At 41.9% G+C, this 144,179-nt stretch overlaps 8 protein-coding genes across 10 annotated transcripts in view; 3 read left to right on the top strand and 5 right to left on the bottom strand.

Moving 5' to 3' along the window:
• Positions 1 to 3,514: 3,514 nt before the first annotated feature.
• Positions 3,515 to 26,004, bottom strand: ano1b (anoctamin 1, calcium activated chloride channel b; the record flags this gene model as incomplete). The annotated part of the gene is made up of 24 exons (XM_079743011.1): positions 3,515 to 3,775; positions 4,288 to 4,393; positions 4,493 to 4,677; positions 4,960 to 5,012; positions 5,634 to 5,786; positions 6,871 to 7,013; positions 7,458 to 7,558; positions 7,886 to 7,943; positions 8,535 to 8,646; positions 8,869 to 9,070; positions 9,514 to 9,588; positions 9,709 to 9,783; positions 12,674 to 12,756; positions 15,817 to 15,977; positions 16,900 to 17,034; positions 17,164 to 17,228; positions 17,579 to 17,620; positions 17,845 to 17,900; positions 18,220 to 18,271; positions 18,739 to 18,793; positions 19,619 to 19,770; positions 20,633 to 20,731; positions 22,326 to 22,775; positions 25,906 to 26,004. 24 exons carry the CDS (start codon positions 26,002 to 26,004, stop codon positions 3,515 to 3,517), a joined length of 2,973 nt encoding a protein of 990 aa, XP_079599137.1.
• A 13,630-nt stretch (positions 26,005 to 39,634) lies between these two features.
• Positions 39,635 to 71,570, bottom strand: LOC307080392 (SH3 and multiple ankyrin repeat domains protein 2-like; the record flags this gene model as incomplete). The annotated part of the gene is made up of 27 exons (XM_079743077.1): positions 39,635 to 40,166; positions 40,500 to 41,645; positions 43,567 to 44,281; positions 44,634 to 44,797; positions 45,361 to 45,475; positions 46,144 to 46,461; positions 46,847 to 46,961; positions 47,141 to 47,265; positions 47,730 to 47,753; positions 48,197 to 48,283; positions 48,573 to 48,708; positions 49,565 to 49,689; positions 50,316 to 50,398; positions 51,474 to 51,555; positions 51,934 to 52,047; positions 52,758 to 52,942; positions 57,045 to 57,438; positions 58,342 to 58,386; positions 58,567 to 58,633; positions 59,567 to 59,644; positions 65,323 to 65,439; positions 66,700 to 66,867; positions 67,545 to 67,699; positions 68,538 to 68,646; positions 68,947 to 69,018; positions 69,261 to 69,464; positions 71,370 to 71,570. The coding sequence occupies 27 exons, from the start codon at positions 71,568 to 71,570 to the stop codon at positions 39,635 to 39,637; spliced, it is 5,676 nt and encodes a 1,891-aa protein (XP_079599203.1).
• An 8,369-nt stretch (positions 71,571 to 79,939) lies between these two features.
• LOC307080912 (transmembrane protein 263-A) lies at positions 79,940 to 83,391 on the top strand. Its single transcript, XM_079743877.1, has 3 exons — positions 79,940 to 80,123; positions 80,637 to 80,736; positions 81,403 to 83,391. The coding sequence occupies exons 1-3, from the start codon at positions 80,118 to 80,120 to the stop codon at positions 81,681 to 81,683; spliced, it is 387 nt and encodes a 128-aa protein (XP_079600003.1). The 5' UTR covers positions 79,940 to 80,117; the 3' UTR covers positions 81,684 to 83,391.
• Positions 83,392 to 84,289: 898 nt separating this feature from the next.
• On the top strand, positions 84,290 to 94,686 carry cry2 (cryptochrome circadian regulator 2). The gene is made up of 13 exons (XM_079742726.1): positions 84,290 to 84,559; positions 85,259 to 85,367; positions 86,014 to 86,156; positions 86,707 to 86,891; positions 87,013 to 87,101; positions 88,107 to 88,244; positions 88,388 to 88,513; positions 88,727 to 88,912; positions 89,389 to 89,540; positions 90,104 to 90,306; positions 90,610 to 90,690; positions 91,593 to 92,236; positions 93,247 to 94,686. The coding sequence occupies exons 1-12, from the start codon at positions 84,402 to 84,404 to the stop codon at positions 92,228 to 92,230; spliced, it is 2,208 nt and encodes a 735-aa protein (XP_079598852.1). The 5' UTR covers positions 84,290 to 84,401; the 3' UTR covers positions 92,231 to 92,236; positions 93,247 to 94,686.
• A 16,057-nt stretch (positions 94,687 to 110,743) lies between these two features.
• On the bottom strand, positions 110,744 to 114,814 carry cstpp1 (centriolar satellite-associated tubulin polyglutamylase complex regulator 1). Its single transcript, XM_079744099.1, has 9 exons — positions 114,732 to 114,814; positions 114,356 to 114,458; positions 113,219 to 113,349; positions 112,800 to 112,884; positions 112,553 to 112,638; positions 111,928 to 112,132; positions 111,726 to 111,835; positions 111,485 to 111,548; positions 110,744 to 111,316 (listed from the first exon to the last, which is right to left on the bottom strand). Exons 1-9 carry the CDS (start codon positions 114,772 to 114,774, stop codon positions 111,148 to 111,150), a joined length of 996 nt encoding a protein of 331 aa, XP_079600225.1. The 5' UTR covers positions 114,775 to 114,814; the 3' UTR covers positions 110,744 to 111,147.
• A 3,567-nt stretch (positions 114,815 to 118,381) lies between these two features.
• On the top strand, positions 118,382 to 130,310 carry pard6a (par-6 family cell polarity regulator alpha). Its single transcript, XM_079743303.1, has 6 exons — positions 118,382 to 118,816; positions 120,505 to 120,727; positions 125,918 to 126,207; positions 126,533 to 126,658; positions 127,871 to 128,064; positions 128,492 to 130,310. Exons 1-6 carry the CDS (start codon positions 118,715 to 118,717, stop codon positions 128,811 to 128,813), a joined length of 1,257 nt encoding a protein of 418 aa, XP_079599429.1. The 5' UTR covers positions 118,382 to 118,714; the 3' UTR covers positions 128,814 to 130,310.
• A 4,223-nt stretch (positions 130,311 to 134,533) lies between these two features.
• Positions 134,534 to 137,193, bottom strand: snx20 (sorting nexin 20). 3 transcript variants are annotated; one of them, XM_079743103.1, is made up of 4 exons: positions 137,094 to 137,193; positions 136,798 to 136,985; positions 136,530 to 136,666; positions 134,534 to 135,782 (listed from the first exon to the last, which is right to left on the bottom strand). In XM_079743103.1, the coding sequence occupies exons 2-4, from the start codon at positions 136,907 to 136,909 to the stop codon at positions 135,111 to 135,113; spliced, it is 921 nt and encodes a 306-aa protein (XP_079599229.1). In that variant the 5' UTR covers positions 136,910 to 136,985; positions 137,094 to 137,193; the 3' UTR covers positions 134,534 to 135,110. The 3 variants fall into 3 exon arrangements, with proteins under 3 accessions (XP_079599229.1, XP_079599230.1, XP_079599231.1); XM_079743104.1 differs by having other exon boundaries at positions 136,798 to 137,160; XM_079743105.1 differs by lacking the exon at positions 137,094 to 137,193 and having other exon boundaries at positions 136,530 to 136,637; positions 136,798 to 136,924.
• Positions 137,194 to 143,089: 5,896 nt separating this feature from the next.
• Positions 143,090 to 144,179, bottom strand: part of sall1b (spalt-like transcription factor 1b) — a gene marked incomplete at both ends in the record, with an annotated part of 3,008 nt that continues 1,918 nt past the window's right edge. The window contains 2 exons of the mRNA XM_079742827.1: positions 143,090 to 143,296; positions 143,444 to 144,008. Coding sequence (XP_079598953.1) covers positions 143,090 to 143,296; positions 143,444 to 144,008 — 772 coding nt within the window. The remainder of the gene's footprint in view (positions 143,297 to 143,443; positions 144,009 to 144,179) is intronic.

Raw genomic sequence — 144,179 nt, 5'->3', positions numbered from 1 at the left:
TTCCAGGTGTCGAGCTGTGCAAGACACAGGTAGAGTTCAAAATTAAGATTATTCATCCAAATAGTTTGTGCTGACATTGAACCAAGACAATAGACTAGCCTATTGTTAATGTCAGGGAAGTATTACGGCCCCCATAACCTGCTGGAGAGGAGCTGCACTGGCTGGACCAGAGCACCACTGATGCTGGAGTGGCTCACAGCCAGGAAGATGAGACAATAATTAATACAGAGTAGGCTAAGTCTCTGACTGAAATGGCAAGTGAAATGATAACTGGCATGGCAAACGTGTGTGTGTGTGTGCGTGTGTGTGTGTATGTGTGTGTGTGTGTGTGTGTGAGAGAGAGAGAGAGAGAGAGAGAGAGAGCTTTTCCAATATTGATAACCATCACTGCATTGGAGATTGTGAATAAGGCATTAATCCGGAGACAGATGTGAAGTAAACAAGTTAAGGGTCTGTTTGTGTCTGTGTGTCTATGTGTGTCTATGTCTGTGTGTGTGCGTGTGTGGGTGCGTGCGTGTGAGCATGTGTGCAAGAGTTTGTTTGTGCATGTGTAGCCTTGATGATCTCCCACAGTTTGTTCTGTGAATTATATTATGTATGAGACTACATTTTGGAACCTTGATGTAATCAACTGTCTATCATCTGTAATCTATATTTGCGACTTCACCGTTACAATAACCTCCCAATATTAACAAATGTGAGGGTAGCGCCACCATGTGGACCAACTACAGATGTTCATCAAGATGTCTGCTGACTGCCTTTTGATTAAGCTACCATTATCATGGAAAACCTCGTCATTTACACCAAATGATGACGTACTATATTAAACTATTTATACTATATATAAATACACATACTTATTTTGTGTTACTTGGTTACACTCAAACTGAAACACATAATGAACGTGGTTATGCCTTTATATCAATTACCTATACTATTTAGATGTTATTTTCCAGCAAATTAATGTTGTGAATATCATTGCAACTCGTGCATCCATCGTTCTTACATTACAGTACAGGCCTGCTCCTACACTCAGCAGGCCTCTTATGTAGGAGGCTGCAAAGTGGTAGGGAGATCCACCTCCAGATGAAAGGCCACTTTCATATGGAGTTCGACCTCAATGTCTGTAGCCTACTGTGTGGGAATCCTTGTACACGATGCAACATCTCCCTGTTCATTAAGGACGTGATACAAACTGCTAATTAACAAAATAGTAGCTGACAGATCAGCACCACGGCCAGCTCTCCTACCTGGGAGTTTCTTTGAATGTGTTGTGTAGAATACTTTTGGTTTCAATTAGGAAAGTCCAGGGTCCAACCCGATAGAGTCTTCCATGTCTAATGTCGGTCGCTGTAGCGACAGTAAGACGTAATGGGGAATTTCCCGATAGATGAACAGAAATCGCATCCATTCACAAGTGTACTCATCTTGATGTAAATAATTTGAGTCTATGCTATTTCTGATGACATGTTTCAAGCTAACCACAGTTATGAATGGTTTCTTCACCACATAATGGACAACACCAAAAAAGGTTTTAATGTTCTTATAGATAAGTTAAAGACTACAAACATGGCCACTTTGCCATTTTGCCAAGACAGACCAAAGGTTTAACTGGGTAAATTAGAACATGTAGGCGTGGCCTATTTACCGTTCCGCCCACTCCCAATGTAACTGCTTGTTTACCTGTGTTCGGCAGATGCTTCATGAAGCACCTCCAGAACGCAAGCCCTTTACCTTGTGTCTCTGTTAGAATAAACCACGTTGTTGAACATTTACCACTCTCCGAGTCATACCTAGCACGAGACCACCACACCACAAAGGATCGAATTAGTTTATTCCACATCAATCCACAAGTACTTTAAAAGGATGCGTTAGTTGATTCCACGCTGGTAATGTCGGGGGTATCATTCCGCCATCTCATGGACGTTTTTTGTGTTTTATCTTCCATTTGTTTGGGAAACAAATATCAGTATTGCAGTAGTAGGATTTTTTGACGAATACAACTTTTAAAAATACAAGTAAGAGACCATTATAATTTTGCTACTGGCGTTTGAAGGATGTATGATGCAGGAAAAAAGTACTGCCAGATAATGTAATGCTACAGTGTGTTGTACAAAAAGGTCATTAAACTCCGAAAAAGAAGCCAACTTGCTGACTTATTAAAAAATAACATCTGTGCGTTTCTTCAAACGCAAGATTTAGATTGAGGATACTCACATCAATCCTTAATCAGCAGGGTATCCATGGTGATTACCGGTTCACCATAGCCAATAAGCGGTGAGACATGCACTATCACGTATTCACCTAGAGGGGGAGTCCTCTAATCTAAAACACTCTACTATGGGGGTTGGGGTTTTGTTCTCTGTTAAAAGAAGAACTTCTAGATTTCCAATACAACCAAGTATTTGAGGCAAATGGAAAGTGCACTATAAATAGCATATACAGGTAGTGAATTTGAGATCACAATAGTGTGTGACATTTATTTGTGTAGTTTTCCATGGCACAAACTCATTTTACAGAAAAAGACAAAGAATTGAGCCAAGGAACATTACTTTGCTTAGCAGTATGTTTAGACGGTGTTTGACAGTTGTTTTAAACATCAAAGCATATCGTTTTATTATTCAATGTGATGACTTTTTTAGGCAAAAGTGCCTACACCATTTACTTGAAGGCCATCACAACAGTAACTAGTTCAGAAAAAAAAAGCAAACGCGCCAAATGACCATGATTTCTCTATTCAAACTGTATGCATTTGTTTGGTGCTTTATATTCTGTATAATCATTTTCCACTTTCAAATAAATATGTGAGTTGCTTACAAGCAGAACTAGTTTTAATCTAGAAACTGTTAAAATAAAGTATTGGTTGAATCTATAAAAAAAAAAAAACGAATACTGATGTGTACAAATAAATACAGAGTGGATACCAACTTAACATATTATATGAAAATGAATGAATATAGGTGGGGGCAGCCGCAGGATAGCGTAGGAAGTCTCCCAGCTGAAAGGTTGTGGGTTCCTTCTTTGAGCATGAGGCTGGACCTTGCTCTTTCAAGACCTGCATTCACTTTAAATAGTTGTGTGTGCTTATATATGCCTTATATAACATACATGGCTGAATACCAAGTTCCATTTTTAAAGAAACCTACGAAAATATCATCTTTGGAAAACTGCAGAGTGGAATAGTCTAACCAGGATTACAGCTGTGACCTAAGATGAGGTAACAAACTAATTACCCAAGCCATTATTAAGAAGCAGTGCGATGGGAGAGAACGCTAAATGTAAAGGTTTATAGTGTCGATAAATAGTGTTCTGAAACAAACCCCTTACTTTTGTCTAGCTATCTGTGGAAACTTCTTTGAAATGTGTTGATAGTTAACAACTACTTAAAGAAAATCCTCCTATCCATGTTGGAATGTTGTGGACAAGGAATACGTCATAGATCCTGTGATGGAGCCTCACACGCCGAGACTGTCGTCGCCCTCCGTGAGGCCAGTGTGATTCTCTCCCCCGCACGTCAGACGTTATTGGCCTTGTTGCAGTTGGCCGGGGGCATGCTGCGCTGCCGAGCCACTGGGACGGGGGGGTAACTGTTGCTGCTGCCCTTCTCCTTGTCCCCCGTGGACGCCGTGCTCCCCATCCTCTTCATCTTCCCGTGCTCCTCCCTCATAAACAACTCCACCATCAGGATCTTCTCCTTGTGGATCTGCATGCTGATGTCTTTGGGGATGTCTGGAATCAGCCAGTCCACCAGGTCACTCATCAGCATCACCACGTTCTGAGGGGAAGAGGGCCGGGGGGGGGGGTTGTGGAGGAGGAGGAGGTGGTGGTGGTGAGACGAAGGGAATGCACACATAAACCTGAACAACTCTGCACTTCAACTGAATTTTGGGGTTCAGTCACATAAAGCCTGTTACAGCAGGTTAACTTCTGCCCAGGAGAAATGTTGTCGAAACACAATACTTGGGTTCAATCTTCATTTTATTCTAAGGCCCTCACCTGGTTTGCGAGACATGGGCAGTTCGGGATATATCAATGGTCGAATTGATGCAATCAATTATTTGTTAATTTTTGTACTTTGTCTGCGATAGGGTGATAGGATGCTATCTCTCTGACTCTCTCGTCTCTCACCCTCTTCTGCTCACATCTACTACCTATTTTCTATGGTCCTCTTCTTGTCTCCTTTTCACTCATTTCCTCTCCTTTCCTGGACTCCTCTGCTTTTCTCCTCTATATTTGTGGATAACAACGGAGTCTGATCTACATATGGGGCTGTGTATAGACTTTTACCTGAAAGACGATAACAAAAGCCAGTCTTGCAGCCAGGACAGCCCAGAACTCCTTGGAGATCTCGTAAGGAGAGGTGGACCATGGTGGTTCCCTGTAGTCTTTGTACCTGCAGAACAACAATGTGTGGCCTAGTTAACCTCCAATGAGGCCAACGTTAAGTGATGATTAGCATGATGTGACTCTCTGGTGACAAACTTCCCCTTACCTGCAAATCTCAACCGCATAGCCCAAATACAGAGGATCCATGGGCTCCTTGCCACCCTGGAAGTGGCTGACGTTAAAATAGGACAGGGTGTGGTTCACAAAGCCAAACATGGAGCCGTCGGGACTGTATGTGTACTGGTACACCAGCCGGGGGATGAAGTCCGACGTAAAGGAAATGACAAAGGCCTGGTGGATCAAGATGAAGACACACAGATATAATATATGAAGCCCACACAAATGAACTTCAGGGAGTAGTGGATACTTAATACTGTCTATAAACGTATATCCAGATGGTTAATTAGCAAATTGCCGTTAATTGTTGATTATTTTTCTTCTATTATATAAAACATTATTATTTTATGTTCCAACGATTCAATAAATTGGTTATTCAACCTAGAAAGTAGTAAACACAATTAGTTGGTATACAAAATGTGGGCAGTCACATATGTCGATATAATTATTACTTACATTTATGATGACAGCAACCTTTGCCACTCCTTTAAGTAAGTTGTACCATATACCTACAAAAACAAAATAAATGCCAGGAAGAATGAAACGCAGACGCAGAAAACATAATTGCTTCTAATCTTTTAAAGGTGACATACCAATCTGCAATAATAACAACAAAAAGTATTGAATCTGATACCGTTAAAGACATTTTATGGAAATGATGGCTTAAAATACATTTAAAATTCACCCCAAAAAGCATTCACAACACCATTGTCTTCCATTCCTTGAAAACCTGTGCTATAATGACATTGTACAACGATAACACGATAACCACTTGTGCAGTTCAGTTACAGTAGCTTGGTAAGTAAGGGCCCAAATTAATGCCACCTACAATCTGCGATTGGACACACAAGAATCCTTCGATAGAAGTGGATCAACCCATCTCACCAAGTCTGATGGGCAGCGACAGTTATCCAAACATCCATGGTTTATATGCAAATAACGTGCATACAACAATGCAGAAGATATAGGTTTTAACATATATTTGTATAGTTATTAAACAGACATTGGTATCCAAAATGACAGTGACTAATTTGAAAGGAAGCCGAACTGATACTTGTGCTGCGTTTCTATCTTAACAAATACCACTTTCTTTAGGCTCCTTGTGTGGTTCCTGGACGTGCTTTACCCACCAATGTCTTTGGCTCTGGCTGCCACTGGGCGCTGGAGCTCACCCACAAACTTCTTGGCATCAAGACGGATCTCGATAATATTGTTGAGCAGAGCGAAGAGTGGCGCGAGAGGAAACGACGCCACAAACAACGTCACGAAACCAAACTGAATGACTGCAGGGAGGCGAGAACACAGAGAGAACGGAGGACATTCAAATGTGTTCATATCAAAAACCAAACAGTAATCTTCAATAAATAAAATTAAAATACTATAATAATATTATTAATATAATGATCATAACTGATATGATGAGCATTTATATTTGGACCAATTCAATATAATCAACCATAAGTGCATGTGAACGAGTCCTCCAATTGAGGCGTTAAAACGGGTTAAATGTCCAATCGGACTCCACCCTCTAATACTGAGAAATGTGAGCTTCTGACCCAACGCCAACCGAACCAGCCAGCTGTCTCTGAGACTGTCCTGGCATAACCTTACTGCCACTCCACTCCGTCGTCTTCAAATAACTAGTGGCAGTATGGAAGTATTGTTGCCTTATTTTAATTAATTTAAGGACAAGAATTCACATAAATCTTCCAAAGAAACACTTGTAATTAGTTTCACGCCATAACAACGGATTGAAATCCCTTTTATGTTTTTGCCACCCACAACATTTTATAGTCAGTGCCGGCACCCTAGTTTCCCAGACTGTTTTTATTGTTAGTGGTAGTGTTACACTGCTGTCTGTGTAATCCTGAAGAGCATTCTTCTATAATCCAATATTATCTCAAATGCTGGCAACTAGAAGCAGGTCCTGGCCCAAGCTCATCTGAAGAGACTGGGAGAACCGTCTGGGAGTGAGGGTTCCTTCAGTCCCCCAAAATATTCAAGTGCCATGACTCTCGCCGGGTCGAATTATGTCACATGGCTTCAATCAGCCAGTGTTCAAGAACCTCAGGTTCACACACACTCTCCTGAGAGTTGGTCTCTGAGGAACAGCTGAGCAAGTCCATCATCCAACACACTCCGGTGCTGATATGCAACAAGGCCAGGATGAGTGCGTGTCTGCTCATACAGTCAGCACCTCGGCTGCATGGATACGACATCCTCCTAAACACTTCCTTTCAGCACCAGTATATATATAGTGCCTGGAATCTTGGTACAACCTTCATCCTCATCAAAACTTGTATAATGCCATCCATATTGCATATATAATATCATGTGATTCTGTGTGTATGTGTGCCAAATACTGACTCATTTCCATATACTCAGGTGTTAGGCCAGCGAATGGTTCCAGGAAGTGGTCTATCTCGTATCGTTGCAACCTCTTCTGCCTTTCCTCTTCCTGGAAGGCCTGGCGCTTTGTTCGAATGTAGCGTATCAGCTTCTTTATCTTCCTGTGTAACACAGAAGCACATACAATCAGGCTGTTGGAGATGGCACGGAAATTATTTGTATGTACTTCTGATTATAATCGACAAGGTAGGCTTTGTTTATCAAGAAGACATGATCACCGAAATATGTCCTTACAAGTATGCAACATTCGTCATAGCAATCACATTTTTTTCACTCAATTTCATTATCTTCCTTTGATGGATTTATGGAAATGCTTGTTCCTTGGTTGCCAACAAGCAATTTGTACAATATTATTTTATGTGTTATGCATGCTAATAAAACTGATTGGCAGTTTATAATGTATAATTATTAAATAACAACAGCCAGCAGGAGCAAGCCACTGAGAAATGAGGAAAAGAAAATGGAATGAGCTGGAATAAAGTGCTTTGCAATATTTCCAGTCACCCACACACGGTTTAGATGCCCAGTCGACAGTGACTACTCACGGGACTCCGATCTCAAACAGATTGTTCTGTATCAGTTGTTTCCCCAGCATGGTGATGCTAAGCTGAATACACAGCTCCATCAGGCAGCCCCCATGGGCACACTGGAAGAGGAATGGGCAACAGTCGAGCAGTTACTACAGATTAATATCATATTAACGTCAGCAACACATTTGATTTGTTCAGCAATCTGTTGAGTGGCAGAGTTACCCAGTTGTGTGTGTGTGTGTGTGTGTGTGTGTGTTTCTGTAAGTCTGTATTGTTACTCCCTGACAATGTCTGCAGTTCCACTTTGCAAACCAAAATGTGTCTTTTTGTTCTGCCTGTTTGGCAGGGATTCTGGGATTGTATGATTATAATGACTTGTATTTTTGTTCACTGCATGAATATATATTTATAAAATGGTTGTTATGAGCAAGTCAAATTCTTACCTCTTCCATTCTGTATGACTCAAACACATACAAGTAGCTACCCGGTCTGCCAACTAGCCTAGGGTAAAAATAACAAAACAGATGGTTATAGAGTAGCAGTGTTGGTCATTATAATTTTATCTAGAGATCTTGAAAAGCATGTAAAGTAAAATTAAGATATTGTAGCGCATGCATTTACATACGATTCATATTTGCAATGTATTCATTGCCAATGTAATGTAATTAAATAACATTGGCAAAGTGAGACATTGGCAAAGTGAGACACTCACTTTGCCAATGTTTGACCAGTCCACACATGATCAAAATAATAATACAAAATGTTTTAGATTACAATAGATTACCTATTTCTATTGCTTATATAATATGAAACTATGGTAATGTGTGGAAATGTCTCTGTGAGAATATACATATATTTTTTACATATTTGTTTACTTAGAAAGATGTCTTAAACAGTCCAATAACTAACCGCTTACACATTTTCAAATAGTAAAGTGTATGTCATTATAATATATAATAATAATTATAATTTTAATATAACAGGCAATTAAATGTGCCATCACACAAGGAATCATAATTATCTTAAAAGTCAAGAAAACAACAATGAGAGTTTACAGAGAGAACAGAGTATAGCTGTTGCTAAGGAACACACCTTCCCCTGAAGAAAGCAATGTAGATGATAGGAGTGAATGCATTGACGAACTTGAGGATAAACGTTTTGAAGATAAGCCGCTGCTCAAAACTCTTGTCTGTCTTTGGAACCTCTGAAAAAAATACAATCAAGCTTCATTTATTGTTGGAGAGAAATGATTAATGATTGACAGTGTGTAGTCCTGCTGTTCATGCTCATTCACCTTGCATCAGCCATCTAGCAACACCAACACACACACAGACAGGTGCACAGAACTCGATTTGTCATGATGAATCCATGCCCTTCCTGGCGTGGTGAAAGCCCCTCCCCCCAGTCCCCCCGTGGTCCTACCCACCCAACACGGTGAGCCAGCGGGCCACGGCACCGTACACCTCGTCCAGGATGAGGATGACCACCAGGTTGAGGATTGCCGCGGTGGTCTTGACGGTCAGGCGGACGTGACTGCGTGTGATGGGGTTGGAGCTCATGTGCAGAGCTGCCTTGGTGGAGATACGGTAGAGGATCACACCAAAGACTATGGCGAACGTCACGCCAATCTGATGAGAACAGACAGCGGCAGTACAGTGATGTGTTATTTGGCGATAATAGGCAAACGTCATGATTAACAGCTGATTGTTATTGTATTCCCACAGCAGCAGATCTGTGACTCACAGCAGACCCCTTTGTCATTTTGTATTTTAATGAATGTATAAGGAACAATGCAGGGGTACTTAGGATGCCTAGTAATAATATGTAACAAATGGAAATAATCTTAAATCGCTTAGTTTGATGGTTTTCAGGATAGACTGTAAATGCAATAGTGTATAGATGCAACACATTTTTTTTGACGTACGTAGTTGCTACGATACTGATTTTATGCTTTTATTCCTCAACCTTACTTCTAAGTTGGACAAATCCTTGGCTAAACAAATCCAATCCAAACCATAGAATACACAAATCTCAAACTAGCACAGATAACATTATTTTGTGTGTTTCTCACCATTAGAAGCATCATCACCAGGTTGGTCATGTAGGCAGGCAGCCGGTCTCGACACGTCAGCTTCTCCTCCTCGGCCTGAAAACAAGACAGAATACAGTGTTACGATTACCAAGATTCATTGCTTCGTTTGTAAAGCGCTAGAAGTATCGTACACACTTGCATCGTCGTAGTACTATACAAGGACTTTGGAATTACCTTTTTCTGTGATCCTTGCTCTTTCTTCTGGGACTTCTGCATGACCTGTAGTTCATACTCTGCCCTCGGGTGGTCCTGATGTAGGCATGCAACAAAGTAAAGACAGAGAGTCGAGTCATTAGCCCTGTGCTAGAGTAGCTTGGGGCTATTCATACATAATAACTGTTGCAAAAGACAATATAAATGGTATAAAGGTGAATTGCTGTAACCCAGTAATGATCAACTCCAATGGACTGCATTTCCAAATGAAAAAAGGCAATAATTATTGATGCCAATGAACACTGAACTAAGATATTACTGGGCTTCAGTCAAATGACATTTGTGCATCAGTTTATCCACAGGCACTGGTGGTCATGGAAACAAAACTGATTGTCAACTGCTGTCAAAGATTTTTTTTATATGGTCATGTCTAGCTACATAATAAAATCATTCCTGTTTTTTCTCATTTCTGTTGATTAGGATTGATCAAACATTATGCAAGATTCAATTGATAGTTTTGTTTTCATAGACACATGAAGATAAATAAATTTCATGCATCTTCAGAGTAGCTTAAGTGGATAGAAAACAAGCTTTCTGAGCATGATGGTTGAGGACATGGGATGATCACAAAGCTTGTTAATCAGAACTTACTTGCAGTAGGAAAAGTATACAGAGAGATTGCAAAAGCATAGAAAAAAAAGGAAAGTAGAAAAATACAGAAAGAAGAATTTTTCAAGTTAGAGGTAACTTAAATTTCAGGAAAAAACTTTAGGATATACAATAGGATATATATAAAATAGAAAGCAACATATAGCAATTTCGGCTTCAAGGAGTTGTATTTTTTGGATTTTTTTTTAAAAGAATGTTTCCGTGTCACATCTTCGTTCATTTGGTAACCCTAAAATGATGCAAGCATAGGCATTTCCCTTTCAACACGCTGATAAGAGACCACTGTTTCCTTTGAGCATATTGCCCACAAACTTGTAGTTGAGCCATGCAGTTATGTTCCTTTTGTGAGCCCATTTGGGGTGCACATCTTAATGATGCAACACAATGAAATTACAACTAGAACCCCGAGACTCAATGTTTTCAGATAGTTCAAAGCCAGTACCCCAGTCTCAAGTCCAAGCTTTTTAAGTTTGTCATTTGGTTTGATGGATAGACCATATCAACACAATCATCACACCTCTGTGAAGTTAAGGGGCTGGTTGATGGTAATTATACAAACGACAAGGACCACTGTAGTCTTGATAAATGTTCAATTATGGATCGTTATGGTAGTTATTTTCTTTCTAATTATATCGCTAAAAGCCATTGTTAATCATGGTCTAAAGCAGACCCCTCTTAAATCAATGCTCCACACCCACTAGACCAATCTTAAATCAATGTTCCAGACCCAGCTAGACCTATTTTCTAGACTTAGCTAGACCCAGCTTAAAGCAATGCTCCAGACACAGTTTGACCTATGGTAAATCAATGTTATCTGATTGTAAACATTTTGACAGCTTTTTTCAGTAGAATTTGCCATAACGAGAGAAGAAACATTCTGAGGGCTTCATATGTGCATAAAGTCACATATGGCTACTAAACCATCACAAGATTATGTTTTCATTTATCATAATAATAATAATTATTAGTAAGTATAATAAACATAAGAATGATTGCAATAGACTATTAGATTCAGAATCAGACTTCAGAACTGTTCTTTGTGAGTATAGAATGCAGACAGAGAGATAAGCTCCAGCAAACGAGGAGATTACTGGAAAGTAAAGACGGGTGAAGAATCTCTTTAGTGAATATAATGGAATGTTACAAACCTTAAGGTCTTCCTGGAAAGAAATAAACACACCAAAATTAACATACAAAACAAATCAAAGTGAACCAGTACTGCAAGAGGGATGGGGAAAGAGAGACAGAAGGGGAGAGAAACCACTAGGAGATGGGGAGAACCTGTTGGCCATTGTTTTTTTTATTAGTTTCATTACCTCTCAGGTGAATCTTGTTCACAATGCTTCAATGAAGTAACTATCCACAAAATTTTCCCTGAAGCTGCTTGGGATGAAGTCAGTATCCTTATCCTCTTCCTGAAGCTGCTTGTGATGACATCCTCATCCACAGCCTCTTCCTGAAGCTGCTTGTAATGACATCACCATCCACAGCCTCTTCCTGAAGCTGCTTGTGATGACATCCTCATCCACAGCCTCTTCCTGAAGCTGCTTGTGATGACATCCTCATCCACAGCCTCTTCCTGAAGCTGCTTGTGATGACATCCTCATCCACAGCCTCTTCCTGAAGCTGCTTGTGATGACATCACCATCCACAGCCTCTTCCTGAAGCTGCTTGTAATGACATCACCATCCACAGCCTCTTCCTGAAGCTGCTTGTAATGACATCACCATCCACAGTGGCAGCTGGGAGGAACTTGTGCTGCCCCACTCCCTGAAGCAGGTGGAGCTATGGGTGAAGTGGGATGGAGGGCTGTTGGGTATTTGGCTGGTGGACATGTGTGTATGCATGTAGAAGAGATGCCCGAGGTGCTCTTGGTCCAAAAATGGTGATGCTGGTCAGTCCCCTCTTGCCTCATACATTGCATATTTGTGTAGTAGTTCACGTTTGGCTTGAACTCTTGTGTTGCAGAAGGTTCCCGTCGACAGATTGAAAGAAACATAACCGTGCACCAAAAACATCTGAAATGCATGCAACAAACTCTACCCAGGCAGAAACCTCTGTGGAGCTGTGTGGTACAACCCAGTACTGCGTTTGGTAAAACAAATGGCAAGTCTGCATGGTTAAGCACACCTTAAATAATCAGACCTTTAAATCATGCATTCAATTCAAATCCACAACTAACAAGTGCTGGAAGTTAATGACACTTATTTCCTGTATCTTCTATTTGCTGACTTTCTCAATCTTACTTTGTAGATGATGCTCACATGCATAGGGGGGTAAGCTAAGTGGGGGAGTCCCAGTCCGATCTGTGACTCACCTCTTCCTCCTCAAAGCCAGTCAGGTCCCACTCGTAATTCAACCTCATCTGTCTCCTCTTCCAGTGCTCCATAAACATGGCAGCTAGACAACACATAATACAATCACTTACAAAGCCTTAATGAAACAGTTTTAAAAGGTTTTTGCTAATATAAAGTTCACGGTCGTGTGAGAGTTCACCTGAACATAGGGTCTGTTCAGTAGAGATCAAATGCAGAGACAGAAGGCAGTTTATGAGATTTAATCGAAAAAACAAACAGAAACTAGACCTTGCAACAAATGAGTTCTACGGTGCCTGAAACTGAAAAACGTACTATTTCAAAGATTAATCAAGAGCAGGAATAAAATATGATATTGTAAAATATGAGTCATATGGCTCATTGAACATGTATGAATTAAATTGCTCCTTTGTTGAGATGGTGCCTGGGAGAGACCACAGGGGTGAAGGGTGCCGTGTGTCGGCCCCTCCAAAGGCATGCCGAGACTGAGCATGCTCCAGTTCCTGGACGAGGGTCTACAATATCCTGTTTCAGGCTTATGGGCTTAGCATACACAACACCTTCCCGTGATAGCCTAATACTTAACGGTGATGTATGCTTCCGCAAAGTAAAGTAGTCCAAATGTTCAGCGGCAAAATAAGGTGTTAGTCATGGATATTAAGCCAAATATAAAAAATGGGTGAATTATGGGTGAATATATTTCTTTTTTGGAACATGAAGGATTTCTGGACTATTCCTGGGTGCTCTTAGCCCCTTCTCTTCGCTCATTTATTTCACACTTTGGTGTTGGCCTGCCATGCTTTCCTGCTTGCAGCACATAGTTAGTGGGACGTTAGCAGATGGTGGAAGATGTACTACTGCAGTCTTACAACCACAGAAAAGAGTAAAAACATCAGAACCAGACAACTTAATAAAGCAGTTGTCGCCTGCATGAAATCAACCCCTGGCAGAAGTCGTCTTGGTGAGGAGGATGTTTAAGAATGCTTTTTTGTTTGCTTATTTCCGACAGCCTGTTTTACTACACTCACAAGTAGCCAAGTCTCTATGCTGTATTGCAGTCGGCTTTTGGGTTGTAATTCCAAGACGCTTAAAAAAATACCTTAAAGGGTAATTCCGGTGTAAAATGGATTTGTATGATAACGAGTTAAAACGTTCATTTTGGAGCACAAAAAACGCATATAGACGCTTTCTTCAGTTTGCTGTTTTTCGCAGATTCTATCAAAACGCTATAAACTTGGAACGATGGGGGCACTGGTTATGGTAAAAACGAAATCGCTATTTTAAACCACTTAAAAGGCTAAAACTAGCTGGACACTTCTTTGGTAGTATAATAAGGGTATAACATATAAAACGAGGCATTGAGAACTTTGTAAGTGTACAGATTTTTTATTAAAAATAACATTTTATACACACAATACCATCAGTAGATCACCCGTCGACGCCATTTTATTTTTAAGACTCGATAAGTAGATTGGCGAACACAGAGCTTGCGTGTTGCTGACGTATGTCACAATCTCTGTGTTCGTCAATCTACCTATCGAGTCTTAAAAACAAAATGGCGTCGACAATCTGTACACTTACAATGTTCTGCATGCCTCGTTTTATATGTTAAGACCCTTATTATACTACCAAAGAAGTTTCTGGCTACTTTTAGCCTTTTAAGTGGTTTAAAATAGCGATTTAGTTTTTAACATAACACATGCCCCTATCGTTCCAAGTTTATAGCGTTTTGATAGAATCGGCTAAAAACAGCCAACTGAAGAAAGCGTCTATATACGGTTTTTGTGCTCCAAAACGAACGTTTCAACTCGTTATCGTCTGCCACTATCTTCGGTCTAACATCTCTGTCACAGACTCCTCAAAAAAAAAAATCTTTCTTGCTGATTTCTACCTTCTGGCTAGGGCAAGACGTTTGTTTGTTTTAAGCATGTGAGAAAAAACAAAGTTGGTTACGTAATAGTCTAAAAGTTAATTAATTGCTAAGCTACACATATATTGTCATGTTTTTACTTAATTTGGCATGATGATACAGCCCACCAATGGACATCTCCAAAAACAACCATAGGTTGCTATATTAAGCACTTTTTAATTAAATGGAATGTCCTATCTCTATTATGGTTCTTAATATTTCACACTGCACATTGCTGCTTCATTATCCCTGTTCAGACTAGCTGCTATAGGTAGAGTTGCAAGCAGTGAGTTCTTAGGGAGGGCTTGCGGCTATTTTCAATGCTTAAGAAAACAGCTTGTAATGCCAGCCTGCCTCTCACCCTCCCCTCCGTCTCCACCAGCCAACCCCCAGAAGGATGGCAGGACAGAGGTAAGCTAAGCTATCTAGGATATTTCCCGCAGTTATAGCTCAATGTGCTTTGTTTTGATCGTGTTTACAAACTAGTAAGGCTTGTGAACCTTAGAAAACAATAGTTGGCACCAAATTCACTACATATATCTGACCACAACACCTGTAGCTGAGGCATAAACCACCTTGGCAACACTTGTAATGGATCAACCTATTCATTTATTGGCTTTACTGAATCAGTAGGGTGAAATGATTCAACGCCTTTATCAATATGAACACCTGGTTGTAGACCCTTTACAGAGGTGTCATCGAAGGACAAACACAGATGTTGCCAGACTAATTATGGGTCTGCTATTTTACGTACCGGGTCATGGGCAGTCTCATCTTAACTAGTTGAGTCTACTACCCGTGCTGTACCCCTGGTACATTAGAAGAGCAGACACAGAGTCTTATGAGTGACACCTGTTCTTGTCCTCTGGGAAAATATTAAAATGGCTCAAATAGCAATTCAAGACTTTTTTCAGTGCCTCACTTTGAGTTTGAACACATGTCTCTATGATAAACAAAAACTTAAATATCCAGAAATGAATAAATAAAACGCGAGGGACGGATCCGAACTTCCGACATCCGTCTGGCATTAATATTAACAGAATCAAAGTAACGTTTATAACTTTGTACCTTGGAATATCGCCCAACCTGCAACTTAGCGCTGATTGGCCAGTCCACTATTTGGGTTTTAAAGTGGGTTTCAAACGGGCGCGAGGCCAGACTGATCTTCAGCGAGAAACTGAACCGTGGCTCATTCTGCGCACATTTCCCTAAACATATAAACAACAGCGTTCTCACCCCAAAGGGCCATGAAGATGGAGAAGAAGACCGTGGCCGGGTTGTCGAACAGATAGCTTGCTCTGGCCGTCCCACAAGCAGTGCTCAGCTTCCAGTAGCTGCAGGCTTTGTCACATAAAGGACACATGGTGATGTTGTACTTGGGGTAGCAGATCTCCATGCTGAAATTAGAAAAAAAGACAGCAACAATGGAGTGGTGTTATATTATTATGAAATTATAAAATTATATAAAGTTAAGTTATGGTCAATAACGTTAACATATGATTATTCATTGTTTCATTTTAGTTTTTATTTTAAGAGGAAAAGTACATGTGCTATAAATTTTACTATTTTATTCAGAAAAGGAATAAAGTGCTTGAACTGGGATATAAAAACCAAACCTTGAGTTTGTGCGTCATTGCATGTGTGTGAATCTGTGCGTGCGTGCAATTAAACGCAAGTGTTAGTGTGTGTGTCTGTGTGTGCGGGTGCATGTGTGCATGCGTGGGAGTATCCTGCAGGTTGATGGGAAGCAGAGCGGATGGAGCACAGGCCCTGAGCGATGACAGCTTATTCCTCAAATGTTTGTTTCTCTGTCCCTTTCCTTCTAGATTTCGTCTGCTTCTCCTCTTACCTTTTTTGTCATGCAGTCTCATTGCACCATTTTTTTTATTAACCCCCCCTGTGCCTCTCTGCTACCTGATTTCATTTCGAATGGCCTTCTAGATAAAGCCAAATGAAAATGTATGTACATTATACACATTATTGTGTGTTATCTATGTTCCTGGATCCTTTTGAAAGATGGAAAATTAGTAATAGAGTTAAGTATACATATCATAACATTATAAAGATAACAAATTCTATTACATTTTGAAAATGATATGCAAACTTAGACACATACAATTTTCAATCATATGTATCTGATGTGATGGTGAGCTGATAAAGGTCCCTGCTGGCAATAGCAGAGAGACAAACTGGATAGATGACGGAGGATATTTACAGTTTACTTATGATGGGCAAACAATGATTTATGAATTCAGAAAAAATAAGAGGACTGTCCCTCGGTGATCCAGCGAACAAAGTAAAAGAGAATGTTCTTCTGACCTTGGTATATTGTCGTCCACGGTAGCACATCCGTACAGGAAGACGATGACTCCAACCACTGAAGCAGGGATTAGCATCTGCGTGTACAGACCTAGCCACGCAAAATACAGACCGATCTTCTCACCAAAGTATTTTCTATAAAAGAGAAAAACAGTTGACCCAATGTAGTTTATTACAACATTAGTGACATATCATCCAGAGATGCAGTTGGACAAACAATAGGCTTCATCGCAACATCGCATGTCCTTTGATTCAGGTTCTCACCGTACGAGACCAATGGGTTGGTATTTGTAGAAGACACTGTAGCTTGCCCACTCCTCATACAAGAGCTGAAGGGATTGAAATCAGGTTAATTAGTGTTATTTTGCACATCTCTCCCTGTCCTTAACTGTCATCCATACAAAATAAGTAAACTTTAAATTAACCACTATTGTAATGTACATTCACAATACAACAATAATACAACAATACATTCCCTTTTCTAGGATCAGTGCCTTTTCATCTTTTCTTTAACCTAGATAGGTTTTTTACTGACACAATTCATAATTGTTCAAATGTTGGCCTTCCCTAGACAAAGTGTAATGTCTTATGTAATGTTCTTATCACTTGCTCAATGCATGATTCAAACTCAGAACATGTGCATGTATTTTCTGCTATTATAAATTTGCAGCAATCTTACCTTCCTATCGTTGGGCTCTGCATGTTCTCCACTGACATCTCCCTGAAAACAGGAAATAAGGTCATTCTATTGGCTAAGCTTTGTTGAAGCTGCTCAGTATACTTTGTTATAATTCCGATGTGTCAATTGAGACTAATGATTCTCATGCATTCAAATCAATGCATGAATGCACATAATCGAACATGAGTTGCTACTGTCAGACTTATCCCTTTGTTTTGTTAAATGGAAATGAATACACTGCAGCTATATCTCTGGAAGCTACTTACATCGTGGAGGGGGTATGCGGCCGTGTAGACCCCACTGCAGAGCAGACTGGTTAATCCTTAAGGTCAATACATAACACAAATGTCAGGCAGTGTAAAATAGTGCATAATGTGTTACGTGAAATAACACATTTTTAAGGTCCATTTCTGCACCTTTCACATTGTGTTACTGCAATTAAATAGAACAGACAACGCTAAGGATGCCCAACACAACCATCAGGATTTTTTTCCACCTGCTAGTGCAATACACCTTGTAGCATACGCAGGTTCAATTCCCATCTACTGTCCTAGGCTACTGTTCCTGTTCATTGTCTTCTTCAACCCACCCTGTCTCACAAACACCCCTCAAAACATGTAAAAGGTTGAAAGAAGACTGACCCATGCTGTACTTGGCCTTTGTGCATCTGGTTCGTTTCAACACCTCGAAGACCTGTCATTGTAAATAAATATTACCTTCAGTGTTTAATTCATGAGCAGAAAACGTGTTATAGGTTTATAGGTTTCAGGTATTTTTAAGATTTACTGAGACAAAAGTTTCCCTTGACTTTATTTGTCTTTCATAAATCCAAGTCAATTCAATGTGTTAACTTATTTCAATCAGACCACAATTGCTGTATTATAAGTATTTCTAGCAGCAAGCGAATAAGAGAACGTTCACATATTGCGGCCTCTGAAACGCCCTATTCGTGAACAAGTCTTATCTGATTGTATTTAATGGCAAGCTGCTGTCCATAGAGGCCAACGTTGGTGATTTTAAACTAGTTAACTATCACCTATTACACTACAGTTCTCAATAATGGAATAAACTTGATCTAATAGATGGATAATAGATAATAGATATAATCAACCCGGAAGTGAGAATAAGAAGCATTACATATGGCATAATACTGTACTTACTATTGAACTTCTCGTTCTACTGTCAAAGAATGAGTCTTTGTCTGACAGGTTGAAACTGTAAATAAAATACACACGCGCACCCATACACAAACACACACACACACACAAACGGACACACGGACACACACGGACACACACACACACACACACACACAAACACACACACACACACACACACAAACACACACACATAAACACACAGGGCTGACAAAGTTTAAATAAAAAGCTATTATTCTAATATTCTACTATAGGCCTTTATTACAGAGATGTTATAGTAGGGGTGAAAACAGGTGCAGCTCATTAAGTTAATAATGGGTATGTAGGCATCCCTGTGCACATAATAAAGGTAATAAGATATACCTGTGGTTGCCCCGACTATCCCACCTCTATGATAAAGGCTTAATCCTTCTAGTAGAGAGCATAGCGTGACTTTGTCAAAATGATTACATAAAACACATCCAAGAACATAATCTAACTAGCCAAAAGAGTAATAGGTATCACAGCCTACCATGTGTCAATGGACAGATATAGGCGGTGTTAATGGAGTATTACTTTCCCTATTTTTGGCTTCAGGATTACAGAACAAGATGGTCCCCAAACACGGACTACGATCCCCACAAGCAGTCAGATAGGGGCGGTTTACAAAGTTGTATGCTATATATCTGATCTAGGGAATAGTAGTTCATTCTACATCTATTACAGATGTATATTATAGTATATATATCTCTCTATATATACATACACCAATTGTGGGGTATGATTATTTTGGCCAAGTAAGAAATGGGAAATCCATCAAATTGAGAATTAATTCCCATTTTCATCAAACTACAGTTCTACTGACACCAATAACTGCCCCAGTATAGTAAACATTAGCACTTACAGATGCTGTTTCTCTCGGGAGAATGTGTAGGAAAGGTGCTTGATGTTCTTGGTTTTGTGTTCCTCCACACTTGGGCGGAGAGGCTCTAACACCTTACTGATCAGAGAGTTGATCTTCTCCACCACACTACTGGACTGCTTCATAGCGTACATCTACAAGGTTCCAAACACAAAAGACAAATTCACAGGTCTCAGTTCAATCAATGATGGGTTGGAGGACTGGTCTGCTTTGTATTGTGATTAAAGACTGACACCAAGTGTGCTTTAAAGTACACTCATACAGAGGGTAAATCATGTCACTTGAAAGGGTTAGCAAGAGAACCGTGTTCATGACAACGGAGGGGTCAAAACACATGTGGAGGAACAACAACAGAGAGGTCAAAACACATGTAGAGGGACAACAGAGAGGTTAAAACACATGTTAGAGCAACAACAGAGAGGTTAAAACACATGTTATAGAGCGACAACAACAACAGAGAGGTTAAAACACATGTTAGAGCAACAACAGAGAGGTTAAAACACATGTAGAGGAACAACAACAGAGCGGTTCGAAAACATGTTAGAGCAACAACAGAGAGGTTAAAACACATGTTATAGAGCGACAACAGAGAGGTTAAAACACATGTTATAGAGCGACAACAACAACAGAGAGGTTAAAACACATGTAGAGGAACAACAACAGAGCGGTTAAAACACATGTTAGAGCAACAACAACAGAGGTTAAAACACATGTTAGAGCGACAACAACAGAGGGGTTAAAACACATGTAGAGGAACAACAACAGATGTTGAAACACATGTTAGAGCAACAACAACAACAAAGGTGTTCAAAGACCAACAGAAGGGTTAAAAAACACATGTTAGAGCAACAGCAGCAGAAGTGCTAAAAAACACATGTTAGAGCAACATAAAACACATGTAAGAGCAACATAAAACACATGTAGAGGGGTTAAAAAGGGGCTGATAGGGCAACAACAACATAGGTTATGTAGTTCACCAAGAAAGTAGAACCTTACTTTCTTGGTCGGCATCTTTAGCTTCATGAATTCCGCCTCCCGACAGAGAACGTTCCAGGGAGCGTGGATCTTTAAAAAGCCCACCCCCGGGGTCTTACCCTGGGACACACTCGTTATCAGGAGGATGAATGCATATTCAACAATAGTAGTACAGATACATTAACCCTCACACTTTTTACAAAGAGGTACCGTCTTAGGATAAACACTGTGTCGGCTATTTTTATGTACCATTGCACTAGACTTATCTATACTAGTTTGGTCTACTACCCTGGAACAGGAAGTGAGCAAACACTTGTTTGTCCTACAATGACACCTCTGTGGAAGGGGTCTATTGGACTGATCTCTGATCGGAACGAGTCGTCGCAAGGGGCAATATACCTGGTGCAGCCAGAACATAAAAGTACATTCCATGGAGTGGTGTAGGACACACAGATATATGGACATATGGACAGGAACATGGTGATTCTGGCTGCACCAAGTCAAATTCCCCTCGCAAGGACTCTTTCCCATCAGATATCAGTCCAATAGACTGATATCTTTATTCATAACATATGTAGAATGTTTATTATGCAAAGGTTCATTCCTACAATATAAACACTATGCAGCTTGTATCCTGTCGTTTAACAGAAATCTGACTTTTAAGTCTAAATTAAAGCGGGAATGCTAGCTGTGATGACAATGCGTTGAAAGGACATATCAAAGTAATTGGGCCAAAAATATCTGAACTATTATTTTATGCAGATTGCTGAGGAGTATTAGAATATAGTTGAATATTCATATTTTTATGATTTCTTGGTGTTTTCTCTACTCCCAATTTAAAAATATTGTTTTTAAGAAGCTAATTAGACATGAAGGTGCAACATAGAGTCAAATACATGATATAAAAAAATAATAACACACACACACACACACACACACACACACATACACACACACACACACACACGCACACACACACATACCCCTTCCCCTCCTATAGGCCCAACACAATGCATCCATCCTTTGTTGCAGCTCCATCTACACTGGGCTGAAACAGCTGATATCAGCTGCCCAGCCACCCGGCCCCTCCCTGCTGCAGAATGGGTGGGCCTCCCGGCTGGACGGAGCAGCATGGGAAATCCTATCGTTTGTAATGCTGGACTTCAACCAAAAGCGAGCTCTTAGGCAAGCTACTCATATAAGGTTGATTTTTTTCTGATGTGCGCCGCTATTACGTTTTTGAATCTCAGCTGTTGGACTTGGTTCAGAGTGGATCATCTGCAACTTCTATCTAAATAACTAGCGTGAATCTCCAATTTGTATTAACTGCGTTTTGATGATATAACAACATATAACATATGTATGCAAAATAAAATCTGCTCCAATATTGGACATCAAACTGATTTGTATTTCCTACAGTGACGAGCATGCCAATGAGTTTAGCAATAAGCCAACTACAACAAACGCAACTTTAAAAAGTCATGGAATCAAAAAGCAATAGCATACACATCCTCCTTCACAAAACGTCACCACATCCTCTCCAAAAGCTCCTTGAATCTAACCTCAAGGGGAGTATCGTCATTTATTTACTTAGAATCACTGTACCTCTTCAACTGTCCTCTTCTTCAACTGTCTACAGCCCGAGGGACTCATAAGGAGACCCAGAACTTAACCCCATTCATGAAGCGTTACGTGCACGGAGCCATTCACTCACATCCTCGTCCTTCTCCAGCTCCAGGCCCATGTCTAGAAGGTTCTTCTCAAACTCCTCCCTCCTGCATCGCTTATCGTCCTCCTGCTCGTCCCAGCTCGGCGTCCCGGCGAGGCCCTTCTCCTCGTCCCTGGTGTCGGGGCGAGGAACGGGGGGAGGAGGAGGAGGAGGAGGAGGAGGAGGAGGAGAGGGGAACCCGGCCCTCTCTGCCTGGCGGCTGCCCCTGGGCCTCTTGTCCTGGCCCCCGGGGCGGGCCCCGATCAGGGTCCCTCGCCGCAGGCTGCGGGCCAGGGGGTTGTCAGTAAGCAGGCGCGAGGTGGTCCGGGCGTGGCGGGCCGCGCTAGGCCGCTTCACGTGGTAGGGGAGGACGTAGTCGACGCGCCGCTGGCCGTCCTGGAAGTAGAGGCCGTAGTGACACTGCGTGTTCTCCTCCGGGGTCAGGGTCTTCAGTAGCTGGCAGAGACACGGACCAACCACAGACATTTAGGACGCGGAACAGCAGCAGAGGCAGCCACGTGGATACCACATGTGTTTGTGTGTGTGTGTATGTGTTTGTATGTGGGGGTGTGTGCCCCTATGTGTGTGTTTGTGTGTGTGCCTTTGTGTTTGTGTGTGTGTGTGTGTAGGCCTTTGTGTTTGTGTGTGTGTGTGTGTGTGTATGCCCTTGTGTGGGTGAGTGCTTGTGTGTGTGGTGTGTGTGTGTGCCTTTGTTTCTGTGAGTATGTGGTTGTTGTGTGTTTGCCTGTGTGTGTGTGCCTTTGTGTGTGTACGTGTTCCTTTGTGTGTGCCTTTGTGAGTGTGTGTGTGTGTGTGTGTGTGTGTGTGTCTGTGTGTATGTGAGCATGGGGATTTTTGGTTCTGTGCTTCTCTTTGTTTTTAAGTGTGCAGGATTTAGGACACACGGTACATCAGTCACATGTATACATGCATGTGTGATGGCAGGGTGTGTGCGCAATCCACCTATTTAAAGTCAAACAAAAAATAATCCACAGTCTGTTTAACTTAAACTTCAGCAATGGAATATTATGTGATTCACATAATATGCAAGTCTTACTGCAATACCAATTCACATCTTGGCAACGTTAAAGATGTGAGTATGCTCATGGTTGAAGCAGAAAATACACCAAAAAGGAAAACTGGCTGCTTTCCAACACTTTTCACCACATCCTCTTACTTATAGCTAATGCACTATACCTCAAGTACAAGCAGTTGGTCAGTAAACACACCAGTGGTACAACGACATGACCAAGTCTGGCTAGTACTGAAAAATGCCTTACAGGTTTTAAGGCTACCTAATGAATATCCATAAAGACAAAGCCATAACACAGGCATTTTCAAAGCCCGAGGAAATGTGATAATGATGACATACAAATGGATAATCTGTGGATATTTGTAACAATGTAGGTGACATTTTACAATTCTGTGAGGCTTAAGAAGCAAGGATAATATAACGATAAAAAGTTTAAGATAAAGTTTAAGAGCCTGGAAATGTGAACCTGTTTGTGTCTAAATGTTTTGCTATTGGTTTCAGCCTACTATTCAATAGGAATTTGATTGAATGAGCACCTTATTATCTAAAGAGGAGAAAATGTTGACTCCATTGCAGTTTACATATCACTGGACAATAGAGCATCAATTGTCCCAGCAATAGGACTCAAACTCAATCTCACTTAAAACTAGAAAGCTAATGAACAGCTGTGCTGCAGAGATGTCTGTACTAACCAGTAGATCACTAGGAGCTGAATCAGCAAAGCACATTTCACCCGCCTTTTCTTTTCTTTCAGTTTTGCACTTGCAAAGTTGTTTATTCAAACGCCATAACTCATGTAGGACAAGATTCCTGGTCTGCAGTTTGACATTTCACACAGAGCTCTGACACCAGCGGATGCCCCCTTGGATTTGAAGGTGCCATTAGTGAGGCAATTGTTTTTTGGGGCAGTCAATAAAAACACATTCATCTTATTTAGCAGTGGTAGTAAAGTCGTAATTTAATGTCTAAGATGTAGTCCTGCGCTATGACTAGGAGTCATGTTTCATTGCTCTACAGAATGTTTATACTGGAGATAACCAGGCCACCCTTTTGACTAGTCTATTTATATGGTAAAGCCAAATGGAGCCTACATTCCCACAGTTGGAGGTTTTGCCAAAGAATCTCTTAAAAACATTATTGTCTGATAAAACCCATGCCTATCGTTTCCTATTGAATATTGTGTCCCTCTACATATTTCTCTTACTGTGTTATATGGGGCGACCATGAGTCAAATTTGTTTTTACCAATGGTCTGCAAATAAACAAATGTGTCCTAATATAATGGAGTTAAAAAAAACAAGTAAAAACAAATTCTTTGCTGCCTCCTTGATCCAATTTAAATGATCGCTCTCCCCTCTTCAAGAGGAAATGGCATATTTTAAAGGATTTCAATTTGAATCGCCATTGAGCAAATCCTTGTATTCAAAGAGTAATCATGATAAATGAGTTTGTGGTTAATAATCACATAAGCCTCGACATACCATTAAAGTAATAATACACCCTTAAACACTTATATATATAGTTATATAAGTGTATATAGTTAAAAATGGTCTATTGGTGAAGTACAAGGACCTATTACTAGGACCTATTTTTCCGATATGTTAAATATTGTGCTTTATCGTTATATTCAATTTGTCACTCTCTATCTGCTCCATTGTGTAACTTTCCTACACTACCCAGAATATCCTTCAGCTCCCCCTCTCAACATCAGGAGGCAACACTTTGCACACATTACATTTAGAAATGTGATACATGAATCAAATGTATTATGCGATGTGTACAACAGGCTTTATTATGAAGGAGCACAACAGAGTTCGGCGGCCGGGTTAACAGTGCCTAGCAGGCTGTTTCCCTCTCCGACCAGGCCATGCCTCAGCGGCTCTACGGAGATCATGGCCACGCCCCAAGTGCGCAGAGCCGAAGTTCATTCTGGATTTACGAGGCTGCTGGCCTGGCCAAAACGCGCGTGTGTGTTCCCTTTCTTTCCACTTATGGTGCAATTTCACGCCATGTTGTACGCAGTGATCCTGAGTCACAACAAACCCTGATTTAAACTGATCTAATGGCCCGCTCAGAGTCCCATTAAGCATACCTCAAATCACTGTAGCATGGACCTCAAGTATTCGGCACACCTCGCAGCCGATTTGAAGACATCCTCTCCTGTTAAACTCTGCTGCTGTAACTACTGCAGCAGTTTCTCCATGTGACGTCTACAGACATTGAGTTTAGACATCACCTGTAGACGTTTTATGTGTTAAAGCGTTAAAGGTTATGTCATTCTATTAGTTAAAAACAACATTATTGGTCGGGTATTGTTTTTTGAAGAGGGAAGGGCGATGGGCCATCTCTCCTCCTAAAGCCACGAGTGTAATTGAGTGAATGTAAACATGCAAGCTCACTGCTCATCCTGCTCCTATAGTCTTCTGCTTTGTATTTTCCCAATCACTCCTTAGACTGCTGTCTTTTAATGGAGCATCATTTGCCAGCTCAAAACCAATATCTCATTCTCAATCTCTCCCACGGGTTCTTTAAGTGAACCTGTTTTGTCACTCACTTTAAACTTGCCGTGGAATATGACGTCTTGAAGAAAATGTGGAGGCTTTGGTTGGGGGGCTGTGGGACAGCCCAAAGTCTCTTCTCCCTCCTCTGCCATGTTCCCATTACAGCTAACAGAGTAATAGAGGAATAAACACGCACGCAGGGGGCAACGGGAGCTGCTGTCACACTGAATGCTTCACTTCTTTTCCGGGGGGGGGGGGGGGGGGTTGTAGTTCTTTCTTTATCACCCTGGATCTCCTTCACATGGTATGTCAATGGCAGAAGAATTAGCTGTCTCCTGTGCCTTCTCGCCTTGGTGGCTCATACATCCGTTTGGGCTTCACCCAGTCTTATGGTTCCGTCTGAGCTCTAGAAGTGGGTGTGCTGGAGAGCCCGGACTCGTTACTTGAGAAGCAGTCTTTGGAGCCAAAATCTAAACTTAGACAACGATAAAGCCATGATATACATGAGGTGCACTCTCCCCCATCTCTCTCTCTCTCTCTCTCTCATTTTTTCTCTCTCTCTCTCTCTCTCTCTCTCTCTCTCTCTCTCTTTCTCTCTCTCTCTCTCTCACTCTCTCTTTCTCGCTCTCTCGCTAACTGCAAAAAACAACTGGATACAAATGTCTGGATTTCCATGTCTTTCCGTCTCCTCATTAATATCTCCACTTCCTTTTTTCATTCTTCTCGCTGCCTCTGTCTGTGCCAGAGACAGCTAATCACTGCAAGGTCAAAGTTAAGATTCATTACATGTCTGAAAAAGTAAACATGGCTCAGGGAACACAAACATTTGCCAAGAGCCCTCTCACACAGACCAGGATGATTTAACACTGGTCGCTGGGCGGCTTTGTGTTGCCCGGTTGTTGTCGGTATTCTGACAATAGGACAACAATGATGACAGTATGAATTGCATTGCTATAATTCATCTACTGCGTTTGTGAGATGTGGGCAATGTTGTTTGAATAATCTGTTCTGGAAATATAAAGAAAAAATATATAAATATAGTATATATATATATATATAGTGTAATTCAAACGAGTAATACAGTGAATGAAATGCTCAGATTTGATGCAACACCAACATATTGGGTGTATAAACTAAGAAAAATAGCAAATTATATAACGTCAAACAATGTTTATCGGTACAATTATACAATAACAGTCCTACTTCTTTATCTTATTACGTAAAAGATAGACAAATACATAGATCCAACTGAGAGGAGGCAAGAAAAGGCTCTGTGATATTTGTTGTTTTTTAATCAACCAATGTAAGACTTTAATTTTGAAGTTAATTTTGGCCACTATCTGCCCTCTTTCATGTCTTTCCAGGAAAATGCCTCAGATAATTGTTTACTTTGTGGGCCTGGAGACCCAGAAACTGTCTACGCAGTCTCTCATTCCATCTTGACACTTGAATTGCCAGAGTCTTGCATAACACACATCTCTTACATCCGGGATGGAGTGGTATTTTTAGACTAAGAGTTAAAAAAAGCAAAAATAAAAGGGAAAAAAGGGGGACGTTAGTGCACAGGCTCACAATACTCCCAAGAAAAAGCCCACATGTGTTTTAGTAAATGCTGGGGGCAGAGTGCAGGGAGGGAAGATCACTTCTCACAGGATATCAGGATGTGGCCTGCTCTAAACAATGCTTCTGCATGTGTGGAGGGCTTGCATCGTGTGCTATGATTGGTTTACCCCAATAAATTGGCATTTTGCTTTTCTTCTATACCTCTTTGTAGAGTTTTTCCTCATTTAATACTTATTTTGTATAACAGGAGCCACACAACTTCATATAATGAACTATTTGTGAAACCCAGGAACACCGTTTATGGGTTTGGAAGTTTCAAATAATTTGTCTCAAAGGCACAGCAACAACACACACTGCAAAACTAAAGAAGGTCTGAACAACAGTTCATATCAGTGGCCCTTGTTTTGCAAGGGGAGTTAACATGGACATAATTAGTGTTAGGTTTAGATTTGACTCACAATATTCTCATGCTGGTAGCCCTGGTCATCAAACACATTATCCAGCAACTCTGAAGGCCGCTCAGTCCAGTCCATGGCCCTCCTCTAGTGCGGTGCAGGGGGCGCCGATAAAGGACAGAGCTGGACAGAAGCCACCTGTAAATTAACATCAACAAAGTAGTTTAAATGCTACATTATTTTCTCTTTCGAAGAAACCAAAAACACAAGAAAACGTTTTCCATTTAATGTTTTTGTTATGGGTACACATGAGTAATATCATCACTGTCCTAAGGACAAATAAGGATTTCAGAATAAGTGAATTATTCTTATATAAAATATCAGCAATGACAGGCTAAGCATCTTTCTTTGAGGACATCAGAGAGGAGGCAGAGAAGTGTATTCCAACTCCGTACTGTGTAGGCACGGTGCAGTGTAGACAATAGTGTTTCAATCACCACTTGGCAGAACTACAAACACAGGGAGCAACATGACACCTTTAGACCCGCGAGGTGTCTCCCTGACCGCGGTGACCGCAACACTGCTGGGAGGGGGGGAACTAAAACAGAAGGGTATTTGAGGGCAGCAATTTGTGGTTAATGATTCTTAATGAGGGACGGCTGTCAATCAAAGCTGGGTATCTGGAGCTTTGCAACAAAGGTGTGGACATGTTACACACATATACATATCTATAGATATATATATCTATATCTAGGGTTAGGGTTATAGATATCTATATCTATAGACGTACAGGCAAACAAGACAACCAGGGAGGTCACAGGATGATAATGTTGACATTGTTATAGGATCTGTCCATGGGAAAGAGACAAAGGGTTGAAGTCGTGAGGGGCCCCTGAGCAGCAGGGGCCTTGGGGCCCCTCTCGGCTATGTGTCGTAGTTATGCTGTGATCACAGTTTGTGTGTGTTGCTTTTGCATATGTAGTTATAAATAGTAGAATGTAGGTTATTATTAGGTTCTGTTGCATTGGTTTTGATTGTGTATAAATCATTCCGTGGCATATAATATGGTATTTTAAAATCTGATTATTGTTCCACAATAACTTAGAAACTTATAAATATAGGTCAATGCACAGAAGCAAATAACGATGCAAAGAATACCAAGTGGTCAAAATAAGTGTTTTTTTTTACCAGCCTTTCTACACATCCCAACGTGCTAACTGGTAACATGGTGCCTCATATGAAAACATAGATGTGATGGAGGGGTACTTTTTTATTAGAAACCTCCCTTTTGATTTTCTGATTCACATCACTTCAGAATCTCTTTCTTCACAATCAAATTCCTGGTCGAAACCTCAACTTTTTTGTTCAGCACACCTGAACAAAACAATATTTCACACATTTATTTCCCATTTGAGTCGATTCGTCTCGTTCAGATACATTTCTCTCAACTTGTGTCTTACCTTCCTCTTTTCCCTCACACCTCCTTTCCTTGGTCCTTTCCCCTTCCGTCGTAAACCTGCGCTCTTGTTCCTCCTGTCTCTGGGTATTCTCTTGCTGGGATGGGTCAACAGTGTTGCTCTGAAGCAGAGACTCTCTGGTCTACAGGATGAATGTAAGATATATATGATTCACCAGGATACAAGGCCAGAGGTGCATTGAATGTTTTTTCTTGTTGCGATACAGTTTATTAAGGCGTAGGATTGCGGCTTCTGCTTGTGTTCGGTCTCTTCTAACATTTGTGAATGGCCTTTGCATGACAAGCTCTTTCACTCAGCTGGGTGATTCATTATCTAGATTTATGCTGATAGACAGAAGGATTCTATATACCATCATATATACTCAAATACAACAACTTGCTGTAAGCTAAGAGGATCTTGAGAATCTTGTTGAGGACCCAGAAGATCGTTAGACTGAAAGTATTGTTGGTTTGGAAACATGAACTAAAGGTTTTTCCTCATCTGCTTATTGATTTACAAGTGAGTCCTTTATCCCAAAAATATTGAAAAGTAAATGTTGCATGTACTTTTGGATGGATGCTGGATGGATGTAATTATAATAATATGGTAATGACTCCAGAAGGGAGAACCAGACTTTAATATATAATATTATGATGACTTTATTTATACAATATATATTACAGCAACTTCCTTGTGGATGAAACGTATTTAGAAATTCTAAGAATACATGCAAGACAAACATTTTTATGGAAAGGTCAATTGAAGGGGTTGAAACTTTGATCTACATTAATAAATATCTCACTATTTTTATCACATGAGCTATGTCGTAAAGAAACATTGTGCATCATATATTGAGCCATTTAAGTGCATTACTTATTTTTCTTCATTAATAGCATATTGGTAAAATTATTGTTATTAATAGATTATAATTGTTGAGCAACTCCAGGTAGGATATACCCCTCACTCTGCTACGAGTCACTAAAAGTTCTAGCTGGCTAATGCTTATCTGTCTCTTTCTCTCTCTCTCTCTCTCTCCTCACTGCCCTTTCCTCTCTCGACCACAATGGGCCATTCCTCAGAAAAATACTTGTCACGCACATGAGCAGCTGGCCTGTGTCAAGATCTGTGAAACAACCCAAATATAACTTCCTCTAAGCCACTCTTCTGAACCCTTGTTTACTTTGCAGCCTTGTTCGCTTGGGTCCTGCATTATGCTTCGATTTCCTCTTGCTGTCAGAATCTCCAGTCATCTCCTTGAATCTCTCTCTGTCTGTCCCTGGACCACATGGACTTTTTTTCGGTTGACTCCAGAACAAGATTCAATTGTCGTGGTGCTATATGTGGCTGGCCTACCCTCGCGCATGAATAGACATAATATATTGCATTGATTTGGTTTAGTTTCTTTACCCACTTATTTACAAAGTTGATTTAGTACCCTTTGTATGATCCCTGTCACCATATTACTGGTTTACCCCTCAAGTTCATTACAGAAGCTGAATGAGGTGTTACATTTTCCAGAGCCTTCCAAACTTTAAAGGTTATGTACTGAATACAGACCACCCTGAGATTCTCGCCTCTGCTGTTGATAACACATCTTTCTGGGAATTAGGGTTCTGATGATTGTTGACGACCACTTTATAAAGACAAAAGATATGTATTGAATGTAGTCTCAATCACCCTATCACTAAAGCTATTATCTCGGTAATTGATATTATAGTTACATAAAGACTCAATTTTTAAACAATATTTGACCTTCCAATTATCTGCATGAGTAATGTTTTGATAACCAGGCATTCCCATGTGATGTGTCTCTGTGTTACCTTCCTATTATTACTAGTACTTTAAGGTTGGTGTTATTGTATTAGTGGTCAAAGATTTTATTATATATTGTTTACTGATGCTAACTGCTAATTCCGGTTGCATTTCAAAGTGTAGTCGTTCTTTCGCATTGCTTGTTATTGCATTGTCTGGTATCGTTTGTATTTCAATCCTTTCTCCAAGCATAATTAGCTGGGATTGTGTATCAAACATTGACACTGCACCATTAAGGTTTTTAACTGAACTGTACCAGATTTACACCCCTCAATCTACTATTTTACCCAATACTTTGCATTACTTAAACCTCCAGGGCACCTAATATGACACATTGCAATGTGAAAACACAGCACTTTACCACTAAGTCCTCAGTGACTCTGGACAGAGTTTGCATCCAGAGCATGGGGTGGATTTGCTGTTCCTACTAACTGCTCATCACATGGGATTGTTTGATCTCTACCTAGACCAGGAGCAGACGCTGAGTATTATGGGATAGCATCCAGTCAGCTCTGATCCCTTCTACCACTGATGTCTCCAGAGGAAGAAGAAGAAGATAAGGAGACGTAACAACAACATTGATAAGGAGAAGACATTTTGACTTTTTTGGTAAAATAGGGAACGCATTTCCCTCCCTCTCACTCGCCACTATCCGCATATTAGAAGCATCTTCCAGGAACTGTCCATCGTGAGATGGGAACGACTGGGAATAAGGTTAATCTCTTCGAGGAGATGGTGCTGGGAGGTTTGCTGTTTGCTCTTGGGATAAACGTTTTTTATTCCAATGTCGTATCGTTAGCCTCATGAGACCACCCTGATCACGCGTGTTCACCAGTCTCGCCTTGACCTCATTGCAATTAGCAAAAGGGAAGGCAGATTTAGGTCACGACGAACTCGGAGCGCCAAATTCTGAAGAATGATGAGTCACAATTTGAAAAGACGAACAGGAAACAGAGGAGGTAGAAGAAATATGGGGAAATCAATTTCTGGTAAAAAAAAAAGGCCAGACTGATATTCATTGTAAAAGTGGAATGTCTGCATTGTCTCCAGCCTTGATTGAGCTGATTACTGATGCAGACACATGGTTACATGGTTCACCTTTAGTACATGTAGGATTGGTTCCAAAATACTCTTTTCAGTGTGGGATTGCAACTTGCTACCCCGCATTCGGTAGAAATAACCATCATTCAATGTGCTATGTGTGGGCTGTTCAGTGTCAAAAGTCACAAGGCATCCCCATTAACTGTCAGAGTGATGTAAACAACAATGGCGACCGTCTAAGAGACATCTCTGGATAGATAAGAGGGCAATCGTATAGCTAGTGGCTCACTATCAAAACATTAATAATAAGTAATATTCACTCAGTATCTATAAGTTTTTAATCTAAAGCTTAAATTGAAAATATGAGAATTCAAACAATTTGCTGGAGACACAGGTTACATTGTTGTGGGACAGGTTGTATTGTGGTGAGATGGGATTATTTTAGGGTTGAAGGAATGTCCCTTTAATTCTCATTCACATAATCAGGAGTGGAACTGGTATCTACATTACGATTGTAAATAATTTCATACCAAGATAAGCATGCTAAGGCATACGGTGGCTACACTTTCAGGAGCTCAGTTTAATGTTTTAATGACATGTGAAATATGTTGGCTAAATATGATGTGTTCATGCAAAAGAAAACCCCTCTAAACATTGCAATTTGTTGTTATTTCACTGAGGATATAATATATTATCGTTATAATAACAAGTTATTCATTCAGGAAGATATAATTACATGACTAAGAATAACACGTGATTCATTCAAGGAGGAATGGCGCCATTTGAAAAACACGCTCGAACTGAACTATAAAAATAAAGTTTTGTTTTCATTGCTAAGCCTCAATAAATCACTTACTGACTACATTTAAACCAATCCCCTCCATCTATATTGAACGGAACATAGTGCAACATTAACAAGTGGCAGATGAACAGGGATGCAGTTGCGTTACCTCAGTCTCCTCTTGGTTCCTTCTCCGGACCGGCGCAGCGGATTGTTGAGGATACAAAATAAAAGTATCCTTGGTAGTCAGGAGAGGAACACTGGACTGTGAGAGACTCCGAGATGTTCTGCTTGAAAAGTTCAGCCGTTTTCCATAGGGCTTTCATTTGAGTTGGGGGGTGGAGGGTAATTTCTCATGGAGTTATCTCTCTCCTCCCAGTTACAGCGATGTAGGCTGTGCTGGGAGACTGGTAAAATACATTCGATTGAGCAGCTGCATCGTTGCTGCTTTTCAAGTGGGTCGAAATGTTAAACAATTGAATAAGGATGCATTGTAAAGATAAAAATAAAAGAAAGATGATGAAGTCAGCGAGAGGAATGCACACTTTTCTATAAGGATATCACTTCAACAACGCCAAAAAGTGTACGAGTTATCACTAAATGTTGTTGAACAATTGAAAATGTAGACAATTGAATTCATAGAATGTAGTGAATCCACGTTCGCCTTCCTATGGTGGACATGCCAGAAGGACTATACCAACTCTGTCAATGTTTCAGGATGTATTGGTAGACCTACATTCTGCTCAACCCTACACACGATTACACATTTGTCATTGTTTGACATGAAAGCAAAGAGAAACATAATTAACTTTAATTGCTATCAAAAACACTTAACATGTGTATATTCAACTATGATGTTATTATGTCCAAAGTGGAGCCTATATTCATCCTATATAAAATATTTATCGCCCCATAGACCCCCATTCATTTCAGTTTCGATAATCAGAGGTGCGTCGCATCAACGCTTAATCGGCAGGTACCGGGAAACCTCATCAGCCAATAAGAGGTCAACATGCAATAGCGCGTATTAACCTAGAGAGGGAGTCATCTACTATTCAAAACAATGTAGCATAAAAGGGATTGTTGGGATGGTTATCCTTTCAATTGTCATTGATCCTGACAATTGATCACCCCAGCCCAATCGACAACCCCATTCCTAACGCCAACCCCCAACTTTTTCAATTACCGATTAAGTTCAAATGGGTCTTCCCATGTTGTTATTTTTGTTTTTGTCTGTATTGCGTTTTGGTGTGTATAGCATATCTTCCTTGTGTTTGCTGTTTTTGACTTCAATTGTCACTTTAACTTGTGAGCTTATGGCCTATCCCTGTGAATGGGTTGCCCCCTCACCTTGACCTGACATAAATACAAGAAACTGCCAAATAAAATGATATGAGCCGTCAGCAAGACCATGAAAATAACCTTTGTTTCTGGCTTGAATTAAAGCCCTCTGTGAGACCATGAAAGAAGGTTGAATTAAAAGTCCACCAAACTCCAATAAAAACTCTATCTCCCTTATCATTAGGGGAATAAGGTCAGTGCACCACCTAGGAGGTATGGACCTTTACTTTACACTTACTAACAACTGTCACGTTTGTTTATTGCTTTTACTTCCAATGCAGAGGTGAGAACGTCTGTGTTATTGAGAAACCCTGACACTGAGATAAAGCAGACCAAAAAATCATTGTTTGGCTCAAATTACATACAATTTGATGTCTGTAATTCTATGTTAACAAAACCAACCATGGGGATCCTTTACATTTGAATATTAAACTGCATCAATACGATATACGATTATAATAATGTATAAATATAACAATATATCATAATATAAAAATTGTAATGTATCATCTCTGCTGCAACAGCCTTAACGTTCTGCCCATCTCCCATGCTATAGCTGCTGCTGGTCCTGCAGCAAAGTGTGCCTCTAGCTGTTGTCTGGTACTCACAGCGTTACTATCTGCCTGGCTGGTCCCATGAAGCACATCAAAGCATTTCAAAAATGAAGACATATACTCATTACTCAGCCCCATGTCAGTTGTAAAACCTGTGCCATGTTTGGACATTTGGATAAATGATGGATAGCTAGCAGAGCTCCAAAATATAGTGGTTGTGGTGTGAATTGTGTTCCAACATGTTGAGAAGTGGTGAATAGATGAAAAAAAAAAAAGTGTTGGGTAGCTTGCCAATCACAGATACCACACATATAAATACATATATACAGTATCTACAGTGTATGTATATATATAACATTAAAAAGACAATATATGTATTTCAAGTTAATCTACTATATTATTCTCTGATAAATGGACTTATGCAATTGTGGTTATTTTGAAAGTATAATCACAAGTATCACAAAGACTCTGAAAAAAGAAAAAGATTGAGGATGCAACTTTATATAAAACATAGCAAAAGTCTGTCTTATCATTTACACAAAATAAGTTGTTTTATTGTTCTATAATTTGTCTAAAGTGTAGAATATATGTATACCGTGATGAAGAATCACGGTATACAGTTCTTTAATTTCATCAATTCATTCAATACAATTGAATGGTACATTCATATAAGCACTACACATTGTATCATATTATACATTGTCTGGTACTCTCAGATCCAGTGGTCTTACTATGGAGGGAGACGACACACAGAGCCTGGGCCGGAAACCACAAACTGGAAGGGGCGGAGTAACACCTTGTATGTTACAGAGATTATCTAATGAAGAGAAAATGATTTGCATGAGTGAAAGAAGCTTGCAATAAGTGTATTTTTGCAATGGCCAATCTACACATTGTTGATTTGAAACCTTTATGGACAAGTGAAGGGAACATGGAAGACAATAATCTTCTGTTAATCAGACATATTTTCAGTGGGATTGCAAACTTAATGTAATAACACTGCATGAATGCATATGCATATGACAAGATGCATATGCATTCATGTCATATTCATTCATTCATGAATGCACAATGCATATGACAAGATCATACTATTTATGATAAAGTCAAAAATCATGTGATAAATTGCACATTTTGTTATAGAGATATAAAAAACTAGATTACAATGTGCTCAAAGGAATTGGAAGCATTTAGGAATTTTGCTAGACCCGTACCATATTAAAGTGTCATCCATTTGTTTTAGTGAACATTTGAGAAGCTATATGTTGAAACAAAATGCTCACTCCCGCATCTTGATAAAAGGATTCCCTTCATTAAAAAAATAAAATTCTACATATAAATAATTGAGTGGCTCCAAAGCTGGCTGATATCATGGACTGCCAAAGGGAAAGGTTGACTGGCCTGAATAATTAAGAAAACATATAATCCACCCAAAAACATATCCGGATTGCAACATGGTCCTTCGGCCAGTTTAAGACAATTATGTTCTATGCCTTAAGGTAGCCGAATGAATCCACATAATGTTGTGCTTATTTTGCTTAATTATACCTTGCTTCAATCGATGTTGAACTAATTCTCATGTCAAATTGAAAAGAGAACTACCATGACAGTTGCATGATACACTCCCAGCCATTTCATATCGAAGGAATGAGTGAAAATTTTAATTATTGTGTTACTCCGGGTTCATTTAGTCGGGGAATAGCTTTATATATGTACAAGACAAAGTGCTGACATGTTAGGGCATTAAACCCTGTGCCCCCAATTGATGGTATTTCCCCTTTAATAGTAGATGTCCAGAGCTGCCCAAAACAGTTGACTGTTAACCTTTTATTGAGATACAGACATAACCCCTGGGGGTCAGGGTTCATCTCTCAAACTTACATATGTTACCCTACAAGCAGAGACCTTTCCAACAATGTTTTTTGTTTTGTTCTACGACAAAGTAAAAAAAAAAATCCTAGATTCAATGCAGTGGTGAGGCAGGTCTGGATTCAAAGAGAATTTACTAATATCTAAAAATATTGGATAAAACGATTACATTTAGCGATCTTGTTAAATAATAAATATGTGTAAATAACTTTGCAAACATCACTTATTATTTTGAGACAATATGTGAAAAGAAGGTGGTCTTTGATTCCCCACCTGACCATACCACTGTGATGATGTGTCAAGTTTAGTCCAGAGACTAAACTCAGGCTAACTGATGCACAGTTATGAATGAGCCTCCCAACCTGTGGGCAGCTGCAGTACAGTTGGCTGAACTGAAAACTCCACATAATACCCATTGAAACATTTCACAGCTGCTCATAGAAATATGTCAAAGACATACTATGGAACAGTTGACAAGAAAGAAAAAAATACATATTGCTTCTTAGATCATTTCAGTCTTTGTGTGCATGTGTGTAAATATACAACTCATGCTTTAGATTAAAATAAAAACACAATATAACTCAAGGAACTGTTGTCCATTTCCCCAACAGTTATAGAATTGGCTTCGATTAGTGACTTTCATTTGCATTATTTATCACTAACATTTGAAATGCATATCAGCATCAAGAATCAATAATCAGTATTTTAAAGAAGATTTTAACGGTGGTCATCAAAATAACAAAAAACAAATATCAGTTATTCTTTGTATTCCAAAAATAACTAATATCTGCAGCTTCTTTGCACATGCATAACAAGGTTGGCGTACCTTATAGAAAAATAATGGGCAGTCAAAATGGTTTAATGGACATAAAGGAATAGTTGAACATGATCTCAAATAACTTCAGCTTGGCACATTGCTGTCATCAGCTTCCAGATCTTTACAATCCACAAAATACAGAATTTAAATCTTTTTAAAAATAGCACAAAATAAAATATTCCTGTTCACTGTAAATTTATTCAAATGGCCCAAAAAAGTTTCTCACAATGAACAATGCCACCATGCACCACATCTGCAGTTAAGGTCAATGTTAATCAAGATGTCTAGGAGTATACAAATCCACAATCACCTTTCAAAGTTACTCTGGATAAATCTAGAGTAAGTCCACCTAGGACTATATACTTTTGTGTGTACACAGTCCTGTGAAGCATATCATCAAATGAGCACTGAACATATCTGGCATCTCAGTGCTACTTACTTATTCCTGAGGAAACCCTTTTTCTAGAAAGTGCACATGTTTGTGGCATCGCATTTAGCAACTGCACAATTCTGAGATGGATATTTTACTTTGCAATGCAAGCATTTGTCAACCAAGCGGTCCATTCATGTGATGTTAATGCATCGTTGCGAGCAGCCTTTGTCTCTGTGCTGGGCTGTAACCTGCTCATTTAGACGTGGGAGTATGAGTTGGCATCGTTGCTTGGAAATAGATTGGTGCTCTGTGGTAAGAAATCCGAAAGAGAGTGAAGATAAAATAGTCGATTTCGGAGGGATTTCTGTTGGACAGCTAACGTACGACAAAGTATGTACATTTTCCACACCCCATAGTGTTTATGGACTCGATATTGTTTAATACAGCAATACAATTTAAAATACATTAAAAAATATTTAATGTTGGACAGTAACTGCCACTGTTGAATATATGGTGCGGTTCTGTGTGTGAATTGCATATTTGTGTCTAATCATGCTGCCATGGACACCTACCTACATGACTAAATGGGAGGAAGAAAACACCCCTGGATTCTTAATGACCATCTTATTCTATTAGGTTATAAGCATTGGTACACCTACACATGGCATGGCTCTAAGTGGGGGACTGTCTGCTGCAGCTTCAATTATGATTTACAATTTATTTATAGTTCTCTCATATGCTGCCTGTATTTCCTTCATCTAATTATTAAAACATGCATCACTTGATCTAGAACAAGACCCAAACATAAATTAATATACTTTAGGCCTCAGAAAATGAAAGTAACATGAACATAATAAGCCTAATGTGAAGTGGACAGTTTATATTTATTATTTCATTTTTGTAAAATTTGTTTTAGAAATGTTTAGTTAGATATGTTTGTGAATGGTTCTTTTCATTTAATCTTTAGATCAAATGTTATGTTGTACATAATATGTTACAGATGGCAACATACCCATGTATAGCATAAAAAATGATAATGTTTGGTAAAGAAGAGATGATATAATCTGATATAATATGTTTGTAAAGTTATACTTCCCTTAAGGCCAGGATTATGTATATGGGCAGTACATCTCATTCAACATTGCTCTATATTTGTATCATTAGCAAAAAGGTTGCAAATGGCCACAATTGATAAAATACAGTCTGTATCTGTTTACAATTATCATGTAAGAAGACTGGAATAGCAGCAAATCCCAAAAGTTCTTTTTTAACCAAATACTTAAGGTGAAAAGTCCTGAAAGTAGAAAAATGCAGGGACACATGCACCACACAGCAGGTGGTGTTTTGACATTCAACAGATGTGAGAGAGTTAAAATGTCCACACTTTAAACCTATAAATTACACTCATCTACAGTCATCTGTTAAAAAATGACATATTCCACAAAACGACTATGTCTATTCCATGTTTGTTTCTTCAAGCTTGGTGTGCAGTGATATCTCAACCTGGGATATCAATTTAATATATTCAACTATTACTCAGTATTAGTTCTGCTGGATCTCTTTCACTACTTTTTGAAACAGTACTTTTTCAAACTAATCTAGTTGAATCGATAGCTAATGTACTATATCTACATATGTATATATATATATATAAAGTCTTTCGGTATTTGAAACAGTCATACAGTAAAACATTACAGCATTATACCACCACGTTCTAAAGCCATCAATGTTGTGCAGTGTGCAGCAGGGTCACCTCCCTCCCCGTGCGGTCAGACCTAGCTACATGTCCATCAGGTCCTTCAGGGCTCTCTCTATGTTCATCCGATGCCCCACCCTGGTGACCCCCAGGTCCACCAGGTCGTCCTTCTGCAGCGACGGCAGGTGGCTTCCCTCGATGTCGTTGTCCAGGAAGGCGTCCTTGTGCTCCGACAGGTTCAGGTGGTCCAGCCAGTCGGCCACGTCCTCCTTGCTCCAGAGGATCAGGGGCTTGGAGGCGAAGGGCTTATTGGAAGAGGCGGAAGGCGACGACAGCAGGGGGGAGGACGAGCGGGAGATCCCAGAGCCCAGGGGCGGAAGCACGTAGAGGTCGGCCAGGGCGGGGGAGGAGGGGGAGGAGGAGGAGGCGTTAGGGGGATGCCTGAGGCCGGTGTCAGGAGGAGGGGAGAGGCTCGGGGAGGGGGACCTTTGGTTGGAACCGGAGAGTGCGCTGGAGTTGGTGATGACCTCTTGGCACGAGAGCGACGACAGGACAGTCGTGGAAGCGAAGGTGACTGTGTTCCTGCGCGGCACGCCAGAGGAGAACTCCGGGTTCCTGGAGGGACACAGGAGAACACAAATGTTGAATTCATGAAGAACACGCAGAATGTACCTCAGAGCGAAAGGGATGCATGAAATGTACATCAGTGATCCATGAGAGCTTTTAGCAAACTGCTCAGGTAGAGCCAATATGTGACAAAACCAAAGACACCCAACCAAAGACAGCCACTACCTATTCATTCAAGGTCAGACAAACGACGAAATGTGACAGAATGGAACGGAAAACACTGCGTCATCGCACCTTCCATTGACTGCTACGGCCATGCTTCCCAGCTGAATGAAAAAGGTGAGGGGTAACATGTGCAAGGAGAAAGGGTACGTAGCCTACCTGGATCTCCTGGTTTCCCCAGCTTTAGACATGTGAGGGAGCTTCCCCTCTCCTCCGTCCCGGGGCGTGCGCGGGCCCTCCCCAGGAGCAGTAGGAGGTGGGACGTAGGAGGGAGGTCCTCCTCCGTTGTAGGAGCTCTCGTCCCGATGTGCCATCATGCCCTCGTGTCCCATGTCCTTGCCGCTCCTGTGGTGGAGCACCACGTTGTGCGTTTTCACCTTGGTGCTTTTGTTGGATTTGTTGATCATGGCCGCGGCGGTGAAGGCCTGACCGTCTGCATAGACGGAGCAAGGGTCCAGACCCTCGCCCCCTCCCTCCGAGGACAGGGTGGACATGGAAGAGACGTTGGACACGGTGCCGGTGGTCTCCAGCTGGGGGTCCCCACCGACCGACCTGCCGTCCACCTCCACCTCTATCCCTGAATCGCCCACCGGCCCGAAGCTGTCTAGGGAGACTTCGGGATAAATAGGAAGCATGGTGTTGGTCAGGCCAGCTGGTGCACACTTTATCTCATGCTGGCTGTTTGTGGGCAGGAAGTAGGAGGGATAGAACGGGGAGACGGAACTCTGGCGGGCGGCGGAGGCGGAGCCCGGCGAGGCGTTTTGCGTTTGCTTCAGGATCTCGGTGATGGCTAGGGCCTGGTCAGAGGACAGGTTGTTGGTTTGTTTCAGCAGCTCGGCGATGCTGCTGGCCTGGCTCTCAGAGATATCGAAGCTGTTGGCGAACTCTATCGGCGGCGGGAGGGACTCGGGGAAGAGCTCGTCCTCGGGGATGTCCACGGACGCCAGCGGCGGCGGCGGGATCATGCCGAACGGGAGTTTGACGGGCTCCTCGGCCGAGCTGACGGTGATGAAGGTCTTGTGCGGGGAGATGTGGATGTGAGACGGGTTGTGAGACAAGGGAGGCGCGGAGGCCGGCTGGCTGTGGTCCTTGGAGGCGGCGTTCTTGGCCCCCCGCTCCTCTGCCCCCAGCAGACCCCCCGAGGAGCCGCGGCGTGCGCGGTCCGAGGTGTGCACCATGAGGAGGCCGGCCCGCTTGTGTTGGGACAGGTCCTCGTCCCGCTGCAAGGGCTCCGCTCTCCTCTTGTCCTTGGCCAGAGGGTGTTCGTACTTGGTGTCCGTCTCGTACTTGGATTCGGTCATCTGCCTGGGGAGCGGGGACACATGGTTCACAGGAGGGCCGTGTTGGAAAATACATTGGGAATGGTAACAGCTTCTTTCTTTTTTTTTTACAGTGTTTTTCTCAGTGTTTTTCTGAATATTGAAATCTGAATAGTTTGTGTGTGTGTAGAGAGAGAGAGAGAGAGAGAGAGAGAGAGAGAGAGAGAGAGGAGAGAGAGAGAGAGAGAGAGAGAGAGAGAGAGGGAGAGGGAGAGAGAGAGAGAGAGAGAGAGAGGGAGAGGGATTGTTAATTATAAATAATAGTATGATAATAGATTCAGAATTGCATATGAAACAGTTCAGTTTCAGTTGTGAGGGGTCAAAGATACTCCCACATCAACTAAGGAAATAAATGGAGCATGGAGATTTTAAGTAATATTAGGTTGAATTATTCCTTTTCTAATTAACAATATTGTACTTATCTGATTTCCCATGTATAATGCTCCATAGTTCATATCTGATTAAAGGTTTCTCATGAACCCAGGATAATCCAGCGCAAGAGAGATTTCCAGACAGCAGAGTGGGCCATACAGAAGTGGACTAAACTGTTCATTCTGGATGTGGACAGACATCAGAGAGTGAATAGTACATGGCTATTAATTCAACATTATACATCCAAATCACCATATTTGATGCACGACTTTTCATTATTTATCCTACATTGTATAGAGAGCAAAATGATCGTACATATACGATAATTAACGTGCAACTGACAACGCTGGGCGTGTGGCATCACACATAGATGGAAGATAGGTCAGCTCAAGGTAGAAGGAAGACAGCTTTGGTGAAAAAGACTACAACAAAAGACTACAACAACCAGGCCACCGCCAATTGAGGCCAGCTGCAGCTCATCCCGGTGATTGTTTATTTAACAAGGCTTTTGAGGGAGAGAGCGGGGACTGAAGCACAGGCTGTGGGAGGACTAAGGTGGCTGTATTGTTAAGCTGCAATAGTAAACAACTATTTGATACGTGTATTTAAAATAGAACCAAACCCCAACACCACTTGCAGATTGTTTTTTTCATTGTAGATCTCTCCCGCTCTAGGTTAAACACATGCTATTGCACGCATAAACAGTGGACCATGGTTACCATGGTAACGTACCCGGGTCGGCTTTGATCGTTCCGGTCAGGTCCACTACGGCTAGCAGATACTGGGACCCTTTTTAGCAAGGGAGCAGTTACACCCACCCTGCCCTCACCATGCTATTTATATTATAGGCCCAATTAAAATGGAGATTGTAATTTATGATCCATCATAAATCAGCTGGTCAGCTGGGCAGCTTTTCGGAAATGCTTCATGCTTCATGTTCCTGTTTCTGCCCTTTAGCCCTCAACATTCTTGCAACAGCATGGGTTATATAAATACTTTGTGAAAAATGCCAGGCAACAATGTTGTAAACAGTTTTCAATTCATACTTCTGCGCAACCTACATAACATGTCCTTACACCAAATGTACACTAGGGGGTGATTCATCACCCAACTATAAACCCCAATATGGGGATCAAACTGGGGAACAGCTCGTCAATACGGCAATCAGCGGTCTGGAACGTCTAGGGGGATGAATGTGAGATCTGTGGGGGACTTTGATGGTTCTACATGTATGCGACCGGGGTCTGAAGCCCCCGCTCCCTGGTTGTCTAAAACAGATCATCACATTTAAAAACAGGCCACAGAGCAAGCAGCCTGGTCAGCGGAACACCTCCTTATGATGACTTGGCCATTCATACTTTTCCTAAAATACATTTTTAGCCATCACATAGGAGTGCAAGTCAGCTTGCCAAACGCTAGACAGATGATCCAAGAGAAAACATGCTGGCGATGACAAATCACACCAGCCTTTTCCCTTGTCCCGGCGTGAATGGATCCCTTGGTAGGAGCTGAGCTGGGATCAGTGGGAGCCTTACCTCCGCAGGGCTCCCCTGGGCCCGGTGCGGGCCAACGGGGTCACCGTCGCACTGCCAAAGGACGACTCCGCGCTCGGACGAGCCAGTTTGGTATCGATGAACAACGGCATGTTGAGGTCAGCCTTGGACGACTCTTGGGTCTTGAGTGGCTGGGGCTGATTCTGTCCCCTGATGGCCTGGTCCCTGGCGGCCAACGCCAGGGCTAGCGGAGAGCTGGGGTCCAAGGGTTTACCGGTGACCGGGTGCAGGTAGTGTCCGTATCCCATGGACGGGGAGGCCGGCGAGGACAGCGACGCCAGAGAGGGCGTGTACGTCTTGACGGGCAAGCTGAGAGGGCTGAGGTGGTGCTGGTGCTGCTGAGAGTGGTGCAGGCCGGTCCGGGTGTTGAGGGGGGCTCGGAGCATGGAGGGCTCGGGGGCGTTGCAGTCCACCAGGTGTCCCGCCGCCGCGCCTCCGCCGTTGGAGTCGGGGATGTTCAGCAGGGACAGGGGGTTGACCACCAGCCGGCGGAAGTGCTCGTCGCTACTGAGCATGCCCTCGTCGATGGACCGGGACTGGCGCAGGCGGGACGGGGCGTGGGCGGCGGGCTCCTCGTCGCCCAGGTCCGTGGACCTGAAGGACACGGAGTTCCGCAGGTCGGCCAGCCTCCGGGACCGTATGGTGGGCACCACGAAGACACTGCTGGTGTCGGGGGTGGTGTCTGGTCGGAGCTGGCCTAAAAGCAGAGATTTGAAACCATCAAGTACCGGCAGATGACCAAATTTTCCGATGTTTAAGCCATGCCATGCTAAATGATCGACGATGCAACAACAACAACATGTATGACGAACAACTGAGTACATATGTACGCTTACATTAACTTTATACAGCAACATAGATACATGAGCAGCGTGACTAGTGTGCGTGATCAGGCTCCATTTTCATTTGACAGAATGCAAAAAGTATGACCTCGGGACGGTCGCTAGACTTGGCAGACCCTTGTTTAAAACATTGCATGAATGAGTGTGAGTCACCCTGCTATATTTAGAGCCCTGCTATATCCATACAGCACCATGTTCCCAGCCTACCTGGCAGATCCTGACTTCCAGGCTCCACCTCCATGCTGCTGGCCTGGCTGCTCTTACCGCTGCTGGAGGTGGACGGCTCCTTGATGATGATGGTGGGGATGGGGATGGAAGACCCCTTCTCTGGCTTGTCCTCCACCTTTGGCTGCTTCATCAGCATCCCTTTCCTTATGATGGCAAATTACGGCGGGTTTGTTTGTGGTAGTGGTGGTTGTAAGGGCGGTGGTGGTAAGGGCGGTGGTGGAAATGGTCGGGGAGTCACAATGGTGAAGAGAATTGGATGTCGTTGTGAAACCGAGACAAGGAGGGATTTGAAGAGAATTGTCCATCATGTTTTAATTAGATATAAACCTAACCGTCTCCTCCATATCTTAGCTAAATATCTATAAATGAAGTTGGTTTTTACGTCGGCATCTGCGTGTTTCTCCTTCACTGCCAGCACTGGTGCCTGGGAAACTGTGCTTTATTAATTGAGACAGAAATCGATATACACAAGTAATACATCTCCCATAAAATCATTTATGGAATTACTAACTAAGTACCAGTTACCGGGATTACTACTAGTCGGCCAAAGTAGTGGCCAGGTCCTTCAGACCATGTCAGTCCGAACCAATCTCCCTTCACTCATTGGCGATACACCTATATTTAGTTGGTATGGTCTGATAACCTCCAAATGATAAAGCTTTGAACACAAACAGAGTTGTTATAAAGAGTGCAACAACAAGAGTACCTTGCTTGTTTGCTCACGCTGAAGGAGCCCATGTTGGAGCTGAGTTTGGCCCGGTCAGAGTACGGGTTCTCTGGGATCTGGGCTGGGGTACAGCGGTTGAGAAAACTCTGCTGGGCTGTAGGATGGGTGTATGGGTTAATGATAATGTGGTGTGGTTATTAAAGCTGACTCATAAATGACCCTTTGAGAGAGGAGTCTAGACAGCCTCAGGTCTGCCTCTGAAATATAAACAATAAACGGATATGGCACATAAAACGGAAGAAAGTACTTGAAGAAATGCCACCTCTAAGCTCTGAAATGGGTCTCGCACAGAAAGCTCTAGAGTAGCTCTGAAATAAATTACTGTATGAAAAGTGCAGCACTTCTGAAGGTGATGGTGGCTCCCATCATCATTTCAAAATGGGAATTAACTGACTACATATTACATTCAGTTGTGTTATATTCACCTGCTGTGGTGCATTCACATCTGGTACAGAGAACCTTATTGGTCTTTGTCACAGCTCATTTCACATTACATTACCCATTACTGTAATCAGTAAGTACATTTCATTCATTGTCTATTCTTCAATATGTTAACTCATGATAAGGAGGAAAATTGTGTTTTATTAGAATGACATTAGATGAAAAAAAAAAGTCCAAATAAACGCTCATGGCGTCACATAGACGAACCAGCCTGTTTTCCAAACTGACTTTCATTTCTTGTTGACTGTTAACGTTTGGCAAAAACATTTTGAAACAAAGTACTGAATCAGGCCAATGTCAGACCACCGCCCCCAGACTTACCTGTCCCCCCTGCGCTCCGTTTCCACGCCGCGTCCTCGCCGTCCTCGGCCTTCTCCGCAGCGGGTGGGCAGCCCTTGCCGGGGGCGGCCCCGTTCTGGGGGAACCGGGGGTACACCGCCCCGCCGTACAGCACCCGCTCCTCAGGCTCCGGGGCCTGGGGGTGGGACGAGGTGTAGGGGGAGGGGGAGGGGGACGGTGGGGACGGGGGGGAGACGGCCGGCGGCGGGGGGATGTCCTCGGAGGTGTCCGGCATGGAGAGGCTCCGGGCCAGCTTCAGCATGGGCGGGGACAGGAAGGTCTTCTCCTCCTCGGTGACCCCTGGGGGGCGAGGCGCGCGCAGCGATGGGACGCCAGTGTTAAGATGCTGAGTTGGTTCATTGATTTATTAAGGTCACAACCAAGAGATGACGGTGGTGCACTGCAAAATAGTGTTGGCTTCACCTACTTTGCAGCAGTGAATTGGAAATCCGAGGGGATTATACAGCAACACAGTACTGGAGTTTTGTTTATAGAAATGCTATCTGATGATGATGATGATGAAGAGGATGATTATTATTAGTTTGATTATAAATGTTAAACATAATTATTACTCATTAAAACTAAATTACCAAATCAATTAAATATAAAGATCGAGCACCTTCAAGCATCATGGTCTTGAGTGAGACACACAGACATTTCGTCAGTGAACCAGTGCTGTCCTTACCGATGGATTTCTGTCTCCTGATGATTCCCTGTTTAGGTATACCGAGATACGCTGCTCTGGCGTTCGTTGGTCCTGCCCGGCTCGGCTGAGGCACTTCCTGTATATCGCCAATGGACTACAAGTACAAAGGGAAAGTAAGGTATATACTTGCCCCTGAATCACCACCACGTCAAAAATGTAATAGTTGGCCTCAGGGGACAACATCAAATAAAGCTTCAGCCTACTTTCAAGCAGAGATGCAGCACACATTTTTTGCTGAGTTTTAGCCTACTTAGTGGAGGAGAATGTGCTTACATTCATCTCAGCATTGAAGGGTGAGTAGCGACTGGATGAGCGTGTCTTTGGTGGGGGTTTTCTGCTCTCTACGTTAGGTGTGCTGTTACGGTTACTGTCCCACATTGGCTTCTCTGCATGGTCATCTACACACACGCACACACACACACACACCATCACACACACACACACACACACACACACACACACACACACACACACCGGACACAATTAACACGTATAACACGTATAACAAGTATGGCTTAGGTGATGAACATTGTACATAACGTGGAATGCATATAAAACACTGAATTGTTGTGGTTCAGATTCACAAAAAATATTGAGGAGGAATGGCAATGAGATTGTTAATGCTAATGAACCACACTGAAAATAACATATTACCCAAGAGAATACAACTTTATTTTCCTGTAAAGAATATGTCTTGGTTAGGGTAGTTCGATTTGTTGTGTTGATGTTATTGAAGAGTACAGCTTCTACCTTCAAATAACGAAAGACTTTTGAGATGATCATTCAACGTGCACTACATAGTAACATACTTGGGATGGCAATACTTTTTTACAACATGAAAACAGACAACATATAGACTCACCATCCTTCTTCCTTTTCAGTGTAGCTAGACAAAGAAAGTACACAGAGGATGAATACACTATTTATAACATTATTTATTTGGATAATGCAGTCTAGATAAATTATGTGACAAAAACAACATTGTTTGCAAATTGTAACAAAAACACTGAAAATAAAAGGACCCTGAAAATATTATCCTATACACACGCATTAGTGCACGCACGCACGCACGCACGCACACACAAACACACACACACACACACACACACACACACACACACACACACACACACACACACACACACACACAAACACACACAAACACACATAAACACAAACTTAACATAAAAACTGATCGAGTAATGTGTAGTCTTTGTGCCTGTGTGTGTTTATCTCCATATAACACCGATGAAAAGAGGTATGGCAGAAAGAGAGCATCTAGCATGGGACTGCTGCAATGGTTGGTAATGTTTAATATGTTGGTCTTACATAATTCCTCCAGCTCTGAAGTCATGGACTTGGACCTCATAGCCATGGACAGCAGGGTGGACGGGCCCCGTCTTGGAGTAGGGGGAACTGCAAGGACATAAGTCGACAGATCCCCCTCAAACACCAATGCTTACAAGCTCAGTCATTATGTTACCGGGTTCCATGGATGCAGCTCTCGGGGAAACATTAGCCTTACATCCACCACCCCCATCATTTGTTTCTGCTCCACAAGTGTTAGGAACACAGACAACGAAGAGGTGATGTGTTATGCAATGATATAGGCCCTCCATTGTGAACAGTACACAGCATGGATTGAAGAGGAAGAGAAAAAGGCTAAAAATATGGGTGGGAAAAAAAAGGGCATACTGAGCGGCACCTTTCTTGGGGTTTGTTTTCTCCGGGTCTAGGGTGCGGCTGACGGTCACCACCTTGATGATGAGCCGGTTCCCTCCGTGTCGGATCATGTTCACCACCTGCTTGTGTCCCACTTTCACCACGTTGTCCTGGTTCACCTACACACAGGACAGGGCGACCTCATAATCACTGCTGACCACCAATAACAGAAGACGAGCGTCTGGTGTTATTCACAATCTTACTTTCCGGCCCAGAGGGCTCTCTACGCACAACATTGAGTCATTTAACGGACGCTTCATCCGAAGTGACAAGTGAGCCTGAGAACAACCGAAGCACGTGATCAGAATTGGAGCAGCAGCTGCAGCTCCAGCAGTTATAGTACAACCTAGTTAAATAAAGAAACTGGGAAGAGTGGTACTGTTGCCATAGGAATCAGAAATTAAATAAAAGTATACAATAAAATAATGCATACACAATACAATATACATATATACAGAACGGAATGCAATACTAAACATTTACGAAGACTAAATAACAGAAAACATTAAAACATTAAAACATTAAATACAAACACAAGAGACAACCATACATTCATTCACACAGACAGGGTACATACACACAGACAGGGTACTTACACACAGACAGGGTACGTACACACAGACAGGGTATTTACACACAGACAGGGTACGTACACACAGACAGGGTATATACACACAGACAGGGTATATACACACAGACAGGGTACGTACACACAGACAGGGTACGTACACATAGACAGGGTACGTACACACAGACAGGGTACGTACACACAGACAGGGTACGTACACACAGACAGGGTACGTACACACAGACAGGGTGGTGGACGGTAAATTGAGGACTATGTGTGGTTTAGGCAGTAGTGTTTATCAAAAATACAAGGCTTTAAAGGTGGCAAGGCTGGTGGCATTGCAGAGAGACGGGGGAGATGGTTCCTGAGTTTGGCGACCATGGCCTGTATGTTTTTAGGGTACAGACCTTAATGAGGAAGTCCCCGGTCCTGAGACCAGCCAGCCACGCTACGCCGCCCTCGTCCACAGACTCCAGGTACTGCAGTGCCGGGAACGCTGGCGTCGGGCTGAACTCCTCGATGGGCGTGTCCGCTACGGACCGCACACGACGGGTGTATTAGACTGGTACACTGTGTCATATCAACATGGGTTGGTAACATTGAGATGGCTCTGCAAAATGACCAACTGGTTGTATGATGCGAGATGGTGACGTAAACGTAAAAACGAGGAGGTCAACATTATTCTGTGTTTGTCTTAGGTCAATATCAGAGATGAAACATAAAGGGCTGTATCACTTTCCTTGTTGTCCTTTCTGTGTTTGTCTTAGGTCAATATCACAGATGAAACATGAAAGGCTGTATTGCTTTCCTTGTTGTCCTAAAAGGAATTGGTCAGCATGAATCGTTATAATGAAATCACCCTGGTGTTGAAGCGCATGGTAGCTAGATACTATGCCAATAGATAGAGGGGTGTTGTGGGGAAAAACAGGATACCAGCACAGAATCACAATGCTATAAGCATTGCAGATGCTTTTCTGTCGACAATAGAGTGTGGCATCAACATCTCCTGTGTAACGTTTTCTCTCCTCCCATTTTGCTGCTTGTTACAAGGCTTTGACAAACGCACAGTGAACCAAGAGTGAGCTGGGTAGCAGGAGCAGTGAGGGACAAGCACAAGGAAAATGATGACGTTGAAAAAAGAAACTGCTCCATTGGTACCTTTTGCCCCTCTCAGCACGAATCCAAATCCCTCGTTGTCCCTTTTCTGCAGCACCACAGTCTTCTCATCAATTATACGGTTGCTGTGGACGTTATGATCAGAGCGTTACTGCACACGTTTGCATTAACCATGACCTCTGTTGCCTGAACTATGCCCTTTGTCCTAACCCCTGGAGTGCATGGGTGGAGGAAAGCTGCCAATAAACTGGCATCCGTCTGCAAAATTATGGACGGCATAGTAAAGCAGCATTGAAGATACCCATCACGCTCCCAGAGAAATACAGCAATCTTCAAAAACCAATCGGATTCCCTGTTTGCTCCTCACTGAAAGGATCTGAGTTCGAACCCAAACGTCTGTCCCTGATTTATTATTTCTCTTTGTCCTCCATACCAACGGGCAGCATAATGCAGTCGCGAGGTAGAGCATAAGGATTGGCATTTACATAACTGGTTAAATTTGCACACTGTATAGCTGAAAGTGGATTATTTATATATTAATATAGTCTATTTATACACACGCTGGTGGTGTGCCTCCTGCTCTCAATTCCACTGGTTAACAAGCTGGCGGAGTGCTTGGGATTCAGTAGGGGGTTCGGGGTTACCCGAGCTCCCCCACCCTACACCGCTGCTCCGCACCCAGCGCTCTCTACCGCTGGCTGCCAGAACCCCATCCAGGTCACTGGTACTTTGCCTACCGGGCTGCGAACGGCCCTGGCACATCCTACATCCATCACATGGTCACACCCTGCACCCAAGCCCAACTACTACACTCCACGAGTGCCAAACGTCGTGCTACTCCCCTCACTACGTTGGAACCCCGATTGTTTGCTGTCCTGACTCCACAATGGTGGAACGAGCTTCCCACTGACTTCGGCACAGCCGAGACGACCCGTCTTGCGCCGCAGGCTGTAAACCAATCTGTTCAGACTGCATCTTGTTGAATATAAAATAGGAATTTTAATGTACTTTAATGACTTGCACTTTCTTGGGTTATGTCTGTGTCGTTGATAGCATTTGCTGTAAGTTGCTTTGGATGAAAGAATCTGCTAAATAATGTAATAGAATAAGGTGGGATTGTGTTAGGGACCTGAGGTATGGAAACCTCTACCTTCTACAACCTTTCAGCCTGGCAAGTGAAAACTTCATGACAGTGTTTACCTGGCGGCCTCAAAGCTGTCATAGGAGCCAACGGTGTAATTCCTGAAGAGCTTTCTTCGCTCTGCATGGTCATGCCTTGTGTCTGTAACGAAATACAAGATCTATTAGTGATTCATATCTCATTGAGGCATTGGTTCTACCGCTTGCATCTGGCATCTGCCATTTCCATCTTCACAACACGCCCTTGAGATTGGAGGAAATCCATGTTTGCCCTGTCACAGAATTATCCAGTAGGTAATTTGATCAACCTTAAAGGACATAAATAGCAGTGGTCACCTTGACCTGGCTTGATACAGGGGAGGGGAGGGGAGTTAGTAAAACAATATGGGCCAAATTAATCTGAAAAGGCTTATCATTGATTGTTTACATTCCCTAAAGTTAAGAAGAGCAAATCATGGACTTCATTGACACATTATTTCAAAGGCTGCATTTTGGTCCTTGTGTGTTTGTGTGCACTCACAGGGTCTATCTTCCTGAGCCTGTGTAGGCACCTCCTCTACGCATTCAGCAGGAAACCAGCCAACACTGCCGCGGACACTGCCCTTCAGGTAACCCCCTTCTCCAACACACAGCACTAGAGACGGAGATCCACGTAAAGGTGTTAGGATTAAAGTACCAGTTTGGTTCTTCACCAGTATGCATTTACAACCTCCCTCCACATTTTAGAACTACATGAAACATTATAAAAGTACAGCAACTGAACTAACTGTATCAAACTCATGTATTAAAATAGTATAAGTGATAGGTGGCATCAGCCTAGAGCCATGTTGTATTGACATAGATGTAGCTCACAAGAATACCAACAATGAAATGATCTGATCTGTGATATACAGTACATCTTGTCCCATCCTACAGCATGAAAAAACACATTAATGAAATGTTCAACATTTGTTGTTGTGAGGTGGATCTGCAGTTTTCCAAGTGTGGTCCGCTGGTTCCACGTCCACGGGGATTCATGCTAGTTTTGAGGTCGGTTGTGGGTGATTACTTTTCAGAAGTTTATGGCTGTTCAGTGGATGCTTCCCATTTGAGGTTGACTAAGGTAACGAGTAGGATTCCCATAAATGCATTGTTAATAAACAACAGGTAAAGTTGAAACGCTAACTCAAATTATTCTAAATATGCAAAAATGCAATACATTGCCACATCGAAACATTAAAAAAGACAATAAACATTTACCGAGAGACAAACAAATTGCTGGCACAAGTCTCCCTCGCTTGTTTTTGTAAATCCTTTACAGTACAGTTCTAAAACGGGTCCACGTGCTACACCCAACAGACCTACCTTTGACTCTGTCATTTTTACACAGCGCAATCTCCCCCTCAGCCTGCGGGTGGTGAGGTGTGATGGCCACAAACTGTCTGGCCGGGATGGCGCTGTACTGGTTGTTGTTGCGGGGCGGCTCCGCCTCCTCGCGGGTCCTGTGGCGGGCCGGCTCCGGGCCAGCACGGCCCCCTCCGCTATGGGGGCTGGAGAACACAGTGGGGGGATCGTCTCAATAAGGTCCCGTACAGTCACCTGAAAGAGTGCATGCTTTAGGATAGCCTGGTGCTTTTTTCTGCTGCCAACTGAAAGGTGTCTGGGTTTGAATCCCAATGTGTGCAGTTCACCTGGAGACATCCTAGAGCAAGATGCCAAAGCCCGACCGGCACCTTACCTAGAGGTCAACTAGGGTTTGTGTATCAGTCAGCCTAGTGTCATAAATTATCTTAGGTCTGTTGGAAGAGGTGCTAAGATCTGGACGGACAGGGTTTTTGACTTTCTTTTGTTTCAACCATTCACGTTGCTGGAAGGCAGGGATCTGTAAGCCCAAAGTTGGAAACTCACTTTCGGCCAAAAGTAGTAAACTGTAAAAAAGTTTAAAACACAGAGTAAACTGCCCACGATAGAAATGCACTTTAGTTTTACACAAATCTCCGTAACAAAACAAAACAAGGTGCAGGCTTTGTGCAGTCTCCCAGACGTTCTGCTTTAACATGGAAGGACTTCTGCATCCGAGATAACGTACAGCCCATCTCTGCATCAAATATGTTTGTGAAAATGCTGAGCGCAAACTATAAGCACTAAAAGTATGTACATACATAATACACATAATTGCTCTTAAAAGCATTCATTCGAGTGATGGTGGAACCAATGTTGATGGTACTACTGTGAAGTGCGTATGCTTTGAAACCTTTTTAGAAGCAAACACACTTGACTACAGGAGTACCATCACCATTGGTGCCACCATGGTGATTGCAGCACCAATGGTGTTGGTTCTCCTGTAGTCAAGTGTGTTTGATTTGAACCCTCTTTAACTCCACTTTCAGGGCTAGACTCTTGACACACACACACACACACACACACACACACACACACACACACACACACTTTTTTTAATAGTTAGCCAAAGTGAAAAACCAAATAGCTCGTATTTTCTACAGCAAACAACATTGGCTCAACACTTTAACTCAGTGGTAGCCCTACAAACTCCTACAGTATCAGCCACACACTGGACTATTAAGGTCAGAGCAGTAAGCAGAAAGGTAAGTCAAAATACCTATTAAATTGATTCCATAAAGAGATATAAGGAACTTTGGTTTACTTCAAAGTCTCCCTAGCTAGTTCTCACACAACAGAAAATGTTTCCTTCACAGTTTCAGGCTCTACTACATTATTGAACCAGACATTATTCCTGTAGCTACCTTTGCAGAGAGAGAGGGATAGAAAGAGAGAGATAGAGTGAGAGAGAGAGCGATGGCGTGTGTTTGTGTGTGTGTGTGTGTATGTGTGTGTGTGTGTGTGTGTGTGTGTGTGAGTGAGTGTGTGAGTGTGTGTGTGTGTGTGTGTGTGTGTGTGTGTGTGTGTGTGTGTGTGTGTGTGTGTGCGTGTGTGTGGGTGGGTGGTGTGTGTGTGTCCACTTGTGCATTGTATTATCTAATCCTCAGTGGACGAGACCAGAGCTTCCATCCACAGCTCATGAGTCGCACAGGCAATCACCATAGCAACACATCATCCATCTAGGGAGGTCGTCCCATTTTAAACATTGTACTGTAAATGGCTGCAGTGTGTTCATGAACAGTTCATGGGATATTGTACATGTAACGGTGCATAAAACATCAATATTGTCTTAATGATTTTGCAGTATCACTTGTATGCTGTCAATGCATTTTAGTTTTCTGTAAAAGAAAATGGATAGCACTAAGTCATATAACAACATTACCTCATGGAAATCCCCAAAGCAAAAGAATTGCAAAGTACAGTACACCAACACATCCTGTGATACACTGCAGAAAAACCTCTCAACCCTGGCATGAATCATGTTATATTATAGGCAGCTATTTGTGGCAGGTGAGAAATGGCCCTGAGCAACCACAAATGCACAACTATGGAGAGACTTTTAGCAAGCTACAAAACCAACAACTGTTCCAGTGGACTTGCTAAGTGGCCATATTTAGATGATGGATGTCCTGGGCAGCTCCCAATGGATAACCAAATGCATAATAATACACATACCAAAGAGTCGTCCAAATTCAACTCCACTGAGCAAACCAGGCATTGTCCTCCTGTAATCGATTCACAACATCCCAACTCGACATCATGTATGTGACATTTATTCTCTCTTATAGGAAAACTATTGCGCCCAGCTCATAGTTATTCAAATATCATTTAGCGTTGATGTAGCAGCGTGGATGTAGCTTGCTACATCATGCCCATTTGTGTCTTTCACACCAAATTAAATCCTGCACTCACATGTTGATTCAGTTTTGCTGTAATGTGAGATGGACTTATTTGATCAAAACATTTGTTTGGCAAAATAATGAATTTTGAGACAAAATAAAATGATGTGACAGACAAAAATAAAGAGGTTTGAAGTTGTTTACAACATCAGGAGTGCTCTTGTCGTGAGTGTATTATTTACCATATTTAACACCAACCTCTTCATATTGTAGCCATTAAAGTGTCGTTAGAAAGATACAGCAGACACAGCAGGAATGCATCACTCACCACTGCACACCTTTTTCCATTGATGTTCCATTGTTAGTTCATGCTATGTAAAAACTTCTAGTAATGGTTGATCCAACCTAGATGAGTTACCAAAGGCCGAGGATGCATGAGAAATGTAATGACTTATCTCACTCAGCTAACTTCGGAATTAAAGATACCATCTTGATTATATTTAGATTTACATTTAGGGCATTTAGCAGACGCTTTTATCCAAAGTGACCTACAATAAGTACATTTTTCAGGAGAAAGAGAAACAACAATATATCGCCCAAAAGATGTTCATAGAAACAAGGGCCAAGAACTAACAATTGCTAGGTTAACCCATTCACTGTATACAAAAAAAATAGCTGGGATAAGACGCTAAACAATGCTAAGTACTATTTTTAAGTGCCAGGATGTACAACATACAATACGATCAATAGACACATACTGTTTTTTGAGGGTTTTTTTCTTCTTTTGATGGTAATGGCCATCATCCTTTATCCTATATTAGCATATTAGGATATATGGGGATAAAAATACTGCCATGAGGTTCACCAAACGTATTAAAGAAAACGTGCAAGTAAGCTTGTTTCCATGACTAATACCATGGTGACTTTGGAATGATAGTTTCCACAGCTTCCATGCCAACGCCAGAACGAGCTCTGAATTATTGAACAAGCGGTTTCAACACGTGGCTGAACATGAAAAATAGATCAAACTCTGTGTTCTCCATTGACTTCTCTTATGTAATCCATGGTAGAGATCTAGCATGACCAAAGGCCAAGGCTTCGGTTATCCTGTGAAACATTATGAATGTATTTTTTACTATAATTGTTCTGAATTTAGAAAATACTTAAATCCTGTCCCCTTTTCACAATTGAAACAAGTTATGATTCAAAGATGACTCCTGTTTGATTATTAATGATTTTGAAAAATGTGTTAATATGATAGTTTCAGTAAATTTGTAAGAAAACTATGTTATCCGCAAAGAGTAGAATTCCTGCTTTTGAGTTGTGTTATTGAATGATATTAGATCCGCTTATGATACACTTTGAATGCAAATCAGCTAAAGCTTTAGGAAGACACAGATGTAGAGGCAAGCCAAGCAGTTTTTCACAGAACGCCCTCAGAGGGTTGGCTATAACAAGGAGCTCTCTGAAGATCACTCTTTGAATTTGCTCCCACAAGGCTGGGACCAAACGCTACGCGTTTATTTTCCCTCCCTACCAACGACCAACGATCACGGGGCATCATAACACATTTCTCAAGATGCTAATGACATGCCCTTGTTGTCGGTAGGCTTATGTTCCGAACAAAACCACACTGACCGTTGGCACTACCGACACCAGCTCCACCCTTGGAAGGCACTGGAGGACTGTTCCTGATTGATCAGAAATGATCCAAGTGCGGTCTCAAATCTAAATTGGCTTGTGAGGAGGCAGGGGCAGTCAACTATATATGCTTATTCACTCGCCACCAGCTGAGGAACGGCTATGCCATTTCTAACGGATAACACCGCTCTCCACTCTGACCAACAATCAAGTCATTCCCTCAAACAGCGCAGTTCTTGGGCCGAGGCGCAAACACAAAAAGCAGCCAAACCTTGTGTGTCTTTGGTGTTGTCGACGGACGTCCTCCGCGGCCGGTCTGCCCAGCGACGGGGACCTGCTCCGGGAGGAGGGCCGGCCCCCTCGCACCCCTCCCACCGTCTTCACGGTGCTGACCGCCGGAGAGGGCATGGTGGGCGAGGAGCTCCGGTGGCACGGGGAGGGACTGCGGCGCGAGGTGAAGGACGGGGAGGCCGACGGGCTGGACACCACGGTGGAGGAGTGAGACTTCTTGGGGCCGGGGTCGAGGTTGTTGTCCTCGCTGTTGGAGCGCAGCAGCACGGGGGCCGTCTCCAGCTGCTGCTTGGAGGAAGGCACCCAGTGGCTGGAGGGCGAGGCGTGGTTCACCCGGAAGGGAGAGGCGCACCGAGGGCTCTCCCTCAGATGGACTGAGGAGCGAAAACAATGCAGTGAGATGGCGAGAGGAACAAAGTGTCAAAGTGATTGAAAAACAATGAAGTGGCAGTGGAAGTCAAGGAGAAACGATCCCGTCTTTGGTTGAATACAGCGGTTAACGTCGTCAAAGTTGACCATAACACTGAGGCTCAGGGACTATGAGAACATACAACTTACTTGACCATGTGTAACTATGTGTGCTGTGCGTGTGGGTCTGTATGTGTGTGTGCGTCTCTTGTCGTTTTCTAGTCTGCAAATGTGTGCATAATACGTTTCTTTTAGCCTACTTACGTTTACCTACCAAGGCAATTGGCAATCCAAAAATCATGTAAGGATTTGTACAAAATCTTGAAAAATCTCACGATGCATTATCCCAAAATAAATCTAAGAGTAGTTAAAGGCTAGGATTTAGTTTCTGTGTTCCTGGGCAAACAAGCACCAGAGTTTGAAAAGCTGTTTTTTGCTTTGAATCCTTTTCTCCTGCTTCTCATCGTCACTGACTGCCATTTTTATCCTTCTCTGCCGTTTCTCACATGCCTACGTATTCTTCCCAACTGCACAGCACATTTTCTTGTAACCAATCAGTACATAGAACTGGTGCCCATGGCAACCACATGCATCCGTTCCTGTATGTTAGACCCGCCTACACAAAGATGTACAAACAATAGTTATATCGATAGTTGATGCAGGCACGCATGCACGTGTGTGCACGCACATAATCACACACACACACACACACACACACACACACACACACACACGACACAAAAACACACACATAAACACACACACACACAGTATGTTAAGCTTGAAAAAATATATTTTCATCTAGGTAAATTAGTCTAATCAACTCGCCATCTCATATTCATCTGGGTTTCGTAGTATAATCAACTCACCATTCTCACATGTATCTGTTGAATCTGGTTTAGTAGTATATTGATCTAGGATTAGAAGTATATATTTCTGGGTTTAGTAATATATTTAACTTGGATTGGTAGTATATTTCTCTGTGATAGTAGTATATTTCTGAAGGATAATTAGTATATTTATCTGGGTTTAGTAGTACATGTATCTAGGATAATTAGTATATTTATCATGATTCAGTGGTATAATCAACTCACCGTTTTCATTGTCCTTGTAGTTCTTGATGATGTCTGCGAGTTCGAAGTTTCCAGCAGTGATGGCCACCTGGTATTTGAAGGTGGATAAAAGTAGTGTTAATTCAGAGGTGTTGGATTTTGATTATTTGAGGATATTAAACAGGTTAACACAAATCCCAAGTTGCACAAATAGTTTTTTGTTGGCATTATCTAGAGGGGGTTAGGGTACGGTTTTGCGTTAGAATTTGGGTATTTGTTAGAGCTAGTGTTAGGGTTCGTAATGGACTAGGCTAGGGTTATTGTTATGGCTTATAATGGACTAGGGGGGGTTAGGGATGAGTAAGGGTTTGTTGTGGACTAGGTTAGGGTAAGTTATGGCTTGTATTGGACTTGGTTAGGGTTAGGGTTCGTTGTGGACTAGGTTGTGGTTGGGGTTCTTTGTGGACTAGGTTAGGGTTAGGGTTTGTTGTGGACTAGGCTAGGGTTAGGGTTATTTGTGGACTAGGTTAGTATTAGGGTACTTCAAATATAAATATCTCTAATGAGCTGTATTTTCGATATTTTTATACTATAGGGATTTCAATTACTATCATCTCCTGGAATGTATCCCAGGCACTCTTTTAGTTGATACTTTTAGTTGATACTGTTCATCCATCATAAACATCTTATAAAAGTCAGATTAATTAGATATTCCCATTCACACACTTGTTTTTAATGTATTTATGTCCTAAAATTTTCAAAATTGCATCACTTGTGCAAATGGTGACCATCTGATGGTTATTAAGCATTATTAAACGTAATAACCATTCGATTTCTCAGTGAAACAAAATAAATACAGTGAACATTTTTTGTCTTTAAAGTTTTGTTGACAACAGCAAGATTTTGTTTTGTTTATTTTTAGGACCAAAACTCTTTCCCTAAAATGTTTTTGCCAGAGTCATGCAGTCTTTGTTAGCAAATCCTATAGATCCAATGTCTACTATTCAAGAACTCATAGTAGAGCACACATTATTGGTCCTACCTGGAAAGGAGTCTGACCTCTGTAGTTCTTCACGTCCTTACATGCACCAATAGACAGAAGCAATCTCACACATGGCTCCTATTGAGAAGGAAACAATGGGAGGAGGTAAATATGTCAAGAAAGCTGTTAAAAGTCAAATGAATGGAGCAACAGATGATAATGGAGGTCACTGAAAGGTACTGAAAGAACATGCAAATATATAGACAATTCATTGGCAGGGTTGGGGTTAGGGTTGGGGTAACCCTAACCCTAGCCAACCCTCGTCTATATTCTGATAAGCCTGTTACTGTCGTTGTTCTTTCATTAAGAGAACCAGAACAAAGCTCTTCTCTCTTCAATGCTTTTCTACCTATTCCCCTTTGACTCAACCCCGTCGGTCTCCTTCTGGCCTGTCACAACAGCAACAGAACAACAACTAATAATGCACACCGAACAGACACACAAATCACATCTCACATCAGCATGAATCAACAGACCACCCATCTCACAGCACTTTATAGCTCATAAAGTGCTAGGTTCCCTTATGTAAAGTCTTATCATAATAATCAAACATATTATGATTATTATTATTATTATTATTATTATATCATCTATATAGGATAGAGTAGGATGCAGAAATGCTGCTACAGCAATATAATTACAGCAGCTATGTGTTCAGTTATTCCCTCCTAACTATTCCCTCCTGCTAACCTCACCTCAGCAGTGTGAATGTATTTATTAGAGGTAGCGGCTGCTGTCTCGCCGTCTCGCTGTCGCCTGAAGAACTCTGTGTAGAGCTGGTGACATGTGAACGCTGACGAGACCTTTAGATGCCAAACTCCCTCATTCTCTTGTCCCTGACCTTTGTTGACGGTAACTGAGAAAGCCAGCCTAGCTGGGAACAAAGGGAAGCTCATCATCGTGTCATTGTGAGGGATTCTGGGCAGGAAGATCCTCTGACCCTTGTTTGTCCCTACAAAAATCGAGCACTCAAACGCCTCGTCCAGCATCTGCACCACCTGGTGCCCTTCCTGTGGGGCCGGTCAGGACCCGCAGTTATATTTCATGATCAGGCACTTCAGAGAGCGTCAGTGAGTTAAGGAAAACCACAGTCAGTGCGTCTTTGTGATTGCAGAACCGAGTCGACTTCAAACCGAATCTGTACCTGAACTTAATTTCCCCTGCGTTATCCCTTCCCCCCCATCAAGGAGATAGCTGGATCACTCATTGTCAGCCTTGTCTGTCCTCATGTTCGCCTTCAGCCTGTGGTCCTGCATGAGATTAGCGGGTTGACAACTTGATGCAAGCTCTGACTATTTGAGCTTCTCTCCCGACAACTTGGAGGCGGCGTTGACGCCTCGAGGGTGCTCTGACTCCCTCAGTTATCTCCACACACTCACACATTAAAGCTGTGGAAGCTGAAGATCCCATCCAAGATGATCAACCTGCTGTCTTTGATCAGCATAACCCTGGTTACCAGAGTAAGGGTCAGGGTGTGGATTCAGCTTCGATGGCACAGACAGAGTTTTCAAAGATTAGGATCAGGATCTTGAACTGGAACCTGCTTCCCAACCCCTAAGCCTATCCCTACCCCTAAGCCTACCTAACCCTAACCCTAAGGGTAATTTTCATTACCCTAGCATAGCCATAACCCTACATAACCCTTACTCTTACACTAACCCTACCTAGCCCTAACCAAACCTAACCCTTACCCTAACTCTTACACTAACCCTACCTAACCCTAACACTACCTTACCCTAACGCTACCAAATCCTTACCCTAACTCTTACACTAACCCTACATAACCCTAACCCTACCTAACCCTTACCCTGTCCCTACCTAACTCTACCTCGAGGTTGTGAGCAGCCAAACCTGTGTTGCCAACAGAAAGCACATTGCCAACCTCTGCCCTGCTTTAAGCTGTGATCCCTTTTGAATGAAAGGGATATCCGCAGCCTCCAGGAGAATTCAGAATGGATTCCTACTTTTCTCTATCGTTTGCCTGATAGACATCCTCACAGATTTCAATCAGTTTATCATCTAGCAGAAGACTGAGCAACTGTAAAATTGGTCTTTGCTCCTCTTTGTTGAATCTTTCAGTCCTATACACATTAGTCAGTTTTTCTCCCTCTGTGAGTTGTCTTGGCTGAGGCACGTCATTTGATTTTGATAGATAACCTCCCATATGTTGGAAGGCGGCTTCTTTTGGAGCATTTCAGGAATTTCTGCATGAGGCCTGACCCTTGAACAGTATTTTGGAGTTAAGAGGCGATCGGAGGAACGGTGTGTGATGTAAATCTGGACACACAAACAGGCCATCGCCCAATTATAGTAGTAGGAAAGGATAGATCTGAACATCAGACACCATATATACAATTACTCATTCTAAGGCACCTTTTCACTCTACACAATCCTCAATGGGACTCCTTTTTGAATCACCAGAGTCTTAATTTGTCAACCATCTTATCTCAATAGTTGTATCCTCAAATCCAATTACATCTGATGATTTACAAATAAAAGTACCTCACCTGGAATGGAGTCCAGAATCCTAAAAAAAACGTGGATTCGTTCTTGAATGAAGCACTTCTTAGGATCTGTGTTCAAGATGTTCTATCATTTTAAGTAGTACTAAAATATTCTCGGGGGGATTTAAATTCTATGCGTCCTTCTCACGCTCAAAGAAACCGTAATAAAAAACGTACAAAAAGATGAAAGAGTCTCCCGGCAAGCACAAATGACTGTCTCTTCCATTACTGTGAGGAACAGAATGTGCTGTAATCTGGTTGTAGCAAATATAGATAGAAAGCTAATGCAGGCAGCATGATAGAAAGCAACATTGAGAGAAGAGGAGCTTTCTGACAATCTACCACCCACTTAACACAACCAAAGCTGCCTTCCACCCACGGCTGATACATGCGCACACAGCAATCAACACACACACACACACACACACACACACACACACACACACACGGTCACACACACTCACATACACATACACATAATCACTCTCACACACACACACACACACACACACACACACATACACACTCACACACACAGATACACTCTCACACACATACACACGCACACACACACACATACACACACACACAGACACACACACACACACACACACACACACACACACACACGCACACACACACTAGAGCTTGCCCACATGAACACAAAAAATACAGTCAGGCAAAGATGCAAGCAGTAACATGCATGTTGAACAGATGGAAGCTATTGCACGTGAGCTTACACATTCAAAGCTGCACATACAGTATCTGCCATCCATCCATACAGTACATTGTATTTGTATATTATTTGTAAACAATGTCTATTTAAATACAGACATAGTCACAATGTTTTATAGGCACATTTACCCAACACAAACCCCCTAACCCTACATATACACACACATTTCAGTTTGTATGTGTGTGTGCATTATGTGCGTGTAGGTGTGTATATGTGTATATGTATGTTTGAGCCTGGCACAAGACTGGTATTTACGTGACCACGGCTAGGAAGCACAGATCTCTCAAGATGATCCTGCCTGGGGTTCAAGAGAAAGCATGTGGTTGACCCAGCTAAGATAAGGGACAAGGCTGAAAGCAGCAATGACAAGGAAAGGTGGCAGCAGCATTTTGGTGCAGGTGGTTTTGTGAACGTTGAAATTAAAGGATAATTCATCGTGATCCTCTGATTAACACGGTACCGGGAGTCACTACTGAAGCTGATTGATGAATTCTGCAATGAGTTTATGAATAGAGTTGTTCATTGAAATTGCTGGCCTAGGGTTATGACTGATTTTTTGGGTTTTCATGGTTCGAATGATTGGGATTTAACAAGCACCCGCGACTTGTCGTTATCGTCTTCCATTTACAAATGCATTGTGGGTATCGCCAGGAATAGTAGGGCGTTAGTCAATTGTGTGTCACCTGTATTTAAATTGTCCACATTCTGCCCCTGTTGTAAGCTCCTTCTGTTTCTGTTGCGCTGCTCTATGTTCATTTATTAGAACCTTTCTATCCTACCTTAAACTCTCTCTCTCAGCCTTTCTCTCTTTCTCTTAATGCACATTTTGCAAAAATGTTGCAGCACAATAATAAAAGTGAACTGAACTGCCTGGGAATTATATTGAAAATTACTCATCAATAAGATTGGAGAAAGGAGCATTACCTGCCTAATATGGGATGTGAACCCATGCATGCATTTAGTAGACAATACAAATAAAGTGAGGTCACTCACAACACACCAGGAGCTTTAGTTTTGTTAAAGTTAAAACAAAGCTTTTAGAGATTAGTAAGCCACATAATAGGCAGGCTTTGCCCTCCAATGAAACTATAAACTAATCACTTAAAAGGCGGGCTGGTAGAGCTCAAAGTAATTTTCATTAGCAGTCATTAGCAGTCATTAGAAGCATACAAAGTAAACACAGCTTTGCAGTGACCAATGTTGTCCTGAAGGGTGCAGTCAAATCTCACGACAGAAGGAAAAAGCAGTCCTGGACCAGGCAGATCTTCCTTAGGCCAGAAGCTGTGCAAAACAGACCGGCCACAACACTGCTATCGAGCCGCAATACGGAACGTCCATGCAAAAGCCTTTTTCTTCCATAACTTTAAAACCTGAGCCCCCATCCATAATGTTCACATTGTTTCCAACCAAATGAGCAGCAGCTCATCGACCGGCGATACTAACAGGCAGGGGTCTCTCTCCACCCTCCTCCCCATATCTACCGAATACAGCTCACAGCTGAAAGCATCCCCTAACTGACATGCTCCAGGCTTAACTCATTTACATCTAATAATGCACTTATATATCATGCCATTTAATCAAAACGGTCTTTGACACACTAATGTTCTGTCAAATTAAATACATTTCAGACTAGGAAAGACCTGCCCAGCTTATACATCAATGTTTTCAAAAGACCCTTTCTGTGCTGAGTGACAGTGAGGAAGAGTTGTTGACCCCTGAGTACCAGAAGAACACACAGGGAATTTTAGAAACATAAAAAAACACTGCTTTCACATGCTTGAGAGATTGTGTGTAATTTACTTCACATAAGTCATGAATTAATGGTATGAATTTGTCGAGGGAAGACTGACAATGGAGACTAATCAAGACAAGTCAAGACAACTCGTAAAACGGGAAAAGCTCTGTTAAAAATTAATTAAACAGTTGTCCAACTCAGAATCACAGGTCTGAAACTTTGTGTATCATTTTAGAGCAAGACTTGTCAAACTTGACGTCAGACACAAGATCAAACATGGCGGCCTTCAACGTTAACTGCAATTAAATGATTATAAAAGCTTTTTTTTAATGTTTTAACACATAATTTGATAATTATGCAACATGTGTTTGCATTGTCATATTATTGGTTATACAGTATATCTCATTGCACGAGCCCGGGTGGCAATAGAAGAAGGACAACTCTGTTGGTATAGTAGAAAAGAGTTCTATGCAACACGACAAAGCCCTGCTCAGGCTCACTTTCATTGACTTGCTTCTTATCACCACCGCTCATGTCAACATCAGCCATGTCTATTTTTCTGGGTGTACAATGTGATTGTGCCTGCAATGCATGTAGTATTGCTAAAATGCGATCACTTATAGCTATGTAAGAAAATGTTAAAGTGTCTTAAAAATGAAATAGCAAAACTTCACAATCACAGAAAAGAGTTCATATTCAAGACATATATGTGCATGTGACTGTGTTTAAATCAGGTTGGCGTATTCCTGTAATTGTCCATTTGTAAATGTGTGTGCCCTACCTGCTTGTGGAGAGCAGAAATGTGCAAGCCTGTGTTTCCTGTTGCATTCTGGGATGAGATGTCAGCTCCGAAGAGCAACAGCTGCTCCAGGTGCTTCAGGTGGCCATAGCGGCAGGCCTAGAAACATAGCAGGGCATCTTAGACACAGCTGTGACTTTAAAAACATGCATTACATTATTAGCTGGTACAACACATACTGGTAATACTAACCCCAACCCTACTGACCCCTTTTTTCATAATTAGCTTTGACCTTTACTGGGTAAAATAAAATACCGTTAAAGGGGTGGTGACCCAAAAATGTATTTTGTTGTTGTTGTTGTAAAAAGTGGTAATATTTCTACCCTGCTCTGAACTTTCGGAGGCACTTCGATGTCACGACAAAGATACACTGGCGGCGAGTTGTGTGTGTTGATGCGTGGACCTCTGTCTGGGCAGCACTCTGTGTTGACTGCCGAGGGGGATGGGGCATTTCATGCATAACACTGCTCGGTATAACGCTCGTACTCTACGACTGTACTGGAAAAACAAGTATCAAAAAGTTGGCGTGGGTTGTAACCATGGGAACTCAGCTCCAAACGCATTTGTTTTTATCTCAGTGTTTGAGTTTGAGCGGAAACAGGCAGTTCACTAACACTTTGAGCAGCTCATGCCACAAAAAGCCTATAAGGGATCTTAGAATATCGAAGTCAGCAGTTTACTTAATCCTGATTGTTATTCACTTTGTAGTCAAGAAGGCTGAATAGGCTTTTTACGCATAGGCAAAGGCTTGCACTGACACAATCCACCTCTTTTTGTAAAAAAGATTAATAGAGTGTTTCTGAAGTATATACCAAAATAAATTGAGCCAATCCATTATCTGTAATGTGCAGTCCAGCCCTGAAATCTTCCTATACCAACAGCAGTTCTCGTGGGTGTCTAACCCATGCTCTTTTTAGCCACTGTAGTTCATTGAATTATTCATTGTAGGGGGAGTGAATAGCATTGCCTGTATCTCCCTGCTTCAATGCACACTGCTCCAATGTCTTCCCTGCCAAAGAAGCTAGACTTCACAGTATGCATATTGCAGGTGCGATTGAAAGTTGTGATATTTTTAGTTGCCTGCCAAAAAAAAGAGGGCCTTAATCAACAAAATAAACACAAAGCTTTGTTTCATAATTTTTTTTGCCTATGAAAAACATATCCTTTATTGGAATTTGTTGGGTTTTGTTTTATCCGTAACATATTTATCTTGCATCATGATCATGAAACACAAAATCCACCGAATCTAACCCAGCCCAAAAAGACCGCAATACGTATTTCCACGCGGTGCACCCCTATAAAAACATTAGAGAATTGGAGGCTTCAAAAGCCCACGTGAGGAGCTCTTTAGGGGCCTACCTGGTGCATCTCAGTCCAGCCGTTCTCGTCGCTGCAGCCCAGCGTGGCGCTGAACCTGAGCAGCAGGAGGCAGCAGGAAAGCTCGCCCCCCTCCAGCACGCTGTGGTACAGAGGGGTGAGCGACTGGCTGTCTTTATAGTTCACACTCGAGCCTAGGTCCAGCAGGGTCTGGGAGAAACAAAGAAAACAATGAAAGAAAAACTAGTAAAAAATAAATGTTGTGGAAATCTTTTTTTGTTTACAAATGTTTACCTTTCTATAACCTGGGTTAGAACTATTCGACTGCAATTCCATCATGACAATGCAAACCTTTTCCAATTAGCAGCCTATGCATACCAGCTAATTTAGACCATATAAAACAAATAATAGGTGTAATATTATTCAAGTCAACTTGCTCTGCTCTTCCATATTTGGTGTAATGGGTGCTGGAAGCCCACAGATAACTTGCTGTTTGACTTGCAGCAAGTCAAACAGCAAGTTATCTGTGGGCTTCCAGCACCCATTACACCAAATATGGAAGAGCAGAACAAGTTAACAATTTGCCATTTGAAAATGCAAGCTATGTTTTCGATATCTCAAGGAGATACATCACGTGCACTGGTTAACTGGTATGACTTTAATGAATGTTATACCTCTTAATCTTAATTGTTGCCTAGCTATACTGGCTGTAGTACAAATACATTGCACACACTCTTTTTATTGGTGTTAAAAGCTTATTTAATAAGCCATCTTTTGAGAATTTATCAAACAAGATACATATATCCCCTTTCCCTGACGAGCATTAGAAAAGTGCATTCAATCTATGTGCAGTGCATATTGTGTTAATGTATTTGCATGTTATTAACTTTAAGTGCCACATGGTTATTGGCTTTGACAGCTTTGTGGAGGGCAGTCAGACCGTCCTGAGATCTGAAGTCCATATGAGCTCCCCCATTCTTCAATGCAATGATGATAGATGATGAGCCAGCCCCCAGTTGGACTGCCAATGTTAGTGGAGTTTCTATACACGCACACAGAAACAAACAGACATACATTCAAATTGTAAAAAAAACATAATCACACAACTAGAAATCAAGGGATCCTACTGTATATAAAGCAATGTACGCACAGATTCACTTGTACGCACAGATTTGATCTTAAAACGCTTGTACGATCAGATGAACTAAAATCCACATATTTCTAATTTCGCCTGAGGCCCACACAATTTCTACCGGTGGACTAAACTTGTGTGCCAAACAGTTCCTTTCCATGTCTTTGATTAATGAATACATAAGATTATCCTGGTCTATGCAGTTCTATAATGACATTCATTTAACGCTGTTTCAAAGTTAGATTTCAAAATCTGATAAAGTATTTGTACTAGCCTATATCCATTATAGAATAAGATAGAATCCAAAATAGAAGCCAAGTAAATACAACAGAAGGTGATATTGGTCCGGACCAACAAAAAGTCCTTTCAGTGTTTAAACTATAGCTTTCCTATGAATAAATCTACAAGCTGTAGCCATCTTCCATCTTCTAATTGGTTCCCTTGTGATACAAACAAGCCAACAGAGGCAGATATTCTGAATCCCCTTTAAGGTTCCCTATAGCTCTAGAAAATAAGTATCTAGACTAGCTACAGTCTTTTCAAAATAAAGTGTTTCATTTCAATCGGAACAGAAATAAAAGGTGTCAAATTTGGATGTTATGTATAAATATAAATCAAATATGGCTCATTGACTATGTCTCTATGTATAGCACTTTGTGCCATTTCATTCAGATTTGGTCTTCATTTCCCATTCCAAATAAAATGACGCATCTGAATTTAATCCCATTGGATGGTTGAGTTGCGCTACCTCCATTCTCTGGGTCATGGTAGTTAGGATCGAGGCCTCTATCCAGCATCTTTTCCACTTTGTCCGTTTCCAACTGCTGAATACACTCGATAAAACGTCTTAAATTAGTCTGTAATAGAAATAGGAACATAGAGAACACATGATGTTCACACCTCATTAGCGTCCCTCTGTAGCACCGACGAATTGAATGTGAGTTTCGACCATGGATCGAAGGTTTCAACAATATTTGTATGCAAATTATTCATGATAAATCATTGTCCCAAACTTTCTATTCTTGAATAGATCAAAGGACAGAGGATGGCTTCTTGAAATATACCACAGCTTTTTTTATTTTTTATTATTTTTAATTATAGAATAAAACCTTCGCCACCGATGCTCGTTCTATGATAAAACATTTCTTAATACACACCTGGATGTTTATCTTTGCAATCAACATCTCATTGACATTGGTATGTTTGTAGACTCGACTCTTATAGCGGAACTGCAGATGCACAAGAGAAAACATCGTAAAAATGGGTTTGAAAAGCAGACAATGACAATCCGTTTTATGTTAGCCCCTCTCTGATCCATTACGTTTATTCATACCCTTGAGTCATTAATCATGAGCATTTTATGCTTCCCCACTTTTATTAGTTATTTATCTGTTTATTAACAGTCAAATGAGCGAGTATTCCTGTAAAATGGTCCTCCGACACACGACCAGGACAACATCATGTACTTTACCTCTAGTGTAGGCACACCCTGACACTTTGGTATAGAGAACTGTCTCAGTGGCTGTTCTTCGTCCAAAAACCCACTCTCACGCCCCTGGAACGCAGGCTGAAACAGGCCGTAATTCAAGACGTCCCTCAGTGGCTGGGTCAGCGTGCACAGAACCTGCTGCTTAGCTGACCATATTGTGGCGGTGGACTCAAAGTTCAGGACAATCTGGAGAAGCAAAAGAGTAAAGGTTTCAGTGCTAATTCAAGCGCTCTGACACATCACTGTGGTTTTGTACGCCAACGTTAGCTTGCCCTCACTAGCCCGGCAAAGAGTCAGCCACTTGCAGGTTTATATTTATCAAGGTCTTCTTGGCCTTTTACCAGCATATTTATCAACCTATGTAGGAGTGACTCTTTGGGCCGTTCGCTTAGTTTCCATGACTATCTCATTTTATCTGTTACCAATGTAAGCATAGAGCTAAGGAAAAGCTTTAGGCTATTTTGCCCCTTCAACGGGGCCTTTCGACGTTGACTGACCTCAAAATTAACTTCTTTCTATAAATGCTGGACCTCTGACCTTTCCTGGTGTATCTCTATGAATCACAAACTGCTCTCGATAATCTGTTTATGCTGTAATTGGTTATATATTGTTTTTGGGACCTTTATGAGTCTTATTTTTCTGTTTTATCTAGGCCAGGACCCTTTTGAAAAAAAAACAAAGAAAAAAATGATTACAGTCAAAATCCAGACCTCTTCTTTCCGTACAGAATGCCCACACATTGTCACTCATATTACAATCTCTTCATTCTGTTCACCCACTTCAACTGAGACCAGTGGCAGGCTCACGTCAATATGAGTGAGGAATAGTTACGCAGCTGTCATTACAACAAAAGGAAAAAATAGATACTTGGTACTTTGTTGACAACCGACGACGAGTCGGCCTATCCATATTGATTTTACTGATGTTTTGGATTAAAGGTAAACGGATATTGATGCTGAGAAAGCAAAAGTCGAAATAGGAAGACGCTCCTCCATTTTCCGCCCCTGATCTGTAAATAGAATGCTATGCGTGCGCTTTGGGAAGTCAGATGCTTCACACTTGTGTCCGATGTGTTCAGAATGTGTCCCAGAACACCTACTGATATGGTGTGACAGATCTCATCCTTTGTGCATCTTGGCAACATATATACCTGGATTTGAATATGTTTGGTGATATCATTCATATCCTGTCAACATTTTTTATGCTAGGTTTATGGGGGTCCAAGAGCGTTCTCTTGGAGGTGGAACGGGATGCAGAGCCCTGAACGTTCTGCAGAATCCTTCCCCATCTTCAAAAAACATCTAAAAGACCCACAATTTTCAAGAAAAACCTCTGAAACCTACTTGTGCACTTATGTTGACTGAATTATATAAGCTCTAGTGTTCAATTTAGAACATTGAGATGTACTAGCTGTGGAAATTAGAAGGCATTTTTTTCAAAATGTCCCATCTCTAATGTAGCCATTATGCAGTGCCCCAACTAGAAAATATATCGATTTGAAAAAAGCTTCTCTACACTGTTCTTTTAAACTCAAGTCGATCTTGCAGCAATTATTGTGCAGTACTTCAGTTTTGGGCAGATGCTTTGATTGTTCTCAGCCTCAGTTGAAAGCAGTGACAGATTTTCCTATTTCACCTCGCGACTGCAGAGACCGCAATCTGAACACATTGCATCATTATCCTCCATTAGTCTGACAATGGAAGAACATGGTGTTTGGTTATTCATAAAACATAAATAACAGTCCCACATGCTGCCAAGCCAATCACAGCTTTGTTCATGAATTATAACAAACTATGTTCTATGAATGTTGTGTTATCCCTGCTGTCTGTCAAAAGTTGACTTGTATTTTCTATTGAAGATATTAAGAGTGAAAAAGGATTTGTTGTTTTCAGACACTAACAAAGTTTTGTGTTGGACTCTGGGAAAGTGGAGGAATTTCAGCGGTTCTTAATTGTGTTTATGATTTTTCCTGGGAAATTCACGAGTTGAAAGATGCTTTTTGTTGTGCAAATTGTGCTCATGTTGTAGAAGACTAAGAACGCTGTTATGTGTCCGATCATTGTCACGAAACGGTACATTCAGTTCACCCACCGACTGTTGGAGGTCTGGTATGACCACACAGATGACCAGGGAGGTCTCCGTTTCCCGGCTGACGTCCCCTCTACTGGAAACCACTGTTGTGGCCCCTGGGCCCATTGTTTCCTCCCGGGAACTCCCACTGTCTTCGGCCCCTGAACCCTCTGACAGGGACAGGGCCATCTCCTCTTCACTGGATGTGGGACTGCACGTCATGGCTGAATCACTGTGAGAGGGGGCAAAACAATAGTTATAAATAGGAGTCTTGTCTTTCACACATGTGAGCAGTGTAGTACCTGGCATCGTAATCTAAAACAATCATATTATCTAACTAAATCTAGTTAGCTCGTCACTCGATAAGCGGTGAGGTAAGGTCCTCTGTTCTCAAACGACCCCTCCACAAATTTTATGCACACTTACTGACTTTAACAGCTTTAGGTAAACATTAAAATGAAATATTCACATTTGAAAATTCACAATAATAGTGTAGTTATGTTAAATTATGAAGAAAAATTTCCAAGTACACAAAGAGCAGCAAGGACCTCTCAATCCTTTCAGGGAATCATCTGAGTGAGCGTGGAACATCGAGTGTTTCTTTTGAAATGTTACTACTTCAGCAGAATGATGCACTCTTCAACTCAACCACTCTGGTTTTCAGTAGCTAGGGTTCGCTCTAACTTGAAAATGTCTATTTTACCATCTGCTAACTTTTCCCTTATATATCCAAGGTGAAGGTTGACTTTCAGAGATGGTGTAACCTTTGCCATTTATTAATTGAAAAAACAAATGTTAACATATTAATAGTTTCGTTATTCAGTCCAACAAACTGCTAATTTCTAATTAAATCTGGAAGTCTGAAGGGGGTAAAGCACGGTAGATTCTCGGGCTGGCTCAAGTTCGTATTACATACTTTGGAAACATGTTAAACCCATGGTGGTCCATGGTGGAAGGCAGTCATCTTTGCATTCCGAGTCGTACGGTCAACCTCACTGAACTCGGTTGACTCTCAGAATCCCGAGAGGGACCGACCCAAAGGGGGAATGACCCAGTGAAATGCCCAAGGAAGCTGGGAGATTTCCCACTTTGCCCCTCGGGCGGGTGGTGTACGAGGCATCTTGAACACAGCATTACTTATGCCTCCCCTGGTAGTGATAAATTACCTAGAATTTGGGGCACTGGATAACATTTTAATATATGCCACCCTGTTTATTGATCCATCACATGCATTTGATACAGCTGACCATGGACTTTTGTTGAATATATACATTATACATACACCGTTCCTGAGCATTGTCCTGTGTAGGCAGGCTTTGGTTTGTTTGGTATCAGCTATACCCAGTGTGTTCAGATGGCTGTTCTATCTCTCGGGGGGTCCCTCAAGGCTCTAGGATTGGGCCCATATTGTTCTTCTTGTTAAAAAAATGTGTGACAATGCCTTTGTCACACATGACAACTTTCCTAATGCAGCATCTATATATTATAGTACAAACTTTATATAATAGTAGGTAGCCTGCCTTTATAATATAGTTCAGGCCCATCTACCACAACTTTAGTTGGTCGTAAATGTGGACATATCTAGGTTTATGGTATTCTCTAACAAAAAACGTGGTAGTCTATATTCCATCTGAAACTGAAAACAGATTCATATGTGAAGTTATAATTTGCTTGTTGCACTCAAATATGACCAAAATGACAAACTTTTGCCAAGCCCAAGTGACAGCTGCCGCTATGTTATAGCTATAGAATATAGAAGACAATGAAAAGCACAAACCAAGTCTGACCTTTTAATTTGATATTAGGAGCGGAAAATGGCCACTTTGAATGCCAAAATCAGAGAGTATTTGGCATGGATTGTGTGTGGGCAAATTAAGAACAAACAAGTATTTAAATAACCGAAAATGCAGTGATATAATGTTCTGCTTCTCTGCAAGTTGTGGGCTGTCCTGATCTGCTGGCAGCTTTCTCTGCTCAGTTCTGCAAACACAGACGCACTCAAAGGCCAATATGCACACCCACTTCATCTTCATATTTATTTTCCAATAGATTTCCACCATTTCGCCATAATATTAAGCTAGTACAAAAGTACCACATTATGCAAATTAGTAGTACAGGGTTAGGGTTAGGGTTAGGTACTTGGCTGGTACCCGTACACTGAACCACCCTAGTTTATATTGCTATAATTTGTTTTACACAAGCTTTTGTTATTTTATAAATTGGATTGTGTATGTGTGTGTTTGTGTGTGTGTATGTTTGTGTGTATGTTTGTGTATGTGCGTGTGTGTGTGTGTGTATGTGTGTGTGTTTATGTGTGTATGTCTGTGTGTGTCTGTATGTGCGTGTGTGTGTCCGTGTGTATGTGTGTGTATGTGTGTGTGTGTGTGTGTGTGTGTGTGTGTGCATGCGTGCTGCGTGCGTGCGTGCGTGTGTGTGTGTGAGTGCGTATGTGTGTGTGTATGTGTGTGTGTGTGCGTGCGTGCGTGCTGCGTCCGTGCGTGCGTGCGTGTGTGTGTGTGTGTGTGTGTGTGTGTGTGTGTGTGTGTGTGTGTGTGTGTGTATGTGTGTGTGTGTGTGTGTGTGATTCTCAGTCTCGGTATACCTCCCAGGACAACACCGCTCATGCGGACAAAAGGCTTTTAGTCTTACTGGTCCTTCCACATGGATCACATGGAATTATTTCCTACAACAATTTTAGTTTATTTTTTGAGTATGGAACTGGACTGGACTGAGTAGTCATTACATTTGACTTGGAATTTATTACTGTTTTTGTTGTATTTTTCATGTTTCCATATCTGGAAACTTTGTTTATTTTTTTTACGCTGCTTGGGGTACTCTTGGAAAATAGATTTCAATTTCTGAATCACCTGGTCAAAAAGCTCTCAATTAATAGATATCTATCAAAAAGATACAAATGAAAGAAGACCACTTAACTGTCCAAGTGTTTCGGTAGTTCTGCTGAGAAATCTTTACGCATTGGTCTCGCCTAAACCCCGCCTACTGCCTGCACCCCATCATTGAGCTCATCCTGTTCATATTCGGGTGTAATCTTGGGGATTGTGATGGGATTGGGTTTCAAAGTACTTGTCTTCATTCCCACCGCTTCTCCCCGCTGGTCACCCGCCACCACCCCAGACCCACCTCTACCAGGGGGACCAGGCTAGGGGAGGATCCTGCCCCGCCTCCAGGGGTCAGACATGCGGGCTAGCGGCTCCATCCTGCGGCCGGTCCTTGCCCCAAATCCAATGCATCCTCTGTCTCTTGATACATTTCATGTTATTTACTTGTATCCAATTATTCAAACACTGCGTTACTTTTTTTTGTTTTCAAGTCTCTCTTAGTAGAAGGGAATGTTTTCTCTCCAGTAGTCTGTCAGTTATTTCCAAAACTGACTCATTCTGTCAAACTGCATGCAACATCATTCAAGATTCGATCATTGGTGCAATGCATATTTATATATTTTGAAATCTGTAAACCTATACTGTTAATTCCTTTTATTTATCATTTTTTTCCCAGTTTGAAGGTATTTAGGTATTCAAGGGTTATGTAAATTATGCATAGATGTTGCTCCAATTTCTTCTCCCATAGAAGCCTGTTATTATCGGCCACTCCCACCTTCAAGATGAGAAGAGCAACCGCAAAATAGCCTAGATAGACAAGTCTATGCTAATCAATCACACTAGAGCTAAAACATTAAGTGAGCTATATAGGTCGGATGTAAATAACTGTAGGCTACATATGATTTCATCATCTGACCAACTGTCCCCATCAAAGCAAGAACGCGCAAGCACATTCAAACATACAGCTGTTAATCACAGTTTTTTACTATAATAAACAGATAGTTTTTACATGTTAAGCTGGTGAATGTATTGCACAACTGCAACTGCATATGTATTCGTAGCAAACAAATAGAGTAGGAAATAGGGGTATTCGCATCAATAATGGCTAGCGTCTAAACCAGAGCATCTTCGTACGTTGGTTGTTGAGCGTCTCACCTTCGTAGGATTGCGAAGTCCTCAGTGCACCTGTCCACCACCTCTTTTAAATTCCATCGAAGCCCGTATTCTTTCTAAAAGTAGCGTAAAAACGACACCATGATGATCGAAAATCGGATAGAATCCTCAGCAGCGAGCACCGGTGTCGAGACGCGCGCACTGAGCCTTGCTTTCCCTGCCTTTTGATGAGGGGGGAAAAGCATTAAAAGACCAGTGTTTAGTACTACCATAACGACCACGTCCCACAGCGCATGAAGGCGTGAGCTAGTCTTTTGGAAACGTATGCACTTTTTTTTCTTTATTAAACGTTAATTTTGAGTGACCGAAAGGAGAATCGAAGTGGCGAAGATATGAGGAGAAGACGGAGGGAGGGGGAGCTGGAGGGAGGGATGGTGCTAGGGAGCGAGGGTGGGAGTAAGATATGGATTATGGCATTAGGTAGGCTAAGAGACACGAAGACAATATTTCTTATATTAAACCTACATTTCTATATGTATATATAACTTTGTATCAATGAAACTTTAAAAATTAGGAGGGGGAAGGATATTTCACAGAGGAGATATCCTCCCGCTTAACTCTCTTAACTGTGTGTGTGTGTGTGTGTGTGTGTGTGTGTGTGTGTGTGTGTGTGTGTGTGTGTGTGTGTGTGTGTGTGTGTGTGTGTGTGTGTGTGTGTGCGTGTGTGTGTGCGGCTGGTCGAGGCATAGGAGGAACTGTGACTGTGAGAACGTGTGATATGGTGTTTATGGAATGTATTTATAACCCTATTAGTGTTTGGCACCTCAGACGGGTAGAGAGCCTCAGAAGTCTTTGGGATGGTTTGAGATTTGGTTAAGAGGCCAATCATCAAAGCACATGGTCCTTGTCCAACTCTGATGGCTTTTCCCCGTCTGGCGAGAGCTTTTTTTTAAGTAAAAAGTAATCAAAAACAATGATTATCTAGTAATGGTTCCCACGTAGGAACAGTAACAGACTTTGAGATGTATATAAATATACTTTTTGAAATTTCTCTTGTGATAAGTTACTTGAAAGGTGTGGTGGATATACCCCTTTGTGATATGTTATAGTTATTTTAAATGTTTAGATCCTGTGTAGATCCTACTATTCAAACCAATTGTTAAAGGCCTATTGGACACACTCGGATGAGCTAGTACCAAATGCAAACTACTGTTCATAACTTTTGACACACACTTCAAGATATTTGACTGTCATGAGTAAGTGGGACCTACACATATGCACCCCTGCCTTGATGTGTTAATACATAGTTATTGACAGCCTTGATATATAGGTTTTAACAGTCTTAATGTATAGGTATTGACAGCCTTGATGTTTAGTTATTGACAGTGTTGCAGGGTCAATAATGCAAGGAATGAAATAATGCAGCTGAAATTATTAATACGTTCTACATTTCCATGAAATATTTCAAACATAATAATCAATTTGTTTGCAGACGTTAATAACCTTTAGTCCTACCAAAAATAATTCATTGATTTAATCACACAATGTTCTCCGATGCTGCACACATCCAGACCAATACCTTTTAACATTTGTCATTCATAGACCAACATTTATGCAAGCCATCAATGAATTATGAGTTTGTTTTATGCACACAGAGGAATGTTGAACTAGATACAAGACAGATTGTATTTGACAGTATGAGGAGATGTTCTAAATCAGACCCATGATCCACATCCAAATCCAAAGCTGTTATATAAACTAAATTTAGAATTGGTCAAGTTTGTGCATTGGATAGATTTAAACACTAGTCAACATTAATTGCTATAGTAATAATGTAGCGTACTAACAGTGGATTGCAATGCACTGTCTCCCCTAGACATGTTTTACAGTATGAAACTGGCTAATGCAGAACCAGCAGTTACCTAGCAACGGCCATGGAAAGAATCCATGGATCCATCATGGCCTCCACTGAACCAGTAGGAACAGCTCTGAGAGGATGATGTGAACTATGCGTAAGAGACAGACCTGAGTCGTGGTTGAATTAAAATAGGAGGACAGATAAAGAAAACTGAGGGAATGTGATGAAAACGGTGTATGTAATGGGTGAACAAATTTTGTAATTTATATTTAAAGTAGAAAATAAATTCTACAATTTATATATTGAGAAATAACATCTTGATAATAGCAAACATATAGAAAACATTCTGTTTCACTCTGTGTATGCATCTACAGAGAGAAAAGGGAGAATAAGTATTTTCTTGGGGAGGACAGAAAAGGGAGAGTTCAGAGGATGCAGAACTGGGGCATAGACATTTATGCTCCCCCTTCTCTCCTTTAGCGTAAAAAAATAAAAGTGAAAGGCCAAGTCAAATCCAATGGGACAAGAAAGGCATGCGCAATCGACCACATTACTCCTATTCCCTCTTCCCTCCACTGGCTTCCAATTTATGTCACATCAGATTTTAAGGTGCACTGCTTATCAATACGATTCTGCATGGATTTGCACTGTCCTACCTGATGGACCTTATTGTACCCTATTGTATCCCTTCTCTGCCTTAAGGGGCTGGCCTCCTTTAAATTCCAAAAAGTAGTAAGCATGAAAAAGTATGTGCTCTCATCAATCCATGAAATAGACACTGGTAATCAGGGAGGCTGACTATGCTGAAAAATTCTAATCCAAACTTACAACCAGCCTTATTACGCTCGCATTGGGCTAATGAGAGCTGAGTATCCCTGGGCTCTCATTACCGCCTAATCGACTCGTGAGCCAGCGCTAGCCCACCCCAGCTGCCGATAGATACGAGACTAGAGGTTCTCTACATGTTCCATGTTCTCTTCCATGTCCTCCCTCCCCCATCTAACCTGAAGGCTGTCTCTGTTTGAGTTTGTTGTGATGATCATTACTGCATGCTTGGCCACCCCACATGCTTGGCCCACCAGCTTGCTCACCAGCCAGCAATCACGATGGACAATCCAAATGATTATTTTTGTATATTGTATATCTATCGTTTGCTTGTATTACTACCATGTTGGTCATTTATGGCATCCATTGCACTCCTTACCATCCCTGAAAGGTTGGATCCCACTCTGCGTTCATTCTTAACAGTTATTCCTTCTGCATTAAGGAATGTTTTATTGCCCTTTGTAGGGCTTTGGATGTGTCATAAATATATGGCCTGTAAAGCAATATGAGACCGTAACTGAATATTGACAAAAAATTTCATAATATATCAATGAGAAAAATAAATAGTGTTCTGTAAAAATGGTAAATGCTGATTAGTAAATTTGTTTATTATAGATATTACTATATACTAAAGACACATTCTAACAACAACATAAAAAGGGAATATCTTGTCTGTTAAATGTAGACAAAGAGAGGCATTGCAAAAAAAGGAGTACAGGATTCAATGGAGGGGAGGAGAGAATTTTGAATTGGTCTATTAAGCTGATTTGAGTGACGGTTAGCCTGTACTTCTATGTGCTCTTTGTCAGATTGTTGTCACGTTGCTCTGTCTTCTGTACCACCTATTTGCATATGTGCTCTCATCTGCGTTTCATCTCACACTGACTCTGTAATTAGATCTAGGATAAAAGCATGTAATTTTAAGATGCAGTAGGAGTATAGCATCATATGGATGTAAGCAACAGATGATCTGATGGAAGTGCCGGTGGTAGATTTGGCACTATACTACACCATACTTCTTCGTGGCAGTTTGACAGAGGCACACAGGGAAATGGGGGGAAGGTGGGAAATCAATCAGGGGTATAAAGCTATTCACTTTTCCTTCGATAGTCTTCGCCATCTTTTATTTTCACCTATTCTCTGAGAGCAGGGGGAGAGTCCTGACTTTATAGCTGGTAAAATGTTGATGGGCTCACATTTGGCAGATGTTTCCATCGGCAATCAAGGAGCAGATGCATGATGATGAATGACCTGACCTAGTTTCCATGGCGTCTCTCCATGGTCCCCCATGACCCTGCCTTTACAAAATCCTTTCAGGTGTTAATGATTCGTGGGCAGGACTGTAAACCCCATTATATTCAACAACCATCAAGCACCCCGTTTGATGTGGGTTCCTGCACACATTCTGTGCCATAAGAATTTGTACAATAGAAGACAATATAATAATGGAAATACATAAATTGAGCGATCTTACTTTCAATGCCTAAAGTAAAAGGTAATTGTGTGGAGGCAAGCAGTTGAAATGTGGCAGCAGTGTTGGGACAGAGAAATAAACAGTATACATGTATTCAATACAATGAATTGAGTTGGGATTGTGAAGAGAATTGGGAGGAACAGGAAGGAGCAGGTCATAATGACAAGGTTACCTCATAGTGGTCATAGTCATTTAAACAGCACATTACAGATTAATGGGAAACATCCGGGTATCTGGGGGAAGGATTGTCAGAAATTAGGAAACACTTAATTGTTTGTTGTTATTGATATAGAGGATTTGAAAAGTTCTACATCAGGTCAAACGATGGCGGTAATGTGACAATAGGGATGCAAACGGCCATAAAACACCAAGAAGAAGAATGGGAAGATTTATTTCCAACAGAGGGCGCTGTTTGCAACCTTGCAGAGCCTTTGAACCAACACCAAGAATAGAAACATTGCGTCACGTCCTCTAGGATTTGTGATCATTGGCAAACCACAGAGCATCTTATGTACTATGCAAGGGAAACGCTGTAGAATTATTCGCTACGGGAGATAAATATATCATTCTAATAGCAAAGTTTAAGATTTGCCTTCACTTTTTAAATGTAGCTATCAAAGACGAATTGTCTGCTTTTAAGTAGTTTTCGAGTGAATGATATGAAGGTGAGTGGGGGTTGGGGTTGGATTTTGTGACAGTCCGTTTTGAAAAGCCTCATGACATGTCTGATGACCGTGACAACGTTTCGATATCCAAAGTGTTGTCATGTTGATCATGCAAATACTTTGTTACAAAATGTTTGTGCATCAAAATATAAAAATAATCAAGCTTTGGTCTAGGAGGGCATAGTAGTACTAAATCCACTGTGCCCCTCATATAAAAACAGACTGAGTCGTACGTTAGTTTACATACAAACATTAGACAGAAATAATTCTGCTGATTTTATAATCGTTTAAATGATACAAGAGCATATGCTAGCTTTTAGGGTTTGGTTGAGGGCTTAGGGTTAGGGCTGTTTACTATTGTGGTAAACTTAGTCTTGCTATTTCCGTTAGCAGCAGCGGAAATACACGATTAGTTCACGCAGTTAATGAAAGGCACAACATAGTTCGAGTAGATGTGTTGATCGTATCTGTAATCTTTGCTATTTGCTACTACCGGTACTCTTTCCCTATCAGGTCCTCACAGAGCAGGAGATAGATGAAGAGGGCAACTCCCAACACCATGACAACGACGACACAGAGCAGCATGAGGGGGAGACTTCCGGTCCCCCAGAGGGTGAGACACCTGCTCCCTCCTGCTTCATACAAATACTCTGTAGCAATACAAAACGTATGTATGTTGTATATTATGTATGTAAGGTGCATTTCGTTGCAATTCTCTGGGCAAATGTGATTCTGCCTTATAGGTAGGTATTTCTCTTGGCTCTGACTGAACTCTGAAGACAACACTACTTTACAATGTGCATTTTTATTTGTATGCCATTTGTCAACCATAAGCATCATCAAGTTTCATCCTCATAAGAACAACACGTTCCCTGAAAATCCAACCCTGCAACAATTCTAGCCATCTTATCAGTCTGTTTAATTGCCAACTACAGCATACTTTTGTATTCTTGCTAACTTTAGGATATGGTTTTCTTTCTGTTCGCCTATCAAACACAGCTCTACTCTTGTTCCCACGAGAGAGTGAGTGAGGGAGAGAGGGAGTGAGTGAACCTTACTTTGGGTTCCCCATACTTTTACTGAATTAGTTCCTCCAACTCACTAGGCTTTTAGTCTACACACAAGTACACATTTTGAACCACTGATGTATGTAACACAACTTAGAAATCTTTCAATGAGATGATGCAGAAATAGTCACTATATACTCTATATAGAAAAAAAAAGTTTCTATTTTAAAGTTAACCATTCTCCCCTCCTCATTTTTGTTGTTGTCTCTTAGACGGGGAAAAAGGCCATCCCAAATCAGAAGGCGGAGTCCTGTGGAAGGTGGGAGGTGGCCTGTTCACTATGACCCGGGGTGTGGTGGGGGTCACTCTCGGGGGGGTGGCCTGGGTCGGAACCAAAGGTTTCCAGATCACCAAGACTGCGGTGACCAGCGTGCCGTCGGCTGGCGTGGGTCTGGTCAAAGGCAGTTACTCTATGGTGACGGGGGGCGTCGGGGCCGTCGGGTCAGCGGTTGCCAGCAAAGTCACGACCAGAAAGAAGGACAAGGCTGACTGATGAACGACCGTGGGTGCGTGCGTGTGTGCGGGCCGCTTCTTTTTGTTTATGTGTAGCGCTTGCGCATTTTCTCCATGCGCGTTTTGTTTGCGTATGTGCAAAAGGTTGGAACGCTGATGGATGAATTTAATCGTTGATACGTGCTTGGCTGGAGCGTGAGATGTTTCATGCTAAGGGTAGGTGAAAATGCATTTTCCTGATAAATGATCCAAAAATAAGCCGGTTGCGGTCTATAGTTGGTCAAAATACTACAAATGATCTCTTTCCTAACAAAAATATAATAGTAATGGTAAAATAGCAGTGTAACCACTGTTTTATATAGGTTTAAGGATACTTAATTATTTTCAAAATGAATAGATATACATAATAATTTATTTTATACACTTGAGACCTTTATTTTATCTTAGTCCATGGAAGACCTGCCGTCGCCTCTAAGTAAGATGTGGCCTATAAAGAACGTTTCAGCCATACCTGAAATTACCTTGAAACAGTTAAATTGGCCTTAAAACCTCTTCTGCATAAAACTTGTGCCATTGTGAAATGGCTTGTGATATGGATTTGTGTTTGTTCCCAAATTTTTGTTGTCATGATTGCATGACGATGGAAGCAAAAATGTGGGTTAACCTCCTTTCAAGGAAATAAGTATCAGTGACCATTTGAACAGGAGAGACAATTCAGAAATGGCACCAGGACTGGTCGCTTTCAAATCTTTTTTATTGAATCTTAGAAAAGTATTTAAATTATCGGATTCATTTATTCCAATTCTACCATACATTCCCTTGTAGTAATGAACTGGACAACCAATCATGATCCCAACCGTGATTCAACAGCGATCTGATATGGTCTTGGATTAATATTAAGTACACCTTTTTAATGGCTTCAACATGAACTGGTTTGAGCTGGAGTATGTAAACATCACTAAACCCCAAATAATATGTTATCCCTTTGGGCTGTTTTTGTTTAAAACTTGTTTTGCAAAGAAAAATAATAATAATCACTAAAATGGTTAGTATTCATTTATTTAGAATAATTAGAGAATAGGATATTATAGAGAATTTCTTTCAAGAGGTTTTTTTCTGTGTGTGTTTTGCAGAGGGAGCTGAAAGCAATAGTACTAGATTATAATTTGTTTTTACCTTGATGAATTTTCCCAAAATTTTGTAACAATACTAAAGACAAATATATCGATATGATGTGTAAAACCATAGAATAATCTTAAATTGTTACCATATTTTCATATTGTTTACGTCAATTTAGTTTTCAAACAGAATCTTGACGTTTCCATTTCTATTCAGTTCTTTCATGTATGTATGCCAATGTAGGAAGAAAATTGTGTCAGTACACCATGTATCAATGTTACATATAGTTAAATGCTACATATCATTTAGCTGTGTTGAGCTTAATGTAGTAGTCTGCATGTTGTTCTCAATCTGAAACTATTGTGAGCTTCACCAAACCCTTTTACCATATAATTTTCTTTTAGTTGCTTTTGTTTTTATTTCTCTGTGAATGTCGGTATTTATTTATAAGTTTCAGGCACAATGTGGCCTTCACCCAGCTATCTATATCTTAGTTTTGTAATCTTTTTTAAATCCAATATTTTCCTTTCTTTCTATTTTCGTTTATCTTTCAGGCTGTTTTTGTCTATTATAGAACTATTTTTGCAGAAGGTCAGTTATGCTGTATTCTATAAAGTAAAAACTGCTGGATTCTCTGTCACGTGTCATTCATTATTTGGGTGGGAGACTGACCATTATAAAAGACTGGTTTAGCGTGCAGGACAGACATATTTGGGCATTTTTAAACCATTCTCTATTATCTAATTAAAATGCTTGGTTTTCATCTTAGAATTTACATTTTTTAGAGATATAATTTAATATAAGTTAGATATACAGGTGTAAATGACTCAATAAATGATTAAATTAAAATATAAATAAGCTTTGAGGGAGTATAATAAACGAAATAATGTGTAGTAGCAAAATAATGATGAACATTTGTGTTCTAATTTCTTATATTTTTAGGTAGATTATTCCCATTTATCATGTAGAATATAGTATGTGTTTGTGTGGGTAGTAATAAGGACAATGATCCAAAGTGATCATTGTTTCAGTGCTAAACTGAAAGTTTCCTAAGTGCAAGACAAATTCCCCTTACGGCAATAAAGGTATATGCATCTAATATACATTGAGCTTACAAAAGAACGATTTTTCAATAATTATAATGAAACATTTTATAATATAACATCGTTCTGAATAATTAAAAAAGCAGTATGCATTTATTGAGAATCGAATAAAGCTGTTGTGTTCAGAACACAACAGCCATGAGGCACACAATAAAAAAACTTGTTTTTTCAAAGCGTTCGATGGTTGCTGCTCGTCGTTCAATCAATAAGAAGAAAAAAGGAAAAAAACAACAACAACGTGACACTCTTCAGAAACATGTGCTAGCAACCAATGCACATCGAGCCTGTTATAAATGAATGATGACGTTCAGATTTTGGCCAATGAGCGGAGTGACCGGAACAGCCCTATGAAACACCTCTTACATGACGTTGCGATGACCCAAACACGCTGCTGCCATCCACTGACAGCCGGCGAAGTTTCTCAGACTTGACCGAAGTGTGCTTGTTTTGGTTTTTATTATTCCGTTTAACGGTATCAGTTGATTGATAACGCTCGTTTCTGCCTTTGTACTATAATGATGGTCTGATGAATAATCATGGTGGTGAATTCAGTACATTGGTTTCGCAAAGGGCTGCGTTTGCACGATAATCCTTCATTGCAGGAGGCCCTTAATGGAGCGGACACTGTTTGTTGTGTTTATATTCTGGATCCGTGGTTTGCTGGCTCCGCTAACGTAGGAGTCAACCGATGGAGGTCTGTGCTTTAATAACATTTTTACTCCTTTGCTGTCCCGCAGCTGCTGCCCAAATCGAAATGTCGTTTTAAATCCGATCGACTGAGATTATATTGTAATCATTTTGTGTAACGATGATCTAAAGGTGCTCAATCCACTCCGCTAGATTTTCTGATCTAGATGCATACACATTGCCTCACTATATATATTTTGTGTGTTTACGTTTTAAAACTTAACGTTATTGACAATTAGTAATTCAAATGTTAAATGGCATGAATAAACGGCAATAAGTAAAACAAATGAAGTGAGCTAAGAGTAATAACTTAGCTTGCAAGGGTTGATGTCATGTCTGAATTGATTTAAAAACATGCTGCCATTCTGCAACCTATCCTGTATTACATTATTCCCATTTCCGTTTCTGTAATAAATTACACACACACACACACGCACGCACACACACACACACACACACACACACACACACACACTTGCTGATCACCTATGACCATCTAGTTATATATCATTATCATGCAGCAGTACAATGATAGCAAATAACTGCATCTATGAATATGTTATACAATGGTAAAAAAAATATGCACATATGTGCTTAATATTGTGTAGCTCCCTATGGACACAACATTTAAAATTCGAAGTCTAACCTTGGTAAACATTGATTTCCATATATCCAAGTATATATATAGCTGTATGTATTCTCTTAGGTTTCTATTGGAGTCTTTGGAGGACTTGGACAACAGCCTGAGGAAACTGAACTCCAGGTTGTTTGTGGTTAGAGGACAGCCCACGGATGTCTTCCCAAGGCTTTTCAAGGTTTGTCAAATAATGACAAATTAATAAGCGGCCTGTGCATGATGTATTCATGTGGGCATAATGGTTTCATATTTTTGAAAAGAATGATTAAGAAGACAGCCCGTTCTTTTCAAAGCTGCTCTGAAAGCAATTTATTTTAAGAAGCATTTTTTTATATAATTGTGGAAATTCTCTTAACACCCTGACAGCATTCAATAAATAAAATGCCCTGTCCAAAAAAAAAAGATCTGGTCCATGAGGCCGTAGTTAGCCTGTCCAATCATTTAAATCATCCTACACAAAAGGACTTGATTGCCTAACTGTCCCTCTATGCACTGTGCCCGTGTACTTATTGAGCATGACCACAGTCCTCCACAAGGCTAGGCAGACCTGTTGCTAAAGCTAGCCAGCTAGACACGTGTTTTGGTGGAGGGGCTTTGGAGGGAGGCCTGAAGGGAGGGGTGGGATTTATTCATTTGAAATATCACATTTTAAATTAAATTATTAATAATTATCACATCTGTGGTAATGTTGTATTCGATGTATTCTGAAAAGTCCACTCCCTTATTCTGGTGCATTCCCTATAAGTCAACCAATAAATCTTTCTAAACCTATCCCTAACCTACACCTGAATCTTTGTTCTTTATCTCTGTCTCTTTGTTTTTAGGAGTGGAATGTCACCCGCCTGACATTTGAATATGACCCAGAGCCTTATGGGAAAGAGAGAGACGGGGCCATCATCAAGGTGGCTCATGAGATGGGCGTTGAGACCATCGTCAGAAACCTGCACACCCTCTACAACCTTGACAGGTTTGTATGACTAACACGCATCTTATGCAACGATGGAGGCGGACTACAAAACGCAGACATGTCACGACAGTACGTATCAAATGTCCCCTGTCTCGGCAAAGCATACCCCTGTCTAAACACTTACATATACGTGATGTGTAAATATCCTACTGGTAAGATGTAGGAATACGTACATTCTGCCTTCATTTATTGTGTTCATGAAGAGGATCCTGGTGATGAATAGAATATAGTATTAGACCATATGTGGATTAGCATTAGATAATCAATTTGTTTAAATTAATTGTTTGCCCTCTCAAGGGATTAAAGAAATGTCCCATTATATTACATCTATTTAGTTGATGCTTTTGTCCTAAGTAGCAAAAGCGTCTTTGTAGCGACTTTAAAATATCTCAGATAGTATTAAGGGGTTTAAGAAAAGGTTTTTAGCTAACTATTTAGTTTGTTTAGTAGTTCGGCAGTTGGCTTAGGTTGAACCCAACAAGTCTAGGAGCGCAAGTGCGTAACACTTATCCAAAATATAAATTTAAAGATATTTCTATATGCTTCACAGGATTATAGAGATGAACAACAACAGTGCTCCACTGACCTTCAAGCGTTTCCAGACCATCGTGAACAGGCTGGATCTGCCCCGGCGGCCCCTGCCAACCGTCACCCCGCAGCAAATGGAGAGGTGTAAAACACTCATAGCTAAAGACCACGATCAACAGTACAGTGTACCCTCACTGGAAGAGCTGGGTAAGAAGGCCCCTCCTAATGTTAGAGATAAGCTTTCTCGGAAATAAATGTTCTTTGTTGTCATCCTAAATGAATGTGAATGCTTCACGTTATCTTTCTGCTTGTGTGTTTGACATGCAAGGCTTCAAAACGGAAGGTCTACCTCCCGCGGTCTGGAGGGGTGGGGAGTCTGAGGCGCTGGAGAGACTGAACAAACACCTGGACAGGAAGGTCAATAACCCGTTAAGGACATGTTATCCTTAAATCTTGTCAGATTAACATTTATCCTAAAATGGGTTATTCTTGTGGTTAAGGAAGCTTAGTAACCTAGCAGTACTGCATTTACACGCTATGTTCTGTGTTGTCGTGAAAACACATACGCAAATCAACCTTGCATTATTTTACAATTGGGCAGTGTGATACCTTGGCTAGTTTAAATTGTCATGACACTCCTACTCACTGATATTGTGAAATACATTGAAATTGTACTCTGACTCAGAAATTGTTTTTCCTGGCTCAGAATGGGCCTTTGGGGGATGGCTACGCACCAGAGTAAGCATGACCAGTCCGAGTACAGCTAAGCCAATGAGTCTGTGATACACTAATTTAACGAAATCTATGCATTTTCCTTTCCTTTTATTAATTAACTTTTGATCAACAGAAATGTCTATTATTCTTGAGTTAAGGAAACCCCATTAAAAAAACCACACCCTCTCTTCCTCTCGTTCTCCATCCTTCACCTATTGCCACTCCATCAAATGTGTGCATTTAAAAAACACATTTTGCCATGATGTCGTTTTTCTACAGCACTTAAAGTACGAATGGTCTGTGAAGTTACCTGTGGAACTAAGGGAACAAAGGCTTTGAGTGTTGTCTAATGTCCACTGATAATATTCTGCTTACTCTCTCGCTCCCTTTCTGCAAGTTAAAAAGTAGATAATCAAATGTTATAGTCCATTTACTGTTCGTAAATGCAAAGATTTCCTCTGTAAACTAAACGGTGCGTTTAGTCAGAAGGGGCTTTTGTTTTAATCTGCCAGACAAACCGATTATTAAACTGTAACCAAACTAATCACCTGATCAACACACGCACAACCAACGATAACGTTGGCTTTCCTCGTTAGCCTCACCAGTTTTGCTTTGGTGGAACGTAAAATCATCTCAGTGGCTGCCAAACTATTTTCAATGTAGAAAAAAACCCTGTGACAGATTCTGTCCACATCTCTGTCTGTGCAGGCGTGGGTGGCAAACTTTGAGCCCCCTCGAGGGGTCTGCTCTTTATTCGCCAGTCCGGCGGGCCTCAGTCCCTTCCTGCGCTTCGGCTGTTTGTCCTGCCGGGTGTTTTACTACAACCTGAGAGAACTATACATGAAGGTAAAGGTGAACAACACAAGCGCACCTCTAGGGGGCATCTAGGATGATCTCCTATGTATTCAGACTCAGACTAATGAATTGACTCTCATAATTCCTCATCGTTCTGATCACGTTGTATGTCCGCTGTCTCTCGTCTGTCTCAGCTGCGTAAGCGCTGCAGTCCTCCGCTCTCCCTGTTCGGACAGCTACTGTGGAGAGAGTTTTTCTACACGGCGGCCACCATCAACCCAAACTTTGACCGCATGGAAGGAAACCCCATCTGTGTCCAGGTTCGGAAACGCTTGCTGTCAGAGTCGGGTTATTAATGACACATCTTTTAACTACAAACCCATAAACACCAGAAATGCAGCCGCCTGTCCATTTAATAGCAGCATATCTATTTAAAGATCTGCTTGAAATATAAACCAAGGTGGAGCCCTGGGCCGCTTCATTGCTACTCAGAAGTTTATTCAGCCATAACATCGCCCCCCCCCTGACCCCAGATACCTTGGGACCAGAACCCAGAAGCGTTGGCTAAATGGGCCGAAGGGCGGACGGGCTTCCCCTGGATCGACGCCATCATGACCCAGCTACGGCAGGAGGGCTGGATCCATCACCTGGCCCGGCACGCCGTGGCCTGCTTCCTCACCCGGGGAGACCTGTGGATCAGCTGGGAGAGCGGCATGAAGGTACATCCTCAGACGCATGTTCAAGCTGGTCAACTCTAGGAGCCACTTTCATCGGGCTCTTGGAACCGTTCAAGGCTCAGTTATGGTTCCACGTCGACGCAACGCAAGGACCATGTAGACGCTGCGACGCAGTCGTGAACCTGCTTTGGTTCTGCGTCGGTTTTAGTGAGAGGACCAATCGCAGCCTTGCAGCTGCGTCGCCCCCGAGGCAAGGTTATTGGGAGGCGCACGTCAGGCCCTCGCGGTGGACGCAAGGAGGGTCCGCAAGGACGTAATGGGTCTGTAAACCCCCTTGGGTTGCGTAGACGGGAACCATAAAAAGCCCTTTACAGTTCTGATGCGATACAACTTAACTCATGACTCAATCCATAAATTGAGGAAGTTATTTCACACAAATGTATTGGAATTATGGCAGGGTAATACACACACACTAGATGAATCGGTTGTTGTTTTTGGTTGTCTTTGTATCACTCCAGGTGTTTGAGGAGCTGCTGCTGGATGCTGACTGGAGTGTGAACGCTGGCAGCTGGATGTGGCTCTCATGCAGTGCCTTCTTCCAGCAGTTCTTCCACTGCTACTGTCCTGTTGGCTTTGGGCGGCGGACAGATCCATCAGGAGATTATATAAGGTTATTCTCATGCCAATAGCGCTTGTTTTTTTTCAGTATTTGCAATTTGAATGATAATTTCCTGAAGTGATCCATGGTCCTTATTCATGTGTATTTTGAAGGGAATGTTTGATTGCTGAAGACGTTAGGAATAAACCAATTCAGGTTTTCCTGTTATTGGAAAGTAATGTACGACTAAGTATGTTATGTTCCAATATCGTAACACCCCGAAGTGTTTGATTCCACTCATACCACAGTCGCTGAGATATTAGATACTTTCACCTGTAACATTATTGTTTTGTTATCGTACTATTATATATTTTTTTCAGTTGGAATTAAAATATTTTCCCGCTCAATATGCAGAGCATGTTTTATTTGTGTTGTCAAGGAAATAGTTGTATTTTACCAATGTTTTTAAAGTCGGATTTGTTGTGCATTGATTTGAAACTGTTAAAAGATAATACACAACCTTGGAACATTATTGACCAATCAGGATCAAGTATTCAACAATGCTGAGTTATGAAAATAACTCGAAAAAAATAAATGATGCAAACCATGAACCTCAAACATCAATGCTCTTTTAGGCATTACATCCCAATCCTGAAGGACTACCCAAACCGCTACATCTACGAGCCCTGGAACGCCCCCTTATCCGTCCAGAAGGCCGCCCACTGCGTGGTGGGCGTGCACTACCCCAAACCCATGATCAACCACGCTGAGGCCAGCCGGCTGAATATAGAGAGGATGAAGCAGGTCTACCAGCAGCTGTCCCATTACAGAGGCCTCAGTAAGTCCCAACTGAACCGTTCGCCTGGTCTTCATCCATATCTTACCATCATACATTTCTATTTAATAAACAGAAAATGTAATGCAAATAGTTTTCTTCATACTGCAACTTTTTTGCTGTCCTGGTTGGGGGTACTTGAAAGCAGGACATCATACATGTTAATTGATTGTGAAGGCTAAAATGTTTGTTTTGTATGGGGATAAATAAATGTTACTTTTACTCCCTGGTTACCAAAACTTAAGCTTAAGCTACATTTCTATTTTCTACTTAGTAATATGGATGTATTTGTTATCTGTGTTGCAGGTCTCCTTGCATCGGTGCCAACCATCCAGGAGGAGGCGGAGCCACCGATGACGGACGAGTCCCCGACTAGCAGTGGTCCTGGTAAGGACCTGCGTCTCGGCCTTCCAACCAGTTAGAACTGACATGAGCGTCAACATTAATGCCTCAGCAATGGGGTCTGCTTTTTTTGGTAGAAGGGTATCTCTGGTATTTTGTTTTGAAATAGACTCCTTGAGAAGTCATGTGTTCAGGGAACTTCCGGATCCAAAGTTTGGAGTAAAGTTACATTTGCATGCCATAACAACTAAGCTCTGAACATGCTGCATAGCAGGAAGGACAAAAGCAGGGTAAACCACAAACAGCCTCGCCCTTTCGGAACACAGAACAGCTGGGAAGACCTCCAAACAACTAATGCCATAGACTACTGTTCCAGTGAACGCAACAAAATTATTCTGCATCGCCATGCAACATTAAGGGCATAGGGCCATAACATTTACATTAAGGGCATTTAGCAGATGCTTTTGTCCAAATTGACTTACAACCATTCATACACACATTCACACACCGACAGCGGTGTCAACCACACGCGGCGACAGCTCGTGGGAAGCAGTTAGGGTTAGGTGTCTTCAGGGACACTGCGCGATAGGAGGTGCCGGGTATTGAACTAGCTACCTTCGGGTTACAAGTCAACCCGTTCTGCCTCCTGAGCTGCAGCCTGTTGTCCTAGAACAACTCCAAGCATGTGAAACCAAAACTTCCCCTTTCTCAAATCTTTATTTTTAGAATCCACCACTCACAACTAGAATCCACCACTCACAAGTAGAATACACTCTTAACAACTACAATCAATCTTTTAAAAGACTGAATAACCTGCCTTCTTGCTTCAGGTTCTTGCTGTATGATATGATGTATCACCGATGTACATTTTTTTTTAGTTTGAAGCCCACCCATGTATTCTGTGTATTGTGGGCTCATGTAAGACTACGATGCTGTGTTCTGCTTAGATTCTCCGGTCCATGAGCCGGCGGCCTGCCCACCAGTCCCAGCCTCCTCCAGAGCATGCATGGCCTCTCCTGCCCTAGGCCTCGACGTTTCTGCAGCACACCCTCTCTCCACATCCACACGGGGGCAGGCAGGCGGGGGGCCCGCAGCACCCCCTCGGGCCTACGCCTCCACCTCTACGGACCCCTCCGCATTCCCCGTCTCGTCCTCCGCGGCGGCCATAACCAAGTTATCCCTAGATGTACCCGCCGCGGTGTTTCTCCCCCCTCCTCCTATCCCCTTCCCATCCTCCGACCCAACCACCGGTCAAACCCCCGGCAGAGACCCAGCATCCAACCCCGCTTTCCCAAACCTCAGTCCCGCCTCAAACCCGTTCAGAGCTCTGTCTCCGCGTCCGGTTACGCTAGCGGGCCAACACGCTCCGCTTCTGGGTCAGAGGAAGAAAGGCCCGCTCCGCAAGCACCGGCGCAGCCAAAGGGCCCGTGGGGTCCCGGGATGCGTCCCGGGCTGCGTCCCGGCAGCCCTGGCGGAAGGGGGGAAGGCCCTGGACGGAGCCGGGGGCGAGGGAGAGGAGTGTTGGATGGAGGAGTGCATGGACGAGGACGAGATCCAGGACAGCCCAAATGATCAGCAGGGATAGTTGGAGGTAATGAGGCAACGTATGTGTTTGTGTGTCTCCTTGAATGGGAGTCTGGGAGTTTGCCTCTCGCTTTCTTCAGAATTATCTTTCTCCACAGTTGTTATTGGTAATCAATTGAATCCTCAGCCTGTGGATATTGGTAGTTAATTAAATCAGCCTCTACAGTCTGTATTTGTAATGATTTAACGCTCATCCTCTTCAGTTGGTATTGGTATTGATTCAATATTTCTCATCCTCTTCAGATGGAATTGGTAATGATTTAATAATTCTCAGCCGCTGCAGTTGGCATTGCTAATTAATTGAACTTTTAGCCTCTACAGTGGATATTGGTAATTACTTTAATTATTAGCCTCTACATTGGATGGTGGTAATTAGTTAAATTCTCAGCCTCTATAGTTGATATTAGTCATTAATTGAATTCTTAGCCTCTACAGTTGGTATTGGTAATTAATTGTTTGGAGTTGTCTTTGGAGGTTTGAATCTTAAATAATCATCCAAAATCAAGACTTGCTTGTTAATAGGTAATAACAATGAATGTGGTTCTTTGGCTTTAGTTATTCTTGCGGAAGCAAATAATTTTAATACTCGTTTTTGTGTTGATATTGATTTCTTCAATATCTAGTGAAACTGAAGTTGATGTTGTGGTTGCAGCCTAGCAAGTAGTGGTCCTTTCTGCTCTCTCACCACTTTGATGTTGATGATGACCTCAGCCTTACATTCATGATTTAATTTAACTATTTAACATATTTATTTCATTTGTAATTGAATGTGTAACATATTTAGCAGGCAAAACATTTTCATGGCAAAGTGTGATGACTAAACACAATTTGCAAATCTATTGAATCTTACTGAAGCATACTGGAGGTAAAGAAAAAATCAGAATTCTGTTTATGATATCAAATTCCATTTTTTTATTGGATGTTATCTATTTCCTCAACAATAAATGCTAATTACACATATATTAGAGTTGACAATTCTCTTTATGGTTTTGCTGACTTTGCTTTTGTGTTTTGTAGGTAATTCCAAGGTGAGGACAGCACTCAAAAGGAGAGATGCTGCAATACGAAATAAAGCTAGGTCGTTCCTGTTGTCCTTTTTATATAGATTTACACACAGATAATTGAAATAAATATAATACTGAGCATTCAACATCAGCAACATTCTGAGGAATGGGTAGCCGGTTTTGTTTGATTGACAATCCTGATATTTTTTAATGTTCTTAACTTGGAATTGTTTACTGTAAATAGTTTGAATCAATAACCATTATAATGATTAATGGGTATGTTTCCATAGCCATAAAATTACAGCATATTAATTCTTATTCAGGTTGAATACTCAAAAAGTGCTGATATAGTGCCAGAAATGGTATTAAATGGTATTATGTTAGGAAGGTTTGACTGAATTAATGAGGTGACATTGTCCTATCATTGGCAATATTCTATATCACAAGCAAGCTTTTTGCTTCTCTTTAGTATGGTAGAATGTGAAACTATAAGCACAGACTATTAATGCAGCTTATCTTAAGACAGTATTCATGATAAAGTATATTTACTAAGCAGCCAAAAGTGAATGCAACATATCCAGAGCAAGTTCTGGGGTAACAAAAACCTATTTTCTATCGCTTAGTATTTTGAAGTGCTGTCAGTGGTGATAATCACCTTTTACTGAGTGTATTATAATGATAACATGTTTTTCCAAATGTGTGTCTAAATTATTATCAGGGAAAATAAGGAAAGGTTTTCTGTTATATTACAATTCTATAATCTGCCAATACCATTACCACAACCATTTTCGTAATGTAGCTAAAAGGAATATTTGACTAACCTTGTAATTAATTATATTTTCAAATGTATTTCAGACCTTAATAGATCATATTATTATTATTACATGTAAACATTTATTTGTAATTATGTAAATGGGTTCTGGAGAAAATAGTTCCACTATGTCGTCCATAAACACAAAAGATAACCACATACACATAAACAGTATTAAATTCAACTGTATAATGGTATGTTTTTTTTTAAAGACTACCTTGACTTAAGTTTGATAACACATTTGAAAATATTTTGTGTCTATAGTAGTATGTTCGAGGTCTTTTTCTTAATCTGCATTTAGTGTTAAACTGTAAGAATGTCCTTTTATCTTACCCATATCCATCTATATGAAAGCCGTTTTTGTTTGGTATTCTTACTAATTAGCCATACATGTTATACAAAGGGAGTATTTTTGGTTTACTGGCCTGATCAAGTGTATGTAAAAGAGTATATGTACACCATAATCGATAGACCAACATTTTATCCAACCACGTTCAGCATTGTCTGCATAAATTATTGTGGACGCAAAAGTATATTATTAGGCACTTTATTGGAGAAAGTAAGAAAGTTATTGTTTCATTGCTCTGAGTTTGTGGTACAAATACCACCTACCTGTGAACACATCCCTTGTCTCATCAGATGCTTGTGTACATAAATTATTCTAACTTACATTGTGTATCTTCTTAAGCCATCTGGATAAGACTAAATGTTCTATTTGTGTTGTTTTGCGTTGAACTTTTTCATTAAAATTGTGGTTTTAGTAGGTTTGGTGGGTGCTCTTTTTTAGTTTTTTGTTCTTATGTAAAATAGTAAGTAGTTCCGCATATTTTAAATAGAATTTAAAATATATAAATATTTATTTTGCGTAGTATTTGTTCAATAAAATGTTATGAATACTGAACCAGCCAATATAAAACATTTTCTGTGAAGAGTTTAATTTATCAATTAGTGTGTATTTTGATTAACCTTTGTATCAAATATGCAAATTATTATTATGTAATTCTTATGAAAATACATTGCAAAAGATAAGGCAGTTGAGGTTCTGCCTTTCAAAACAAAAGTTTGCGCTCATCCATTTAGCTAAAGCTGACCCAAATGCAGTGTGAGAGATTCTGGAATTTTGCTGGAGATGGTGCAATACGGTCTGGCGGAACCCATTTGATTTATTTTGGACAGTGCTACTTAGCAACATTGCAGCTTCAGTGACCTTCACCGGCCATATATTCTTTGGGGTCATTATCATTAACAATTTTAGCGTTCAACATGACTAACAATTATTTACTCAGTTCTCTTAAGACTTTTCCGACACAGAAAAGCAATATATAAATATTGAAAGATAACTGCTGCAAGAAGACTGTTATTGCATTATGTGTGGTGCATCCAAACACATCCATGTAGCTGCACCCCGTTTAGAGTGGGCTCAATGCTTATTTTCACATTAATAATACATAAATCACATTTTTAGACCGGCAACAATATTTACAAACAATTTGTGTAACATAGCCTCCAAATAATGTGTACGTAGACATTAGCTTGTCACAAGCGTCCATTATTGTTATACACTCTAAAGGAAACATCTAAAACACACACAGAGAATATTGCACAAGATACACCAGATATAAGCATCTATTAGCTTCACTCAATGTAAGCCGCAGACAGATGAGCTGATGATGTCATGCCTCTCTGTGATTGGTCGGTCTTGACTTCCCCCATCCCTCCTCCCGTCTCCTCTGTCTGCCGTGAACCATTCCTCTCCCTCCGTCTTAATCTGTGCATACTCTGTCTTTCCCCCCCAGTCTCTATTTAACCTCTCTCCCCCCCCTCTCCCCTCTCTCTCCTTCTCTCTCTCCCCTCTCTCCCCTCTCTCTCTCCCCCCTCTCTCCTTCTCTCGCTCTCTTCCGCTCCCCCCTCCCTCTCTCTCTCACTCGCCCTCCCTCTCCCGTGAGGAACATGATGACGATGCACCACGGCGCGGCCAATGGGCAGCCAGGGAGGCGGTGAGGAGGGTGCGTCTGTGTGTTGCTCATCTCTCCAGAGCTGATCGATGCTGAGGAGGAGGGAACGGGAGAGAGAGGGAGAGGTGAGCTGGGCGAGGGCCTCGTCCAGGCAGAGGCACACCCCGAAACGACCTGAAATATAAAACGCAAGGAGATATATAGGCGAGAGGGAGACGGAGGAAGGACACCGCGTTACCATCTATGTCAAGGGTGGAGCCATCCACCGCCCAGAGTTATTATGGATACACGACGACCAAAGAGACCCACCACCCTGGCTCTCTTCCCCCATCGGGCCCAGCCCCGCTCCCAGGTAGGACCCTGTTTACTGACAGGTCAGCCATCACCAGCAGATCCTGTAGGTGGGACGCCATTTGGTATATTGTGTGAGTGTGTGTGTGTTCTGGAAATGTCTGTTGGGCTTGCGAGATGAATCCTGCCTTTAAAATAACCCAGCAAGACCACTCTGCTGTCTAAAATGATGATCGCTGTGCGTGCATGTGCATGTGTCATGTGTGCGCTTGTGTGCGTGTGTGTGTGCGTGTGTGCGTGTGTGCGTGTGTGTGTGTGTGTGTGTGTGAGAGTGTCCGGGTCTGTGTCGTGCTTGTGTTTGTGTTTGTGTGCACATACATGAGTGAGTGTATGGATGAGTGAATCTTGTCTAAGAGAAGACAGCAAGGAGCAGTGAGGTATCTCTGGTTAAATGTCTTCTGTGCCATATCATGTATCCATTAAACCATCATAACGCTATTAACACAGAAGAATCCCCCATCACAACGTAAAGATTAAAGAGGTTTACAAAATCAGCCTTGTACATCCAAATATGACAACCGAAACAATACACAGAATGACAATATGACAATCAAGATACAAATACTCTCATCCAATGAAGAAATGACAGAACTATTGCGCAGGCATTCTTTATCCTTTCTAACCATATGGAAAACAAATATGTATTATTATCTTTGGATTGGAAACCAATTAATTGATATTGGTCAAGTTTAATGGTATGATAAACATGAGAACAAATTATTATTCTGCTGTTTTATCTTCTTGCATCCTGTGGTACAATAGCATATCTGACCTCCCATTTGGCAGTACATGCTGTCAATGAACTTTGAAACTGAAAGCAGTTCTACAAATACCTAGCTATACTGCACACATCATGACTCAGAAATTATCAGAAAGGCTACACTCAACACCATCCAATCAAGCTTATTTTGTTGTACTCTAGTTGTATCTAAAGATCATGGCCAAAAGGATTTGAAAGGAACCCAACACTTCAAGTCCACAGTGGGGCACAGAAAGAGTCCAGCAAGTAGAAGGGGACCAAAACAACCTTTAAGGACATAGGGAGGAAATGGGTATGTTGGGTTGGGATGAGAGGTGGCTGGGTCTGGACGGTTGGTTGGTCTGGTCACGGTGGTGGGAAGGACTGGTGATGGGTAGGAATGACGGTAGTCTGGTGGTGGTAAATACTGGTGGTGTGTTTGGTGGTGGGAAGGACTGGTGATGGGTAGGAATGACGGTAGTCTGGTGGTGGTAAATACTGGTGGTGTGTTTGGTGGTGGGAAGGACTGGTGATGGGTAGGAATGACGGTAGTCTGGTGGTGGTAAATACTGGTGGTGTGTTTGGTGGTGGGAAGGACTGGTTGTGGGTGGGTCTGGTTGTGGGTCTGGTAGTGGGTCTACTGGTGGGTCTGGTGGTGGGAAGGACTGGTGGTAGGTCTGGTTCTGGGTAGGTCTGGTGGTGGGTCTAGGGATGGATAGGTCTGTTGGTAGGTCTGTTGGTAGGTCTGTTGGTAGGTCTGTTGGTAGGTCTGGTGGTAGGTCTGGTGTTGGATGGTTCTGGTGGTAGGTAGGTCTGTTGGTAGGTCTGTTGGTAGGTCTGGTGGTAGGTCTGGTGGTAGGTCTGGTGTTGGATGGTTCTGGTGGTAGGTAGGTCTGTTGGTAGGTCTGTTGGTAGGTCTGGTGGTAGGTCTGGTGGTAGGTCTGGTGTTGGATGGTTCTGGTGGTAGGTCTTGGGGTAGGTCTGGTGGTGGGGGGGGGTCTGTTGGTAGGTCTGGGGGTGGGTGGATCTGGTGGTAGGTCTTTTCGTATGTAGGTCTGATGGTAGGTCTGTTCGTGGGTAGGTCCATTGGTAGGTCTGGGGGTTGGTCTGGGGGTGGGTGGATCTGGTGGTAGGTCTTTTCGTAGATAGGTCTGGTGGTAGGTCTGTTCGTGGGTAGGTCCATTGGTAGGTCTGGTGATGGGTGAGTCTGCTGTTGGGGGCCATCAGACCCCCACTCTGATGGTGGGGGTCATAGGAGCGGTTCTCCTCTAAATGGGTTACATGGAGGCACAGGCTGGGAGATTGCAGCCTGCAACTGCAGGGATATGAAAACGTTGCAACCCGAGTAGGAAAGATGGAGATACAAACACGATATCACTCACGGCGCAGAGGACACTCAAAGAAACTACAGTTATTTTTGTTGATGAAAAGCAGCCAGCTAATCCCTGAGTACAGTGATGCAATAGGAGAAAGTTCTGTTGCCTGATACTTTTGTTATACTCAGCTATCCCTATGGTTAATGCAGTAAGTCAGCAGTATGTGTACTTTGCATTAAAATAGGTACATTTATAATAGTATTGTTTGGAATATTATTCTTTGGGAACATAGTTTATAATAGTATAATTTCTAATATATTAGTATAGTTTATAATAGTATAATCTCTAATAATATAGTTTATAATGGTATTGTTTGTTAAAGAATAGTTTATATTTGCATCATTTATAATAGTATAGTTTATAATAGTATCACTTGTAATAGTATCATTTATAATAGTGTAGTTAATCCTCCCTAGGTGAGACGTGAAGTGAACCAGAAACTTTCGGAGAAAGTGGAGTTTTCTGGCAGACATGAGTTCAATTGGATTGCTTATTAACTGCATTGTGATTTGTATAATATTTGAACAATGAGCTGATAGAAATAAAACTATTTATAATTCTACACCTGGTGATGTAAAATTATGCTTAATTCAGCCACCATTCTACACTGTGCATGATTCTTGCTTTAAACGTAGAACATTTTAATGTTTTGTTGTCGTGAATGGCCATATATAATGAAGATAAAGTTGAATGATACCAATCAAGACCAAGACTCAGACCTTATTTATGTTGTCTTATGTTTTAATGGTTGTTGTTGTTGTTGTTGTTGTTGTTTTCTGCTCATTCTCTAACCAGGACACCATCAACAACAACTCTCTATCAAAGAAGGAGAGCTGTAAAGATGGCCGCTCCGCCTCGCCCCGCATCACAGGTCTGTTACATCACACACATAATATGAATTATAATGCATGTTGACAACCACCCCATGCAATGGTATACTTCATACAGCAAAACAAAGAAGAGTGGGATAATTGAAGTACATGTTTACATATACATATATGTGTTTGGGTAATATTGACCTAGTTTGTGGATGTTCTGGCCTCTGCTTCAGAAGCCTTCTCCTCTTTATGTCCTCAAACCTCCTGTCAGCATCCCCCCTCACAAAAACCCATAGCAGACCCATGTTGAGAGGTGCTGCAGAAACACTGTTCTTATAGCCTGCACTACTCTGTCACCGAAATTATCCACACTAGCCCAGGTCCAGTTTTAAAGCCCATCATTGATGAGCCACTTCAATATTCTTCTTGTTTTGCCCTTCTCATATTTCCCCTGCTTTGTATGAGGTTGGCTGGCAACGTTGGAGGTGTGGGATGGGAAACTGCCCTGCTTGCGTTCCACTTAGTGCTGACTTTGTTATTTAGTTGAATGTATGTGCTTTGCTGTGCATTCACTGATTGGTTGGAACGTAAATGAAACCTCCCTTTTACATCTAATTGGGTGATAAAGCTTGGACAAAAACGATTTGTCTACCAAACTATGGTGGCCAGTTGACCAATGTTCTCTTATTCTACCTATATGTGCACTAGAATAATGGCATATTTGAGCAGAGAAATAGGCAATGAGATGTAAGAATAATGTTAAATGCAAATACACTGCATTAAGCCATTTTACACAAACTAAATATGGTTTCCTGAAAAGTGTCTCTCTGACCTGTGGTCCATAGTTATTATTATTAGTCCATATAAAATCATGTTTTTCCCTTGTTTACGAACTGCAGCTTGGTTTCAGTGCTTGGTTTAGTCCTACACATGTCTTACTGTTCTCTGCTAATCTGTTCCTAATGCCACTGATTACCTAATAAATAATCGTATACCTGTTTGTTTTCTGTGTGCACACGTGTGTGCCTGTGTGTGTGTGTGTGTGTGTGTGCGTGTGTATGTGTGTGTGCGGCATGTATTTGTGTGTGTGTGTGCGTGTGTTTCTGTGTGTGTCTGTGTATTTGTGTTTGTGTGCATATGTGTGCGGGTGTGTGTGTGTGTGTGTGTGTGTGCGCATGTGTGTGCGCATGTGTGTGTGTGCGTGTGTGTGTGCGTGTGTGTGTGCGCGTGTGTGTGCGCGTGTGTGTGCGCATGTGTGTGTGTGCGTGTGTGGGTGTGCGTGTGCGTGTGTGTGCGTGTGCGTGTGTGTGTGTGCGTGTGTGTGCGTGTGCGTGTGTGTGTGGATTAAGGGGAGTCAGCCCAAGCAGGGGCCAGCCGGTCGCAGAAGACTGGGGAGAAAGTCCTGCTGGGCAGCCGTCGCACCGCCCCCAAGCCCCCCGGCGCCTCCGGAGCAGGGGGGGGCAGAACAAAGACAGACAGTCACACACCCGCGGGTGCAGCTGCAGACACACAGACCCGACCGCAGGGAGACAGGATAAAAACAAACTCCACCAGCGGTGTATCAAGTTATCCTCGTAGAGGAGCAGGAGCAGGAGGCGCAGGTGGGGGAGGAGGTGGGAGAGAGAGAGGCCCAGGCACTGCCGCTGGCCGAGGAAGAGGAGGAGGAGTGGGAAGAGGAGGAGGAAGAGGAGGTGGAGGAGGTGGGGGTGGGGGAGGAGGAGGAGGAGGAGGAGGAGGAGGAGGAGGAGGAAGAGGGGGAGGAGGAGGAGGAGAAGGAGAGGTGGCAAAGCGGGGAGGTCGGCTCTGTGAGGGCCGGGTGAGGAATGGACCTCCGCAGGCGGCGACGGGAGCTCACAAAGTAAAGACGCAGAAGGTGGAGAACAAAGGGAAGGTGGCGTCCAGAACCGGGGACCGTGGCAAAAGATCCACCGGAGCGGCTGGAGGAGGCGGCAAGGTGAACAACCTCCTCACGGGCCCCAACATTTGTGTGGCGTCAATGGTGGTCCCTCGCACCCCCGTCGCTCCACGAAAGCAGAGACCAAAAGACCCGGAGAAGACGCAAGACAAGACGGGGTCCCACGACAACCGAGGGTCCCAAGACAAGACGGGGTCCCACGACAACCGAGGGTCCCAAGACAAGACGGGGTCCCACGACAACCGAGGGTCCCAAGACAAGACGGGGTCCCGCGACAACCGAGGGTCCCAAGACAAGACGGGGTCCCGCGACAACCGAGGGTCCCAAGACAAGACGGGTTCCCGTGACAACCGAGGGTCCCAGGACAAGCGGCAGAGGCAGCAGGAGGAGCAGCGCAGGAGAGAAGCTACAGGTGAGCCATCAATTCCTAATGTGCCCTATAATTCCACCGAAATGAATAGGGAAAATGAACAAAAAACAAGCCACTATCGTGACTCTTCTGGAGCAAAGTGCATATTGTGGTCGCTTGCATCAAAGTAAATGGGCCTTTTCTGCAGTTGGAGAAGCGGGAAATTACATCCATCCTATCAGTTACATGGTTTTCTATCAAAACAGGATATAAGGATGAGAAAAAAAAACTATAAAAGCTATGAAATATAGCTTATTGGTCATCAGGATTTGACTGACAGACTGTGATTGTATAGGCAAGCCACCTGCGCGTCTCAGACTGGCCCCTGCCCATAAACATTAGGTCATTTGTTGGGTATGCTCGTGAAGTAGTTTCCATCGTTCTTCTCTGTTCTTTATTCCCCCTCCTAGTACAAAACGACGTCAGGAACCAGAGTTCCCCGACGGCTCTGTCCCGCTCTAACAGCGAGTCGGGCTCCAACAGGATGTCCATCAGCTCTGACATAGAGGGTCCCATCTCGGACCCCCTGTGCCCCGCCGCCACCCTGCCGGACAGAACCAACACGGACATCCGGGAGGAGGACGGCGAGGGCGACCCGGCCCCGTCGGCGGTGGGCGCTCTCAACGGCAACGGTGAGACCCAGAGAGAGACGAACGGCCCCTGGAAGGACGCAAAGAACCGCCAGGCAGGGACGGACGCAACCAAAGATCAGCTGAAGGGCGACGCGCCGGGCGGCTTGAGTTACAGCTGTATGAAGTACGGCCTGGGGCCGGACGGGCAGCCCCTGGAGCTGGACCTGGCCACGGAGCTGGCCAAGGGCCGCAAGGACGACGACAGCGACACGGAGACCGTCTACCAGTCGGCCAACGAGGAGGAGGACCCCGAGTACGAGGAGGAGAGGACACGGCTGGAGAGGGAACGACGGCAAGGTACTGATGAGGGATGGGATGGATGGGGGATGGGATGGATGGGTTAAGGGATGGATGGGTTAGGGGATGGATGAGTTAAGGGATGGATGGGGGATGGGATGGATGGGTTAAGGGATGGATGGGTTAGGGGATGGATGGGTTAGGGGATGGATGAGTTAAGGGATGGATGGGGGATGGGATGGATGGGTTAAGGGATGGATGAGGGATGGGATGGATGGGGGATGGGATGGATGGGTTAAGGGATGGATGGGTTAGGGGATGGATGGGTTAGGGGATGGATGAGTTAAGGGATGGATGGGGGATGGGATGGATGGGTTAAGGGATGGATGAGTTAGGGGATGGATGAGTTAAGGGATGGTTGATTTAAGGGACGGATGAGTTAAGAGATTTGATAGTTAAGGGATGAATGAGTTAAGGGATGGTTGATTTAAGGGACGGATGAGTTCAGGGACGGATGATTTAAGGGACGGATGAGTTAAGGGACGGATGATTTAAGGGACGAATGAGTTATGGGATTTATGAGTTAAAGTATTGATGAGCTAAGGGATTGATGAGTTAGGGGATGGAGAGTTAAGGCATTGATGAGTTGAGGTATTGATGATTTAAGGGATTGATGGGTTAAGGGATTGATGAGTTAAGGGATTTTTGATTTAAGGGATGGACTGGTAACAGTGAAGTCACATTCAATCAAGTGCCTAATTATGTGTCTTTGTGCAGGCCATAGAGGGCCTACAGGTAACTAGAGACTGGCTAGCAGGGTTATGCTAATTAATGGGTAAATAGAAAGCCGCAATGCAAGATAATGAAAATGAATGTTTATGCATGGCGAAACAATTCAATATATAATGAGGGTAGAATAGAAACCAAAAGAAATCCTCTTATTTATGTTGATGCCAAGGAAAAACCCTTGAGCATTGATACTACTACAGGTAATGTGACATTAAATGTAATATATTATAATATATTAAATAACTGCATGACATTCAGGTCTTAATAAATGCTTCATCAAGTCTGACCCAGTGTTGTCCCACACCTTTTCACCACTAAGTGTGACATAAATGGTGCTAGCGTGCACTCTCGTAAATGTCGATCGTTGACCTGGTTCTTCCATCTTGCCCCTCAGCGGTCTGACCCCTCTTTGTTCCTTGTTGTTTTTTCGCTCTTAGAGCAGAGGATAGAGGAGAGGAAAAGAAGAGAACTACAAAACACGAGGCGAGAGGAGGTGGTCAAACTCATCAGGCAGTCCAAGATGGCTGCTGGGACAAAGAGTGTGGAGGAGCCCTCCAGCATTAAGAGCAAAGCACCGGCAACCAGGAAGTTCGTCAACTTGTTTGTGAACGGCAACCAGTACAAATCCACCGGTGATTTCCCCGTTCATCGTCTGCAAACACTCTCTGAACATCTTATGTAAAGAGGAATCACACTCTCCAATTATATTATGTTTAAACTAAAGCGCTAGGCTCAGCATCACCAATCACCTATTCCTAATTGATGTAATACAAACGCACACAGACACACACACGCACACGCACATACACGCACACACACACACACACACACACACACACACACACATCCACACACACATTAAGTTAAGAGAGTCACCGATGGGAAGTACAGAAAAAATACAGTTTGTTAAACTACCATAGCATACTATTGCTAACTGTGTACACATACAACATGATTCCTTGCTGATCGATAATTATTGATTTAGGTGCTGAGTCATTCGGAGTGTTCTCCTGCTTTCTGGACGGAGTGGAGAAACAGCAAAGCCACAGAGCTGTCTACAGGTACATACACACACACACACACGACAAACACACAAATGCACACAAAAACACACACACACGCGCACACAAACAAACACACAAACATTTTTTTATCAAAGCCAAATGGTAGCTAGGTTAGACACAGTGGGATATCATATTAACTAATGGTAGATAGGTAAGACACAGTAGGATATCATATTAACTAATGGTAGATAGGTTAGACACAGTAGGATATCATATTAACTAATGGCCCTATCCTCCCGCAGAGGTGAGCAGAACTCACTGGTATATTCAAAACTTGAACTTGGAGTTGCCTTTTCAGAGGTGTTTGGCTGAGTTTTTCACATAGCCAATCAAAATGCTGCCACAGGGTTTCTGAAGTGATGCTATGCATGGGCTTAAACATTGAGGTTCTCTCTATTGTAGATGAGGGTGGATTCATAAATTCACCATAATGCCCGTGCATGATTGTGCCTCTGCAGTCATGTGTCGTGTGTGTGCATGCCTGCTTGAACCTGGACAGGTTTGTCCCCCGCCATGCTGACGAGCTCTACCTAGAGACAGATGACCCTGTGCTGATGGTGTCCCAGTCGGAGGACCTTTGGTGCCAGGGTTACAACATGAGGACCGGATCTACTGGGATCTTCCCCACTTACTATGCTGTCAGGGTCTCCAAGGAACCCAGCCAAGGTGGGTCCCTCGCACCTCCGAATCACAACAGATCACGATCTAAGATACACAACTGACTGCCACATCAGATGCACAAAGGATCTCCACTTCAGAAACACAACAGACTGCCACATCAGATGCACAACTGATCACTTCCTCAGAATCACAACAGATCACCACCTCAGATAGACAACAGATCACCACTTCAGATACACAACTGATCAGCATCTCAGATACGCAACAGATCACCACCCCAGGTACACAACTGATCAGCATCTCAGATACACAACAGATCACCACCTCAGATACACAACAGATCAACACCTCAGATACGCACAGATCATTGTCTCAGATACACAACTGAATCCTTCCGATACACAACAGATCACCAACTAAGATACTCAACTATATATATATATATATATCATATATAGTTCATCATATGTAGTTATATAAATATAACCCTTCAGGTTGATATTTGGCAGGTATCCTTTCCTTTCATATTCTGTATTTTATGTCTTCTGTGTCATTTCTATGTCTCTTCTTCTTCTTCTCTTCCATATATCGTCAGCTCCTACTGACGCTTGGATGGATCAGTTCCCGGTGCGGTTCCTGGGTTCTGTTCAGGTCCCGGTCCACCAGGGAAATCATGTGCTCTGTGCGGCAATGCAGAAGGTATACTGCAGGCAGAAAAACATAGAAACTAAAATCGACATTTTCTGGAGGCAAGGGCGAATTAGGTTGCAATTCCAGAAGACCCTGCCTATCCCCTGACCCAACCTTAGCCAGAGTCAACTCAAGTCTATTATATGAGAATTTGTATACATCACAGTTACAGCCTCAAAGGCTTCGCAAAGGCCCCCACTATACGACCCCCCTTCTCCTAAAGTAGTCACCACACGATTGAGCTTTCAGCGTCAGTGTTGCAAGCGTTGCCAATATATTGCTATGGATTTGAGCGTTGAAGCCCAACCTAGCATTGCCACTGCCCTGGGCAAAGCCGAGAGCCAGCAAAATTTAATGAGAATGCCTGGGGTTAGGGTTAGGAATTTAGGATTTTGTTGTGTAACCTGAATCGCACCGTTAAACCCAACAAATTACTCACCAAGTGGCTCAGAACTTGAAATCGTCTTGTTTCAAACCAAGGGTCTTCTTTTACAGGTTGCATGTAACAGGCAAATATCTATGCAACCTCCACCTGCCTGTGTCCTTGAGGTTAGTGTGTCTGGTTTGAAGATCAGTGCCCAGGACAAGTGTTGTTCCTCTACCAGGGTAGGACCTACCTTCCTTATAACATCATTACTCTTATTTTCCTATTAATTGTTCGGCTGATGTTGCATCATCTATCCAATCTATCTATCTATCTGTCTATCTATCTATCAAGCTCAGCTATCTCTCATGTAGAATATTCAACATTTAATTGTACGTGGTACACGACAGAAGTCTGATATTTTCTGTGTTACTATTTCTTTAAATAAGAAGCGATGGTGTGAAAATGTCTCTTTAACACTCAAACCAAGCACCAACTTCCTCTTTCTTTTCTTCAGGGTGATCAATGTTCACATTTCTTCCAATTGAAGAATATCTCCTTTTGTGGCTGCCATCCAAAACACAATAAGTAAGTTGTGAGTCATATGAAACCAGTTGACACCAAAGTTTTGGTTTAAATCAAATTGCAAATCATTGTATATAATCAGAACACAAACCCCACCACACATGCGCGCACATGCACTCACAGACACACACTTGGGTCTCTTCATTTGAAGTCCTAAAGTCATTGACTTTACAGGGTATCTTTTATTCTCAATCAGCAGTTTGTCAAGTCGCTCTGCAGCAGATAAACACACACTACAATTTTGAAGACTGTCCTCTGTCCACCATGTTCACCCCCCAAACTCAATGCTGTGTAGTACACTGCGACGGCCAAGACGTTAACCATATCTTTTTTGGGGATGTCCCCACAGGTATTTTGGCTTCATTAGCAAGCACCCGGACCAGCAGCGCTTTGCCTGTCACGTGGTGACGACCGACAAGACATCCCTTCCTCTGGCTGAGTCCGTAGGGTGAGGAAGACTTCCCAAGCTTCATCTCTCTCTAGTGTCTAGTCCCGCCTCCTTCTCTGTAGGGCGGAACGCGTGCAACATGTTATTCTGTCAGTATGAACGCAATCTGGAATATAATGAATTTACTCAAATGAAAGCCATAGCTATACACATGAATAAAATGCATTGTCATCGTGCATTCAGTTTTATTGTGTCAACATTAGCATCACTATCCAACGCTGCTACTCGAATGAAGCATTAAGCTAGTCCCTCTTGTGTGTCCTTCTCTGCTAGGAGGGCATTTCAGCAGTACTACGCGGAACACATCGGCTACTCCTGTCCCACCGAGGACATCTTCATCGACTAGATCCTAAAGTCCTTTGTAAAGCACTGCACATGTTTTTAAACAGCAAACCGGATGCCGTTTCTTCAAACTACCTGGGTAGTAGACTTTCCCTTTCGTTCTCCAATGGCAGCCTGTCAACTACCACATGATTTGACATACTGCGATGAGTTGATTGAGCCGCGGTTGGAGGGAGGAGGATGGATAAGGTCAGGGTTAGTCTTTGTGTCTCACATGGAATCACAAAGGGTGTTTTTGTGGATGCAAGTAGATTACAGCTTTTGGTTCCCCAAAGTTATAACAATGGCATGTAAAACTATTTGACAAAGACGATGTGATCATTATTGTTGTATAGGCCAACTATAATCCACACAGTGTGCAACCGTGGCATCAAACCATTGAAGAATTAATGTCACGGTCTGACGGTCTGAATATTGGATGTAGACTCATATAACCATGCAAGTCCCTTCCCTCTTAGGGGGCCCGGCCCCTACAGAAATGTTCCGTACACAAAGCAAACAGAAACCTCCACCTGAGGACCTAGACCTGATCAATTATTTTCAGGTGACAAACCCAAGATTAGCCACCTCAACACTTGACAATCATTAAGACATTGAGGGATTTTTCTTGAAAATCACTTGTGATTTCAAGTGCCCACTTTCTAATTTTTTGCTGCTTGATTTATCCTTTTCTTCCATCTCTAAACAAAGTTATCCAAATATGGCTTCTAACCAAGACATAATTTCACAATATTTCCTGGTAGTGTAAGATGTTCTTTTGTCTTTTAAAAACAAGGCCCTTATGACATATGTGCAATTTAACATTTCTATGACCAATTAATCCATTGCAACGTTCACATCGCAGTGCAGTCACATTATCTTTCGCATTACTAGCTTGAATCCTATTGGCTATGAGAAAGAGAACAAACTGTATTGAAGATTAAGGCGAGATCTCTGAATTGGATTTTTGTGAACCATTCATGAGACATCCATGTGCTTTATCCTGCTACAACAACCATAATCATAAAAAAAGACTCGGCTGAATCCAGCATTAATCCATCCAAGAAGATTCTACACAGACAATTGTTCTGCCATGCATCTATGATTTTAGTGGCAGTTGTGAAAGAAGAAATGTTTGGACAGTTGTCTCCTGTATTTTGAAAAAAAAAAACAGTGCCTATTTTCTGTGTAGTGGTAATGACTGTGTTGAGTGTTGATTGGAGAAGCCTGAAGATCACAGAACTTAGTGGCTACAAAAGTCATGTCTATTTAAATCAACGTTTTATCTGTCCCAAGATATGGCATATGGTACACCTAAGATGTCCTGCTTCCAGGGAATGGTTGTGTGTATATATATATATATCTCACAAGCATCACTTAAGTTACCGTTTCATTGAGTTCTGATGTCAGCAGTGCTGAACTTCTGTCCTCTTGAGTATAATGGGCTTTTCAAAATAGTCGTCACTAATGCGTGGCACGGGCATCATCTTAGGTGTACTTTAAGGAGGTTGATCACTATAGTGTTGACATCATGTCCAGTCTGTATCACTGCATATCAGTGTTTTAAAGATATAAATATATATATATATATAAGATCACGGTGGTGACAGTAATCATTGTCAATAAATCACATTTATAAGCAAGATTTATTTTTGACTCACATCAAAGCTATTTGCAGCCTGGCTGACTGCCAGACAGACCTGGTTGGACCCCGAGCAGGGCTTCAGGAGGTGCACCTGTTCTTTGGACCAACTGTACACCAGAGGCTGCACTAACATCCAGCCTGTAAAACAACAAACACGTGTGTGCGCGTGATTGTGTGTGTGTGTGTGTGCACGCAATGCTCCCCGCCACACAAAATGTCCTGACCAAGAAAGCCCACGACATTGGCCAATGCATGGCTGGAATGTGCCCGGAGGCTCCTGGGGAACTCCGCCCTCTTGGCCTAGTACGCCAAGCCAGTGGCCTAGACTGTGTAGTGGTACAGGCTCTGGCCAGACAGGGCGGCCCTTCGTGTGTCCAGCCCAACAAAGAACTCCCGCCTCCATCCACATGGGGGCTGAGTGCTCCCTGCTCCTTAGGTGGACGTGGAGTCACTCGCGGTTCCACAGAAGTGTAGCAATCGAAAGGATTTCTAACACTTTACAATAAGGGTACATTAATGAAGCCATGCGTTTACATGAGTTAATACAGTAATAAGCACCGACAGTTAACTCATGGTTTAGTCATCATTTACTAATGGTGTTCATGCTTGCTAATTGTTTTCATGTTAACTACAGTAATGATGTTCATGTTAACTAAGGTAATGTCATTCATGTTGACTATGGTATTAATTTATTCATTATTGAGCTAACCTTAGCCGACAAGAGTCTGAGGTTCACTGAGCCCTCTGTGTCCAGGGGCAGATGATGCAGAAGGGGTGTAATCTGGTAGGAGTTCCATGCCCCTCGGGGGGCGAGGTGGAGGCCCTGACAGGGCGGGAGAAGGAGCTAGCAGCCAGGATTGAGCCGCCTGCTAGCTAAAAGTTTAGCTACGCATTTCAAGTTAGGAGAAATGTCATGTGATAAAATAATACACTTGAGCACGGATTGAAAATTTTAGTTCCTAATTTAAAATGATAAAATAAAGTTTAAACTCAACATTTTTCTATCATTCGAGATAAGCACATTCACTGGCAAGTGCCTCCCAACTCCACCACCAATTACCTGTTTAGCACACGTCGTCATTCAAAAATATTTGGTGCATTACTTCTCAACAATTATATTATATCATACAATGCTATACAATTATGAAGACATAGTTCCAAGAAAAAATGACACAATAACGAAATCCATGTATTAATTAAAATTAATGACAATTTATTGGCATTTCTGAAAGTAGTTTTGTTTATCAATTCATTTGCAAGCCTTGTTGGCCGTAATACATATTGTGAATGTCGTCTCTACGCTCAGGCGAGCAGAGGGTTCAGTGTGCGCAGCGTTGATGCTTCATTGAGCTCCATCTCACCTCACTAGTTCGCACAAGCCTGCTTGTGAAATGTGTATGCATTGCATGCAATTAAATCTTAACGCTAAAATAACTTATTCAAGTAAAAAACTCAAGTATTTTTTAAAAGACAAGAGCAGTCCTTAAAAAAAGGGGAATGATCAGGTGATCCAGGGTGTTAGGGGGAACTTGTAAATACCACAAAACCCTGCCTCTCCTTTTATGCTACACCCATTGTGCCAGCAGACACATTTGCAGTAATGCACCAAACAAACAAAACAAACCACTGTACATTGAAATGATATGGATAATTATTCATAACTATTAGTGTAGTAGTAGTGTAGTAGTTTAGTATATAGTGCCGATTTTGTGGCATCGCTGAACAGTTCCACATTATTCTTTTTTATAAAAAGCTGCTTGTAGGTATTAGGAAGGATTCAAGAGTTATCAAGAGAGAGACTAGAAAAGTGCAGAAGAGAGACAGATTTTGAAACTAAACAACCCCAACAAGAAAGGTTCTCTACCGCCGCCCTTGAGGATTGTTGCATTTCACACACCTGGGTTTGACAGGCAAGATACCTTAAATCAGGGACGAGATGCCCTGATTAGTCAGAAATCTGCCCGGAGCGTTCAAAAGTGTAAATGATCTCCTACAAATGCAGGTGCCTTCAAGTCGAAACAGATATTCTCACAGCACATTTAACTCTCTTAAAGCTGAGGAACTCAATCAAATCATAGCTCTTAAACCTAACCCACAGCAGCTTTAAATGGTTCATAGAGAGCTATGGGTGTGGTCCTTTTCATTTAACTCTCGGAGGAGTCTGTCTCCTCCGTGGAGCCGTCACTCTCCACCTCCATCCTCCTCCTATGGTGGAGGCTCCTCCGTGGGGAGGCTTTCTTCTGGCTCTCCCTCAGCCCCCCTGGAACACTGCCACTGCTGTTACTACCGGGGCTGGCGGAGATCTGAGATATGCTGGAAGCACACAGAAGAACATGCATCAGTTACCAAATATATTTCATAGTAATAAATGTCTTATAAACGACACAGTATAGATAAGAGATTTAGTGTGTGTGTGCGTGTGCGTGCTCGTGTGCATGTGGGCGTGTGTGTGTGAGGGTGGGTTTTGAGAGAAAGTCTCACAGTTTAAGGAGCTCTTGATCCATCTCTGGGTCAACCAGCACATCTGATCTGTTGGGTAGCGCACCTGAAAAACGTATCATGGGTTTGAAAAGGTGCGGATCATTATAGCAACTATTATTATAACGATTATAATAATTATATATATGTATATATTTTGATTATAATAATAATACACACTGCATGGTAAGACAGTGCTATATTGTGCAGCATATACATTATTCATTGACCACCTAATGCTGACCTATTTCTGTGTTGATAGCGTCGTGTTTGGCCAGGCCCATCAGGAAGCCGTAGTATGTGACTTTGGGACTTTGCTCCAGCACATCCAACATACAGGTCCTAGAGGGGTAACTAGGGCACAGAGACATGTGGGGGGGTGTCAGAGCAGATAAATTGAGTTGATCTGTGGAGGTCAGATATTACCGATAAATTAAGTAAGTTACCTCTGTTTAAACCTGTCACAGAGGCCATTTATGCACTCAGCCAACGTAGAGGCCTCGACACCTTCCTGCAGTTCCTGGCTGGTGTTCTCCTCTGTAGCCAACAGGGGGAGCTGCTCTACAGCGATAGATGTGGGCACGATCACCGTGTTGGGGCTCTTACCGAACAACAGATCCTGGTAGATGGCCAGGACGCTCGCAAGAAACTCTGTGGGGACGTTTTTGTAGCATTTGTAGAATTAATCCTCGTCGCGGAAACACTCCTGCTTGTAAGCAACAATAACCATATTGATATTATCACCCTGTTGGAAACCATGATATGGACTATGTTGGCACCATAACATTAAGTTAAGTGTAAAGCCCAAGAAAATGGCACCACCTACACACGGAAATGGGATACAAGTATTTAACTGCATCGTTGTCTAGCCCTTGTTTATTATAAAGTACCACAAATATCTGTCTATCTGACTATTAACTGTATTACAAAAACGAAATACCATAACCATAAACAAATTAATTACCATAGATATATACTGCAAATATTGTATATATATATATATATATATATATATATATATATATATATTTACTGCTAAGGGTATACAGGTAAGGAGAACAACAACATTACCATGGTAATAAAACTGCAGCTGAAAGGCATAAAGGAAGTCTGCAAAAGACATCAGATAATCTACGGCGTCGTCCATCAACACGATTCTGCAGAAAGGAAGAGATAGCATTAATCAACAACAAAAAATCGAACTTCTTAGGAGGCTAGATTATAACATATGATGGCTCAATGTTTAAATAGTCATTGCTTCCGTTGCAGTGTACAATAAGTCACTGCATGCTGCGCTGTGTGTAAGTAACAAGCTGACCTGGCAGCACTCTGCACCAGCTCCACTGGGAAGTCTGGACACAGCAGCTGGAGCACAGAGCTGTACTCCTGCATGGACAGAACGTCTGCAATTACACAAGAGAAATAGAAACAGTGCAAATCATGGCAAACAAAATGAACAAATACAAGATGTTTATGACTGGCTACTGCTGGGAGAGTACGACAGTAAAGAATGGCAGGAAAAACATCTCCAAATATCCTTGAATGAGCTGTATTTAATGTTTAGCCGTATTTAATGCCTTTCATGTAATCAAAATAGGTATGCTGTATATTGACTTAATTCATCTACAAATCCCTGTATTTACAGGGAGAATAAGTGTATGGTACGTAGATCTTTACTTGATGAGTGAGGTATAGATAAGTGAGGGCTAATATTTCCATGTTTGTTCACCCACTCACCTCCACTCCTGCCAATCTGTCTGAAACATCTCCAAAAGACTTTGATGAATGATGCTCGGTTGTGAGGAGTAGCCTTGATGTAGTTGTATTCTCGAAAGAGGACATGGTTGCTGTTCTTTACACTGCTGAAACTTAGAAACAAGGAAATGGCATCACAAATGGAACATTATAAAAATAGTTTAACCAACAAATCACATCACATTTGAACATATCAGAATTGATTCCCTCACTTCTTTATATTTTAGTTCCCAATCCCTCAGTCCATTCTTTCTACGTTCAATAAAAGTCAAAAATTCATGGCGGATTACTGTTTACTGTACTAACAGATGAAGTGTATCTTAAAGGTGCAGTGTTTAAAATGAAAATATTTCGATTTTTGGACTTGCCCGATATTTAATAGCTATTTCATCATTGTGTTATAACTAGTGTATAATCCCAAATATAATCCATCCCATGATAATCGTTATGTTTTGTTACATTGGAATGGGCCCGGTTATCCTCACTATGACCCATTTGTGATTTTATTTTATATTGTCGTTGTATGAGTGTTTAGAATGAGCATTTTCTTTATAGGAAATGCGCCACACGGTGTGGCGTTATACTATAAGAGTCAGAGATGCTGAGTATGTTTTATATCATTTTAGTCTACGCTGAAGGTGACTATGACAAAGATACCTGATTGTGATTTATTTGCAGGCTAGAGCTATTAAATATAGACCTTGCGATTAAAAGGAATGTCTCTTTTCCAAAAAAAGGAAATTGCGGGGATTGTGTAAAGCCCATTCAGCCCCATGGACAGCCCATCCAGCTTTGATGACATCATTTTGGATAAACCTTCTGGCACCTTACACAATACAGGCCAGTGCTAGTGGCCACCTCAATTGTGCAGACTGGCCCTTTAATATATCTACAACTATGGTTTTAAGACATCACTTATGTGGTGAGTACCTTTTTGCTAATTTTGTTGAAAAGGTAATTAAAGTATATTGCAGATATGAGAGATTAATGCAACAAAAAATACGTTTCATTCAATTCATTGTTAACGATATGGTTATTACAATGGTTAGTAAATGGTTATTTCCTGTGTCATGTTAAACAACTGTATAGATGTTTTAAAAAGGACAATTTGCCACTTACTATTCTGCAAAGTAGCGTATCACTCCAAACTGGGTGTATTCCTCTTTATGTTCCAAAAGCTGGGTCAAGGCATCGTTGAGGTAGAAAAGCACATTGGTCTCTACTATAGTAACACACACATGACAAGGGCATAACAGACAACATGCAGAACATACATCCTACATATATACGAGGCATTGCACGCAGCGACTGATTGATGTACAAATATAATCATGATAAGCGTTTACCCATCCGCAACAACCTTCTAGGCAAATACCTGCACTTCATATTGATAGCATAAAATGAGCATGCAGCGCCCATACCACCATCGCACTTAAAATGTCTCAAAGCCGACATCAAACCACTGACATCATCAAACCAAGTCGACCTCGCCTACCTAGATATTCATCCACCGGAAGGACTGGGTTGAAGCGATTCATATTGATGGTTAGAATGGAGAAGGAGTCAGAGTTAGCATTAAAACGCAGAATGGGGCTGATGAGAACAGCTTCCGATCACTGTTGTGTTATCACTAGGGGGACCGACTGCGTTTGACCTACTTCCGTAAACACAGAAGGAGATCGTGAGGAGATCGTGCATGTCCGTGTCCATCCGTTGTCCAGGGCGGTCAGAGGTCAGATTACATCTTCGAGGAAAAAGATAATTGGTTTGACTCCTCGTTTATGTATTATTTATTCACATACATTTTTATTGTGGTTAAAATATAGATAATACAACAGTGAGTATTGTCTATGTATATATTGACCATATTCATTTATGACAGAATATAACATTTACGATGGGTATAAGCGTGTGTGTGTGTGTGTGTGGGGGGTGGGGGGGGGGGGGGGGGGGGGTGTGGGCGTGTGTTGAGAGTAGTTGTGGAACTTTAGACCTAACTGAAGTCGTGAAAACAAAATGTTTTATGCAATAAACCCTTTTCACAGAAACATCATATAAACACAGGTGTCACTCATGACACATATTATGGCTCTGCTACCTTTATGTTGTCCAGGGCGAGAAGTAGATTTAACTAGTGGGTGAAAGTCCCTGGTACATAAAAGTAGTGATAATTTAGATTAAGAGCATCACCTGTTTTTGCTCTACAACGATGCTCTCTGTGAGAAGGATCTAGGTCTATAGGGCTTAACTGTAAATTGTGACATCACATCGCAATAGACTGCTGCAATTTTTGGATTATTAGCAAGTTAGTCATTACTGTATTTTGGTATTGTCTTTTTTTTGGTCATTGTTTGTAATTAATAGTGAAAGGATTTATCCTTCTTTGGAGACCCCTCTGTGAGGTGTGAAAAAAACAAGTTTTCATATGTCACGATGTATTTACGTTGATTTAGGATGTTACATTACTCCAAATATCTTTAGCACTCTCAATATGGTGGAGTCGAGTATCACCAACAAATAATCCCGCTATGCATTCTGATGAACAAGCTCCATTGATTGTTCTCTACTGCAAATAAGTTAGTCACAGAAATTGTCTATCAATGACACCGTGAATGTATCTAACAGTCAGCCATACTGTCTAGTCTTGTGCTGCATTAGCAGAATAGATCTAGATCAGCAGCATTATGCTATCTCTGTCCACACGCTCCTTTTAATATTGTTTATGTTTGGTGCTTTCATTTGTTTTTTATCGTGAACAGAGCTATGAATAGATAGAAAAATCGGATGGAAAAAACATGACAACCCTCACGTCACAACCTGCCACACCCATCAGACAAAGTAAACTTGCTGTGAATCAAAGCCATTGCATACAACACATACTTGACATACTTTGCCTCATTAACTGCACACCTTGCTTGAAGAAGGAATGACTCATCCTTCTAAATAGGCACCACCTAGCAGAAACCAGTAGACCAATAGCATGGTTTTGTTAATGCATCTTGGAATTTGTTTTTACTGGTTGTTTTGTTGACTGTCAATTTTGATACACTTACTTAGTAAGTAAGGTAATGCTATAGAAATGTTTTCTGCCAATATCAAATACACATTACATTTATAGAAAGGCTCCTGAGACAAAGAGACAAAACTTGGAAATGAATATAAATATAGATGTGAGCATTCTGCATGTCTAGGACTAGGTAAATGTAAAACAAAGATGTAATTAAAACTAAAATACAACTTAAAAATTCTTCTCTTTCTCTTGTTCCATTTTGTTGCACTTAAAAGCAGTTTCTTTTCTTATTTTATGAATTTTGGGGTTACATCTTTATTGTTGAATGAACTACTGTATGTCGCTTTGGACAAAAGTGTCTGCTAAATAAATGTAGTTTTATGTAATGTAAAAATGATCAGGCATCGCTGAAGATGACAAAAGACAAGGAGAATCATGCTCTTTTTTATTTGACATATTGGTGGCTACATGATTACAAGCAGAACAAACTTGAGGTCAACTGCAGTTGCTGTTGCAAACGCATTGCCTCCATTCATCGGATACCATTCACTGTTGCTATTATTGTTGTTGAGCCAATATATTTGTATGTGTGTGTATAAGTGAAAGTGTGTGTGTGTGTGTGTGTGCACGTGCACGTTTGCACGTGTGTGTGTGTGTGTGTGTGTGTGTGTGTGTGTGTGTGTGTGTGTGTGTGTGTGTGTGTGTGTGTGTGTGTGTTTTGTCCCCATTCCAGGCCTATGCTATCACTCAGGATTCGCAGGGAGGAGGGTGGAAAAAAGAGGAAAAGGGAGGATAGCAGCAGAGCCAGCTATCTGACAGCAGATAGTACAGGAGCAGTTTGAGGGGGCCAGGACTGGCCACACATCCTAGTACAGGGTACTAAACACACACATCCTAGTACAGGATAGTACCAAATACATACACATCCTAGTACAGGGTACTAAACACACACATTCTAGTACAGGATAGTACCAAATACATACACATCCTAGTACAGGGTACTAAACACACACATCCTAGTACAGGATAGTACCAAATACATACACATCCTAGTACAGGGTACTAAACACACACATTCTAGTACAGGATAGTACCAAATACATACACATCCTAGTACAGGGTGATAAACACACACATCCTAGTACAGGATAGTACCAAATACATACACATCCTAGTACAGGGTACTAAACACACACATCCTAGTACAGCATAGTACCAAATACATACACATCCTAGTACAGGATAGTACCAAATACACACACATCCTAGTACAGGGTAGTACCAAATACATACACATCCTAGTACAGGGTAGTACCAAATACACACACATCCTAGTACAGGGTAGTACCAAATACGTACACATCCTAGTACTAAACACACAGATCCTAGTATAGGATAGTACCAAATACATGCACATCCTAGTACAGGGTAGTACTAAACACACACATCCTAGTACAGGATAGTACCAAATACACACACATCCTAGTGCAGGGTGGTACTGAACACACACACACACACACACACACACACACACACACACACACACACACACACAAACACACACACACACACACACACACACACACAAATCCTAGTACAGGATAGTACTAAATAAACACACACACACACACACACACACACACACAGACATACATCCGAGTACAAGGTAGTACTACATGCATATACTGACGTCACGATATTATAATATGAAAAAAGATAGAGGGAAGGAAAATGTGAAATAAAAGAGGAAGTTTAGAAACGATATTGTCAACTTACATTTTGGTATATATATGATCACTTACCGTATTATTTGTCAAATTAGAACGGGTTGTCTACGACGGATGTATAATATATGTTTTGCTCTTTTTGTTGAATGTATCTATTCGATAAACCTATATGGCTATGATCTAGGGCCAGGCTAACAGGCAAATCTCTTCTTTTTTTTTTTTTTCTTCTACGTTTTTTGAAACATCCAACTCTTACCCAACCTCGATTTTTTCACTAGAACTAGCCTATTCTGTTTCTATTAATAATGTGGTGACAAGATCATAAGAAATACACGCCCTGCCCATTTCGCTCTCCTCGCCCAGGTTTGTTTTGGGCCCCTCAGTTCCTGATAGGAAGATTCGAGACGGCGAGGTAAAAAGGGGATGAAAATGAGATAGCATTGCCCTTTTAGCAGGAGAGCTTTCCTATGCCACCGGATCAGGGTGACGTTTGCCCATCCGGCGGCCACACCATTCTACACCTGTCGCGATCGCTGTTCTCCTTTCCGCCTTCTAACACAGCTGTGAGAACAGAGGCACACTTACATCGCCAGAGACACAAGCACTGACACTAACTGGAAACGTGGCGTGATTTTCTTTTTGTCAACACCAACACGTCGATCGAGCGGACATTGTCTTCGATATCCAGCGTTTTAATGTATTGTTTTCTCCCCGAGGGAAGGACAACAACACGTCTGGTGGATGATTTTATCCGCAGTGCTACAACCGGACAACACTATGTCAAGGCACCAGCAAAGGACGCCGTTCAAACTCCCTCAAAACGTTGTGGAGGTCAAGAGCAAAGTAAGTATGGGTCTTTTACCGTCACTATGATTCTTTCGTTTTTATTTGTTAGTCGTTTGGACATGAGCCAAATGTGTTTATTGTTATTGATGCGCGGTCAATCAGTGCACTACGGCACAGTGCTGGGTTTCTACCGTGGTGCTTCTGGTGTGTAGCGTAGCGCTACTGGTTTCTACCGTAGTACTACTGTTTTCTACCGTAGTGCTACTGGTTTCTACCGTAGGTAGAGGGGTATCGAACAGACCATCGCCATCTATTGCTTAAACTGATACAGTATCGTGACAGTACTGAGTTATTTACACGTGCATCTGTGTTTCGTGGGTACCGCCGTCCTACCGTCCTACAATCCACCGCCGGGTCGAAGCACCTTCTAATCCTAAACGCACCAATTGAAAATCCCATGTATCCCCCTCTTTTAATATATATCTTTAATCCGACTTGGTCAGACGTTTCATCCTCGTTCTGCTGTGACATGCTATTCTATTTGATTTCCATTATAATTTATTGTCCTCATCTTATATTATTATTACGCTGGTTCTGCATTACGCATTAGAACCACCCCCCACCACCCCACATTCTCTATAGCCCGTCGTATGTACTACATTCTCACATAATGGGTCATGGATTGTGGGAGGGTATGGAGAGATTGATAGCCGTGTTATCAGGTTTGTTACATGTCATACTACACATTGTTGTCCCTCACAATGTGTTGGAAATATGTCATGCATGTAATGCTGAAACCGCTGAGGAATGTTGCAGGGCAGGTAGAGCTGGCTACAGTTTGCACCTCTACAGTGAGCCAATCACTTCTTCTCCATCTAGCCATCAAGTCATACCCTTTGTATTACTGTTGTCGGGGCTCCGGATGTAAAAGAACACTTTGTAGCCCATCTACTTTTACATTTGGACATGTTTGAAATAGGCGCTGAGTAACACAAAGTAGCGCGAAGAGAAGGGCTCGTTCTTTTCTTGGCTAGACAAAAGATCAAATTGGGCAAAACTCGTAATGGAAAAACTATCCAATAACAGGCTGTTGAAGGGCCATGATGAGATTTACACGTTTTTAATAATTGTAGGCGCAATCATGACCATGACTTCAAGTTCTTCATGATACATGTTCTTAATGGCAGTAGTTGATGTCATATTCCGGATATCCTTGGTGACGTGCCGTGTAGCATTCTGCATCACCTGACAACATCTCAACATTTTTAAGTTACATCTCAGAGAAGTTTTTCAGATGATATAAATAGTTTTCAAGCTCCCAACCTGTATTTCTGTGTAATTCTTTGGTACCTTTATCAATTAAGCCAATTAACCAGTGACAATATTGGACTGGCTCATCCAATTGTCTACCCAATTGCTTAATTTAATTTGACAAGAAGTAAGAGACAAAATGCTAATAATGGATTTAGAATTCAGCTCTAATATATTTCTAACTAGCCTTTTATCACAAATGCAGAGAAGGCTTAGACAACCAATATTCAGATGAGATTAAAAATCACACAAAGTTGGCAAATAAAGAAATTATTATGAATAATAATAATAAATAAAATAAATAATAAACCAAATCTTCTATCCATGACATGTACCCCGTTAGCAGAAGGCAGAGGTTACGCAGCGAGTTTACTAATGATCTAGATGGGCTTCAAGCTGCGCTCCACATCCCTCATGCTGTCTCCTCGCTCCAGTTTGATGCAGAGTACCGCCGCTTCGCCCTGAAGCGGGGCGGCGCCGGAAGCTTCCAGGAGTTCTACCGCCTGCTGCAGACCGTCCACCACATCCCGGGGACGGACCTGATGCTGGGGTACGCCGACATTCACGGGGATCTGCTGCCTATCAACAACGACGACAACTTCCAGAAGGCCGTCTCCTCGGCCAATCCGCTGCTACGCATTATACTCACCAGAAAAGGTAAGGCTGTCATTATCACTGTTAGACCAGTTAGGACAGACATTATCACCACCATGAGAGGTAAGGCTGTCATTATCACCGTTAGACCAGTTAGGACAGACAGTAACACCACCATGAGAGGTAAGGCTGTCATTATCACTGTTAGACCGGTTTGGACAGATATCACCACCAGAAGATGTAGGAGAGACATTATCACCACCAGAAGAGGTAGGACAGACATTATCACCACCAGAAGAGGTAGGACAGACATTATCACCACCAGAAGAGGTAGGACAGACATTATCACCACCAGAAGAGGCAAGAAAGTACATGAAAGCAGCAGACTAAGCATTGGAGTTATGAGCGAAACCTGTCTTTGTCCTCGTCATTGCGTTGCCATCTGATCACTCCTGTTTCATACTATGGGTGGGTGCCTACCTGAACGCTAGAGAACATAAGCCGGATGCTGTTAGACAGACCCTCACACATACACATGTGCAAGCACGCACGCACACACAAACATATGGAAACCAGCCCTCCAAGGTGGTATGTTCGGGGGTACTATGGCTTTTTCTTTGCATTGTTCTTTGTTTTTTCCAAATTCGGCTGTAATGTGAATCCGATGCTGACTACAATAGGTTGCTATTGTTGTTTGCGATGCAGCCTATCACGTGTCTGATCAGATTACTTCAACAGTCTGTATACACAGAGGCAAAAAAGCAAGTATTTGTCACATAGAGGATATATCTGTTTACGGAGCGATATAATGTAGAAAGGATCACGTATCCATCTAAACATAAAGAAACTGGTGCATGTCAGTAAAAACCTGTATCATTATTCACTGTCTTTTGCGAAAACTTAGGAAATGATTTAAGTTATTGTAGTTGCTTATTATTGTATTGCCCTGGGTCTTGGACCCATGGCATGGTTTCCCCATGTTTCCCCATGGTCAACCATGGTTCCCCATGGTTGACTATGGTTGACCATGGGGAAACCATACTCTTCCCCATAGTTATTGTTTTAAGGGGAAGGAATTCAGATTTCACCACATACAGGTTCTACATTGTTTCTGCCTTCATCTGCATCACCCTCTCTATGCTTCAACGATTATCTCTTTTGTCTCTCTTTCTCCACCCTACATGTGCGTGTGCGTGTGTGCGTGTGTGTGTGTGTGTGTGTGTGTGTGTGTGTGTGTGTGTGTGTGTGTGTGTGTGTGTGTGTGTGTTCAAAACCCATCAGTACTATGCACTAATAGCTTCTCTACACTATTAGCCACTGAATGGGATGAGCTCACTCTAGAAGACTCTAGAAGAAGATAATCACTTTATCTCAATGCATTTGTGTGTATTTTTGGCGGGTATGCATTCACTCTTCTCTGTAGAAAAGGCTCAACAATCTGGCCAATGCAAACTTCTGCATCATTTAAGTAGATTTGTGGCAATGGGACATAAATTGAGGCTAAATGAATGTGTTTGTGTGTGTGTGTGTATGCATTTGAATTGGACATGGACACAAAGCTAGACATCAAAGTTTAAGGAGATACTATTTGGCTCTCTGCTTTGCATTCGGCTTGACGAAATATGTAGATCTATAAAATCAGTGGGACCTTTTACAAAGACCTCAAACCCTCCATGAAATCTGTTGGCTACATATCAGAGAGATGGATGGAGGGAGGGCGGGAGAGAGAGGGAGAGAGACCTGGCTGCAACAGCTGTTTATACTGTCCTCCAGTGAGGGGCAATGGGGCCTTTAGTGTGGGATTATGGTTGGAATGTTGCAACCATTAACACCATGGTGGCTAGCCCAGCCTAGTACCTATGTGCACACAATGGAACAGAAAATGTATAAATGATAAGGTAAAAGGATCCATAAAAAGACCCGTTTCAAAGCGACACAGAAGTTCTGGGAATGGGTCTTAAATTGTCATGATATGGGGTTGTCTGTTGAAAGGTACAAGTCAGACTTGTAAAGGACAGAGGGAGAAAGAACGTTGTTATTGTTCTTCATTTTTTACAGCAGAAGTTACTATTTCCAAAAGGTCAACATGTTATTCAATTTTGCAAGTTCTTTCTTTTAGATTATCTTCATTGCTTATCGTGGGTGTGTGATTGCTTTCGTCTGCCTTTCCTTTAGAAAGTTTCTCTCCTAGAATGAATAGCATAACTTTTTATTTTAATTTCTCGATTCAATTGATAAATTCCATACTCTTGTTGAACGAGCCAACCGTTGCCCCCCAAAATTTAAATACATGAAGGATAGGGACTTGTTGGCTTTAGTAAACTTTAGTAAAAAAAACATTCAAAGGCACTAATCAACTACAATGAACTTGTCTGACTAAAGTCTGATTTATTGTATTTGGTAGGATAATGGAAGTTAAGTCCTTATGTGGCTTAAGTTACAAGTCGCTGATTGTGGAGGAAAATACTTTTATCTTGGGAAGAACAAATGCAAAATGGGAGGAACAAACAGGCCATCAAGACCGGTTGGTCATCAGAAAAACAAACGCTTTATCAATTTGACGCTCAGAAAAAAATGGTGTGTCAGCAAGAGCCTGGGGTTGGGGGGTGTCGTGTGCAGCAGGCGGACCATGGCAGCATTCTGCAGGGTGGGACACAGTCACATACACCTCCCAGACAAGGCCTGCTTACAGCATGCTGCACAAGCTGAAAGATTGGCACTCTAAACTGGCATCTTTACCATGTCATCACTGCCATTAAAGCTTTCTTCTCTGTCTTAAAACCCTGACGGTTCAAACATCTGTTCTGTTTTCTTAGAGGCATTTTGCAATGTTGTTGAACTGACTGTAGCTGAGTGACTCTTCTACTCATTGACTAAACAGTGAACATACTTCAGGGAGTTGTGTGAGTATACTTCAGGAAAGGTTTGGTAAACAGGTTTTTACAATAGAATTTGAATAAAAAAGACAACATTTAAAAAGTTTCATCGACTTTCTTTGGCTAAGCTAAGCTAGCCGTTGACTATAGCAATAATACATTTTCCTGGTCAAGAAAAAGAGTTGATCTGCAATATTTAACCTATCGGCAAAAACTATTGTACTGGAATCTCCTTGTTATGAAATTATATGAAAGATATTCATTTGGAGCTATTTGTTGTTGTTGACATCCTCATCATCATCCTTGATGATGGAGTGATGAACTGCCTGAGGTCCACGCGTTATAGAAAGACGTGTACACAGAGGAAAACAACAGTCTGATGGAGCTGTGAGACGGCTATTCCCGGAATGCGAGGGGAGGAATGCAGAAGGTCGGGTATTTGTCTCCAGTGGAGATAGGCACGCTCTTGGGCAGGTTGATTGTCTACAACATTTTCCTTGATCCTCTGGCCCCTACATGACTCGCTGTTTGGAAACAGCCAAAGTCCTTCAATTTCACTGTGTCCACTTCAGTGATTTTGGCAAAGCTAATTCTTGACAGTGTTGACTGACCATCATCTCAGCATGGCTCTGATAGATCTAATATCTCAGTAATTAATGGAGTAATTATTATAATGGGAGGTTTAAAAATATTTTATGCAATCAAAAACATTGTGTGTTGCTTTGGCAGAAAGCATAGACTTCTTGGCTGGAAAGGGTTTTAATATTAACGTTGTGTTAACGTATTAATTTGTGGTGTATGCAGACACTTGATATATATTGTACAATATAAATGTGTTATGGTTATTTTGATCATAACCACAATTTAAGAGGAATGCATGTAACATGATTTTCCTGTAATGTAGCTCGTACCAAATGTTAATGGAAAAACATGGAAGATGATTTAATATTTAAATTAAATTACAAGCACACAATTTATGCAGTGTCACCTCATTTATTCACAGCACGGATCAGATTCATGGGAAGTCGGGCACTAAATAAATCCCATGTGACTGTGGAGGAGAGAGGAACAGACTCTGACCTTCCCCATACTCTAGAGAGTGTAAACAACCTCCAGCAGTGTCCATTTAGTCTGATAACGCATTCTTTGAACCTGAAGAGCCAAGGCTGAGTCTCATCTGAGTCTCAACTACAAAAATGCTTACGGAGAAAACACCCTTTAATGTACACCTAGGGCGGCTTGACATTGATTGTTGAAGTCAACCAAGGTGGGCTTTAGCAAATGGAAAAAGGGAAATCTCTAGAATCCAAATAAAGCTTGTGAGGAAAAACACAAGAAGATAAAATATCTCTGCATGAGATAATTGGCTGACCTGTCTGCAGGATACGGAATTTGATCTTTGGCATAATATTTTCAGACCCAAAGAGATTACTTTACCTCCACACATAAATTAAGAAAAATATGCAGACGTGCTGACGTACTTGGATAAGGTGATATGGATAACCCTGTGAATACAACCTGGAAATAAGAAGCTAATGCTTCCCTCTTCTCCCCTACCCCTCTACCTCCCTTCTGAAGTCACAATCCTTGGCCTAGAGTCACTGGCTCTGTCACCTTCTAAGGTTTAGTAAATGGCCCCTTTGTATGGCGCAAGTCCATACTAGACCAAATCATTTCGGGACTAACTTATCAGCTTTAAAAAAAATCTCTTTCATGTGGGCCCCAAGTTTTCTTCAATGATACATTGTTTAAATGTTTTTATTGGAGTTCTGTAGTATTTATTTCTGTGCAGACTGATCTTGGTACACTGGACCATATCTGTTGCATCGGGTCATAGATCCAAATAGTTAGGGCTCACACACCTTGCACTGTGCCTACTGCCTACCTCCAGATGTTGGAGAGAGGTTTGTTTGCACAGTAACATTTGAGTTTTAAAACATCACAAATGTGCTCCTTGTATTTGGTTTTTCTCGTCACCAGTGATTCCCACTGGTAGGAACGTGGGCAGATTCCAGCGGGTTCTTGTAACCCTTAACCCACCACAAATATATATATATGTTAAATATTTGTTGAATTTTTTAAATATGAAACTGGGATGGTGGATTGTTGCTGATCAATTAAGACCAGAAATAGAAGTACAGCTTTTTAATTTTAAAAGCATTGGTTACTACGATATTAATAATGATGATAAGTGATAATATAGTTATGGTATAATATTAATTGAAAGGAAATCGTTTGTTGTTCGGTGTGGATGAAGGGGTTCTTGAGCCGTAAATAAGACAGAAAAGGTTGGGAAGTGTTGCCGGAGTCTGCACCTTTTTAAAACGATCAATAAGGAATAATCCAACCTTTCTCTCTGACCTCCTGCCCTCTCCAGAGGATGAGCCCATCGTGTTTGCCACCAACTCACTCCAGAGACGGAAGAAGGGGCTGGGCTTGACGGGGCTCCGCCCTAATGCCTCGGGCTCCACCCACCAAAAGAACAAGCCGGGCCTCATGATTGGTCTCCCGCAAGACTTCCGGCAAATCTCGTCCATAATCGACGTAGACATCCTGCCCGAGACGCACCGGCGAGTACGGCTCCACAAACACGGCACCCACAAACCGCTGGGCTTCTACATCCGCGACGGGGTCAGCGTGCGCGTCACAGCCCAGGGCGTGGAAAAGGTGAGAGTGCACGTTGTCGTGGTTGTTGTTGTTTTTGTTAGTGTTTTGGTAGGGGATCTTGTTTTTTGAAGTAATGAGATAAGATGTAATGCATCACGTCATCACACAATGGTAAGCAAAAAGTGGTTTAGGGTTTTATTTTATTTATTTACTTAAGTATCCTGGTGTACCCTGGTTTTATATTCCATCTATTTTTGTGTTGATTTATATCCCGATCTTGAAATCGTATCTTATATTTGCGGAGAAATCGGACCCCTTATGTTCAGCTGTTCTTACAGTATTGAAGTGCTGCACTATTTTCTGAACGGCTGTGACGTCCCCCCAGGTCCCCGGGGTGTTCATCTCCCGGCTGGTGCGTGGGGGGCTGGCAGAGAGCACGGGGCTGCTGGGGGTCAACGATGAGATCCTGGAGGTCAACGGCATCGATGTAGCGGGGAAGTCTCTGGACCAGGTAAATAGCATGTGGTACCATTAGCTGGTACTTATGTATGGGTGCTGCTGTATACATTTTATATTTTATATATATTTTCACTCACTTAGAATAAGAGTAGCCCAAATGAATGATGGAGTGGGACTCTAAAGGTAGTTCCATGAATTAAGAGGTACTGAGGGTGAAAGAGCTGTTGTTTCCTTCTACTTTTCCATGCATCTCACTTATGGGAAATAATAATGGTAGCATTATTACAAGAAGGGTTTGATGTGTCAAAGTAAACCCTCAGGCCTATTCAACTGCGGAAAATAAATATTCCCTTACATAAATAATCCTGGTTGGACTCATTTACCATTAGGTAATCCCCAATTAACTTTTCTCCGGGTAATTTCCTGTTTAAATTCCCCATGAAAGCTAAGTAAGTGTTTTTACATTCCAGGATGGGGCCACTGGATTACGTTTAGCAAAGGGTCCTTTCACATCCAGGTGGAATATTGTATAGGTATGAGGTGAAGTCGAGGCCACGTCTATACCACACCGGCTTAATCTCAGGAACACAGCTTTTTCTTTACTTGGTCATTTTAGCCTTCTGTCCGCACTGCACCAACACTTTCCACTCCTGAAAACTGTGCTTTTGGAAAACTTGCTTCTAAGGGGATGAATCTGTGCAGCCTAATCTTTGATAACTTGTTTTGCGATGCGATCCGGACATTGTTGGTGGCGCAAGTGGCCTGTAGCAATGAAGGCTGCTTCTTTAGGAAAGAGGCTCTGTGGCCAAGCAGACTTCTGCAGGCCTCTTGTGGAGGTTACAGTTGAAGAGGTCGCGTTGATGGTTGTGGCCTATAGCATGCGCTTTAGCTAGGAGGGAGATGCTATTAGGCTGCGTCTTATAAGAAAGTTTCTGTGGCCACACATCCTCCCTCAGGCCTATTAGGGAGGTTTAAATGAAAGAGGTTAGGTTTATGATTATTATTTAGGGTTTACCCAAAATGGCAAGTAACAATTAAATACATGCAGTAGCAGCCGTTTAATCTATGGAGTGCAATTTGATTCTATATTTGTATCTTATCCTGTGTTTAACAGCTACCCTTAATTATAGATCTAAAATGTTTGGTTTCCTTTTTAATGTATTAATCAAAATATCTATTATATATTTTTCTAAAAGATGTACCCATTGTTGTTACATCTTGTATAATGTATTCCATGAGGTGTGACGAGTCTCCTCTTCCCCAGGTAACGGACATGATGGTGGCCAACAGCCACAACCTCATCGTGACGGTGAAGCCGGCCAACCAGAGGAACAACGTGCTGCCCCGGGGCAGCAAGGTCTCCGCCGGCAACGCCTCGCTGGGCTCCGGGTCCACAGGCTCGGCCCTCTCCTGCGACTCGCCCAGCCCGGTGTCCCATAGCAACCCCATCACGGCCAGGTGAGGAAACCGACGTGTGCACCGGCAGACGCAGAGGGGTAAAGGAAATGGGACAATAAGAAGATTCACTTTTTTTGCTGCAGGGATTTGCTCTGTTTTGAAAATGTTTTCATCAGAAAGTTACTCGTAAAATGCGTCCATCCACCCACAGGATCTTCTCCATATATTGTCAGCTCCTCCCTTTGAGTCAGATGTTGTTTAGTTTGTTGGGGTTGTATTCACACCAGTCCAACTTTGACCGTCTTAACAAGCAATCAAGGTGTTATAACATAATAAACAGCATCGGGATGGGAATTTGAATTCTGGTTTAAATTATTATTATTATTATTTAAACCATAATAATCCTTAATGGCTGACTTTTCAATGTCTGTCATTTAAAACTATTGAACAGGGATCCGATTTGTTATTTCACTGTTTGTTTCCATAGCGACAGCATCGCGGAGGGCTACAGCGAGGAAGAGGACGACGACGGCGACCTCATCATCGAGAACGACAACCTGTCGACGTACATTCCCCACAACTTACACAGCAGCAACAACGGCAACTACAGCAGAGACTCCCTGGGCCGGCTCGGCTCTGTCGCCTCCAGCGCGCCGCTCGCGCACAGCGCCTCCATGCCCAGTAGCTTCGTCACCTCCCACAGTGACACTTCCATGACGACAGTCAATCAAAACGGAAGTCCCGCCCACACGGCCAGCAGCAGCAGCCAGGAAAGCATGCGAGAGGACGGCAACAGCATCACCCTGTAGCCACCGCTAGATGGCACCAAAACCACACAGCCGAAGAGCACCAGAGCCGAGACTTAACTCAGTAGCCGCTGTTAAGAAGGCGCCAAACTCACCTGGACAGCACCAGGGCCTGGACTAACTCTGTAGCCACCACTAGGGGGCGCTAAACACACTCAAAAGGGCAACAGGGCCTAGACTCACTCTTATCCCCTTTTAAATGTATTAGGCCTGAATACGTTATTTATGGTGCCCCTCACTAAATAACCTTCAACCCTCCACACTCAGACACACAAATAAACTACCCTCACGGGTTCTAGGGTGAAAGATAGGAAGTTCCAACGCAAAAAAGTGAGAATGTTTAGGTTATGTAAACTCCCAACACTGCATGTGTGTTCCCCCCCTGAATGTATATTGGTTGATGCAATCTCTATTTCATAAACAGGAATTCATTAATTTTAGAATAACATACTTCCAATGGTTTATTTGCTCTTGCTACAGTGCCAACACCTCGCGGTCCGTCACTTGGTTGTCTTCAGTTGCCTATTTGGAGGTGTGTTAAGGTAATCGGTTTGGTTGTTAGTCTCATGGTTCCCTGTTGTTCTTTCCGGGGCCCGGGTAACCTTGCCTTTTAATAGCATCCTCCCAGCTCCACTGATAGAACTAGTATGCATTTGTTGAATTTTCCATTTATGTATGGCTCTGGATGCTCAGTGAAATGAACCGTTCAACAGAAGTACACTGAAACAGTGCGATCATTCAGATCAACACGATGTGAATGATAACATGCCTTACCTTCAAACATTGCGGATACAACCGCTGCAGTACTTGATCATGTTTTGAGGTCACAGAATACAAACCATGAAAAAAAAAAGCCTGTGTACACAGACACACATACTACACTTGCATTCTCCTTAAAACAAAAAAGAGCTGCAGATTTTATTTTAATGTATAATATATAAGCATATGAGATGAAAATGAAGGATTATAAACAAGGGAATTTTGATTACATGGGATGGGATTTTCTATGTAAAAGAACCTTTTATATTAAGTGCGAATTGTGCAGAGTATTTTTCTTATTGTATTTTTAATTGGGTCTGGAGGAGAGGCAGAGTGGGGACCGTCGAAACATGAAGGAATATAATGGAAGCATACCAGTGGCAGAGGGCATTCAAATGCATACTCTGTGTGTGTGTTCCCATGAATCAGTCTACAGTATTTATTGGGCCCTAATAACTGCTCACAATTTATCCATATGTACTCTTAAGCTTTTTGTCCTATACCAATTGGGCTTGCATTAATTGTGGCAGGCTAAAAAGAATCTCAAGTCTACTGGGAACCCAGCTCAAAAACCTGATTTTGTTTGAAAACTGGACAAGATGTTTAATTGTTTTGAAAATTGGGGGCAATATCATTTTTGGGAGTCGATTATTTATTCATTCCTTAATTCATTGAATAGTTCCCTTTTTCATGTGAAGATAAGTTACCAAATTGGTATGCAGAAAATAAAAACATTTAATACATGAACAGAACTAGGTGAAATAAATGATGAATGCATTGGTTAACACAGTTAAAATGCACCTTACTGTAGAAAAGTAATGCTGTAAGTAGTTGAGAGGAAAGGTTGGTCATTCCCAAGCCGACTGTTTGAACCATGCATACTTTGGGCTTGGAGGCACTGAGGCAGGCCACTTAGTGTCTCAGTCAATAGGCCTTTACAATTGAACTGTGAGTGATTTGAAGGACACATTTTAATCATCAAGTCACAAAATGTTGTAATAAAGTACTATGAAAATGATTTGGTTATTATTAGTGGTATTATGCTTTTTATCCCTGAACTTCCCTGCAGAGTTTCAATAATTTCGGTCCAGTTATCTGCCTGGGATGGCCATGACCGGGCACCACAATGGGTAACGACAGTTGGGTACATAAAGCACAACATTGATATAAAAGACCCCCGTGCACACAAGCACGCTAACCACGATCTTCTACCGCTAGAGGTCAGTAGAGGGCCGTCACTTAACTTGTTATTTTGTGTGTACGTGCGTCTGGAGTGGCAAGGTTGAAGCGGTTTCCATGGAAATCTGACGTAATGATGTAGTAATGTGAATACAATTCAGAAATTTTACTGAAAAGATGTAAGTTTTCCAATTATCAACCTCTAGTGGCTTGAGTTGTAGCTACGTTGGACAATTTCACTGTCGTCTGAGATATTACATTGGGACGGGATGCGCTGGTTTAATAGAATTTCTCCAGTACTAGGAGACACACACACACACACACGCACACGCACACGCACACGCACGCACACACACACACACGCACACACACACACACACACACACACACACACGTTTCCACTTTTCCACTTGGCCTAACAAATTCAAATTCTAATGGTTTCACATTACATAGAGATGACTAAAGTTTGAATTAAATCATATGACAGAAAGGCAGATGAAACCGCTACATTGCTTGACACACAGTTATGTTTATATTTCATCAAAGTTGCATGGCAGAGGAGCATATACATTGTATATCTATATGCATACATTATGGTAAAATATACATTATTTAACATCAGAGATCATGCTATTATCATTAAGTTACAATTATTCACAGAATTAACTTGATCAGTGGTAATAAATGTTTCACTACATGAATATAAACATATTTAACACACATAAGTACAAACAGCACAACAGCAACTTTCTGTTTGTCAAAGACATAAATATACAAGCACCAATATTAGACAAATGGGGAGGATTCCCTATTCACATTAGCAATTGTCTACAACATAATGGCAAAATACAGGAATGGTCAGGGTTCAGATATATACAATACATCTTTCTATGTACATGCAAACAGACATTAAATGAATGTGTTTTGTAAAGGGTATCTATTCTTGATATCTGTCCTGTAGGTACTGAATGAAGATGTTCTCTGAGCACAGGATCTCACTGGGTTTGCTGACCTTGAACTCTCGCAGCCTTTGATAGCCTACACACACACACACACACACACACACACACACACACACACACACACACACACACACACACACATTAAAATAGGTTAAGTAGTTTTTACTTGAAAACATGGTTCATTTTTATTCATAGGGATATCTTATATTTTATATTGACTCTTGCTAAGTTTGAACCTCCAAACAATACTAAGTATTGTTTGAAGGTTAAAAGCTATTTAAAGGAAATTAAATAGGCCTGCTTATGGAGTAAACCAAAAACCAAAGTTTCAGCTTACCTTTGAGCGTCGCATACCGTCCTTCAGGGCCCTGCTTCAAATCCCCAGCCTCATTATCACTCAAATACCTCTTTCCGTCTGAAGAGGAATCCAAAAGAACAACACAGAAAGAGTTGTTAGGGTTTGAGTTCAGTGACAATTTCCCCCATACCTTTGAAACTCCAAAATCCTAGACAAAGTTTGACAGAGCCTTTCCACAGAAGTGTCATCACAGGACAATCAAGGTGTCACTCATTACACTCATTCATAACTAACTATAGGTGTGCTCCTTTTATGAACCAGGGCACAGGAGGTTAAAGCAATACACACTGACCATAGACCAAGTGGCCTGAAAGTAGCAGACCAACAATTTGTGTTTTGGGTGACGCCTGTCCTGTGATGACGCCTCAGTTGATGTGTCGCACCAGGTACCCTCTCACCCTCGCCTTCGTCGTTTCGTTAGTCCGTATGGGTGGGTGCCTTCCCAAACTCTACAGCACGTGAGGTGGGGGCTGTTAGGCAGCCCCTTTGGACCTTTGATTGGTGCTTTCAGAAATGATTGATCATCTTTCCCCAGTGTAGTCCCTTCACTCCTATAACTGTATCTTCAAAACCAATGACGTAGTGCCTAATTCCTTCGACATAGCCTGTGTTCTGAGTAAACAGAACACAGGTCCTTCTTGGAAAAGGGCCTATTGATGTTAATCATGTTTGTAATCTAACCTACTAAACAAGTTGGTAGCTTGACTCACGCTTTCCCTTCAGGTACATCATCGACTGAGGTCCCCATTGGATGTTCATCTTTAAGCAGGGAAAGGGAATGCCATTATTTAATTGTCAATTATTTAGCAACCAAATGAGTTATAAAGTAGTAATAAATAGTATAATATAGTAGCAAAGTATTTTACCTTTTGTGCATGACAGGACTCTACAAATAGAGAGATGACAAGACCGGATATCCAGATAACTGTAACACGCATCCGCTGCAAATCAGGAAAATAATTGCTTTAGCAAACAAGCAAAATGTTTAAGTTGAATGTGTCATGGCTGCAGATATGATACCGAACACAGTATTTGTTATCTGCACTTTAAAGAAAAGTCTGCATGTTTACCAACCGAAAATAAACTGCAAACGACCCATACACTAACAAACCTCTACGTCCAAATAAAAATCGAACACATGCTTTCCTACCATTTGTGCCATCTTAGAACAAGCTTCCATCTGCCAGTCCAGTCAGACTGGTGCTACACGATGTTCCCATTGCCTTTATACACCTTGTCAATAGCAGCTCATGGGGTGAATCCTTGTGTCTCCGTGCAATACTGCGGCCCAGGTGTATTGTAGCTTAGCGGGAATCCTGTTTACTAGCCAAAAAGTGGCCAAAAAACAACCGCTTGCGTCACACTGCTGATTTAAAATAATTACAGATCAATAGATCAAGCACACTAACACACATACACACACACACACACACACACACACACACACACACACACACACACACACAACCCCCCCCCCCCCACACACACACACACACACACACAGGGGTATACTATGATTACTACTAGTTTGAAAATAAAACCAATTGACACAAAACCTGATGAGGCAACACGTAAATAAGTATGATCCCGACCATGTAAATCGTTTGGAGATAGAGCTTCTTCAACACCAGCAAGGGCCTCTTGGCTCAAAGTCATGAACAGGTTAAGATAATTGTGAACCTGATCTGCAATAATATACAAAGACTGCAATGTTTATTTCTGTTCAAAGCACATCAATATAGAAATGGGCAAGAGATAATCTGGCTGTCGCTAGGGTTTAGTTGCGGTAGCTATCTTGAGGTTGCAGTCGGCGGGAGATAATACGGTTAGGGATATAGTAATTGTTTGTCAATGCAATTAAGCCTTGAATCTGGGAAATCTTCATGCAGACCAGACATTATTATCTTCCAGAGGATGTACAGATTATGGCATGTAGGCTCATGTGTGTGCTTCCTCTAGGTGCCTTCCCATGGCGGTGTGGAAGGGAATAAGGCAGTTGATGTTTACAAGCAGAGCAGACACTAAGATGTCAAAAAAGGTCCCTGCATGCAAAGCTGAGGCCAAAGCTGCACAGCACAGTGAATCACATAGGCACAATGTCGGTAAACGACTTTGACAAATTACTTTAAGGATGGTTGTGAGTCCGGCCTTTTTAGTTAAGGTATATGGGTAAGAGATGTTTAGTTATAGGTGAGTTACAGTTAAGTTTATGCATTTGGTCAAGTTAAGTTTAGGGAGTCTTTTAGGGATGGATAGATTAAGGTTAGATTGGTAGGGTTGGAGGTGATTTTATGTGTAATGCATAATAAGCTAATGCCGTTTTTCTTTAAATTAATTAAACATCTATATAGTCTATATGTAGACCTGAGCATGTTGGTATATTACGCAGAACATTATAGATCATTGTACTCATTCAACAAGGCTACTATTTCTGTTTTACAATATTTTATTTTGGTAAAAATGCATACAAGTGCTGTGATTGTGATGGGGCTGCTGATTTATGACGTTTGTTTTTAGTACATTTACACTTGTGTATGTGAAATGGGCCTCTTAATAAAGCCACATGATTTCAACAGGCTAAACTAATTTGCGGACCGGAAACTGACGTCAGAATCAATGACGCACTTGATTTAATAAAAGCTACCCCTTCGTTCAACCTGATAACATTGTCTGGGTAAACATTTTGCTCAATGCGTTGCGACTTCCTTTAACACAGGGATTAGATTTAATCACTAAAACAAGTAGCTACACTTACAGTGCTATCATTTTGACTAGATTGTAATTTGATCTATTAATCAATTTATGCATTCCTAAAATTGTCCCTGTTGCTGGTGATGCTTTCTCCGGGGCCAATAGCTGATCCTTGAAGTGGAACAACCAATTTTACATTCAGATTTAACATGATCCAAGGTTCGTAGAGACCTTCTAGCAACCGTGTTGATCATTCAACGGGCCCCTCCCAGACAGGCTCAATGGGCTCCATTCAACAGGCCCCACCCAGAGGCCCTCATTCATGAGGCCCCGCCCAGAGGGCCTCTGTCCTCAGGTAAACTCCTGCACCACCACCTCTTTCAGTGAGGCAGAAGACACCTGACCCCTCTCTGAATCCCTGAACAGGCTCAGCTCTTCCTGGAGCTGGGCTACGGGCCGATGCAGCCGGTAGCCCACGTCCACCAGCAGCTCCAGCAGGGGCGCTCTGTACTGGCGGAGCCCGTAGCGCCGGACGGCGGGCAGCGCCCTGTGCGCCGCGGAGAACGCGTCTCCCAGCTCCTCCAGGTCCCGATGGCCCACGGCCAGGGCGCACAGCGTGGGGACCAGCAGGGTGGCGCTCTGCCAGGGGGCCACCTTCTCCAGGAGGGTCAGGGTGGCCTGGAGCTGCTCCGTGGCGGGCTTGAACTGCCCCGCGCGCAGCAGGTCGTGCGCACGCCTCTGCTCCTGTGCCGTGAAGAATTCGGGGAAATGACGCGAGTATCGGACACATCGGACCGCGTATATTTTGCCGAGGTAGTCTTGAAGGGCCAAGCGGCGTTCCGCGATCACTTCAGGGTTGAAATTCCCGCTGAGAAGCTTCCGGGGGAAGTGCACCTCCTCCAGCTCCTCGCTGAACTTCTCCAGCAGCTGCTGGTGGAAGCGAAAAAAGTCGCTGTAGCGGCGATCTATTGCAACACGCTGGGAGTCGTAGCTGCCGGAGCGCATTATCACAATCTGGTACACCTGTGGAATACATAACACATTCACTATGAACCTGGTCCACCTTCATGTGAAATACCCATTTACTTAATTGAAATACAACACAAAAATACTCAGATTTATTCAGATTTTCCTATAAAGGGCTGATTACGGTTCCACGTAGACGCAACGCAAGGACCAGGCATGCGCTTTGACGCAGTCGGGTTTTGGTGAGCGGACCAATCGCAGCCCTTGCTGTGATTCAGATTAACAACTTTGGGAGGCGCACGCCAGGCCCATGTGGTGGACGCAAGGTCACAAGGACGTAATGGCTCCGTAAACCTCCTTGTTACGTCAACGTGGAACCATAATCAGCCCAACAGTGCACAGCCATCAAACCAGTGGAGTGGCTAAGGTTTTTGTTTGACTTCCCTTTCAAAAGGTTTTGGGTTTGATCCCCAATGTCTGCAGCCTACCTTGGATCCTTGAGCAAGACACCCTACCCCCTTGCTAGGCCTTAACTATATATATATATATATATATATATATATATATATATATATATATATATATATATATATATATATATATATGTGTGTCTGAATAGACTACAACAGCAAGCAAGTAGGAAGCAATGTCATGAAACAGAGCTGCCGTTGGATTTCAGGAGTTCTGTTTCTATACGGACTACATTCAACTTGCGGTCTACATTTATATTCATCTTCTGGAGGAGTATGTTATCTTCCATCGAGGACTTGAAGAGTGTGAGCATGAAAGCATTTCGCCACTCACCACATATTTGGAGAGGCTGTCTTCAATAATGCGCGTGGAATTGATTTCAAACAGCAGCTTGATGGCTCTGTTTCTCTGTTTCATGTCCTTCAAGTTCTGCTGGAGCTCCTTGGTAGTCAAACAGGAAAAGACTGGGTCTTCATCACACACACAAGTACACCCCCACACAGACACATACACACGCACACACAGATAAACATTTAGTAACCGATAAAGCATGCAGTTTCAGCTGAAACCCCAAATCTGGCGTTCGTTGGGTAAAACTAACCTAGAGTACTGGTCCCGTGTGTTTCAGTTGGCTCTGGGCGGGTTGGATTATTCTCCTGCTGGTTTCCATGAGACCGCTGGTCCTGGGATTCTATTGGCTGTCCTTCTGCCATGGAAGTTGTCTGTTTAGGTCAGGGTCAACGAAGGCAGCACAAATGGTCAGAGGAACGACAGTGATCAGCGATCCATCTGTAAAAAGACAAAATAAACATTTTAAACCAATTGTTTCAGCCCCCGAAAAAAATAAGCTGTGGTTTTGACCCGCTCCCCAGCTCTCCTTTGTCTCTGGCTCCTGACCTTCTGTAGCTTCTCCTTAGTTTGTTAGTTACAGTCAAAGGTCCTGGTGTGCTTTGTTACCGTTATTAGAGTTTCTGGTTTTTGCTTTCCTCATATCAGCTAGTAAGGAAGAGTGAAGCAAGAGGAACATAACAGGGCGGTGAGGAAGTGAAACACCAGTGTGTGTGTGTGTGTGTGTGTGTGTGTGTGTGTGTGTGTGTGTGTGTGTGTGTGTGTGTGTGTGTGTGTGTGAGTGAGTGAGTGAGTGTGTGTGTGTGTGTGTTTGGGTTTGTGTCTGTGTGTGTGTATGTGTGTGTGTGTGTGTGTGTGTGTGTGTGTGTGTGTTTGTGTGTGTTGTTTGGGTTTGTTTTAGAATACGTATCATTATTATAGTTCTAAAAAGGTATTATAGTTCTAAAAAGGTATTCACACTGAAAATGAGTTGGTGACCTATCACAAAGGTCAAGAGAGCAATGCAGAATCATTCTAAAAATATAATTAGGAATGAGCAGGTGAAGAAAATGAAAGAGAGAGAAAGAGAGAGAGAGAGTAGAGAGAGAGAGAGAGAGAGAGAAAGAGAGAGAGACTGAGAGAGAGAGAGAGAGAGACAGAGAGAGAGAGAGAGAAAGAGAGAGAGAGACTGAGAGAGAGAGAGAGCGAGAGAGAGAGAGTGAGAACGTATCATCAATAATGCCAGTTGAACTTTTCCCTCTTTATTTCTCTTTTGCGGGGGACAAATGATTAACACTATTAAGATGACAATATGCAGTGCTTCATGATGTCCACTAGATAGTCTGTAGGAAGATATTATCCTGTACCTTACCTAAATAGCCATTACTTCTAACCCCATTATCTTAATCATTATGTGAAGGCCATATCCAGTGCGGGTACCAGCCTACTGTTAAGTTCTGCCACCTGTCTTTGAGGAAGAGCGTGCTTCCTGTGTGGTCCATTTATGAAACAATCGCTGCAGTGTGGAGTCAAGTCCTCTTTTATTAGTACAGAAAAGCAACATAGATGAGTGTTTGTTAAGGAAACAATGGCACTGCACTGAGCCCCAGTTGCCTTCACCCGGATCAGGCTGGGCCCGAATGCAAAACCCCACAGATAATGTATGTAACAATGTATGGATCCACTTGTACCCCAACCCCAATGTATGTATCCCCTGGGACCCCAACAATGTATGACTATGACTATGAATGACAAATGTCGAAAGGAATCTGTGAAAAAGAGTTTCCCTAAGGGGACAACTCATAAACAAACTAAATAACTAACTAACTATTTATCTGTTCTGTCATATCTGAGTCTGTGTAGTACCAGCGTGAGAGCAGCGTCTGGTGGCAGTCTGTAGTGAGGAGGGCCACAGAGAGCCGAGAGAACCACAGAGATGTCCATCAACAGACACAAGCCTTTCTCTGGCGTGAAGAGCTCCACCCGCCGATAGAGAGCAGTATGGGGGCTATTCTATATGAAGATATGATCCTATAGAAAAGGTCATTTAGAAATGTCAGACCCATTTTGAAGGTGGTCGATGTACAGCATCAGAACATTTATGAGGACACTTTGGCTAATGGATGTGGAGGTGTTGTTCTCTTTAGCTTATTGTTTGTTGTTCAGCGTTTCCCAGTAGGGGTTCATCGCGCATCTTTAAATCAATAGTCAATCAAGCTGGTAGCTGGTAAAAAGGTCAGGCGTGCACACCGCTCAGACAACTAGCTGGTAGCAGAAGCGACACAAGACCGAGCGGCTTAAAAAGGGCAATGCACATACATACATACATACATACATACATACAAACATACATACATACATACATACATACATACATACATACATACATACATACAAACATACATACATACGTACATACATACATACATACATACATACATACATACATACATACATACATACATACATACGTACATACAAACATACGTACATACATACATACAAACATACATACATACATACGTACATACATACATACATACATACATACATACATGCATACATACATACATACATACATACATACATACATACAAACATACATACATACAAACGTACATACATACATACATACATACATACAAATGCACACATAGGGACTTGTATATCATCAGTAGCTCAGGAGAGGTAGCAGGTTGTCTGACCTGGAGGGTTGCCTGTTTGATCCTCAGGTTGTCTAGGTTACCCTTGAGCAAGGCCCCTACAGTGGCTCCCAGTGTGCAGGTTGTTGTGGTCAGCCAGAGATGACCGTGTGCTTGTAAGGATGGATGCAAGACATTGTAATGTTTCCTCAAAGTTGGCCACTGAAGTAAGATAAGTGCAATTCATTCAATAATCAAAGTTAATTCTTGACTTTAAATATTTGTTAGAGGAATACTTGGAAAGATGTCAAGATGTGTAATGTGTCAAATCCTTTCCCCAATCATGTTTAGGCTTTATGTATGTTCTAATGTTCAGGTCACCATTCTGCACATCTCGTTGTCATGGTGTCGTGTGTGACATCTCCTGGCTGTTCGAACCCTTGAATTGATTATTCTCGGGCTCAAAATGACATGCGCTGATGCATGTCTCCTCAGCTCACATAGCTAATCCAATCTTCAGAGAGATGAATCACCCTGAGATGAGATAGGGAGATTCCTTCAGTGGATTTGCATATTTATTTGACATGTTGCTGATAATATTTGGAGACAGAGGGGTAGCTGTGCTGTCTGAACCTATATCCTCAGGTTTATTGAATAATATTTAAACTACAGGATTATTGGTACTCACAAAAGTTTGTGTCTTATTTTTCAAAAAATGTCACATTTCAATGTATTAATAATTTCTTATGTTTCTGTTCATAAAGTATACAGTTGGATCTGCTCGCTAACATATAGCAAATACCTTTTTTTTTACATATTTATGAATACTTTGTATTAGAAAGTTTACATTCTCCTGTTTCATTCTCCTGAAAACAGAGTTGATATATAAATATAAACATGTATTAATAACGGCCACTAAAATCATAGGAACCATGTGACCATGTGTATGACCTGCTTTACACAAAATAAGAGCAAAATACTGTCAAACATTCAACACCACAACCTGATTTATACAAGAAGTGAGAGTTGTCTTTAGTGTACATCAACTTGAGGTTGAGACAGTCTCCGCTCTTTACTAAGCTAATATCAATCATTGATTTCAACCTTTTAACCACTGTCACTGTGTTGGTACTAGCAGATGACTAGGGTTGACTTTTACTGTATAAAATGTGATTTTAGAATATGAATATCATTCAGAAGCAAAAAGTTTAGTCAATAGAACCTTTTCACAGAGGGGTCATTGTAGGAAAAACACAGGTGTCACTCATAAAACAAATAATGGGTTTGCTCCGGTTATGTATAAGGCAAGGGTAGCTGACTAAACTAGTGAGCTAGGGAAGATAACACACATTGGCCATGGACACTTTTCATAGAGGAGCGGGGCAAACATTGTATCCACCCACATTAACATTGGCAGTAGTCCGTGTGTGTTGTTCTGTGTCAAAGCACCAGACATGATCAATGCGTGTTATGTTTATGTTTCTTAGTTTGGTCTGCACCCCCTCCCTGGTACATAAAGAGAGCCGACCCATGGTTAGTTTTATGAGCAGCACGATGATGGGTCTGGACCACAGGCCTGTTTGAATGGCTTATGGACAGTCAGCAGTAGAGTTCACGTACAGTTTAGTGAATAGGCAGGAATTTTAAATCTATTACAAGAGTAAAGGCTTTGTCTCTATGGTTACAATTATAAAGGTGAGGTGAAGGATGTTTGCCTTTTTGATTTCCCTTTAATTCACTTTATTGATTATTATTAAGGAGGCACATCTTGTCAAAGGAATGACTTGGGCGACCAAAATAACGGCTTAATTTAAATATTTAGTTAACAGTTTAGGGATCCAGAGTCATAAAATTCAGAATACACAACACTCACATCAGTATAATTTTTTCCGAGCAGTGTATTGGATGTGTATGTGTGTGAGTATGAAAGTGTGAGAGATTGATTGTTGACTGGTTTAAGTGCTCGTGTCTGTGATTGCGTGTGTATGATGTGTGCGCGTGTGTGTATGTTGAAGTGTGGATGGCTGAGCCTCAGTTGCCAACCTGACATGTTGTCTTTAGATGATAGATACACATTAGAATCACTGCAATTTACTTTAGACATTCAGCACATCAGTTCTACATCCTAGATCCTAAAGCGCAGCAGGATAAATGATCCATAAATAAATTTCTCATTATGGAAACTCAGAGACACAAAAAAAAACACTCTCGAAACAGAGGAACTCCTAAAGGGATTTGTGTGTTTATGCAAATCAGGGCATGGGGGGGACATTTATCAAAACAATGAACAACCTTGATAGGAGAAGCCTCTCTCTCTTTCTCTGCCACATATTAGCATTACTTCCCTCTGAGCAATGGGCACATAACTGATGCTCAGATCACAGGAAGTGGATCAGAGTGCAAGCCCAGCTTGGAGCCCGTCCCGTGACGGGGAGCTACTCTGGTCAGTAGGCCCTACAGCTCTTTCACACCGCGACAAAGCCATATCCACAATGTTATCAACGGATGGCTCGGGTTTGGGAGGGTGCATGGGGAGATTTGGCAGATCATCTGTTATTGAATATTTCCATTGTGAAAGCAACAAAAGTGCCCCGATCACCGCCAAAGTGCTTACAAAGGAAATGCTCTCGCGCAAACCACATGCTGACAAGGGCACTTTTCCGGTGAAATATGCAATGATTACAGAAAACTGCTTTGTTTGCTAGTGATGTGTGTTTAAGTAAGCTCTTGGAGCTTTGTGTTAGCGTGTAGGGCTACCCCACCCCCCAACCCCTTTCCCCATCATGTTCCTGTCATGTACTGTAGAAAGAAAGGGCCCAACAGAACATAATAACAACACATTACATCAGATGGGTTCAGGCTACATTCAGAATTAGTGTGGACGAATTTCCAGGTCTTTCTGGAAAACACCACTAACCTCTGGGGGCTGGGATGTAATGCTGGGTGCTCAGTACATCGGATTACATCGTAGATATTGACGCAAAGTTTAATATTTGTAAGGATTTTGAATAAACATCTCAGATTAGATAATAGACGATGGTATGTGCAGCAATAGTAATCAATACATTGATGAAACTGTCATATTTATGTACTTTATTTAAGTCAAAGTGGTAATTAAAGCAAACACTGAAATATTCGAATCATACATAAAGTGAGGAGTAGAACACAGAATGCAAATATGAGATAAGATTGAGAGTCATGGCCAGAGAACCTGGATATTTGATTGACAGAATGGTACATTGAAGACTTCCAAAAGAAAACAGAAACACAGAATTCCTTTTCTGACAAACAATATAAAGGTAGAGAAAATATCGGGGTAACAGATTGGTTTATTCTGTATTCAGACTGATTGAGACTTAAGGTAAAACTGGTTTTAATAAATCTTATTTTAGTGGAATCAAGCCTATACATTATGTTAATTTAAATATTGAACCATTCGATTGTGCAATTTTGTCAGCAAAACAAATTGCGCAAAGGACTGATGCAGTTTAGCAGCCTATGGTTAATGTTAGTGTTAGATGGTACATCATGAATTTATGTTTACTATGATTATGCATGTACGTATACAGTACTTGAAAGACAACTAACGAAAAACATTTTTTATATATATTCATATAGTTGTGAAGGTCCCAGATGAACCCAAATGTTTTTAGGTTTGCTATCAAAGTTTTCATGGGATTTCATGGGAAATAAAAAATTAAACCATCCCATAGAAAATACATCCTTTATTTGAAACAAGTCCTTTGTTATCTTTATCTTTATCAAAACATGAGCAACTTTTTTTTTTTTTGATTCATGATGAGAGGGTGAGAATCCGTCCGCTCTCTGTTCAGTAGTTCATCTAAAGTAACACCTAAGTCCTCCACAGTCACAGACCTCTCTTTCAGTCCTTCCCTCTGTAAATTGAAGTTCTATCATTGGTCTTCATGTCCCGGGCCAGGGGAAGAGGGTCTGTGTACTGGTTACCGGAGAACACTGAATCCCCAGCTTGGATGTAGTCAATGGGTTATTCTGCTGCAACACTGGGAGAATTACAGGAGCGCTTGCTATAGGCACTAGTGATCCATTTGTAAACAGTCTGCGGCCCTTCCTGGTGGGGGCGCAGTTCCACATGTGAGTCCCCATATGGACCTGCACCAAGAGATGGGTTAGTGGACAGGGCAACGGACAGACACTTCAACTAACAATGAGACCTGATTCAACCACAGTTAAAAACTTTCATCATTTCTACTTGAACACAATGTGATATGGATGAAATCATTTCCATATTCGCCATACCTTCAAATTCCCCTTGGTTGTAAACGCCCGTAGACAGACCGTGCAGGAGAAGGGCTTCTCCCCGGTATGTGTCCTGTTGTGAATCTGCAAGGCACTGGATGAGGAGAAAGCCTTCCCACAAGTCCTGCAGTAGTGCTGCTTGGCTGTGCGCCGAGCTGGGGCCGTCAGTGCAGACGAAGCCCCTCCAGAGCTCCATGAGAGGCCTGGAGCCTCTCCCGCCCTCTGGTTCCCACTTGTTGCCGGACTGTTTGGGAACGGCGTCCCTTCTCTCTTGAACTGCTGAGACCCGGAGAACGGAGCCGTGCCGGTGGCGGGTGTCTTGTTGGGGACTAGTGAACATTTGAACTGATCGGAGGATGGCGGCGGAGCCCTCATTTGATGTGTGAGCGTGTGCTGCTTGAGGTTCCCTTTGGTGGAGAATCTTCTGGTGCACATGGTGCAAATGAACGGCCTCTCTTTGGTGTGGGTTCTGTAATGGATGTCCAAGGCACTTTGACACGCAAAGCTCTTTCCGCATACATCACATGCAGTGTTCTTAAATATGCCCTTTTCACAAAGGCTAGGGCTACAGATTGGGGTGTCCTTTATCTGGTTAAATAGTTCAATCTCAGAGGGATTGACGATGGATTCATTGAACTTCAAAGTGGGTAAACTCACATTGGTCTGGAATGGTCCCTCTGAGTTTAAATGACATGAAAGTTTGCTGTTTGGAAAAAGATTGTCAAAAGTGGGAAGA

Source organism: Pollachius pollachius (assembly GCF_949987615.1).
Source record: "Pollachius pollachius genome assembly, chromosome: 9".
Taxonomy (NCBI): domain Eukaryota; kingdom Metazoa; phylum Chordata; class Actinopteri; order Gadiformes; family Gadidae; genus Pollachius; species Pollachius pollachius.
Note: the sequence above shows the minus strand (reverse complement) of the source record. Positions and strands in the feature narration are given on the sequence as shown.

Bases quoted from the DNA above. Each gene is read 5' to 3' on its own strand.
- snx20 (XM_079743103.1), bottom strand. From the start codon at position 136,909: ATGGCAGAAGGACAGCCAATAGAATCCCAGGACCAGCGGTCTCATGGA. The intron at 136,667-136,797 runs GTTAGTTTTACC...TGTGTGATGAAG, and splicing joins ACACGGGACCAGTACTCTAG to ACCCAGTCTTTTCCTGTTTG. The intron at 135,783-136,529 runs GTGAGTGGCGAA...TGTATTCCACAG, and splicing joins ACAGCCTCTCCAAATATGTG to GTGTACCAGATTGTGATAAT.
- pard6a (XM_079743303.1), top strand. From the start codon at position 118,715: ATGATTTTATCCGCAGTGCTACAACCGGACAACACTATGTCAAGGCAC. The intron at 118,817-120,504 runs GTAAGTATGGGT...TCCTCGCTCCAG, and splicing joins TTGTGGAGGTCAAGAGCAAA to TTTGATGCAGAGTACCGCCG. The intron at 120,728-125,917 runs GTAAGGCTGTCA...TGCCCTCTCCAG, and splicing joins CATTATACTCACCAGAAAAG to AGGATGAGCCCATCGTGTTT.
- cstpp1 (XM_079744099.1), bottom strand. From the start codon at position 114,774: ATGAATCGCTTCAACCCAGTCCTTCCGGTGGATGAATATCTAG. The intron at 112,133-112,552 runs GTAATGTTGTTG...ACGTCCCCACAG, and splicing joins GCTGCAGTTTTATTACCATG to AGTTTCTTGCGAGCGTCCTG. The intron at 111,317-111,484 runs GTGAGACTTTCT...GTGTGCTTCCAG, and splicing joins GATCAAGAGCTCCTTAAACT to CATATCTCAGATCTCCGCCA.
- cry2 (XM_079742726.1), top strand. From the start codon at position 84,402: ATGGTGGTGAATTCAGTACATTGGTTTCGCAAAGGGCTGCGTTTGCAC. The intron at 85,368-86,013 runs GTTTGTCAAATA...CTTTGTTTTTAG, and splicing joins TCTTCCCAAGGCTTTTCAAG to GAGTGGAATGTCACCCGCCT. The intron at 88,245-88,387 runs GTAAAGGTGAAC...CGTCTGTCTCAG, and splicing joins TGAGAGAACTATACATGAAG to CTGCGTAAGCGCTGCAGTCC.
- LOC307080912 (XM_079743877.1), top strand. The intron at 80,737-81,402 runs GTGAGACACCTG...GTTGTCTCTTAG, and splicing joins GACTTCCGGTCCCCCAGAGG to ACGGGGAAAAAGGCCATCCC.